At 47.0% G+C, this 123,241-nt stretch overlaps 9 protein-coding genes across 10 annotated transcripts in view; 6 read left to right on the top strand and 3 right to left on the bottom strand.

Annotated features, from left to right (window-relative positions):
• Positions 1 to 11,005: 11,005 nt before the first annotated feature.
• On the top strand, positions 11,006 to 24,460 carry ANKDD1A (ankyrin repeat and death domain containing 1A; the record flags this gene model as incomplete). The annotated part of the gene is made up of 15 exons (XM_082005246.1): positions 11,006 to 11,321; positions 13,703 to 13,806; positions 14,504 to 14,602; positions 15,216 to 15,314; positions 15,770 to 15,874; positions 16,747 to 16,845; positions 17,272 to 17,370; positions 18,524 to 18,622; positions 18,962 to 19,060; positions 19,308 to 19,406; positions 20,366 to 20,464; positions 21,836 to 21,931; positions 23,111 to 23,312; positions 24,038 to 24,169; positions 24,399 to 24,460. The coding sequence occupies exons 1-15, from the start codon at positions 11,288 to 11,290 to the stop codon at positions 24,458 to 24,460; spliced, it is 1,527 nt and encodes a 508-aa protein (XP_081861372.1). The 5' UTR covers positions 11,006 to 11,287.
• A 1,559-nt stretch (positions 24,461 to 26,019) lies between these two features.
• On the bottom strand, positions 26,020 to 34,339 carry SPG21 (SPG21 abhydrolase domain containing, maspardin; the record flags this gene model as incomplete). 2 transcript variants are annotated; one of them, XM_082005247.1, is made up of 8 exons in its annotated part: positions 26,020 to 26,142; positions 26,482 to 26,622; positions 27,001 to 27,108; positions 27,578 to 27,686; positions 28,209 to 28,354; positions 28,941 to 29,021; positions 29,876 to 30,037; positions 34,277 to 34,339. In XM_082005247.1, 8 exons carry the CDS (start codon positions 34,337 to 34,339, stop codon positions 26,020 to 26,022), a joined length of 933 nt encoding a protein of 310 aa, XP_081861373.1. The 2 variants fall into 2 exon arrangements, with proteins under 2 accessions (XP_081861373.1, XP_081861374.1); XM_082005248.1 differs by lacking the exon at positions 26,482 to 26,622.
• Positions 34,340 to 39,555: 5,216 nt separating this feature from the next.
• Positions 39,556 to 60,847, top strand: CLPX (caseinolytic mitochondrial matrix peptidase chaperone subunit X; the record flags this gene model as incomplete). The annotated part of the gene is made up of 13 exons (XM_082005243.1): positions 39,556 to 39,625; positions 44,021 to 44,181; positions 45,673 to 45,790; positions 51,410 to 51,564; positions 52,469 to 52,628; positions 55,039 to 55,215; positions 56,088 to 56,252; positions 56,600 to 56,688; positions 57,223 to 57,387; positions 58,383 to 58,682; positions 59,190 to 59,282; positions 59,535 to 59,641; positions 60,725 to 60,847. 13 exons carry the CDS (start codon positions 39,556 to 39,558, stop codon positions 60,813 to 60,815), a joined length of 1,851 nt encoding a protein of 616 aa, XP_081861369.1. The 3' UTR covers positions 60,816 to 60,847.
• Positions 60,848 to 62,789: 1,942 nt separating this feature from the next.
• On the top strand, positions 62,790 to 66,539 carry PDCD7 (programmed cell death 7; the record flags this gene model as incomplete). The annotated part of the gene is made up of 5 exons (XM_082005244.1): positions 62,790 to 63,551; positions 64,551 to 64,689; positions 65,032 to 65,268; positions 65,980 to 66,067; positions 66,422 to 66,539. 5 exons carry the CDS (start codon positions 62,790 to 62,792, stop codon positions 66,537 to 66,539), a joined length of 1,344 nt encoding a protein of 447 aa, XP_081861370.1.
• A 4,368-nt stretch (positions 66,540 to 70,907) lies between these two features.
• Positions 70,908 to 80,663, top strand: UBAP1L (ubiquitin associated protein 1 like; the record flags this gene model as incomplete). Its single annotated transcript, XM_082005245.1, has 5 exons — positions 70,908 to 71,039; positions 72,938 to 73,684; positions 75,148 to 75,369; positions 79,472 to 79,573; positions 80,529 to 80,663. The coding sequence occupies 5 exons, from the start codon at positions 70,908 to 70,910 to the stop codon at positions 80,661 to 80,663; spliced, it is 1,338 nt and encodes a 445-aa protein (XP_081861371.1).
• Positions 80,664 to 84,496: 3,833 nt separating this feature from the next.
• KBTBD13 (kelch repeat and BTB domain containing 13) lies at positions 84,497 to 85,995 on the bottom strand (the record flags this gene model as incomplete). The annotated part of the gene is made up of 1 exon (XM_082005052.1): positions 84,497 to 85,995. The coding sequence occupies exon 1, from the start codon at positions 85,877 to 85,879 to the stop codon at positions 84,497 to 84,499; it is 1,383 nt and encodes a 460-aa protein (XP_081861178.1). The 5' UTR covers positions 85,880 to 85,995.
• Positions 85,996 to 88,168: 2,173 nt separating this feature from the next.
• RASL12 (RAS like family 12) lies at positions 88,169 to 92,524 on the top strand. Its single transcript, XM_082005383.1, has 5 exons — positions 88,169 to 88,537; positions 88,648 to 88,704; positions 89,828 to 89,901; positions 89,984 to 90,174; positions 91,034 to 92,524. The coding sequence occupies exons 1-5, from the start codon at positions 88,429 to 88,431 to the stop codon at positions 91,416 to 91,418; spliced, it is 816 nt and encodes a 271-aa protein (XP_081861509.1). The 5' UTR covers positions 88,169 to 88,428; the 3' UTR covers positions 91,419 to 92,524.
• Positions 92,525 to 105,247: 12,723 nt separating this feature from the next.
• On the top strand, positions 105,248 to 111,153 carry MTFMT (mitochondrial methionyl-tRNA formyltransferase; the record flags this gene model as incomplete). Its single annotated transcript, XM_082004952.1, has 9 exons — positions 105,248 to 105,396; positions 105,993 to 106,205; positions 106,629 to 106,751; positions 107,876 to 107,978; positions 108,556 to 108,631; positions 109,178 to 109,269; positions 109,820 to 109,901; positions 110,549 to 110,631; positions 110,952 to 111,153. 9 exons carry the CDS (start codon positions 105,248 to 105,250, stop codon positions 111,138 to 111,140), a joined length of 1,110 nt encoding a protein of 369 aa, XP_081861078.1. The 3' UTR covers positions 111,141 to 111,153.
• Positions 111,154 to 118,733: 7,580 nt separating this feature from the next.
• The window catches only part of CILP (cartilage intermediate layer protein), a gene marked incomplete at both ends in the record, with an annotated part of 9,010 nt that continues 4,502 nt past the window's right edge, over positions 118,734 to 123,241 (bottom strand). Inside the window, 4 exons of the mRNA XM_082005352.1 lie at positions 118,734 to 121,057; positions 121,698 to 121,855; positions 122,329 to 122,437; positions 122,544 to 122,858. Coding sequence (XP_081861478.1) covers positions 118,734 to 121,057; positions 121,698 to 121,855; positions 122,329 to 122,437; positions 122,544 to 122,858 — 2,906 coding nt within the window. The remainder of the gene's footprint in view (positions 121,058 to 121,697; positions 121,856 to 122,328; positions 122,438 to 122,543; positions 122,859 to 123,241) is intronic.

The following is a 123,241-nucleotide window of genomic DNA, read 5'->3' as shown; positions in this document are numbered from 1 at the left end:
ACCACTCACCTCCAAGGGCGGAATCAGGGCCTCACGGGAATTGCTGGTGAGAAATTTTCTGGCAAAATGTTTTCAGGGCAAAGCAGCACCCCAAAACTGTTAGCAGAGGACTACAGATGTGGAAAAGTGTTCTGGTTTAAAAAAATGTACCAAAAAAAGCTTTGAAAAGTTGACATTTCAAAAGGGGACAGTTTTGCTCTGCAGCATGAAAACACAATTTCAACGCTTTAGTTCATTTACAATTTTTAAAGTAATTTACCCTAAGAGATTTTGAAAGTATGAAATTATGTATTTTGATGGAGCTCATGTGATTGCTTCCTGTCTGCTTACAGAAGTTTAAAATTTTTAAATTTTTTTCCCCTTGCTCTAGATAGGGGAAGAGAATTCAAATCCTTGGGAAGGCTGAGAAAACAGGGAAGCTCTTGCAGTCCGACCTAGGCAGACGGAATAGGATTCCTGTGCATTTTGTTCAAAATGGAGCATAGGGATTCAGCCTGGCTCCTCCAAGGAGCATCGTTTCATTCTCAGATGACCCAGTTAGGCGACGGGCTGTGGCACATTTTTTTTGGCTCAAGACAACAGTAGCTGCACGGGTACGGGATTGTTTTTTTAAATGAGTCTGTCATTACTCAGAGAAAAAATGCCATTTTCTCATACAACCCCAGTAAACTTACAGATGTCAAAAGAAGCAGTGCCTAGAACTTCTTTAAGGAGTCTGGTCTCATTCTTGTGAGAAGTTCGCATTCAAGAGTGTCATGTTCTTCTGGTAAGCAGCTCATCTGGAATTAAAGCGTTTGCAGCATTAAACACAAGAGATGTAAATTCAAGGGTTTGCAGCCAAAGCCACCATTCCTATAGAATAGAATAGAATAGAATAGAATAGAATAGAATAGAATAGAATAGAATAGAATAGAATAGAATAGAATAGAATAGAATAGAATAGAATAGAATAGAATAGAATAGAAAGAGCACAGGCTGTTCTCTACAGCTCTGCTTGTTGCGACAGAGACAGAGGGCAACCTCCGCAGCTGCCCTGTCCCACTTAGACATCGCCCCAGGGACTACAAGACATGTCAGCAGAACAGGAGGAATTTTTCAGCCTCCGAATCAGGACCCTTGGAGGACCCTTCCCATTCAGCACAGTAACAGCAAGATTGAAATGCAGCTACTGCCTATCTCAGTTCCTGGCATTTAGCAGACACTTGCATCAGTTAATTATCACCAGTCTTGTACTACCCAGAGCTCTCAAATATCGCAGCCAACTTCTTTAGGGAAGAACATGGTATCTGCATACGACGCCATTAATACCACAGAATCACAGAATCATTAAGGTTGGAAAAACACCTTTAAGATCATCAAGTCCAACTGTCAACCCAACACCACCATGCCCACTAAACCATGTTCCAAAGTGCCACATCTACATGTTCAGTGATGGACTCCACCACCTCCCTGGGCAGCCTGTTCCAATGTTTGACCACTCTCTCAGTAAAGAAATTTTTCCTAATATCCAATCTAAACCTCCACTGGTGCAACTTGAGGCCATTTCCTCTTGTTTTTTCGCTAGTTACTTGGGAGAAGAGACCAACCTCCACCTCACCACAACCCCCTTTCAGGTAGGTGTAGAGAGCGATAAGGTCTCCCCTCAGCCTCCTCTTCTCCAGACCGAACACCGCCAGTTCCCTCAGCCGCTCCTCATAAGACTTGTGCTCCAGACCCCTCCCCAGCTTCGTTGCCCTTCTCTGGACACACTCCAGCACCTCAACATCCTTCTTGTAGTGAGGGGCCCAACACTGAACACAGGATTCAAGGTGCGGCCTCACCAGTGCCGAGTACAGGGGCACGATCGCTGCCCTGCTCCTGCTGGACACACTATTCCTGATACAGGCCAGGACGCTGTTGGCTGCCTTGGCCACCTGGGCACACTGCCGGCTCATGTTCAGCCGGCTGTCAACCAGCATCCCCACGTCCCTTTCCACCGGGCAGCTCTCCAGCCACTCCTGCCCAAGCCTGTAGCGTTGGTGGGGTTGTTGTGACCGAAGTGCAGGACCCGGCACTTGGCCTTATTAAATCTCATACAATTGACCTCGGCAACCCTGACCATGGGAATAGCATCTGGATTTGAAGACACAACATCCACAGATTGGTTCTGCACAAATGCACTGATGAGGAGAGCCAGCCATTTGCGTTTTGACCCCAATTTCTAGATTCAGTAAGCAACAGAAGCCAGCAGAGTTTAATTTTTTTTTTTTTTTTCAGAGCAGCTAGGTGCTCAACTGCGTCACTGTGGCTGTAACTCAGCTGTGTCACAAGCCATCTCCAGCAAGAAGGCACTGGAGCAGGAGGTAATTGAGGGTTGGCTCCCGGAGGGAATTTTCCCTTAAAAGGATAACTACATTGTCATGATGAAACCAGCTTGCTTCCACTGCCCGCAGAGGTTTTTGCAAGCACGGCTGCCAGAGCTGGGGGCGGCGGCGAATATTAACAGCAGACAGCTCGGAGCAGCGAGGCAGTGGCTGCTCCTTGAATGCTGCAAGAACTCCAGCCTCTCTCAGCCGTGCTCTCCCACAAAAGGCAGCAGGACATGCAGGCAGCCCCAGAAGGTCACTTCAGTGCCACGTAACAAGAGGCCAACTCCTACCATCTGCTCAAGGTAAAAAGAAACCGAAGTGAGGGATTGCAAACAAAGAAACCAGCCTCACAAGAAGTGCTTGCACTCAAAATCAGCAATATTTTCAGAGAGGGGCTGGCAGGATGCCAGATGAAAGCATACCAAGGACACGCAGGAATTTTTCCAATTAAGTATTTTACCACCAGAAAATAACTGAAACCCCAGCTTTTCATATGAGAGTCCAGGGAACAGTTCTGATCAAAGCTCTTTAGATGGGATCAAGGAGAATGGTGGGAGCAGAACCCTAGGGTGGCCTCTCGCCCAGCAGCAGGCTGCTGAGAAGGGAGAGCCAGGTCTTGAGGCCAAGTCCCCCTCTGGAAGACTTAGACCAGTGACTTGCACCTCAGCTTCCCGTAACCCAGAGGAAACTGCCTTAACTCTGGCACAGCCCCTGCTCCAGGCCCAAGAGACCTCCTTGTCCCCTGGACAGCCCACCCACCTGGAGCTTTGCACTGTGCTCTGCTGTGCAGCGCAGGAAGCGCTGCACTGTGGTTTTCACGTGGAATGAGGCTGAAATGGGAAAGGCTGGGTTTGGCCCCGCTGCACTAGCAGGCACCGGTTCCCACCTCACAGCTAAAGCCTCCCTGTGCAGATGTTGGGTGAGGTTTTCAAATCTGACTCATGCTCGTGCGGTCTCTAACACAGAATAACCCAGCCATCATCCTGCAAGAGAAGGAATCAGGACCCAGTGTTTCCTTGCACCCTGACAAGTGGACAAAATACGCACGAGTGAGCAACTGCCAGGTCTCAGGTAAGCAGAGACTCCTGAGCTGGCAGTGCAACAAAGGCGTACACAAAGTAAACCACCATCCCTTCTCTGAGGACTGGCAGCCTGCAGAACCCCAAGCAGCTCTAGTCCTTACATTACAGAGGGGAGTCAAGGCACGGGGCAGAAGCTGGTCACCAACAAGCCATCATCAGACAGAGTTCTGGTCACCAACAAGCCATCATCGCGGGAAGCAGGATCTCCTAGCACTGAGCACCTTTAAAAGACAGACCACCAGCAACTCCTTCCAGACCACAGAGGACAGCTCAGGGGCTGCAGTAACTCTGCAGCCGTTCCCAGCTCTGCCTGATGGTTGCTCCACCTGGTCCAAGCCTGTTGCTACCCCTGTGAAGTGTCTGCTTGAAATAGTCCCATTTCGGGAACTCCACAAGCAGCCATGGAGATTCAGCACACTTCCTCTTAGCTTTAGGTGTAGAAAACTATTTTTCTGATCAGTCTTTGTCTGTACAGAGAAGTATTAAAAGCTTCAGCAGGGTAAGTGTGTTAGTGCTGATAAACAGAAACTCATCCAGAGATTAACAGCAGAAAGTTGGAGAATTACAGGTGTCTACAGGCACAGACTGGTTGCCATTTGGCTTTCCCTTTCTATGAGTAACAGCATGAAAATGAGTCAGGCTCTATAGCTGAGTCACAGCAAGTGAATATAAACTTCCTCTTCAGACCAGGAGAACCTGGGCAGGTGGAGGAAGAGCTCTGTATATTCTACTGCCCTACATAAACACAGCACGGTGCATCCATGGAGCTGCGCAAGTCCTGCTCTGGGGCCTGGGATCTGCAAGCCTGTCCCAAAGGAAGACCCTGTGTTGGAAACATATGATAAACATATGACAACATCTGCCTTCTGTTTCCTGTGCTCTGTACAGATTATCTCTCTCTACAGATAACCCTGTCCTCCTCAAAGAGAAAGCTGGGGTTTGTGCTTTTTAAATGCTGCTGAGACCAGCTAGAATTTGAATCAGCTCATTCTATATCCGTTCTCAGACCGCGTGCATCACCACATCTAGGCATCATCTGCTAGACACTCAAGCAATGTGATTACACATCTGCCCGGCGTTGGTCCTCTCATCTTTCCTTCTACGAGCACATTGCACTGAAGCCAGAGGCAGGACAGGCAAAGCTCTTTCTGCACGCGCGTGTGCTCTCTCCACAAACGGAGCGGAGCTGCTGCCCAGCTGAGCTCCCCCACCTCCTCTCCACTGATGTCATTATTTTCCACGTTGCCTATTGTGCCCAGAAGTGAGGAAGCCCCTGAACACGGCAGTTCGTGTAGGAGCTGTTTCTGCACTGATCACCAGCAGCTCTAGCAGCAGACATTAAAGGGAAGCCTGGTGGGCTACGATAAAATGAAAGTCATCAGGCTGCGATTTGACATCAGCAGAGCTCCTTGTAAAGCACGTGACTCCGGCTGCGGTCCCAGCCCCCTCCCTCTGTCTCCAATTCCAAGACCATGAAATTACGCATTACGCTTGGAACAAAACTCTTTCGGTGCACTTGCATGTGGCTGGAGGCAGAGATAGATGTTTCAGGCTCTGGAAGAAAGTTGCTGAGAGGGAGAAATGAAACGCTTCCAAAGCTCCACTGTTGCCTCCTAACACTGTGCTTTCCTGCTCCTGTTGCACTCCGTGGTTTACCGTGGGGTCAGAGAAGAAGGGAGCGATGGCATCACAGCTTAGTGACCCATTGCTTCCACTTTGCTTTTATTAAGTGCTCAAACACAAGATTTTTTGTTTTGCTTCAAAGTTTGCATTGAGTCCTACAGCATGACACAAGAGCAGCTCAGGGCTGCTCCGGCAGTAGGTTTCAACACTTCAGGTTTATGGTTATAAAATCCTACATTTCAGCTGCATTTTTGTCCTGAAAAAGGGAGGGAAGAGATTGCCTTTAGGAGCCACACAGTCCTCAGAGGCCCAGAAGCAGAGGATCCTCACGCTTTTTACACATGCAGGAAAGAGAGAATAATAACATTGCCTGCAGGCATGTCAGCAAGGGGATTAGGATTCAGTGTCCGATTATGGCTTGGTTTATACAATACAGCCGCTCCCACCTTCCATAACCAAACACTTGCTCAGCTAACTATCGCACTTGAACCAGGGAGGGTCAGGACCCCAGCTCCATCACACCATTTCTCTTCTCAAATTCAAGAAAAAAAATTTTCTGCACTTTTAATCCGTCCCTGCTACGCTTGTTTTCCTTCACATAGCAGATGTTTTAAGAGCATGCTACTCTTATATTCCTGATTTTGAAAGACCAGCCACCTCTCTTCCAGTAAGGCGTACAGTTCAAAGCAAGGCCAGGATGACCAGTGTGACCCCATCTTCACCGTGAGATAGAGACTGTCACACCAGTAATCTCCCAGCTACTGGTCAAACCTGGAACTCATCATTCAGAGAGTTTGAACACAATGGGCTCATACAGACCTCCTTCAGCAAAGCATCACAGGAATAACGAATCCCCCCCTGTATTTTTTGCGTCTCATGTATTCCTGCAGGATAGATGTCAGCCTCGTTCACAGCTGGAAGGAGAAGACACTGAGTTGGAAGATGTAGTGGACACATGTCAGTCAGCTCTATGCAAAGGTCAGGGATCAACAGGAGTGACCTGATCATCAGGAGCAACCCCAGCGACAGTACTAATTGAGTGTAATCTTCACTTTCAAAGCTACATAGAAGCTTAAGCCAATTTATCTTTTCAAGGGATTTAAAGGACTATCGGCTTTGGGAAGTGAGAGTAACAGGAGAGTGAAGTTCAAAATCACCAGTTGAAACTTCCAGCTGCTGTTAACATGGATTGAACTACCTGGGTCAACCCCAGGCAGCAGCATCTTGCCGGGCAAGACTTGCTCACCCACACTCTCTGACATTTCCTGGCTTCCTTGAGACTTTTCCTTAAAAACAAACAAACAAACAAAAACCCCCTTAAATTTCTCTAACTTGTGGTTTCCTCCCAATCCCATAATACCGGATTATTCCTAAACCTAAAACAGAGAACATCACTTTGTGATACAGACTGCTTCCTGAGGTATGAGCAAGAGCTCTGCTGAAATACCTCATTCTGAGTTGTCTGAAACACTATGCAGGGTGAGCAGAGTCTGGGAAGAGAGGAAAAACGGAATTATAGGCTCGTGAAATGGACACTGACAAAAACCTGAAGTGTTGAGCTGTCTGTGTTTAATCCAGTCATCAGACAGTCCCTGTTTAACTAAATATTTGACTTCAGAATTGGGCCTGAATTATTATTGGCAAAGCTTCCAAGCTCCACAGGTCCCTCTAACAAGCTGTTCCTCTGTGGAAGCCTTGCAAGGAGATGAATACAGCCTTTGAGGATAGTGCTGGATCCCTTCTCAGGCTTCCAGAGTGGGTTTGTGGAGTCCTGTTAGGTGTCCTGGGTTTCTGAAAGCTACATATGTTGACTGTCAGAAGCTACAGGGCTGATGTTTGTGTGCATTGCTGGGATGTTCCCAGAGGAGTTTTGGCTCCGCAGCATGTCACAGCAACAGAGTTATCAAAGAAAGCACCAAAAATAACCTAGTCTACAGGACAGCTAAAAGCCTAGCCTAGACAAAAAATAAATAAGATGGAGCCACACATGAAGCCATATAGCCAGAGCTGGAACGTGTATTCCATTCTAATGGGGCATACCTGAAAGCGCAGTTTGCAAACCAGGACACAGAGCTGGTACGGTTAGTCCCTTTCATACCCACAGCGGGGACATAAAGCAGCACAAACATACAGTTCCTCACGGCATCAATGGCAGCCATGTACCACAGCGCCCAAAGGATCTGGTTTAGGTGCTGCCATGCAGAGCCCATGGTCACTATCTCAGCACATTGTGCTGTTTGACACCCGCTCACATGAAGAGTCCATCAGCACTGAAAGAGGAACATGGTCATCCCCTCGCCTATGCAACGTTCAGCTTCCTAACTGAAGCATATGCCGGAAAAGACAATCCTCCAGGGCTGGAGTCTGTTCCCCTAGCCAGGCTCCCCACTGTGGGCAGCTCCAGGGAAGCAGCGGCTTCGCATCCTGGACTACAGGCAGCTGCAGGCAGGAGGAGTCACCTTCTAGTTTTGCTTCCAAAGGAAGATTATAAATTAAAGTCCCATTTGCTAAACCTTTAGGTAAGCAACTGTTTCGGCATAAACACATACTGGTTTGTGGGCTGTATTACATGGCTAGCTGCAAATCTGAGTTTAAAATCACGGTGTATACAACTAAACCAGAAAGCAGAGGCACATTTTAAAATGGCATGGATCTAAGCAGCCTGACTCATGATTTTTGAAAGCTGGAGATTGAAAATAATGATTATCCTAAACTAACACATAAAAATCGTGCATGCAAGGTAAGAGCACAAAACACTATGCCAGAGAGCTTCACTTCCAAGTGAAAAAGAGCACGTAGCTGGCTTAGCTAAAATTATTCAAGTGAAATAAAGTCAAAGACTTTAACACCTTTCTGAAGATGGGGTCAATATGAGGAATATATTGCAAAAAGAGCTCAAATTATGACCTCCCCCTGTCATTCATTATGGTACAACCTGAGTGGAAAAATCCAAAGGCTCTTTTAGGTCTGTTAGCTAATAAACGGATCGCTAGGCAAGTGTTCAGCATCGTTAATAAATCCTTACAGCATTCTGTACTTGGTATCAGCAGAAAGTCTTCACCCCTTCCACCCTTGAACACATACCTATTTAGTAAGGACAGAAGGAACTGCCTATATGGCTTTTTTTCTGCCCGCTGGAAACGCCCAAGCCCACAAACTGATGTGAGCTTTCAGTGCATCTATGCTACTTCTCTTCCAAGGTCGGCATTAAGCAGCAGAAGAGCCGTAGGTGATCAGTGCTGGGTGATTCAAGCTCTGGAAGAGGTGCAGACAATGACATTAACAGTGGCAGGATAAATCCGGACATCTGTCCATCCAAGGATCTCTTACAGGGTAACAAAAGAACAGCAAGAGCCAGAGGTCCCTCCCAAGGCTGAGATGCATGGTAGGTCCATACAAGCAGGGATTATTCTCTGCCCTGTTCAGGGCTGTTTCCCCAGCCCCCAGGCACTAGGGTACCCAGTGGGACGGGCTCAGCCCTTCTCAGTCATTCCCGCTGGCGCCATTCCAATTTGTCTAAAGACACTTAAATATTCATCAAGAGAGAGCAAGACTCCGTCTCGCCGGGTGCACAGACGGCTCTCCAGGGAGACAGGACACCTGCCTTCCTCACTCCCTGCTCCATCAAATCATTAATTATTTAAAATAACAGGAAAGAGTAAGAAAAACTCTCCACACCAGACATGCTCGCAGCCTGCTGTTTACGGTACTCTCTGGGGTCTTGTGGAGACCAGGGTTTGCATCTCCCCTCTGGCAGAAGCAAGGATGAAACCTAGCTTTCCCCCTTCCTCGGGGAGGATACTCTACCCGCTGAGCTATTGTACAAAAGAAGGGCTTCCTCTTTATCCAGACAGACCTTATGTTTGCTCTTCCTACCGGAGAGGATTTGTTTATTTTTAATTCAATTTGAAAAAAAAAGGAAAACAAAACACAAATCCAAAGCTCTGAGACCAGCGGCTAGCTGTAGACCCCCCCACAATCTGTGTTCACGCAAGAGCTTTGGGTCTACCTCCCCATTTCACAGCTGGGCAGGCCAAGCCCTGCTCATGGTCCCTGCAGTGGGTCAGCTGCACCAGCACAGCGCTTGGCTACAGAGACCCTCGGCAGTGGGCTTCACTGAGGTGGAAACCACTGGCCCAGCCTTGCTTCTCCCTGCCCTGAAGATAGCTCTGTGCCCACAGAGGGACGTTTCTGAAGGAGCGGAGGGTCTCCACATCTCCACATCCCCCTGGGACGCTGCCTGCCTCTCCACATCTCCCACCACAGGCGCACACCTCACGCTCTCTCGCCAGAGCAGCACAGACCCACACAAAGGTCCCCAGGACAGGGGTGTCCCCAAACTGGCCCGAGCCCAGGGAACAGCCCCACCTGCACCCCGGGGTTCGTTGCTCGCTACAGCAAATCGTGGCAGGTGAACAGCACTGGCACCCTCATGTGGCCGCCGAGAGCCTGGAGAAGAGCAGGCTCCGGGGAGACCTTATTGCAGCCTGCCAGTACTTAAAGGGGGCTTATAAGAAAGATGGGGACAGACATTTTAGCAGGGACTGTTGCGATAGGACAAGGGGTAATGGTTTTAAACTAAAAAAGGTAGATTTAGATTAGATAGAAGGAAGAAATTTTTCACAATGAGGGTGGTGAAACACTGGCACAGGTTCCCCAGAGAGGTGGTAGATGCCCATCCCTGGACATCTAGATCCCCATCCCTGGACACATTCCAGGTCAGGTTGGACGAGGCTCTGAGAACCTGCTGTAGTTGAAAATGTCCCTGCTCATGGGAGGGGGGTTGGACTAGATTGCCTTGAAAGGTCCCTTCCCACCCAGACTATTCTATAATTCTGTGATTCTATGATCAGTGTGTGGTTGCAGCTAAGACAAGCGGCACAGCGAGGCTGGAGGGCAACAGACACCTCCAGGGAGTCCTGCTGAGGAGGAGAGAGGGGCCCATGACAAGGACCAAGTCTGTAGGCCAGCATGGTACAGGGAGGGAATACAAATCTGATGCCACCTCTCCTACCCTGTGACCAGCAGCACAGAACCCTCCCTTTCTGCAGTCAACTCCCCTTTGCTGTCTTGGCCACTGGGAAGCCACATACGGGAGAAACCAAAGTCCTGCCTACCATGATTTGAGCTCATGCCTCCCAGTTCTGCCCATCCTGGGTCTGCAGAACAGGTTATTCTTTTCTCCTTGCACCACCTTCCTATGCATTTGAAGGCCAACAAACAGCATTTACTCAATCAACCCAAGCTGTCACTCAATGTGTCACCCCATATCGTGGCAAGCAAACACAGAAAAGGCTGGAAAATGCAAGGAGTAGGGAACACTCATGTGCCACACTTCGCCTGACAAATTAGATATGGGGAGATGGCTGTGGGGGCCAGACCCACACCAGAGACCTCACACAGGGTGAACTGAAATGGCTCCGACAGAAAGAGTGGTCCCTGTGTAGCTCCAGGAAAGATTTACTGCCAGAAGAACCATGATCTGGTCCTTCGTGAAAAGGCAGCAGCATCTCTCCAGCCTGGAGACGGACCAAGCACCCAAGTTTGTAATTTTTTTGGCTGTTTGGGACCTTTTTTTTTTCCCCTGCCTACCTCAGACCTCCCCAAAACATCGGATTCTCCCCCCAACCTCAGCTCAGTCACTGCCTGGTTCCTTCCTCCTCATACTATCAAAATGGAAAAGAAAATAAAAGACAAAACCAGATCTAGATGCTGAAACAGGAGAGTTAACTAAAACTCTGAGTGAAGAGTGCTTTTAACCTCCTCCTGCACCCACTGCCGTGACCTGGCCGTGTGGTAGATGAGAACACCTTGTCCCCAGGAAACCCTGAACCCTGCTTTCAGGGAAAAAATACAACAACCCGACCAGCATTTCCCACAGAACAGAACTCCCTCTCCTCCCACATCGGTTTGGAAACAGAATTAAACCACCCACAGCCTCTAAGTAGCAGCGCTGAGCCGAGCCACGCTGAGGTAAATGGTGGCACCGGCCTATGGTAACAGCCGTGCTGACATGGCGGTAGCTGGATTTTCCCCCTCAAGTCATCCCCAAACAGCCCGAAAACACCGTGTTTGTCGGAAAGAGGATTTATTTTACTTATTTTAAATAACAGCCAAAAGGCGCTTTGCGGCGGCGGGGCCGCGCCCCTCAGCCCGCCCGTGAGGCGGCGGGGCCGCGCCCCTCAGCCCGCCCTGAGGCGGCGGCGGCGCGCTGGCGGGTCCGCGGGCCGCGGCATGGGGGACGACCTGGAGTCGGAGGGCGACGGCCGTGAGTGGGGACGAGGCGAGGGCTGCCCCAGCGGGGTGGGGGGCTCCGCGCCGTGAGGGGCGGATTTGTGTAGCGGGAGAGGGCGGGCGCGGTGCCGGGGTCTCTGGGGCAGGGCCGAGATGCTTTAAAGAATAACAAGAGGTATAAAAATCCATTCAGAAACAAATTAGGTGTATAACCTATGCGGGAATCTAGACTGCTTTCGCCCCAAAGCGTCCTGTACCCCTAAGATGCTGCAGATAACGCCAGTACCCCCCACTTAGGCGTTTTGGTCCTCTTTATTGACTGGTCACCGGCCGTCCTGGATTGTCTTTGTGTCCTGCAGCCTCAGGTAGAGCCCAGCGGACAGTGAAAAGTGTTTTAACGCAGTTAAAACATGCGTGTGTCTGTGCATGCCTTTCTTCTCCTTTGCTGCTTTTTAAAATCTCTTGCATAATGAAGTGCCTGTGAGATGGTGCATTGCACGGAGGATAAATCACTTCAACTGTTTTCCCCGCTGTTTGGGATAACTGAATTCATATGCAGTACTCTAAGCTTTGGAATACCCCAGAAGCTGAGCTCGAAAGAGAAGGAAAAACTGCTAAATATCTACTGAAATGCTGCTGTTGGATGGGTGCATGCCATGACCAGGGTGAATTTACATTTGCCGGGCTAGCTTTGCCAGCGTGCACATGAAGTAGGAAGCTCAGACCGTCAAATTGTTTCCCGTGTGTTGCTGAAAATAAATTGTGGCTTCTACAGCGTTAGCAATGTGAGGTTTGTTGCCGCATCTTTACAGATAGAGGAAAACATAAATATAAGTGAAGGGATGGTTTGGCATCTCTTGACAATGATGCTTTGTGTGATTATAAAATGTCAGAACACGTTTCTCTCGCCTGGAGAGCAGGGGCAGTAGCATTTGCTTAACTGAAACATAGGGTTTACTCCACTGAACGGAGATGAGCATTTGCAAGGAGGTAGTATGTGTGTAGCCATTGGTGTTAATTACTAACGTAAAGTCCACAGTGTTTTCCCAAGCTCTCCAGGTATTTCCTCTCACATGAAGGGTCCATGCAGTGTGGCAATGCAGTCCCGTTAAACACCTGACCAGATGAGAACAGGGTCTCGCTATACAGTACAGAAAATCCTGTTCCTGCAGAAATCCATTCCAAATCCTGCTGCCTTCATTGTAGCAGCAGGTGCAATGCTTTTGAATGATCCTGTCTGGTATTAAGATTTGTGTTATTTGGGTTTTCTTTGAAGGTAAGAGGAACAGAAATTGGAGGTTGAGGTTATACCTCTGCCGCCCTAAGAGTCCACAGTAGGGGTGCCTTTCTCCTGTGCTCTGCAGAGAGAAATGGAGTAATGCTGTTTAGACAGCAAGTCTCTTGTTTATCTCCTCAGCATGGTGGAATGGGAACAGTAATATGTTTTGATGCGTCTTGCATGGCATGTGGTTGGTGTCTAGTTGGTATGTTGATACAGACTGAAGTTGCATTGAGCCCCTGTTACCCTCAAACTGCAGCCTGAGATGTGCAGAAATGTGGAAGAGAGCAGAGCATCTGAGACAGCTCTCCAGCAGGCTGTGACAGGCTGAGGGTCTGCTTCAAACACCTCTTGAAAGAATTCCCCAAAAGCACTAGGGCAGAGACTGAGTCCAACAAAAACTGACACCAGCCTTGCCAAAAACCTTGAGAGCCTCCCTGTCGGGCTGTGGCAGGCCCAGAGTCACAGCCTTGCTCTCGGTCCTTGGCAGGAAGGTTTGTTCGATCAAGGAGAAGATTGCTGGGGCAAGGCCCAGCATGGAGGGTAAACACCCTTAAATTGTACCTGACTGTGCAGGACAAATCCTGCCAGCTGTGGTAAGTTATGTGCAGAACTGCCACGGTCTGTTAAGAGTTGCAAGACTAATCACAGGCCAAGCTAGCAGTTTTGTGTTGCTTGGCTGATTCGGGTTGCCCGGAGGGGACGGCAGGAGCGTGTGTAAAGGCCTCTTTGTAGAGCAGCGGGATGTAGGTGGAGGGATAGAGGAAAGGGTCTGGGTCATCTGCCCGAGCCTTCACACCAGCTCTGGGCCAGACCTAGTGGACCAGAAAGGTTTTACAGCTGCAACAAGTCTGCAAACAGATGAAGACACTGAATTAGAAGAGAAGCTGGTAGGACTGGAAGAGCACTGATGTGGCACAGGGGTACTCAGGGAAGGGGAGACAGTGGGAGAGGACGAATCCAGCAAACATGCCAATGTCTGTAGGGCTGGGCTTCTTGCTGGAAGAATCTTTCTGCAGTCATCCTTTCTTGAAGCCACCGAGGCCGGTGAGATGAAGGGGAGGTTTGTTGGGGCATGCTACTCCATGCCCCTTGCCAGCACTGTTTTAATGCCCGCTCTTCTGGCTCTGCTGCAGTGCTTCATTCAGAGAAGGCGTTCCACGATGCAGCAAAGCGTAATGACACAGCCAAGATGGAGGAGCTCATCAGGAGAGGGGTTGACATCAAAGCCAAAACCAATGTAAGTCCTGGGTTTTTCCACCTCTAAGCTTCAGGCAGTGCTGAGGGTGCATTTCAGAACTGCCGCTCCTTAACACTACTCTTCTCATTAGCTGTTCAATTGGTCAAAGCTTTAAAATACTCTGCCCCGTGCTAAATGGTGCCTGTGGCAACTGAGCAGTTTCACAACACACTGAAACCCACAGCACTGTTATCCTGGCCAGACTGGAAAGTTGCAAGCACTGAGAGAGGGTGAATAATAATAATAATAATCATCATCATCATCATCATCATCATCATCATCGTCATCATCATCATCATAATCCAAGGGGAATAATAATTCCCCTTGGAACCCGTGTGCCAGATAAACATGGCTGCAATGAAGGGCTTTGATTTGGTGTCTCTCTACGCCAGCGCTGTGGGACTAACTCAGTTCCTGGTGCAGGTATCCCCGTGTTGACCAGTAGGTTCCTGGAAAGATGGGATTGCACCCACGCCTAGTGTTTCAATCTGTCCATCCATGGTCAGTGATATTTCTCTTTCCTGTGCTGCCATTGTAGTCCATAACTGCAGTTTCCGAGTAGAAAGTGACTGGCAAAGGTCCGTATCTGCCTGACAGGAGACCAAAGAGACAGAAGGTTCTGTCCAAAGAAAACCCTGCACGGTGTGGGAAATTCTAGCATACATGAGCCTTCCCCCTCTCCTTCCTTCCCCTCCAGATAGACCGGACAGCCCTGCACTGGGCTGCGGGAGCAGGGAACATCGATGCTGTGCGACTGCTCCTGGATCACGGTGTCCCGCTGGATGACGAAGACAGTGTACAAAGGCGACTCTCCCTTGCATGTCCTCCAAATGTGTTCTGTGTTAGGGGAGCGCCGGGGACTGGGTGCTGGGCTGGCAGTTACAGGCTTCGCCTTAGCCCTGGGTGGGTGGCACAAAGCATCACAGTGCTTGGGAAGCTGTGGCCTCCCTGCTGAGGCAGGTGCAATGCCTTTCTGGAGCAAGCCTTATTTTAGGATGTGTCTGTGCTCTGTCTTTGGCGGTTTCTTTGCATGCACAGTGACTGGGAAGTAGACAGGTAGAATTTGTGAGGTTTTCTGTATAGCATGGGGATGCTTGGCTGCTTCTGATTGTGTTGTTGGGGCTTGTGGGAAGACAGTGACAGCCACTGAGTTCTCTCCTCCCCCATAACAACCAGGCTAATATGCACCATTGACTAGGAAGTGGCAGTCAAGAGGCAAGTATCTGCTCAGCTGCTGAGACCATCTGTGGCAGGAATAATAGTAATTGGAGAAAGTGGTTCTAAAAAAACACAAAGAGAAATAAAAATATTTGTGAAACTTCATGAAGGTAGAGGGACAGCTTCCCTCTTTGGTGGGGATGATGGTGGCTACAGTTTAGCTATAACTCTCTCTCTTCTCTTTCACCCAGTTTGGAATGAGTGCACTTCTCCTGTCTGCCTGGTTTGGCCACCTCCGTGTCCTGCAGATCCTCGTCAATGCTGGGGCCAAGATTAACTGTGTCAATAGGGTGAGAGAGTCTCCCTGCGTGGCTCCATCATGCAGCTGCAGGCAGTGATGGGGGGGAGAGAGGGAGAGCTAAGGTAGTGGTATGTGACTCCCATCTATGGAGATTCCCATCTGCACTTCTGCGTTATTCCTAAAACAAGTGTAATGATTGTAGCTATAGAGATGTACACGGCTTTCTTAGCTTGCATATGTGCAAGTGCTGAGGTGGAAGGTGTAACAGAAATGGGAAATGGGTTTAGTGAACCAGCAGTCTGTGTATTTTAAAAAAGACCTTGGTTGGGAAAAGGAGCATGAATACTTCACAGTCATAACTTGCTGTCTGCAGCACAAGCTGGTTTAGCTTTAGGGATGCAGGGAGGCATCGAATGGCTCTTTGCTAACAGGAACAGGTTGTTAAAAGAGACTGTCCCACAGTCTTGGACTTGTTAAATGGGTGGTCCTTTATCTCCTCTCCAGAATGGCAGGAACCTCCTCCACTGTGCAGCTCAGAGGGGGCACATCCGGGTGATGGAATTCATCATGGAGGACCTGGAGGACATGTGTGTGGATAAGTCAGACAAGGTAGGAAGGCTCTTCAACTGCTTCATTTCTCGAGGTCTGATCTTGCTCTGCTGAGCTTAGCTGGAATGTTTCCCTTGGTCTTGGGAAGAGGCTGAGAGTCAGATGCTACTCCCAGAGAACCAAGGGTATCCCATGCAGCCTCTGGCCCTCCTGTGGAGCGGGGCTTGGGGATAGTGAGGATTCTGGCTCTGATCAAGCTTCAGCAGCCAAGGCTTCCCAGTGTAGCCTTTTGCAGAAAGAATTTAGGAATTTCAGTGTCCCTTCTCTTGTGCAGCTGATGCTCCAGGGTGTATTGTAGGTAGGAAATAACCAAGGGTAACCCTCTCTCAGCATGTTCCAGCATTAGCTAATCTGTTCCTGAAGACGGCATAGGAGCACACAGGAGCTGGCACACACTCTTTTCCACTCCCTGGCCTTCATGGTGATCCCCACTCTGATGCTTGGGAGTTAAATGAGGCAACAAGAGATCTGCCTTTCCCCAAAAGGGGTTCAGACTCACTTGATAAGTCTCAGATATTAATCCCATTTTTTCATCCTTAGTTGCTTTTAGTAAACTATTTATTATCCTCTATTTATACGAAATAAACAGTGAAAAGATCTATTTTTCAGTGTTCGATGAGACCAAAGTGCTTGGAGTTGTTAGCCCCAGCAGGTAGTTCTGTTCACCTTGTTTTGTTAGGGTCATTCCAAATGTAAAGCAGAATAAAAGTTAACAGCAGAATAAAAGATAACTATTTTTGAAGTGCAGCACTTTTTCCCCCTGTGGACTGGGTTATTGCCCAAGGCATTGTTATATTGCTTGAAGCAGATGATCTAGTGTTGTGCTTTCTGAGCCTTTCTTGGACTGTATTTCTTTCTGTTTCCTTTCAAAGATGAACAAGACAGCGTTTCACTTGGCTGCAGAGTATGGGCAGCTGGAAGTGGTGGAGTTCCTAATTCAACTGGGTTGTTCTCACAGTGCCAAAGACAAGGTAGGGGCATAAAACCACATGCAATGGAGGTAAAGTCCAAGGATTAGAGGATGTGAAAGTCAGGGAACAGGATACCAAATGAGGCTCAGGCAGGCAAGTTGTCAGTAGTTGTTTACTATGTATGGTTGTGGTATGTCAGGGCTTTTCTTCCCTATCCACTTGCAAGCCATTTGCACCTCAGTCCATGTTGGATTTCTCCCCAGGACTCTTCTGACAGTATACGCAGTGAGCCTAGTGGACCGTGCTCCAGTTTAAGGTAGCTGGGTTTCTTCGCTCCCTGATGCACCTATTAGAAGACTGTTTCAGACTCATACTACTGGTTACAACCTCCTTTTCAGTTATGCCGGATATGCTCTGTGAAAGGTTGTGGTGTATGAACGCTCAGTCCTGTGATACATGTATGTATGAAGTGATGTTTACTTTCAGGAAGAAAATACAGCATTGCATTTAGCTGCTAAAAATGGACACCTCACTGTACTGCAGAAGATTATAGATGTTGGAGTGGACCTTGGTGAAAAGAACTTAGTAAGTACATTTAAATGAAATAAAAGCCACATCAGTTTCACCTTTTCCCTCCCTTGAAGTAGTCTCCTGCCGCAGTCACTAGGCTGAATAGTCAGTATTGACAGGAGAGGTTTAGAAGATAGCTGATTTTATCTAAAGCATACGTGTGTAAATGCAGGTCATGCTTGCAGAGTGTCAGAGAAAGGCAACATCCTTCTTGGACCAATATCCAATTCTGAAGTGTTGCCTTTTCTTCCTGCTGTATCTGCTGGCCTACCTTATCGCTCCATTTAATCTCCATTTTTCTCCCTGACCCTTGTACATTCAAGTGCCTAAATGGTTATTGAGTGTGTTTTAAACTAAACTTCACTATGCTTTATAGTATTGACTTAGTCACTGAACATATGGACCTTCTGTTTGAGATCTCTCATTCACAGACCTGCTTTGGAAAATTATGTGTCTGGAACATAGTTAATGATTTAGATAGCAAATATTGGCTTAGTAACGCTGTTATTTATTCCAGGGCACACTCCCAATTAAGTTTATCAGCAATTTTTTTAGTCTTATTTGGTTACTGTCTTTGAAAAATGTATTTGATTGTGATTAAGATCTGAAAGAAAGCGGAAACCAACTTCTGTGGTAACTCTGGTAGCATTTATCTTCCTCCAGATGAGCTGCCCTTTGTGCAAAGAGCAATAATAAAACCAGATTAAATCACTTGGAAATTCTGCTTGTTTCTGTTTTCTTGTGAAGAAAAGAGCTGCAGCCCTCGGAAGGGAGAAGCAGTGACTGATGGCCATGGGCTTCCAGTTCTGCCTGTGTCTGTCTCTGGGCTACTCTAGGAAAATAGTTTGTCTTCATCATCCACGTAAAATCCTTTTTTGTTTGCTATTGGGCTGAAGGGGAGAAAAGATGGTGAACGTGATGTCTGTCTTGGTGGCCCATGGGCTGACTGTTTCCAGTGGCATAAGGACAGAGCAGTACTCTGATATGTTGGTGGCAGATAATTGTGTCCTTTATTTTCCTAACAATTGATTAGAGACCCCTGGCCCTCAGAATTGGTATTTTAACATGTCATGGATTCAGAAGACAGGGTAGAGGCTTGCTCAGTCCGCTGCTCTGTCTTGGCCTTGTCTACAGAAATGCTGCTTGTCTCCTTTTTTGCCTTGTCTAGGAGGGACTCACGGCACTGCACCTGGCTGCTGAGGCGGGTCACAGCGACTGTGTGAAGCTGCTCTTGGAAGCGGGTGCCAATGTCAATGCCCAAACCCAGGTGAGCTCCATTTCCAGACACTACTTCGTGGATTTTCACCCAGATCTGTGGCCTCCCAGGGAGGGCACACATTATTGGGTGAGGCCATGTGGAGGCTGTCACTTCAGAAATAGAGCAGGGAGTCCAGAGGAAAGTACACATGGCTTTGCACACAGAGGTGGGAGAAGCTGCCCTGGGACTGGTTTGGCTGTAGAGACAATCTGTATGATTTTGTCAGTATGGGGGGCATGGGGCTCTTGCAAGAGGGAAGCAGGGAGATCTCTGTGGACAGTCTGTAGCAACTGAAGCCTCTGAGGAGAAGCCCTGACTAATACCCATCTCTTCCGACGTGCCTCTCAGAAGAAGATGAACTGCCTTCATTATGCAGCACTGCATGGCTATGAGGAGATAGCCAGGATCCTCATGGACGCGGGAATCCACACAGACGCTGTTAATCATGTAAGTCCTGCTCAATGCTCTCATCACTTACAAAAAGGCAAAGCCAGTTTGTGGAGCTGTTCAAGAGCACAAAGCAGCTCTGCAAGGACCAGTGCTGCTGTGGGGTCTGTGTTTATGGGGCAGTATCCCCAGTCTGCCCCCCCGTCCAGGCTGGCAGCTGACTTAGAATAAGACATGCTGGGCATGGCAAGCTCCTTTTGGTGCCACGAGCTAAGCTCTTCCTGAGCACAGGGTCTTCTTTCCACAGCAAAACGCATCAGCTACGCACATTGCGGTACTGCAGAACTTCCCAGCCATGGTGAAGCTCTTCATTGATGCAGAGTGTGACCTTGACATTCCAGATAATGTAAGTCTGCAGCTCCTGTTCTTTGTCTTTGAAATGTGAACCCATTTCATGGGGGATTTGATCACCTTGGGGACAGGATTAGAGAGGAGTGATTTAAAATGGGGCAAACCTGGAAGCGCAACGTAGGAAACGTGAAACCTGTGAAATGATTCTGAGTGTTGCAGTGAGGTAATCATTTGATGGCGTTCAGCACGTGGGCTGTGCCATGTCCCTGGAACCTGTGTACAGCAACGTTGCGTAGTTAGGCTCTCTCCTCCCTGCTGGAAGCAGGTGGGAGAAATTTCAGGCCAGAAGATATTCTGCAAAATGTTTAGGGGGCTGAGAATGGGAGGCAAGCATGGAGGTAGCGGTTGTCTCACCAAATTGTACTTTTGTGAATGAGAGGCTTTGTATAGCTTGTTTGTTTGTAATATTTCAGTTAACCTTCATTTCTGTAGTGATGATCTCTCCAAATGACACCATAAAATTGCCACATTTTGTGTTTGATTTTAGATGTTCCCATTAAACAGTCCCAAGGTGCATACAGTTTACAGTGCATACACATTAGCCTGGCCCTGTGTCCCAGGAACAAAGAATTGGCACAGGTCCTTTCCTCCTGTGGCCAAACTATCTGCCTGCAGAAATTGTTTAAATAACAAGAAATAATATATTCCTATAATTGACCCTAGGGGGCTGTATGGAACTGAAGAGGTTCCTTCTTTAAACTGAAATATGATCAGGGAGGCTTCCCAGTGCTGGTGCTGGGACAGGGACAGACCAGTTCTGCTCAGCCTGAGGAACCCAGCTCCAGTTTGAGGTAGGAGGGTATTTGGACCACCATTTAAAAAGGGGTAGAGGGGAGAGGAGGGCAGAGCTGACAGTGTTTTTACAGTGCTTCCTCCTGGTATTGTTCTGTCCTATCCTTCCAGCCTCACACTTGTCCCTCTCTGAAATTTAGTCCTTTCACCCTCCTTCTGCAGAGGCAGCAGACCTCACTCCACATCGCTGCAGAGCATGGCAGGCAGGACATTGCCGAGATGATTCTCATTGCAGGAGTTAATCTGAAGCTAACGGACAAGGTGAACATCTCCATGGGTTGATTAGATTCTGTCGGGGTGTGAAGGGAAAGTATGGATGGTCTTTGCCATTGTTTTTTGTAATTGTCAAGAAAGACTTGTAATAATATTAAAATCTGGGTATTTCCAGGGATAAGGCCTTGAAACACGGCTAAGTAGGTTATTTTGATGTGTTTTCCAGGAAAGTGACTGGTTCTTAGGAAGGTAGAAAACGGTTCACACAATGAGCAAGCTTTTCTTGTCAAAGTTGTTCTAGTTCCTTCTACTTCTGATATCATGCACATTAATAGCAAAGATCTTCTCAAATAATGATAAATAAGAGAATTGAGAATTACAGCATACGTGTTTTATAGGTTAAAAATATCTGGTTGGTATAGATCTGGCACCAGTGTCCAGGGCTTTTTCCCTCTAATTAAATGAACAAAAGGAATTCTAGAGGAATCAGGCATGTTGTGTGCAGCCTGAAAGTGTGGTACCTGCCTGGAAAATGCTGAAGGGGGCTTGGGCAGAGATTACTGTACTGTCTGTCATTTGCAGAGCGTTAAAGCACACATAGATTCGAAGGCACCTGGCTGGAGTGGCCTTCAGCTGCAGTGAATGTTTGCTACCTCCCAGCAGTTTGTGGAACTGCAGTGAGCCTCAGTACAGAGAACACATTCACACTTTTCTGTGTCAAATTGGGTTTCTGCTCACATCTGAGGCTAGAATCATTCTGACCAGCATGCCTGGTGGCTGGGCTGGCTCGCTTTCCTTCATGCAACTTCCAAATCCTGTTCCTTTCTGCTATATGCTTTTAGATGTAAATACAAATCTGCCCCCATCCAATCCAAAATGATGTTCACGTAAGGAGCATAGGTACATTTTCATAGTCCCATCAGCCTGTGCTTCTCCTAGGGGACCTTTTCTAATCATGTGTGTGTGGAACCTATAAAATTAATGAGGTTGTATAAATCACTTCAGTTTCATGTGTCAGCAAACCTGCTGTGCAAAAGGCTATAAACGCCTTGGATTGTGGTGCTGAATTTGTCCTTTGATGGCTGCACCCATCTTGCTGGGATTACTGTGGTAATCCATGCACTGTGGGTTACAGGATGCTTTCCCCGCCGCTACAGCCAAACGGGCAGATCCCCTGTGGCAGCAGAGGAGATGCTGCAGAGCCTAGAAGATGACTCCCCATGCCCTGCATGCAGTAGCTCGAAGCTAGCTCACATCCAGGGTGTCTACAGGTGGAGAATAGGGGCCCTTCATCCCAGCTGGGTGCATTGCTCGATAGGCCATGCTGCCTGCTACTACAGGCTGCTGAGTGGGCATGGAGATTGCGCCTCCTAAGCGTGCAAGGTCTTTTCCAGCTCATTTTTCCCCTTATAATTTCAGCAAGGGAAAACATCTCTGGATGTCGCTGCCCGAGGCAATCACATCAACTTGGCGGACATGATTATCAAAGCCGATCGGTTTTACAAATGGGAAAAGGTGAGGAGCTTACACCGCTATCCCTTGTGCTTTCCAGGGCAGATGTAGCTTTATCCTCTCCATTGAGACTCCACATTACCAGTTGTCAAAAGGAAAAGAAATACAGGACATCCTGGGACAGCCTGACCTCTACTTTCATCACCTTTCTTAAGAAAAACAAAAATCCTCAACATGCCAACAACATCTACTTAAGGTTTTCCTTACCTAAAAAAGCCTCTGTTGTTAAAAACCCCAGGCTGTGCTGAAGGGAACAGGGGTTTTTAAAGATCCTTTGGCAGATATTCCCAAAGCCGTGTTGAAGGGAGTGGGATTAGTTCCTTAGCATTAGTTCCTTTTCCCAGAAGGAGAAACTGAAGTACCGAGCAGGAAAATGCTTGGTCCAAGGTCACCAGATGGGACGTGGGGAGACACCTCTTGCGAGCAGAGTGATCAGTTCTTGGAGTCATACAACCAGCTTCCTGCTCAGACTTCTCCACAGCTGGGGCCATTCCCCCTCTGTTTCCCAGTGTGGCCCAGCAGTCTCTCGCCCCCCATGGCCCCGAGTGCAAGGCACAGCTGCTCAGCCCCACTCCCCCATCTGAAACCCTGCCTACCCCCAGCCTGTGCCCAAATCAATCTGAGCAGAGGCCGCGCTGAAAGTCCAGCCAAACGTCACATCCGTTGCGTCTTCGTGAGATTTTGGGCATCCTCCCATACCAGGAAAGACAGTGTTCTAGTGGGGAAAGAAAAGGCAGAAAAGGAAAGCATATGCTTGTGGCTCAGGCACAGCTTCAGGAGTAATGCCATGTGTGTCAGGCCCTTGCCTGGGCTTCCTGCACAGCCCTAGGGAAAGTCATTTAGCCTCTTTGCAGTCTGGCATATAAAGGAGGCAAGCACGTGCCTATGTTGCAGGGGAGCAAGGAGATTTAATTAAATGATTCTGCATACAAGCCACAGATAAAAGGCTCTGTAGAAATGCAAATTGTGATCCACATGGGCTTCCACAGCAAAGCTGCTCTTAACAGTGTTTGTTAACACGCATGATTAGAACAGAGTGAAACGAGAGAATAAAGAGAATAAAAAAAACCTGCTGTGCCAGAATGAACTCACAGCAACCTGCAGAGCTGAGGGTGTGGGAGGCTGCAGAATGACAGGTACCTCTGCAGCATCCCAACTGAAACCCCTCTTCTGGCTTTGCAGGACAATATGAACAGTGACTCCGACTCCTGGGTGGCAAAGCACTTGACCTTTAAGCAAGATCACAGGCTGGAAACACAGCACATTCGCTCAGTAATGTGGAGATTAGCTACTAAGTACCTCAAACCTGGTGAATGGAAGAAGCTGGCACATTACTGGAAATTCACTGATGCCCACATTAGGGCCATTGAGCAACAATGGACAGGTATAAAACACTGCCTACATATTTTCCTTCCTTCACTTGGACTGTGTTTCTAGGAGATAAGTCTGCAGTAATAGCAAAGCATGAAGAAAACCAGCTGGCTTATTTGACACAACCAACAGATTAGGTTAAAAATCCCATTTTTAATGGCTGTGGTGTTATCTACACACTGGAATTTGGCTAGGAGTAAAGCACACAAGCATGGGGATTAGTGGTTCATTGCTCATTCCTTCTGAGGCATTTGGCAGACCTGTGAGTTCTTGCTATGATTCTTGTTCTGTAAGACAGAAGAAACTTGCAGGTTTTATTTTTTTTCTTTTAAGGAGCTGAACGAAGGTGGCAGTGAAGTCCCATTTAGAATTTGAGAGGTTAGCAGAAGCAGGTTACAAGTGTCAGAAACGCATCACCACTGGTTCGGTTACTCTAAGGACTCCTGTAGTTTGCATGGTGCCAGCAAGGAGCTAAGCTGTGCTCTGAAGGCAGAAATTCTGTATTGCTGTGAAAGGATGTCTGACAAGCCCAAGCTCATTCATGGCCCATTTGACTAAGTTTAATGTTAATTTAGCAATCACAGCACAACTAGGAATTAAGCTAAACTGTACTTTAAAGCATCCTAGTAAAATCCAAAGAGGAGGGAGGGGTGTCCAAACCCACCAATTCAGAAACCTGCTGTGGTCAGGGCCGTGCGCTGTAGGCGCAGGATTTCATTTGTGGTTTGATCTTGCCAGGTACTAAAAGTTACAGGGAGCATGGCCACAGAATGTTGCTTATCTGGCTCCATGGCATGATCACAGCAGGAGAAAATCCAATCAAGGGATTGTACGAAGGCCTTGTGGGGATTGGAAGAAGAGATTTAGCAGGTAATACTTTTGTCTTCCTTCAAATAATGCAGTGAACATTACCTGAATTCTGTGTTAGACAAAACATGCAGAGGAAAGCTAAGTCACACAGGCGCTGGAAAGTACCCTGCCCTGCCCCCTTGCTACCATTACACGTCATCTGTTTCTCTTCCCTTTTATTTTGATAAACGAACACATCCTGCCACAGCTTTATACTTTCTGTGCAGCAGAACATTCTCTCTTTTTACAGAAAGCATTCGGAAAAAAGCAAATGCAGACTCTGCCTCTCCACGGAAGTGCATAGCAATGTAACACCAGGAGGGCACCAGTCGTTCCTTCAGCTGATGCATCCTCAGCCTGTCTTGGAGCTGCAGGAAAGACACGTGCTCTGCTACCGCTCAGAAGGCAGGTGCAACTTGTCAGAAAAGGCTGGCATCGCTGCTGCTTCCTTCTTGGTCTGAAACAAGGGTGTCAGCAAAAGGCAGTGGTCTAAAAATGCCTCTTCGCACAGGAGGGAGACTTTTGTCAGCGACTGCGCATGGTCGGGGTACTGTAGTAAGAGCTCAGTGGGTGAGCCTCACTTGTCATGCGGCAAGTATCAGGAAACACACACTATGTTACTGTAACTCGTTTCTATCACATTTCTGTATATAAATTCCAAATTGTCAATTTTTTAAGTTACTGAGAGGAGAGTCTTTTTTTCCCCAGAAATGTTCTTTACTTACCTTTGGGCTGGGAGGGATGCCTGTTGCTTGTGTCTTAGATGTATTCATAACTTCCCTGTTAAGGTGGGAATTAAAAAGCCACCACTACCACTTTGTCCTTTTGGAACCTCGAGGGTTGTGTGATCATTACTGTTTCAGCTCTTCACACTGTACATGTACATGTACATAGATGTACATTAACATACAGATCCTCTTTATAAATCAAATAGGTAACTTCTTTAATCCTTAGGTTACAGCTTGAAAAGTATAAGGTAAGAATTGTCATTGGTTATCTACACAGCCTCTGACAAGGACATACAGTTTTCTTGAGTACCAATTTGTCATGTAATACTTTGCATTTATCTTTTACAGTGTTTCAAGGGGAACTAATGTCTGTATTTCAATAAATCTGTATTTTACCCTTAAATTTGCAAGTTATACCTTGGTCATTCTTTATTAAAAAAATAGTACATAATTCTTACTTAGAGCTAAACCAGTGCAACCTTATAATTAAAGCTTGAGGTGAATTCACACAAAAGGTACTGTTTTTCTTAATTTCTAGAGGTGTCTGTGGAGGCAAACGAGGACTGGGGTAAGCTACACTTCTATCCTCCTGTAGTCAAAACAAGAGACACTTACTGAAATTGAAGTTTTATTGAAAACCATTTTTAAACAGCAAGAGAGTTAAAAATTCAAATGCTTTATTTCAAATAGAAACTAACTTACAACACAACATACAAAGCAAGTAAGTGATGGCAACAATGGCACTTAAACAACTTTTAAACCAAATATTCAACAAAAATATACGTCAGCTTATAAGTACACAATCTGCATGTGGCAATATATACAGCTGAGTGAAAAATATAAAAAGAAATATTGTTCTGCTTAAGAACAGGATAGTGAAGACTTTGGTAGGAAAAATGTCTTTGTTTTTAAAACTGCAGTTGTCAAAGATGCTTCCTTGAATTCAAAGACTGACAATTAAACAGATCTATCCCATTACACTGTTGGATTTTACCATCTGCAGGTAGTTCACTGACTGTTGATCCTCTTGGAATCGCACAGTGATGATCGGCTAAACACAAGGAAAAAGGCAGAGTGGGAACAGTTGATTGTACACAGGAAGACCACCAAACCGATGCCTCATTTTCACCGGCACTCCAAAACCTACTGCTCTTCTTGCTCATTGCTGGCATGAAGACTGATCTTTTGGACTTCCAGCTCTTCTGCGCTGACCATGGAGGGATCGATGGCTGCGTAGCGGGTACCATGGAACTGCAGTAAATGGATCTGTCAGACACAGAAAATAACACTGAAATAGGTGTAGAAGCATAAGGTTCTGGTAAAAGAGAAACAATCCTTCTGAGTAATTTTTGTAAGGATGAAATCATGGCTCTGAAATACAAGAGTTTGGAGAAAGGAGAGAGGAAACAGGCAACAGCCAAACTCCCAAAGCCAGCCCTCTGAACATGGCTGCTCCCAGCCCTGCCCTTCTGTATCAGCAGCCTGGGAGCCAGAGCGAACAGAGCTCAAGCAAGTTAGGAAACAAAAGCAAGTACAGAAAAGGAGCCTCGTACCGCAGCTCTGGCTATACGCATTAGTAGATCGGGTTTGAATGCAGAGACTCACTTGAATATAAAGGTTAACCTCAGCACTCCTGCAGAGATATGGGAAGTTGCCCCCTGTTTTGAGATGAGCTCTTCTGGCATTAGGATAAAGCTTATACATTTCTTCTTTTGCTTCAGTGGAAAGCGCGCTTTGGTCAAACACCTACGTAACAAGTCACAGCAGTTAGTTCTGAATCTTAACTGGATTTTGCTTATTAAATCAGACTGGATATATGCTGCTCCTAGAAACAATTCTCAGCTTCTCTGTGGAACAGCATTAGTGAAACGGAAAACAAGCAAACACGTTAGGCATTGACAGCAAGAGAGCTAACACTGCAATACGTAACCATATGGCTGGGTTACTGCATAGAATATCTAATTCATAATTTAAGACTGAAGAGCCATGGTGTTGCCCAGTCAGTAGAGGGCTTATCTAAATATGAAGTTAGATCCTGCAAATATTTATTAAGTTGCTAACAGAATATCCAGGCCCCACCTGCCAAGGTGTTTAAATAAAAGGATTACATTGAGATTAACTTACATCCATAATGGTTACAGGGATGTCGCGAATTTTATGAGGTTCTACATAAGAGTTCTGGCAGTTGAGGGTAAGTCTTGAAGCGAGCTCACTCTGGCCCAGACTCTCCAGCTTTCAGTAGAGAGAAATACTGATTAACAACACATGTCACTGCAATGAAATATAAGGAACTTAATGCAATATTAACAATACAGCCAGAGGGAAGTTAGTTTTAAAGGGAACCACGACTGCACTTCAGATGGAGATTATCATTCCAATGCATGAGACATGCTTAGAACGTTCCATTAGCTGCTCCTGCCTCCAGAGCATGGCCTCCAGATGTATCCCAGCACTTTCTCCTCTTCCATCTCAATTTAACTTCCTCGCTTCTGATCCACATAAACAAACAGAACTGTAAGGCAGACGGTCACAGCATCAGTTAAATTGCTGGGCTGTGACAGTCAACACCTGCTAAGGATCCATTCCTTACTCCTCCCTTCTGGGGAAGGAAATGAAGCAAGCAGCAGAAATATCTACAGCCTCCTGCTAAGTAAATCTACAGAGATTGACATCACAGCCATTAGAGTACACAGCTACCTACCCTGTCGACCATGAAATCAATCCCATCGGCCATTTCAGGATCTAGAGGACCAGATGCAAAATTCCCAAGGACAATTTTTTTCAGCATAAAAGCAGGCATCAGCCAAAAGCTAAAATAGAAACAAGATGTAACAATCTTCAAGCACCCAGGACTCCAACATTAAGATGCTTTGTTGTAAGCATTCCCTTTCCTTGCACTGACTTTGCGCTTTAACTTCAAATAAAGTCCTGAAGAAGCTTCAAGAGCACAGAGATGGAAAACCTGGCAGCTAGGTGCTTGAAATGCTCTGGGAAGCTGTTAGTCTTTTGTTGCAAGAGTGTATTTTAAACATGGTGAGTAACACTTTTCTCACTCTAAATGGTTTTGCTAGAAAACAACCAGAGTTCTTAAATCTGACCACTCATCCACAGAGGGTCACAGGATGACTAGTCTGTCAAATTCCACAAATTTCCAATTGTGAAAATGTCCATTTTCCTTGTCGTGTAACTTTAAAAGTCACAAGTATTCCATCCCACGCCTCCCTCACCCAGGCTGGAAACGGATCAGACACATCTCCAACCAGATCAGTGTGACATTTAATTGCAAAACAGTTAATGCCATGAATCTGATTGCTTGTCTCAGTCTTCCTTACCTGTTTGCTGTCCATGTCTGATTGAAGATAGAAGTGTCACTAAAGGAATTACACAGAATCAGAGATTGAACTCTGGGAGATTTGTGTGTGTATTCAGCAAATTTCTGAGCCAGAAAGCCTCCCAGAGAAGCTCCAAAAAGGTGAACCTAATTCAAGGAAAAAAACCAGATCATGTTACACTTGTGAAACAAATGACCTGTAAGCATGTTTCATGACAAAAATAAGTCATTCAAGTTTTACAGTGTCCCAATAACCCATTTTTTAAAAGAATCACTCTTCTATTCAGCTTCTAGTTTTATGCATGATGTAAGTGTGACAAATACTGAAAGAAGGAAACATTTCCAAATCACAGTTCAAATTTCTGTGTGGTCATCAAGCTTAAGAAAAAAGCCAAACATTTCACTTTGTCTTCAATAGCTGTTCCAATCCAAGATGCTTTACTGTGGTATTCTGTATTGCATAAGTTAGGAAGGATAACTTCCATGGGATCTCATGAAAAACTAGTTAATACAAGTTAATAGACCTAGAACAGCAGTTGAATTTAGTCCAAGTATGACAATTTCCAAGGATATTCACCTTCAAAAATAAACTCGTTTCAAAAGTAAAATTGCAACACAGCCTCTTTATAGACTATGTTTCTGCGTCATATTTTATACACTCGCTCGTAAATGAGATTCTTTCAAAATTTTTTATTGCAACTATACGTCCACTTCTCCATCTCAGAGCACTCACTTTATCCAGCTGAAGGTGGTCTAACAGTTTTCTGAATCCATCACAGAACTCAAGGTGATCCCAGTACACTGGATACTGCAACTAAAATAATAAGAAGTTAGAAAAAGCCAGCTTCTGATCGGTACCTGTCAGCTGTCTGCTTGAAAGTCATACCAATTCTCGCATTAAAGGTTTCAAGATAGTGACCTGCCTCTCCTGTGTCACGAGGCTCAAGCTCTTTGGCAAGGTCCCTGTGGCCTGAGAGTGTGAACACCTCCCCCTCACTTGCACAAAAATACACAACCAAAAGCACCGCAGCAAGTTTGTTGGGGAAAGTGCAGCATTGCTTCATTCTGTAATCAGGGGGCGGAGAGGCTGGAACGATTTTTCAGCGATTTCATAGCATGTAAAGTTGTCAGGTACAGAAATCATTAACTGCTGCTAGAGAAACAGCAGTACTCCTAAAGCTGTACTGTTTAGCAAAAATACTGTCACACAAATCAATCATTTCAGTTTGGCTCAGGAGCTAAAAAGCCACAAAAGAGCACTCTGTTAGGATTTTAAGGAGTGACTTAGCATTTGCAGGTAGGCAGGCTAAGAACCAGGTTATCCACCATCCCTAAGGCAAACACAGAAACCCTGAACTAACGCAAACACTTGCCCCCTGGCTAAAAAAGATCCAGCCGGAGGCAAAGATGACTGGTGTCCAGGGCACACAAGGGAGAAAACAGACCGCAGAGCTAACGATGGGTGTGCACAAGGCTCTGGGTAAACGCTGCCGTAAACGTACAGCAGATTTCAGCCTGGATCTGCACGCTGCATACTCTGGAGTACAACTTAGAATCAGTTTTTTTGTGGACCCTCTTTAGTCAACACTAAGGAGTTCATCTTCATTGTCCAACCTCCGATTAGAGCAACCAGTATGCTAACTTTGACACAGGACCGAGAATACTCACAGCGATAACTCTGTAGCCCCATCCAGTCAGTGCCAAAATTTGCTGGAAAAACACATCTGCAGTTCCACTTACAGGAGGGAGAAGTATGAGTGGGCACCGAATGCTCCTAGGTCCCGCATCATACAGCGACCAGACTTTACTGTCATCATCATCTACTATTATCTGGAGAAAGAGAGGCACAGGGGAAAGAAGAAACACACAAGACAAATGAGGTTCTTCAGCCAGTTTCCAGGATTGCTTCAACAAAACTTCTGTCATCTAGTAAATTATATAATACTCAAGACCCCTTTGAACAAGAGCATTTTTTACTCCTCTTCACAATAGCTTTCTTCTCTGAGGCTGTTTACTAACTGGAATTGCAACGTTTGTGTGAATGCTGCTGGAAACAGAACTGCGGCCATGCAACTGTCAGACCAAATGCTTTGTGTGTCCTGACATAAGCCGGACAACGAACGCCGCACCACACAGTCAGCGGCAGCACAATATGTGGTGTCTTATGGGAACTCATTCCTCCGCAGACAACTGAAGAACACTGCAAGTGCTGAAAGTAGCGAGTTATGTTGGTGTTACAGTGAGGGAGTGCAGTTCAGAAATTACACCCAGAAAAAAATACCTCTTCCTTTCTGAGGAAGTGCTGTTAAACGATGTTTGCAATGCTTTGCTCTGGATTTCAACACAGACAGCCTTAGTCGATGGTACATCTGGATCTGAAAACTCATACAGAAATAAATCACAGGAGGAGCAAGGCTGTGCCCCAAAGGATGAGGTTTATGCAATATTCCACACGCAGAAGAGTATGCTTGGGAAAGTAGTCACCGTGCCACAGCCCAGGAGAGACCCAGGAGGTCAGTTCTAGGTACTAAGCGCAACAGCCGTAGGCTGGAAGAGCCAGCACTGCCCTGGGGGCAGCTTTTTAAACAACCATCGACATTTGCATTCACTGGACGAAAGATGTTACAGGCCTGGATACATGTAAGCCTACTGAATTAAGCAGCTAACACCACAAATTATTGATCTGAAACAGTTATAGCCAGCTGCCAGAAAGAGACACACACAACTCCCAAAGCAGCACTGCAAAGCTGACCTGGAAAGAAAAATGCTTCCATCACCTGGCAGCATCTCGGGAGCATCTGGAGTGCCTAAGACATGCGGCGGGCTGAAGCAGATTCACAGGCGAGCTGCTATCCTTAATGAGCAGTTTCTCATACAGTGCCCATCTCAGAGCAGAAGCTAGAAGTCCTAGCACAATTAGTATCTTTAAAAGTATAAGAATTAGATAAAGGTCTTCTTTTCCAGCAGTGCTGGAGCCTGACTTGTTTTTTACAGGGCCTGTTCTACCAGCAAACTGTTTTGTATATTTAGGATGCTCTTTCAACAGTTCACAACCCAGTAAGATCAACAAGCACAAACCTCTGGGGAAACCCTGCATCGCACAGTGGGAATTCATCTCCTCTGTATCAAGATTTTTATAGCTTTTTGAATAGCAAGAACAATTTGCACAATTTGCTTTTCCATCACAGCAGTTAAGCTTCTGAGGGAATCAGAGGAGAACAGCGTATCACAAATCAGATTTGCTTGACTAACAAATCTGACTGTAATAAAGCCAGTATTTCAGGCTCTGGAAGCATGTGAGAAATCACATGATACTGTTGTTCTGTAAAGTCTCTAAGGAAAAAAAAAAAAAAAGATTGCATACCAGCGCTTCCAGACCACTGAAAATGTTTAAAAATAAACCTTGTACAAAAGCCGTCCCAACCCCCCAAAAAACAACCCTTTGCACACAACTCCAGAGCTCCAGGCCTTGCTGTTCTCAGCTGTTATTCCATTGGTAATGTCAGATCAGTTCAGGGTGGCTGTCGATGGCTACTACAAAGTTTACCTTTAGGAATATTTCCAAAGGTGAAGCATATTCCTTGAAATCAGAAAAACAAAGTTATTTCATGTGAAGGGAACTGAGGCTGAGGCTTTCCTTGAGCCCAGATAATGAATCGATGGGTTTAGACAATTGTTCTATTTGACTTCTAGCCACATACCAGACAGTTTAACTCCAGCTCCAAAACAAAGCTAAGCACTCTGTAGGCAGACATCGGGATGGTTAACTGCTGATTTGGTAGTCACCAGCCTTTTTCTTGTTCCGACCAATAAATCAAGATCGCCTACAGTTTACATAAAGGGTAAAATCTGCACTGCATTGAAACAAGGGGCAGAACTCCCCCCTTGAGTTTAGCAGAGATAGGGTGCTCTCTGCTGAAGGCTTTTAGGAAGGACTTAGATAAGACAGCAAGCGGTGAATGCAATGCAAATGGAGGCTCACAGGCAAAGCTAAAGGTTTAGTTTAAAAATGTTATTTTCTGTGCTGTACTTCCTAGATCTGACAAAAGCAGGAAGGACGATGGAGCTGTGTGTTTCCTGCTCCTGTCAGAGGGAGCATCTCAGATCATTTTCAAACAAACAGCTCTGGCTCTGCTTCCTTAGGTCGATCTGACAGCAGCAACACATGCTTACCAGCAGTAATGATGGTTAGTCATTCCTCCCTCCATATTGCATATGCTTTGCCTATACTTTTGGGGTGGATAATGCAAGCAAATGTATTCCTAAAGACTGCTTCAGAGATTAATTACATCTTCAAATTGTGCTTTTTTTTTCCTCTCTCTCCAGAAACCAGGACTAGTTTGTTAATGTTTACCTTCTCCATACCCCACATTCACCACTGTGGCATCACTGAGTAGACTAAATCATTCAAGAGGATAAGGTATTCCCTAGCCTGAAGGTCACCAGCAGCTTCAGCTCACACGTGTCCCCATTTATGAAATCCTGAGTAGTCAGCAGCACCTGAAGGCAGTGGCCCCTGGCAGCGAGCTGCAGCGTCACACAGTCCCCGCAGCGGCAGCAATACATTTCATTGTAACCACAACCTCCAGCTCCTTTCATGTACCATACTGCAAGCCCATAAAGCAGCACCTCAGAGCACCCACATGTCCTTCCACTGAAATACTGTCTCCTGGCTTTGCTGACCTGGTGAGGCATTGCCTGGAGGCAATGGCACAAATAGACCCAGCAGATCTGGTACTGGCGGAAAATGCAAAGAAGCTGGGCAGCCAGAGCATAGACAGAGCATGCATAGTCAACAGCAATGGCCCTTTCTTATTTACAGAAGACACAAACTGGCAAAAATGAATGAGAAGCACAGAATGAAAAGTGCTACAACCCTTCCATAAATATAATTTCTTAGAGAAAGTGACACACCACTCAGTGGAAATAATGCTGGGCACATTTAAGCGTTACTCCTTCGGTTTGAGGACACAGCCCTTTTCACGTGGCCCAACTGCAACCGACTTGCTGTTGAAAGGCGTAATACTGCGCTTGCCTCTTCTGTCAGCAGCATCCCCATGTTCCTGCAGCCCACACAGCCATCCAGATTAGGGAACTGAACGAACTGGAAGTCAGCTTAGCCCAAAAACAAACTATAAACCACTCCCAAGCTAGACAGATCACTGACTCTGCTTGGCGTGTATGGTTACATGAGCGACCATGCTTGCAGGAGCAGCAGGCAAGACAGTAAAGGCAAGACAGTCCTTCAGTCTGGCAGGAGTCTGGGCTGCTGCTGCAGGCTGGCCTGTAACCACAGCCCCAGCAAGCCTTATCTGCAAATGTACACGTGAGAGCTAGCCCGGGTCAGGAGCTACGTACTAGTACTGCACTCCATGCTCTCTGCCGCTCGGCACAGAGAGCAGAAGTTGGAGCACTGTGCACCTCAAACACTCTCCTGTGGTTCAGTGAAAGGAAGTGGAGAAATCCAAGCGAGAGGGGAAAGTGGTTGGACAGTGTGATTAAGCAGAAGACATCTAAAGGACGCACAGTGGAAGAAACCGTTTGTTTTTTTCCACTGTGGCTAAGGCATGTTTCCCCTCTCGGGAACCCTGCATGCAGCCCGACTGCCAAGAAGTTGCCTTCAGACACTCTGCTTCAGCCTGAGGACGATAGGTAGGAATGGCAGAAGTTGCTCTGGCCACACAGCCGCTGAGTCAGCTGCCTTGCCTTGGTGCAGCGCACGCAGGCAGCTCTGTGAGAGGCCACGCACACGGTCCCCATCGCGCACTATCTCCTCAGCGCTGCCTCCTCAGGCACGGCTGGCATCGGGATGCCAGGTACTGCTGCCATGCCTCACAACAGCGAGCGGCTGCTCCCCACCACCACATGTGGAAGTGACCTCTGAGAAGCATGTGAAAATTAAAGAGGCTGCCTTCACACGCTCAGACGACACGTGGGACAACAGTTCGGGAAATAAGCCAGGTCACTAGCGCAGCCACAACTGTTCTGCATTAACCAAACAGGCTCATCTCCCCCACTGCAAAGCAAGAGGAGACATTTCACCCGCAAGTCGATTACAGCTGTACATACCTTTTTAAGAGGAACTGTGCTTCTGAACCAGTTATAGTCGGGAGAGACTTTAATCTCTCCCATGATGTTTAGAAAAAACTCAGTTTAGGTCAGCCTGGAAAAAAGAGAGACAAAGTTAGAAATCAATACAACAGCTTTGCCATAGGCAGCTCTCAAAAACTGTGCTGTGTACATGAAGCGTTTGCAGGGTGAGTTTGCTCTTATCACTTGATTGTACTCGCTCTGACTCACACCAAGTTTACTTATCCTCAGTTTTCATCACAAACCATTTAATTATTCTCCTGAGAGGCAGTCACCTGACTGCCTTACTGTACCAGCTTAATTATGAAATGATGATGCTTTTGTAAACGCATTCCCATGTAACAGTTGTAGAGAAAGACAACTGTGTTGCAGGCTCTAAGGGCTTAAAAAGCTAAAGCACTCCAAATTTATATCTAATAAATATTCATACAATTCAGTCAGCAGTTACATTATTTCATGAACCTACTGCCTAAGTATTCTGCATAACCATGTTCTTCCATCTCAGTATAACTGACCCAAAGCACATCGGGAACATCAGCTGATCTGAGGCTTAATTTACAGAAGAGCCCTGAAGTTTTAATTCTATACACACAGAAGCTGACTCCTATCACGAGTTACCAACACAGACATCTTTGAAGCACACCAATTAATACAGAACAAATTGATTCAGAGTTGGGCCCGCAAAGGAATTCACTCTGAAGTCAGAATGTCCTAGTGTACATAATGAAAGTGTCTTATAATACTCCATTAATTTGTAATGAACACTTAGGTAACTTCTAGACTTAACTTTTTTTTTTTTTTTAGAGCAGCGAGAGACCATTAGCTTCCATTTATACAACAGATGGTATCAAACAGTTTTGAAGCTTGCAGACTCAATAGCTTTACCCTGAAAGCCAACTGCCTCAGGAGATTATTTTCACGCATTCACACACAGCACTGAGAATAATAAAACAAAGCAACTTTTGCTCTTGTTACTTAACAGCTGCAAAGTATAAATCAATAGGTTTTGTTTCTTAATTCTTCCTATAATAAGACGTCAGTATGTTTGTGAGTCACTCCATTTCTCCCTGCAGAAAAGCTGCTGGTGAGCAGGTTTAGCTTACTGGATTACAGCTGGATTAACAGTTATTTATGATTTTGTCATTTTTCAGTCTTCATTTGCCATTTCCCAAGTACAGAAAACATGAATTTTAAAAGAGAAAGTACTTTCTAAATTGCAAGACAACATACTTCTTGCACAGAGCAGGTGACACACCTTTTATGTCTAACAAGGGTGTCAGAGGTGGGAAATTCAGCTGTGTGGCCATTATTTCAATTTTGTACGGCTTGCATCAACTATTCTGCTCACTCGGTCATAGTCTGGCAGCAGATAAAATTACAGGAGAGGTAAAAAATATCTATTCCACCAGCCTGCAAGGCAGAGCCGGCACAAAGATGCGTTACTGGACTAAGGGCAGCTGGTCATTAGAGAAAGGAAACGACAATTTAGTCTACTAATTCCTTTCTATAATCATGCGTTAACTGGTTATCAAAAAGCTATTCAGCAAACCACAGTGTGACAGAATTATAGCAGAAATAACAAATTACAGCAGACGCCTTAAAACAACACGTCCTCTTTGAGCATTATATTACAGTAGGGCCAAGAAAAACAAGTCATGGTCAGGGCGTCACTGCGCTAGGGCACTGCACGGACACGGAGGGACAGGAGAGGGAGACTTTCTAATAATTCTGGTTGCCATAAAGGGTTGGCAATCTCTTCCCACTGTGATCACCTCCCTTTTTCTGCCATCTCAGCCTTTCAGCACCATTAAGCTAATTTGTGGGCTGGCACTTCACTTTAGGAGCACGGAGCTCTCCTAGACTAGGTAAGGAACAGGCACAGATGCAGAGGAACTTTCCCCTGTCAGCGTACCTCGGCTCGCACCAGAGCAGGTTAACAGTCCATCTGAAACCTAAATTTTGAGCGTCCCAGTTCACCTGTTACCACTTGTGGAACCAAACCGCTGATCACCAGGACCTGGGCTGACTTCTGCCAGCTCCCTTCTTGTAAAGGCGCATCTGCGACCCCCACTCCTAAGGATTGCTCCTCTTTTAAAGCAGAGAGGAGCCTTTTTTTGCTGAAGTCGATGTCCTATTACTGATTTTTTTTTTATCTTGGCACAGAAACGCAGCACTAAATTTGCACACACAAATATTTGTGTCAACACCAACTATGTACTCTTCCAGCCACAGAAAAGTCGAACCATGAACTTGAAACAGGAACTCAACCAAGGAAGGTAACTCAAATCACAGACAAAGAATCTGATGCTATTTGTGATGCAGCCTCTAAGGATCAGTTTCATTTTTAGTAAAACCAAACCACCTCAAGAACTCTAACCTCTTAAAAACAATTCCTCTAAAGGAAGAATCATCTATGGATGTGCTCAGAGCACTCAATAATATTCCCCTTGTGAGTTATTCCCACTGCAATAATAACGCTTTCCATTCATTGTTGATTTAGATAGACTTTGATCCTGCCACTGGAGAGAAAACCCCTGCCAGAGCAGATGAGACAAGCGGCGACTCGCTTCATTCCTCTCCCCTGTGCCATGTCTGCGTGAGCCAGGGCCACAGCACAGCCGCTCTCCCACTGCGCTGGCCACGCAGCGCCCACTCCCACGGGCCAAGAGACCTGAATCAGCACCACCAGCACCAAGAGGCGACGGTGACTGCAGGCAATGGGGAAGAGTTATGGATAACTGGGACGTGGCAGCAGCACCTACCCCTCGCCCCCAACACTGTTCCCACCGACCCTGACCCTGGCAGTACACCGACCCCAGCCCCTGCTCCGTCCCCCCTCCCCAAGCACAGCCGGCTCCCACAGTTTTGCAGAGAGAAGAGGCCAAAACTCCGCTCTGCACCCCCAGCTCAGGCTCCCCCCGCCGCTGCATAGCCCCCCGGCCCCTCAGGCACAGCCCCGTCCAAGCGTAACGCTGTCCCGGAGCCTGAGAGACTGCTCCCCGCCCCAGGGCCCACCCAGCCCCTCAGTACTGTCCCCTCCCCAGGACCGCCAGGCCCTTCAGAGCCCCCTCCCCGGTCCGGAGGCAGGCCTGTCTCCACAGCGACGACCCCTCCCGCCTTCGCTGCTCGGCCCTCACCGGGACGGCAGGGACGCAGGACCACCGCGCTCCTCCTCCCCCGGCGCACCCAAGAGGGGGCACCCGCCGCCGTCCGCTACTTCCGGGTGCTGCTCCCGCGCCAGCCACGTGACAGCGGGAAGGCGCACGGGCGAAACGGAAAGCGGGTGACCGCCATTCCTGCCGAGGCGGAAGTACACTGTTCCGGGGCCATTGCTACCGAGGCAGGAGTCACGTGCCCCGCGGCTGGGTGGTGATTGGTCGGCGGTTGTAAAGGGCGGCGGCCGCCATTACCGCGCCTCAGGCGGGAGCAGTCGCTGTTGTTGTCGTGCCGCTCGGCCGGTTTTTCACGGAACTGGGCTTTAACCTAGGAAAAAAGGCATGGCAGCTCTGTGGTGGTGTTATTCCACTCTCTGCCGCCGCTCTGCTTGGTGCAGGCGTCACTGTGACCTGCCACTGCCATCCAGCGGGAGCGAGTGTCATTTTCTTGATATATGTGAGAAATTCTGAGTGATTTCAGTGATAAGCTCTGGTGAGTGAAACGCTGTGTGTTCAAATCGGGGTCTGACTTTTAATGTAGTAGGTTTTATCCAGCTCCCTTAATCCGGGTGTTGTGCAGCGCTTGCTCATCTAATACAAAATCTGGATCTTTCCATCAGCTGGGTCTATTCAAACAAAGTTCATTTTAAGAAAGCTAAATTCAAGGCTATGCTAAAAACTTGAGTTACATAAGGTAAGATGGTGTAATAGCAGTGCCTGCTACATAAAGTGCCTGCTAGTGCCTTTCGTACATAAACATTTGCAGGTAAAGCTCTGAGCTGAGAAAATGGTTCATTCAAATAAGTTTTCATAAGTAGCATTTTACTGGTTTCAGTAGGCCAGGCTTAAGGGGAAGCTCAGAGTGGTGAGGGGAGATCACCAGCTGTTGCCGTGTGTGGTCCAGACATGCTGTGGACCAGTAACAACCCTGTGTTCACTCCAGCGTATAACTGGTACCTGCTGGAGACGCTGCTGCCGCTGTTCCCGCCGTGCTTTTGTAAGGCGTGATCGCAAGGCAAATCGCTTCTATCGGTGCACCTCGGGATGTCCCTGAGCCTAACCTGTTATTCCTGCCTAACTCCCTCCAAAGAGCTCCTGAAAGGAAACATGGTGATGGCTTTAATGCAGATTAGAATCAGATTGGCAGGTGGCTGGCTGTAGGTGGTGGTGTTAAACCTGTTAAACCTCAAAATCCATCCAGAGTTCTGCAGAAGTTAAAAACGACGTTCAGTGTTCCTGCTGTACACAGCTGAGTGGCGCAGCCTGTGTTATCTGCTGTTAGTGTGGTCTAATGGCGTTTGCTTTAGGGAAGCTCAGGTTAATTGAGGAGAGCGATGGGTGGCATGTTCCTGTTTCTTGAGTCATTCCTCTGAAGACCTCTAAAGGGCTCAATTAGCTTCATTTAATTGGTGTGTGACAAACAGGAGGTTAAAGAAACAGGGCTATAGATACCTGTCAGTTGTAGGTGTGTTCTCCATGAGATATGTCTAAAGGATGCGTTTGATTAGATAATATATATACATAACGTTGTTCCCTGTCTGAAGATCATCACCCTATGACACAAGGCATTGTTTTCATCTCTCTCCCAAAGTTGCTTCATTTTGCTTAGAAGTTTTCAGCTGCTGTTTCAGTTTGTTTTTTCAGGAAAGGCTTTTTTAAAAAATCATTTCTGGGATCTAAAAGAAATATTTTTCTCATGTTGTAGTTAAGAAGCAGAATTAAAAGGGAGGAATCGTCTGAAATAACGTGACGGCAGCGGAGACTGAGGGAGGCTGGGGGGCGGCGTGCAGCTGCCCGGACTACATTTCCCATGGTGCAACGCGGCGGGTTAGCAGGCCGCTCTCACGCCTAGGACTATATCTCCCATGAGACCACGCGCGGCTGCCGGGATCGTGGCGGGCGAGGCGCCCCGCGCGCTGCCCGCTGGGAGCGGTAGTCCGCGGGGGTGTGCGCGGTGACGGCAGGCAGGCGGCAGCGCGCTGCCGTCACTGAGGCGGCGCCGGGCGGGGGAGAAGGTGTTTACGCGCGGGTGGGGCGCGCAGCACCGCCGCCAGCGAGGCCTAGTCGGCGGCGGGGGGAGTGGGCCGGGGCCGCGGCCGCACCATGTCCGCCTGCCACAGCTGCGCCGCCGCCGCCCGCCTCCTGGGCTCCACGCTGCCCTCCGCGCGGAGAGGTAACCGCCGCCCCCCCTCCGCTTTCACCGTCCGACGCCGCTGGCCGGTGGCGCTGGGCCCTCTGTCACGGGGCCGGAGCGCGGCGGCGCCTGCTGCCGCCCTGAGGGGGAGCCGCGTTCCCTTCGGCCGCCGCTCCGCGCCCCTCCAGCCGCTGCTGCCGGGGGCGGCCGGGAGCGGGGCCCGCCGAGTCACCGCCCGAGCGGTGTCAGCGGGGAGCAGCCGCGCTCCGGGGGCGCCGCCCGGGGCCGGGAGGCGAGCCCTCCCGCGGCCCGGCGCCCGTGCTGCGGCGCTGCGATAAGGGCGCCGGGCCGGGCGACGGGTGGCGGCTTCGGCCTGTCTCTTTTTTTTTCTTCTATTAATCTCTTGATAGTGTCACCCTGGGGGCTGTGAGGGGACGGCCAGTGGCCTGTCAGGGTTAAGGGCGGCATTACACGGTGTGAAGTTCTGGAAAATTAACCCGCACTGGACTCTTGGGAAACGTAATGGGAGAATAGAGTTTATTTCAACGAGAGTGATTTTCAGCAGCAGTTGTTCGGTGTGTGTTACTCTGCAGTGCTAGTAAATGAGCTTAATGAGCTGACTGATTAAAAGCCTGCCCTTTTTACAACCTAAACTTGAAATATTTCTCATAAAGGCTTGATCTCAGTTAGCAAAAACTCATTATTTCCAACTTGGTAGAAGGGCCAGGTGGTGCAAACCACTTACTGGAAGTTGAGGCGGAGGGAGGCTGTTACTTTTTTACTACGTTTGTCCTTTTCATCATGTTCTTGTGGGTAGTAAGAGTTGACACGTGCTGCTTTTGGTAGAAGGCAGGCCACCCCCAAATTGTGCTGAGAATCTCTGCTGCTGGCACATTTGCAACAAGATTTTTGAATGATTGTACCCTCAGCGATAGCCTGACCAGTTTGAGATAATTTATTGCCTTCAAGAGGTGAGTTAACTCATTGCAGTTGACTTTACATCTCTGACATCACCTGTGCTGAAGGGCTTAAACCAGTACTTCAACTCCAGCCTGTGTGTCCTCATGTAAACCCACTGAAACAGTAAGCTTTAAAATAAGTAATGTTCTGAATTAACTTCAGATTTTTTTTTTAATAAGTAACAGCATTTGTATATTTTTTGGTCAGAACTCAGATTTGAAAGGGATGTAAAAGAACAAATGAGACTAAAACATAGACTAATAAAATTACATATGCATTAGCTGTCCATGAAAGGTCTTTAAAAATAATCATCTTATTTTGGTACATTTTTGTTGTTGTAGCAGCTTGTGTCTTGTGCCAGCTACTTTGCTGTTGCTGGTTGGTATGAACTTGAGAGTAGTCAGAGTGCATGGATCAGTCCAGACGGTCAAGTGTTGTGTGGGACGGAGAGAGGAGACTTTTGCCACTGTCTTCCCTGTCATTTCCTTGGGCAATAGATTCTTCCAAGATATTTGAAGCTTAGCCCAAAAGTCAGTATTTCTTTCCTCAAGTATCAATTAAAAATTAATAAGGTGTAAAGGAGCTTCCCATTATTTCTTAACACACTAATCTGAACATCCTGGATGGATGCCATTGCTGCTACCAGCATTCTTAGGTTAGATACATGTCCTTTAAATTTACTGTTTTCAAAAAAAACACCTAAGGCCTGATGGCCGGTTGTGTGTGTGAGCAAATTCTGCTGTGCTAGCCAGCTGTTGCATATTTGAACATTTATCAGGATCTGGATCATTCAGTGGGAGTTGCCAGGTGTTGGGCTGGAATGTTGCTTTCTTCTGAAAATCTGCCTCTGGGCTTATTTATGCAAGAAACTAGTTGTGATAACTTTCTTACCGCTTCATACTTTAATTGTACAATGACGTTTTTGTCAAAAAAATATCACTCAGGCCTCATTATAAGCACAGGGACAAGGCTTTTCATGTTTAGCCACAAGCTGATGTAGCAGTAACACGATTTTTTTTTTTTCCCCTGGTTTAGGCTATCTACACTCTTTAGAGTTCAGCATGTGTGACAGACTGAGTTTTGTATTGTTGCCAAAAGGCTGGCCAGCTAAGACTTTTGTGAGAGAACTTAACAGCAACAAAAGCGTTACAGCGTGGATGTAATGCTGCTGGCTACTGGGTCTGCTGCCAGGGCCCTGTCAAATGCCAGAGGTGAAGCTCCGCAGCTGCAGTGTTTCTGATCAATAGATGGGCACCGTCAGTAACGTGGCACTTGACGCTGTGTGTAGTTTCATAGTTCATCCAGTACAGTTCTCAGTGCATTTTCTGTGTCACAGGGGCTCTCCGAATTAAAACTGGTGATCTTCAGTGCACGTGCAGTGCTTAGTGGTAAAACGTTTGAGTTTCTATGTTAGTCTTTTCTCCATGGGCCAAATCTCCTGTGTTGCAGGAGAGTTGTGTGGCTCTGGGGTTTGGTCAGAGGAGGTGAGGTGGTTTGTTGTTGTTGTTTTAATTTTGTTAAGGGGTCTTTTCTCAGTTCCCTTAAGAAGTAGTAAAACAAATCTCAGTAAAAGAACCATTTATGAGCAATAAGCCCCCAAGACAGGGATTTAATGCAGAACAACTATTGCATTGTAAATGCTCACAGCAGCTTATTCTGTAATGACAAGTGTACTTGGCGCACGTAGTCTTCAGAGTTCTCTGCAGATTCAGTTGAAAGGACGCAACTGCTTGTAAAAGTGAGACAGTATGTTTATGTTTACTGTGATATTTTCATAGTTTATCCTATGTAATCTAAGGTGTTTTGCTGTATTGCAGTGGCACTTGGCAGAGGAATTTAAAATTGGAACGCATGTTGGTCGTTATTCCTCCCTCGCTTTTACAGACAGAAGTAATGCTATTACAGATTTTTAAAAGATTACATTCTTAGTCATGTTAAAAATAACTGCAAATCATCTTCCAGTTCAGGAATCTTAAGCAGCATATAATAGAAGTTAATAAAACAACTTTAATTTATTGCTGTGTTCTTGACTGTGACTTTGCAGAAGCCTGTGAGAGTTTTCCTGGTAAAATTAGGCTCATCCATAATGCTTTTCTTCTTTATTTTTCTGTTTTCCTGTTATAGTAGCAAAGTGATTTTTCTTAAATGTCCTCTTTCAACTAAGATTCCAGGTCTTAGTTGTCATTGTTACCTCTTCCAGAGCAAATGAACTGTACTCCTCTTGTCATTTTTACTGGTTTCGTTCTTTCTTTAGAAGAGTTTTTTGAGTTTTCTGTAGGAAGTCTCATGTCTTTCTAACTGTGAAACTATTATCAGCAAGTTTTTAATTGTCATTGTTGTTATATAGCTATTCTGTCAATAAGTCACAGAATTCTTATAAAAAACAGAGCAAGCGAGAGATTTACCACTTTAAATAATGAGATACGGGATATGGATTCCAGGGTCTTGTCTGTGGTGAGAGATGTTGAAATCACAAGCATGACCTATGTTGATTCACATCATACCTAGTCATGAAATGTAATCCTACCCGCTGTTGCAAGAGGAGGAAAAGGCTGTTTAGTTTCTCGGTGTTTTTTTTCATGTTGGCAGTAAGCTTTTTCAACAAAGTGAAGATTACGTTGAATTTACTTGTGCCTGTCCGTAGAGGGTCAGCACAAGGCAAATATGACACTACCTTCTAATTTTCCTCAGGACAATTTTTTTTGTCAAGTGTTACTTCAGATTCCTGGAAACTTGTTTTCAGTAGAGTTCACAGGCGAAAGCCGAATCTAGATGTGCGGTCCGTGAGTCAGAGTAGCACTTCTTTGGTAATTTTTGCTTAATAAGGAGACGCTTCAAAGGTCTCTCTCTTACTTCAGGGGTTGAATTATTTCACAATAAGTGCTGGATGTTGATTGTATTTATTGTTCTGCGGATCGGTTTCATAACTGGGATGTTCCCTGTTCCATGACACAATGGGACTCTCAATTGTCTGGCGTTAGAGGACATGGAATTACTTTTGGGATAATTTTGAACAATCTAGGCAGCTTTTAATGAGATGAGCATTAAGGTGGTAAAAATAAATTATTCTGGATAACTGAAATTTGCATGTTCTGAATTGAGTTCTGTTCCTGAAACCATTGAGCTCCTTTTAATATAAATCAGTTCTGGGGTTTGGTGGCATCAGGATTAGAACTAGAGTATTTTTAATTGACATGCAGAATGTGGGTGCTTAACATATACATAAATATTGCATTTTGAATGTACTACAGATATGGAAAACGCTGGGTAGTAATGTCCCTAAAGAGTTGGATGAAAGTGTGAAAGGGTATATTGACGTTGTGTGCATTCAGCGTATTGTGACAACCAAAATGCATTGGTCAGATGCTAACGAGGTAGCTCTGTTATCTGATTGTAGTATCAGCAGAATTTTCCCAACAGTGTAATGGTTCATGAAATTAATTTTTTTATTTTCATGTTTTTACTTGTTTTTAGGTATTACTTGTGGTCGTACACGCATCCCTGTTTTAGGAAAACTTGGAACTTTTGAAACTTGTTCTCTAAGACGAATTCCTCTTAGAAACTTTTCGGAAACACCAGCATATTTTGCTTCAAAGGATGGTGCAAGCAAAGATAGTTCTGGAGATGGAAGCAAGGTAATCTCCATGCGTTAGGTTTTTAACTAGTTTATATAAAATGTTTCTTAAATGTTTTTAATATTTTTTTTCATACTTAGAATATTTTTGAAATTTTTGCTAACTTTTGTCATTTCTGATTCTTCAAATTGCTACAGCTGGCAGTGAAGAAAAAATAAATTGTATTGTGAATTTGTTAACAGACAAACCTTATAAACATCCCATAATGCTTTTCCCAGTTTTATAAATCTTTTTACGTAGCGTAGAAGGACACTTGAAAACTTTGTAGAATGTTATAGATCCACAACAGGTTTCAGGATCTTGGGGAAGAGTAGTAATTGGAACTATTCTCCTTCAAAAGGAGAATCTCCCTCCTTTTTGAAGTAAGTACATTTTAAAATGTTTTTGTTTTCAGCACTGATTTGGTAGTTGTACTAAGCAAGGCAAGTTTGTGAGGAGACTAGCTTTATTCCTGTTAGTAAATTGTAATCTATTTTCATCCTAATCTTTCTCTAAAATTATAGTTAATAAACAGCTTCTTCAGATAAATGATTACCTGAGAATAAAACTGCTCTTTAATCAGCGAGTAAGATTTTTGAGAGTTCACAGGCAATAACTTTACCTTAGTATGGCGTGTTGTGATGTCTGAGAAACTGTCCAGATGACACAGGTGTGTTCTGAAGGTTCAGATTAAACTTTTTAAAAAAATAAACAGGGAAGATAAATTTTTAATAGTCTTTTTTTGTTCAGAAGGGTTGCAAGGAGAAATGACCGGGTAAGCAAGGTTTAAAGAAATGGGGAACTGTCTTAGAAAAGGGAAGAGAGATCTTTGCTGTTTCCTAAAACATAATAGCTTTTATTATTAATCAAAGTACAAAGGCAAAAAATGGATATAGATTTAAAAAAATGTTAACCTTGAACACCACTAAACAAGGTAAGACAGAGAAAGTAGAGTAGGTCTGTCAGGGAATTCTGCCTTAGAAGTGAAAAATAAAATATTTCCAAGCAGTTTCTGAGATGCTTGTTTTATAGGCCGTATCTACCCTACAGCCATCTGCCAGCGTAGCTACATCTGTCAAGGACGTGAGAAGAGTTGTGGCTTCAGAAATCCTTAGAATCAACGCAGTTGTGATAATGAAATTACTTACTCTATAAGTATGATTTGTTTTCTTCTCTGGGGTAATTACATTGAAATACGCTATTAAAACATTCTTGACACAGTTTAGCTTGTTACTGTTCTAGTGCCAGTCAAGCAGTTCCAATGTAGATATGGGATGCCTCTTCCATAGGCATCCAAAATTGTCAGACCTGGGAAATGCAGATGTGTGTGCACTTCAAAATGTTTATATTGCGTTGCTCTAAGTTTTCAAAGCCTTTAAAAAATCCTGACAATAGTTATTTTGTCATTCAGCTATTGCAATATTCACATTACTGGGTTCCATAAACACACTGCTAAATGCCTAATGTAACAGCTCCATTGTTTGGGGCTAATTGTCTGGAAATCTTTTTTAGAAGTCTGTCGGTGAGGGGGGTGGTAAAAAGTCAAGCTCTGGAAGCTCTGGGAAAGGAGGGAACCAGCTGCGCTGCCCGAAGTGTGGTGACTTGTGCACACACGTGGAGACCTTTGTGTGTAAGTTTTAACAAATACTTTCTTTTTTAAATAGACACAGATGTGACTATATTTGTGATCTAACCTAGTCCTGATAGCTAAGGTTTAGCCTGCCTAATTAGGTGATGTCAAAAATTTTGTTGTGCTTAGTTTGGTCACGTTGGCATAAGCATGTATTGTCTCTGTGGATATGTTTTTGTAATTTCTGTGATGTGTGGTGGAGCAGAATACAGAAGTGGACTTCAGACCGCAGCTGTGAATGTGCAGTTTTAAAGTAGTTCATTACATTTCATGCAGTGGAAGAGATGCTCACATAAACAATACCATCTTAACTACTGATATTTCTTTCTGTCCATTATACAAATATATACTTACATATGTGTATGCTTGTAATGTCTGTCCTTCGTTTACTAAATAATAAAGCTTTAATCCTGCATGTACTATAACCAAAGTGCTTATCCAACAGAGGAATTAGTGTATGACAGATGGCTTGCTAGAATGGTCTTCTGTGACATAGCCAGATCCACAGTATGTTCCATATAGGAGGCTGAAAAGTCCACATAGAAAATCCAAAATGTGTCAGATGCCTGGTGTCCAGCAGCAACAGCTACTTTTTCTGAAGTACAGTCCAAATTAATGTCAGTTATGCTTTAAGTTATATCGGGCTTGAAGACATTTCTCCTTACTTCAGTGCTAATGAGACCAGCTTAGAAAATAGTTGTCAGAAAGCAAATACCCATTGTTAGTTGGTGGGGCTCAAGGAGGAAGTATCAAGTCATAATCAGGCTTGTGCACTAAGAAGCTTAAGACAAGGTCAGCATAAACTTGTTGAACAGTTAATATTGTGGTTGGTGAAAATAATGAGTGGGTGTGGGATTATTTGCTGCTACTCAGATAAAATACTATTTAATAAAAATGATCAAACATAATGAATCACAAGACAATTCTATAACAGTATATTTATTTATGTTAGATAAAAGATCAGTCTTCAGCTACTATTTTTTTCCAGAAATAATAAGCTTTTTTCTTGTTGTTTCAAACTATAGGGAGCAAGGTTTTCTGAAAAACCTGGCACTAGTTGATGGAACTAGAAATACAGTCCTGTGTGGCGCTCAGTATGTTGGCCTTTCCCTGGACTAGATGTGGCTAAAAACAGTGGAAGGATTTTTAACCTAATTTACCTTCTTATCAGATGATTCATGAGTAGACAGAGACATTTTGAAAGTCTCTCACTTCACTGGTGTGTTTGCTCCCCTTGTTACTGGAGTTTGTGCTTTTATCTGGAAATACCATTCAAGTATTGCCCCAGGGTAGAACAATCACTGTGTATCCCTGCAAAGCAGAGATGTGTTTTAGTGTATGGTCAGTGTCACTAGGAATCTTTAAGCATGCTTGAAAACTTTCTTAGGAAGAGGATTCATTTGTACTTACGTAATGGGAGAAGATAATTGGTATATGCAATCTCAAATTCTCAAGTAGTGATACTGCACTTGAATTGCGGCAATCAGAACGGCACAGGTACTGTAAACAGCTTGGGACTGGAAAGCCACTTTGCACTTGTAAAAACAGTGTTGGCAGCTGGTCAGATTTGTTAAAACTTTAAAGTTAAAATATGAGGAACTCTTGTGAATAATTGAATTTATCTACTTATTCTTTCACATTGTACTCTGAGGCTTTAGGATTTGACAGCCTTTAAATGAAGTCTGTTACTAGCTCAAACTAAGCACGGTGTCACCAGATAACGGGCTAGAGCAGACTTTTTTGTTCATCTTGAGAACAGCAGTTGTCAGTTTTCTATTAATTGGTAACTTAAAAAGAAATGAAACCAAAGATTGTAATTGCTCTAATTTCTCAGAAATTCCTGTGAGTCATGGTCAAGTTTTTTCTGGACCTATGTCTTTTTGGATTAGTCTGTTAATTTGAGCACACTGCTTCCCAGCCAAACTGTAGAATATAAAGTGGCTGGAAAACAGAAGAGCTGAGTTCTAGTTATCTTAAAAATTATGTTAAAAAAGAAAACAAAAACTGATAAGAAAAAAAGTAATCTGTCCTGTTCTGCCCAGAATGAATGGGTTGCAGCTTTTATTAAACATGCTGTAACCTCATTTTTCAGATAAGCTGTTGATGTTGCTTCGTCAGGAAAAATGATGAATTTGCTCAATTCTGGTTTGAATGCTGAACCTCAGAGCCTTAAGTAAATATCTAAAGCCAAAGGAAAATATGCAATTAGCATTTGTTTTGGTTTTTAAATGCTAGATTTTTCAGTTATTTTGAGAGAAGTAGGGAAACAAAATACTGAATAAAAGCCACATTTATTAGTAAATTAATTGCCATTGAGTGGCAGTGTGACAGTCTGGTTGTCCGGTAGAGTTTGTTTTTATTGGGTCTTTGCTTTGTATCTGCAAATCTTGCACAAGGATTTGTTTGGCAATGGTTTTCCAGTAATTAACAGGGAAGAATATGATGCTAACCAAAAGGAATTTTGCTTTGACGCGCTTTCTCAGCAGTTCCTGTATTGGTTTGTGTTGCGAGACTCTGTAAGGAGCGTTTTGTGATCAGTGAGTTAGGATGTGAGCCTCAGACATAGAGTGAAATCCAATAGCTATAAAGCGAATTGACATCAGCCTTACCTAAGCGCTGGTTTTACTGTCTCCACCTGATGCCATCAGCTTAGCTCCCATCCTCCAAAGCAAGACTTCCCTGCTACTGTGCATACTTAATAGGTAAGAAGCTTCCCTGCTCTCCTTTTCCTGATGTCTTTTCACCTTAGAGCAGTTTAATAGCAGACTATTACCTCAACCCTACAAGTGTTTTTAAAATTAATCCTCCAATTGTTTTGGCTTCCTGTATGTATTGTAAAAACCCAGTGTTTCTCTTTGGCAAAGCCAGCTTATACAGACTTCAGAAATCTCTTTGCAAATGCAGTCTCTGTGGTAGTGTTGCCTGAATCGAAGGCAACACTTGGCTTGCATTTTACCACACTGTAAATATTTGCAGACATCTTAATGACAGTGAGGTAATTTGACAGAAGGCTCTTTGCTGTGCGCTTATGCATTTGCTAAAAGAACGTATAAAAACGTGCCAATATTTAAGAATAGCAAAGTTGCTTGCAATGTTGAATGTTCAGTTTTAAGGAGACAGCAGTACTTAAACTTGATTTCCTTGCATTTCAGAGCAAGCTTCTCCATTTTTTTTTTCTGTTAAAACTCATAGTCATACTTTTTTCCAGATTGCCCTGTGGATGAGAGAAACTGGCCAGTTTCACAGCTGTGTTTTGATAACTGAGTCCTCCCCAAGGCACCCCATACATCAAAAGTTTCTCTGTAACCATGGACCCTATTGGTCTTGCTGAAAATTAGGAAGATCGCGAATAACCTTCCTCTGTGCTGCTTGGAGTAATTGATAAAAGTGCACTCTACACAATAACTTTTTTTGGTGAATGATGTTTTAAAGATGCACAATAGTATTCTTATATAAAATGCTCTTTATTTTCCATTTTTTTTAAACCATACCTGTGGATCTGTAAAGGGGGGAAGTATTCTCGTGGCTGTTCCATCCTAATAAAGCTGACTATTACCATTGCATAGGGAAGGACAACAGCCTCATGGCACTGTAGTCATTAAGAATATCAGAGGTGTTTTGAGTGAGCATTGGGAGAAAGTTTGGGGTTTTTTCCCTGCAATATTGTTGCTAAATAGTAGTTATGTAAGACAGGTGCATACAAGTGTTTCTCCACTGCATTCCCATCAGGCAGATAACAGTAATTTGGAAGGTTGCCAGGAGAATTTTCCAGCTGTTAGACAAATTTTCTTTGGACTAGAATTAATAAATCTCTGATGGTCACATTGTTATGTGCTACATTCTTAAAATAATCTGATGGTTTTACTTATCCAGTGATAAGGTGTGTTTAATAGTAAAAAAACCCCCACCCCCTTCTATTTTGCTGATGTCAGCTCTATGGAAGGCAACAAGTTATAAATAAGCAGCTTGTTTGTCACTAGAGGGTGTTATTAAATCAGCTGGTATACAGTGTTCAAACAATTTTCTAAAATCTTTTCATGATTTCAGAAATTTTGGCATTGAAATTTTTTATGTGGTTTTGCTACATTTACTTTGCTTTTAATTTAATACATTTACTAATATATTTACTTTTAATAAGTCCTATTGCACATGATTTGCACTTAATAGCATAGTAATATGCTCAGAAAAGATCTATTTTGAACTACAAATTTATTCTTCCTACTGTCTATTTTCAGTTATTTCAACTTTGCTTTTTCAATGGGAAAAAAAAGGTAGCGCAAGTTCTAGCTTGCAGGCTTTTGAAACCAATCTTTGCAGATGATGATTTCTTGAGACATAGTTCACAAAGTCAGTGGTAGGAGGGTTTGGCTTTTGGAATATGAAAGAAATTTGTTCTACTCTTAACAGTAAAAATAAATAAGCAAAAGATCTTGCAGAACATCACAGTTGTGATCATCTGTGGCATACCACGGCTGCCTCTTGTTGGGATGAGCCCTTTGTGACCCTGCTGTGCTCCATGCCCTGGGCTTAGGTGACTCCAGCATGCTCCATAGTCTTCCACAGCCAGTGGGATGCAGAGACTGGGAGCTGCCACAGGTGTCTGTTCCTGAAGCTGCTGCAGGCTGTCATTGATATTGTAGATTGCTTCCTCACACTTTGGAGTAGTTGTTGTGGTTTAGCCCCAGCTGGCAACTAAGCACCACGCAGCCACTCACTCACTCCCCCTCCTGCAGTGGGACAGGGGAGAGAATTCGAAAAAAAACCTCGTGGGTTGAGATAAACACAGTTTAATAGGACAGAAAGAGAGAAAGAAACAACAATACCAACAAAGGAACGTACAAGAACAAGTGATGCCCAATACAGCGATTGCTCAACCACGCAGCGATCGACAGCCTGTCCCTGAGCAGTGATTTCCGCCCCCCGGCCAACTCCAGTTTATGTACTGGACATGCCGTTATATGGTAGGGAATATCTCTTTGGCCAGCCTGAGTCAGCTGTCCTGGCTGTGTCCCCTCCCAGCTCCCCGTGCACCCCCAGCCTCCTTGCTGGCCGGCCAGCATGAGAAGCTGGACTGTCCTTGACTGCTCAGCAACAACCCAAAACATCAGCACACTATCAACAGTTTTCCATCCCAAATCCAAAACATAGTCTCACACTAGCTTCTGTGAAGAAAACCAGCTCTATCCTGACTGAAACCAGGACAGTAGTCTGTCCCTAACAACAAATTTTTTTTTTTTTTCCCCCACTAGTTTGAGAGTTAGGAACAATTCCTGCATAGTTGGAAGCCCTCGTTAATTTTTCATTGCTCATTGCGAAGTTTCCTCTTCCAAGTGTAGTGCTACTAAATAAGTACAAAATAGATTTTTGCTTTTTAATTCCTTGTTTGGTTGCTGCCCTGTGTTGTGACTTTTTGGGCAAATTGCATTCACTCTGTATCAAATTTCATAGTCCAGTAATTGCTTGTAAAGCTTCTAAGGTGAATGAAGGGGAAAGGTTGTGTAAATAGAGAGGTGGCTGTGCTGTCTTACAGGTGCTTGTCCTGTGTATCACCAACTCAGGCAGTTGGATGAATGCTGTCTAAACCATTCCTCTTACTGTTTTGTTTTACTTTTTCTGTAGCTTCCACCCGTTTTGTGAAGTGTGAAAAGTGTCACCATTTTTTTGTTGTACTGTCAGAGGCAGACACAAAAAAGAGCATCATTAAAGAGCCTGAGTCAGCAGCAGAAGCTGTGAAATTGGCTTTCCAGCAGAAGCCGCCACCTCCACCGAAAAAGGTATGGTTCTTCATTTCACTCTGATGTTCCCTTGTATTACAGCATGGTGAAATGCTTTGCTTCTTGGTCCGCATCAGGTGTGGAATGGTCTACTGTGACAGACCAACAAAAAAGAAAGACGATTAGCTCAAGATTAAACCTTGGAGAGCTATGTGACCCAGCAGGGTACTGATAAAGGGAGCAAGTAGATCCAGTAAAAGTAGTTGGGCTTGTGTTCCTCTGCTTTTGTCTTGTGACTAAGTCACAGAATCACAGAAGCATTAAGGTTGGAAAAGACCTTTAAGATCATCAAGGCAACAAGTCGAGTACTGTCATTTCCTCTGTGTGACCCTGAGGCTAACCTCAACCCTCACCGACAATAGTATCTTTTATTTCTTGCTATGGTCTCATATTCTGCACCCTTATGTTAGCAGCTCCCTTCTGTAGCTGCATAACCTTTTATTTGGCCTGTTCCTGTGTGTGAACTGTGGCTGATTGTCTTGTGGCTGTGACCCACCTTAAGCCACTCTAGAGAGGTTTCCCTCTCTCAAATAGTGAGGGAGCTTATTGTGTTTCTCAGTTTCTAGTGGACTGTAATGGTTTCTGAAGCTGCACATGGCTCCTGGATAGGCCTCTTCTGAGAAATTAAGTATTCTTGAAATTTCTGTTCCTCTTACAAATTTGAGTGAAAATTACAATGGGTGTAAATATTAGTAGGGGAGAACTGACAGACACAATATGGTTGTATAAGTGCCACGTTTTTAAATAAACTTATCAACAGGAATATATTCTGTGTCTTAGATGTTTGGTTTCTATTTGTCAGCTCTCTAAGAGTTGGTTTAGACCAAAGTCCATCTTTGGCACAATATACTATTTTGCTCCAAGGTGCTTTTAGAAGTGTTATTAAAATTGAGTTATTTTTCAGATTTATAACTACCTCGACAAATACGTTGTTGGTCAGTGTTTTGCCAAGAAGGTGCTTTCAGTTGCTGTGTACAATCATTACAAGAGAATCTACAATAATATCCCAGCTAACCTGAGACAGCAAGCAGAAGTTGAAAAGCAGACTTCTTTAACACCGAGAGGTTTGTGTGATGTTTGGTATTTTTCTGGTCAGATAAAACTTAGCATTTCGGGGCTCTAACGTAAGGAACCTGAGAGAGGTTTTACATTGACTCTAGATGTTCTGTAATTGCAACGAGCTAAAAGAATTTCTATTAAACCTAATTTTCACTGTATGTAACCTTCTGCAATTTATTTAAAAGTAATCCAGAAGGTTTATGATGCTGTGGGTATTGCCTACCGTATTACATGGTTAGCATTTTTTACTGATGCATGTTATTAGGTATTTTCCTTTAACTTTATAAAGTGAGCCTCCTAAACTTTCCTTTCTAATCTCATTTACTGCTTAACGGTAAATCTGCTGCTTAATCTGCAAGCAACAATGCAGATCATGAAGACAATATTTTGCATAGTGAATTTGATGAATAGCTAGCTTTCTAACCTCACTTGCTGCTGCTGTCAGCATCTGTTGGTCACCATAGTATTGTTCCATATCTAGCAGGTGTAGATGGAGTTACTCTTGGCAGTACTTTTGCTACTGAGTAAGTGTGTAGCTATGTTGATCTAATTTATTTTTAGAAATAGGATTAAGTTACTGTCTCTGATTCAGAGTGTACCTTGATTTTTTTTTTTAAGGTGTTTTGTTCTGTCTTGCAATACATAGTATGCAAAGCAAACAGAATCTTTTTTTGTAAATTTATGTAAAGAAGTATTTTAACTGAGGGGGAAACATAAGTAGCTTGTCTCTGGTAATGGTAGGAGAGCAGTTGTCAGGAACTTCTCTGTGCTGGGTAGACCTCCCACAGGAAGATAAAATGGTGCACACCCAGAGGGACTGGCAGTGAACATTTCACATATTACAAAGTACTATCCATGATAAATCTTACATTTGTAACACTCGGATATAAATGTGAGTGTTTAAGGAAGCCTTTTCAAAAAGTTACATTATAGCATTTTTTCCCCTTCTATAAGTGGCTTTAAACTAAGATCTAATCAGAGGTAATAGACTGTTACTGTTTTAAGTAGTAGAAATCTTGCTGTCATCTTAAAAGCATGCAAGTTGGGGTTTGGGTTCACTTTGATAGCAATAAAAACTGATTCATGTGGGGTTTCTTGTTAGAAATACATTCATACACAGTGAGATGTATTCAGAAGAGGGCAAGAGGTGGAGAATTTATAAGCTTTTATAAACTTAATTTTTATTACTGTTTTCATCCTCTCTCTTAGAATTAGAAATCAGAAGACGGGAGGATGAGTACAGATTTACAAGTAAGTGAACTCTCTCCTCATGTCCTCCTCTGTAATATCTGCTCTTCTGATGTTACTGTAGAATAGTCTTTAGTGACCACTGGTTTGAAGTGCTGGGTAAAATCCTCTTTGCTTTTCTTCTGTAAGTAAATTTAATTGATGGCATTGAGCATATTTTTAACTAGGTGACTAGGATCTGGCTCTCCATCTAGTTCTAGGTGGAAAGCAAGTAAAATTTAAAGATATCTTTTATGAAGTTGGTTAAATAATCATCTGTCCTTAGAGTTGTCCTCAATAGAACAAGTGGAAATTGAGGTTTATTTTTAATTTAGAACCGAGGTGTGATTATATTAATAATGCCCCACAAGATACAATGGGAGTTAAATAATAAGAGAAGTTAGGCAACTGTTTTCTGCAGGGTATTTGTACTCTTAAAAGGTACTGTCACCTTGAACCTCAGAACACCTTTTTTTTTTTTTTTTTTTTTTAAATTCCTTAATCTGAGTGAGGTCAGTCATGTTTGTTTTCAGTTCCCCAAAATTCTCACTGGCTATTGAATGACTTCCTTAATCTAGTGTAGATCAATTTGTAATCCCAGTTATGCCTCTTCAAACCAGTTTTCTTAATCTTCAATATTCTACCCTGCAAACCAATTAAAACTCTAGTGCTCTGAAAAAAGAAAATCCAGCTCAATCTCTATATCTGTGTGTAGAGATAAAACCTGTAACAACAGATCTAAGACAAGTTTTTAAGTCTTGAAGCAGACCTGTGCATTGCTTCTGTAATTGTTGTAGTATACCAGTTCTTGTACTTTTTCAGAGATCAACAGTTTGGGTTTATTTCTTCTCATGTGTTAAAAATAAAAAATTACAGTTAAATTGAGTCAATTTGTAAGGACTGAAAATTTCTCTTGTTTTTAATGTAGAAGAGTATTTTTAGATAATCCACTGTACCATTGGGAATTCTTTACCTATATACAAATATGTGCTTGTGCAAAAACAGGGTTAGAACCCATGTTTTTGTAATAAATGTGCCATTTTTCTGTTGCAGTCCTATCTGTAAACTTCTGTACAAATAGAATTATAGGTTTGCAGAATGAAACAGAAGAATCAAGGTTTTATTGTGTATTTAAGGTTATGGCAGACCTTGTCAGTGCTCAAACAGTGCTGTCATTGTTCCCTTCAGAACTACTGCAGATCGCTGGAATCAGTCCACACGGTAATGCTTTAGGAGCATCAATGCAGCAACAAATGAACCAGCAGATACCTCAGGAAAAACGGGGAGGAGAAGTACTAGATTCACCCAATGATGACATAAAACTTGAAAAAAGTAATATTTTGCTGCTTGGACCAACTGGATCAGGTATACAGCTGCATGTTTTTATTGGTGTCAGATTTTTCTTAAAATTGATTGTTAATGAGTGATTTTCCTCTTTTTTGATTCTTCCAATTGGTGTATAAAAAGTTAAACTATGAATTCCAAACTGAGATTTTGCACTTTTATGTCACGGTAACAAGCTGAGCTAAATGGCCTTGAAAAGGAAGGAGTCTGGTCATGTGGTTTTCTTTTTTTTTTTTTTTTTTAATGCCTATATTATTTACTAACTGATTTAAAGGTGCAAGTTTCACTAAGATGAAATAAGACATATTTAAAGTTTCTCTGCTTTAGATGGCAAGTTGAGATGCTATGGTTAGTGGTGTTTCACCTCTGGGACAGATCAGTTACAGGAGGGGTTAAAAGAGAATTTATATTTGTGTGTTCATAAGAAGTGGGAGCGTTTTGTGCTGAAGTGATAAGCGTTTGGCAGAGTTTTTGGGAGAACAGTCACTAAATAATATTTTAATTTTGTTTCTCCCCAACTTCAAAGCAGGAGCAATTGGACTTTGCACTGCACCCTGAGTGTCTGCAAAGGACTACTGATTTATTTAATCTTTAATCTATGCAAGTACATGTATTTTGGTTTTTATATTGTGTGACATTTTATTTGTGATACTGTTGGCATTTCAAGCTGCCTTAAATGTGTAATATTAGTCTAATGCAGAAATTTGCAAACATAAAAAACACTGTTTCTGAAAAATGTCTTCCTTGGAAAATATTCTTATATGAATATATGAACAAGCTGGAATCATTCAAAATGTCTATTGATGGTAACAATGATCCTATGGTAAATATTTGGTTTTGTGTGCTCTAAAGAAATGTATGGAAGTTGCAACATACAGTTTTTATTTTATCAGGCAAAACCTTGCTGGCTCAGACTCTAGCTAAATGCCTAGATGTACCTTTTGCTATCTGTGATTGTACTACCTTGACTCAAGCTGGCTATGTTGGTGAAGACATTGAATCTGTCATTGCGAAGCTCCTGCAAGATGCCAACTACAATGTAGAAAAAGCGCAGCAAGGTAAACTTCTACAATATGCTTCCTTAAGTTGATTCATACACTGTGTTAATCTCACCTAAGTGCTCTATACTTTGAGACCACTAGTATTTCTGTAATTCATATTCCTGTTGCATGCACCTGAATTTTAACACTTTAAATCAGAAATAATAAACCTGAAAAGAGCTCCAAGCATATCTGGTAGTTTTTGTTCTTGTCTATAGTTGCACAAGATTGCATACATTTTTGCAATCTACAGTATGGAAGTAGAACAGACTGCTGTTGTCCTAAATTATGTTCTTCCCTGTGTCTAAGTTCTTGCTTCTTTTAAAAAATGGAGTCTTCCTTAAATCCATTTTCTGTAATTGCAGGCATTGTTTTTCTGGATGAAGTTGATAAGATTGGCAGCGTTCCTGGTATTCATCAGTTACGGGATGTTGGAGGAGAAGGTGTTCAACAAGTAAGTACTTCTGTGGAGTGATTTTACTTCGTAAGCAAAGAGCCTGTCAAGTCTATAATACGTGAAATAGCATGGGAGTGTATAGAGCCATAGTTCTTCAGTTCTGTAATAATTAACCTTTGAAAGCCTCACCTTTCCTCTTTACTTTTCTTAATTTAAAAAAAAAAATCTCAAAAGCAACTCGAGGCTGCTTCATAGAACTGTTCTAATTGAAAAACGCCATCACAGCATTCAGATAACAAGTTACATAATGAAGGCAATGATAAAAAACATTTGCCAATTTGACAAAACTCTTAAAGCAACTCATCCTTAAGTGCAGCCAATAATGTGTATGGGAGTCACATTAAAGGAAGATTTTTGTCTATCCTTGAGTGGGATTGTCTCGTATGGAAAACTGATTTCTTTAGACACTTACTATAAAGGCATGAGGGAACAAAAAATGTAAGTACATTAGTGAAAGTAAGCACAGTATGGTGTGCCGCCTTATGCTACACAGTGAAATTTTATATTGCTTATTTCTTCTTTCCTTCTTAGGGCTTGTTAAAATTACTAGAAGGCACAATAGTAAATGTTCCAGAAAAGAATTCTCGTAAACTACGTGGAGAAACAGTGCAGGTTGACACAACAAACATCCTCTTTGTAGCTTCTGGTGCTTTTAATGGTCTTGACAGAATTATCAGCAGGAGGAAAAATGAAAAAGTGAGTGCAGCACGCTGTATTTGAACTGAAAAATTATCATCTTAATTACTGCTCACAATACTTGGTCTTGCTATATTTGTAAACCCACTAAGTTTGTAGGGCAGTGGTTTTCCACCTGTTATCTGAGAACCTGAGGTCAAACCTAAGAAAGGTAGCAAAGCACAAGCCTATTGTTAGTAGGCTTAAGTAGCTTGCAGCAGTCTCTGCTTCCTCAGAGAAATTTTTAGCATATGCAAATAGGAAAAAATGGGGGGGTTGAAAGCTGTTGGTAGAGGACTTGCTGTCCATGCTTAAGTAGACTTTTTACATTACTGTCATGTCCTGTGTTTCTTAAAAAAAGAATATGTGAAACAGTTCTAGCAATTATGATAGGAATTCTTTTAGGTGGCATGTACCAAGTATGAAACTGAGAAAACGTTTGCATATCAGTAGAAAAAAGCTTTTTCTGTCGCTACACACATAGTTTGAGCAAATGGTGCTAAAAGCTATCATCATCTTAAAGTACCTAGTCATGCAGTTCACTGTTTTGTATATTAATGCCTGGGGACAGGGTTCTTCTGGCTGCAGCTTTCTGACAAAATGTGCACCCTGTTTCTGGCAACAGGAGTGACTGAAATCCAAAGTACCATTTATGATAATTCATGTAGCTTTTCATGTAAGTGTACATGCGTTCATTTGCTTCATTTTTGAAAACCCCTTTTTAGTGTTCCTGGTATGTGTAAACTTATCAGGACATGTTACTAACCTTTTTTATTTTAAGAAAAACTTGCTCTTAGGCTAATGTATTGATACTTTGCTGAGGGAATTAAATGTTATAAGAAACTGATTGTGTGCAAGAGGCCTAATTTTACTATATGTAATTTCTTGAGCTTGAATTAATATGTAATGACATAATCAGTTACTCCAGTTTTTTAAATGCATGTGGAATGTGATTTAGTTACATAGAGAAAATGTAACTACTATGTTTCTGTAAGCATAACATGTTTGTTTTTCAGTATCTAGGATTTGGGACACCATCTAATATGGGAAAAGGCAGAAGGGCTGCAGCAGCAGCTGATCTCGCGAATATAAGTGGAGAGTCTGACCCACATGAAGATATTGAAGAAAAGGATCGCTTGCTGCGTCATGTGGAAGCCAGAGATCTGATTGAGTTTGGCATGATTCCTGAGTTTGTGGGACGTTTGCCTGTTGTGGTTCCTCTGCACAGCCTAGATGAGAAAACCCTTGTACGGATTCTTACTGAGCCACGAAACGCTGTGGTTCCTCAGTACCAGGCACTATTCAGCATGGATAAGGTTTGAAATTTTTATTTGATGACTCTTCAATATTCTTGTTTATAAATACAGTGTTAAAGGAATCTAAATTACCAATTGAAATCACTTCTCCCCACATGTGCACCTCCCCACACTCAAAAAAAATTAACTCATTAAAACATGACTGGTTTAGATTGGATAACTGTCCTTGTGAGGCAAGTAATCTGGAAGTAGTGGAGCTGCTCTTGATGTTAACGTTCAAACGAACATCTGTGACCTTGCCTAATAGACATCAAGAGCCACTTCATGTACTGTAGAGGTACTTACAGTAGTTGTACATAAAGGGACATAGCCAGTACTGGTAATGTTAGTCAGATACAAAGTGGAGCTGAAGCTTTATGTATGTAGCTTAAATGCTAAATGTTCTGGTCTGTAACAAGTAAATTGCTACTGTTTGTTATTTTCAGTAATGCTTGTGCCATTGCACTCAACACAGTGTTGAGTTATAAATGAAATAATTAACTAAACTTAACATTTTTCTCTGTGTAGTGTGAATTAAATGTAACTGAAGATGCATTGAAGGCTATAGCCAGACTGGCCTTGGACAGAAAAACTGGTGCAAGAGGTCTTCGATCTATAATGGTGAGTAAATTAAGTCTCATAGTGACTAAACGCAGCTACCTGCGTTCATGCATGTAGACCCAATCGTGACAATTTTCAGTCAAAACTAAGTGAGTTTTGGGTCTTATATGGATACAATAAGTATTCTTCTAAAACTATGGGTATTCAGAGTTCTCCCAAGAAAACTCTTCTCGCTCTGAAAATCACTTGCTCACTGTATTGTTACGTAGAAGAGGGCATACAGAGATATTTTTTCATTCTGTTTTCTTGTAGGAAAAGCTGTTGCTGGAGCCCATGTTTGAAGTGCCCAATTCTGACATTGTATGCGTGGAAGTTGACAAAGATGTTGTAGAAGGCAAAAAAGAGCCAGGATACATTAGGTAAAACTGTAACGGAAGTATGAGAACAGACGAGTAATACAGCTAGACAGGTATTCTGATGTTTTCTATAGGAACAAGCATATAAACACAAAACCATGCACACAACCTAAAAAGGATCCAATTTTCTGTATACTGTATGCAGCTGGATTAGTCCCTAGTCTGTCCTAGAGACTGTGGGTTTGTGTCGCTTTAGTTTTTAAGTAGAAATTTAAAAATAAACATATATGAAGTTACTTTAAGCCTTTTGTGTATGTGTATACCTGTAGAAATAGAAGTAAATTATAAGTTAACAGTAAAAATCTGAAGTTTAATCGCAACTGTACTGAAATTTTTGAAATGGAACTTTTTCCTTCCTCTTTCTATTTTCTGCCACTGAGGTGTTTTTTTAATGCAAGCTCCAGGCTGCTGCAGTTTTCTTCTCCATTGCTCTTGCAGCAAGTGGGGATCCACAAATCTATTGATTTGCCAAACTCTTGTTAAAATAATCAATTTAACGTTGTAAAGATCATTTTATGGTTATGATGTGGTAAACACTGAAAGCACTGGACAAATCTGGATTTTAAAAAAATCTTAATTTTAGTGAACAAAGGATGGAGTTGAGACGGGATGGGTCAGGTTAAAAACATAGGCCTGAAATTTAGGAACTCTGGCTTGGTTTCCACATCTGGCAACTCTTTTTTGAGTACATGCTTTGTATTCATCTGTGTCTGTACCTGAAGCTTGGCTCAGCACTCCTGATGTCTCAAAGGGAATGATTGGAGTGGAAAGTATGACTCTTCAAGTGATTTTGTAGAGCACCACTGCCCATGTTTGCTGAAAAATTTTAAAATTTACTGATTAAATCAAACAACTTTACTGAAAATCGAAGAACTATTGAATTCGGTAATGAGACTGTGTACTGGCAGTAGTGTAAAGCTGCACAGCACCACTTTCAGATCAGAAGGTTGCTCGGCAGATGGATGCTTGTCAGAACGTTTGTCACTGGGGCACTTTGCAGGTGGCATCTTTACTGGAAGCTATGGAAACTGTCTCCATTCTTTTCCTCAATTTCTAAAGTATCTGATCAGTTTATTTTAATTACAGGGCTCCCACTAAAGATTCGTCTGAAGAAGAATATGACTCTGGCGTTGAGGAAGAAGGCTGGCCTCGACAAGCAGATGCTGCAAACCATTAAATACTGTCAGAATTCTCGCCCGCATAAAGCGCACTTGGTTATTTCCTTACGATTGCCTCTGGCTTCAGTCTGATACTAAAGGCATTGGATCTCTCTCGGATAAGATATGTGATGAGGAACTTTACTAGATAAATCAGATTGTGTATTTTATTGCAATGTCACATTGATTTATTTGATGGACATTGTGTGGACTTGGATGGCATAATGTTCAAATATGAATTGTATACTACACTTGTTCAATTAAAATGTATAGCAAATACAGCAGCACCTGGATTGCTCTTTCCAGAAACTAAAACAGCAATGCAGGTGCTGCCAATAGTTAGATTTTACAATAATGTTACTCTACAAATGGGAAATCAAGATTAATAATTAGTAGAGGGTGAATAAACTATTAGCTCCTCATAGGACTCACGGGGGTTATGTTCAGCTCAGTGTTAGATTTCTGGTGGTGGTTGAAACCTGAGGGGTGCTGGAGTGACTTGTTACATTGGTGGGGGAGGACGCCCTTGCAACAGGATTTTGGAAAAACTGGGACAGGCTTCATGACACTGCTGGGAGATTTTGCTAAAATGTGACACTAGTTTGTTACAGTAGTTCAAATGCAATATCAAATGAGATCCTTCACCTCTCCATTAGGAGTAAGTTTTACTCACCTTGAATACTGTGAAAGAAGGTGAAGTCAGAAATTTGCTTATTTTTCCAGAGGGGTAAACAATATTTCTAGGAAGCGGTAAGCCATCTGAATTTGGACGAGAAGTTGACATAAATTTTTAAATATTAATGTTCTAATATAGTACATTTTGTTTAACGTATTGGAACTATCATGCATCAATTTTTTGGTGCCAGGTATTTGCCCAACCTATCTTATAATGTTAAGAGATGAAAGAGGTAAATGTATAATATTTTTGATGTAATCAGTAGTGACTGTTCACATGACACAGTGCTTTTTAAGTTATACGCTCAAATGCTAGTATTGCATCTTGTGGGTTTTGTCTTTTTGATTTTTAGTCTCACAGCAAAACAATCCTCCCTCTTCTGTCCTACACCAAAACTAAGCCAATCCTTTAGGAAAGTCTTTGTAAAAAACGCTAAAGGACCTGTATGGTTTTTTTGATTTGTTTCAGGAATTAAAATTGTTGCTTACAACTTTTGTTTTGTCCTTCAGTGATATGTGGACTTGAGTTTTACTCGCCCCTTTTTCTAAAATTCTAATTCAAGCTATTGAAATAATTTCATCATTCTTTTCAGTCTATTGGATGTTTTAGGGCAGGAAGGGAATACTGCCGATCTCTTCACCCTATTGTTGTTAATTTTTGTCCTGTAAATTTGATGTAACACTTGTGTTCCTACCTAGAAGCAGTGTGACATGCAGCAGATACTTCCCTTAGGATTTCAGCTTTTTTCAGGTTAAATGACCCAGTAATGGTTCTGAAAAAGCTGTGTTTGAAGTTGAGGATATTTCTAGGAGAAGTTTTGTCCCTTCAACATGGGAGTCTGTGGCAAACTATCTGTAACTGCATCCTCACTTTCCTTTTTGTAGAGTGAAAAAAAACCCAAACAAAACCGCTTTTATTTCTGACTCCGTTAATTCAAATCTTTTTTTAAATGGATTGAAAAAAACAACATTTTAGGCGAAACTGTTCAACAACTTAGTTTTGAAAGTTGTTTGGAATTATGTAACCAAGAACTGTTTTTAAGGAAACAAAATGCCATGTAACTACAGTTTGTACTTCACCTCTGGCGTTTGAATAAAACAAAGCGAATATTCGAGCAGCGGAGAGTTGTCATCCCTGACGTCATCCCCAGAAATTTTAAATTTTATGGGTAGTTGGAGCTTTTGAGGCTTTTTTTTTAAGTGCAGCGCTAGGCCAGACGCAGGCGCGGCGGCAGCCAGGAGGGGCGGGGCCGAGCGGTGGCTCCTCCCGGCCCCCAGGGGGCGCTGCGGCGTGGGCGGCGGCAGGCCAAGGCGGCAGCATGGCGCAGCCGCCGCCTTTCGCCGGGCGCTTCCCGCCGCCGCCGCCGTTCCGGGCTTTCCCGCCGCCGGCGGGGCCCTTCCCGCCGCCCGCCGCGCCCTTCCCCGGCCCCCCTGCCGCCGCTCGCCCAGGGCCTTTCGCGGTGGCGGCAGCGGCTGCACCCCCGCCCTTCCTCTTGCCGCCGCTGCCGCCGGCCGGGCCCGAGGGCGACGCGGGGCCGCGCTTCCCCCCGGGCGGCGGTCCCTACTTCCCGGCCGCTCCGCCGTTCCCGCCGCGGCCGCTGGCCGAGGAGGAGGCGGCGGCGGCGCAGCGGCAGCAGGACGAGCTGTGGCTGTCGCAGTTCCTGGGCCGGCGCCGCGCCGCCCCGCCGCCGCCGCCGCCGCCCGCCGCGGCGAGCCCCAGCAGCGCCCGGGAGCTGGCGGTGCAGGCGCTGGGGCGGGTGGCGCGGCTGGCCGCCCTCTGCCGGGCCCTGCGGCGGCGGGAGGCCGAGGGGGACGAGGCGGGCTGGGCCCAGGCGCGGGAGGAGGCGGAGGCGGCGCGGCGGGAGCTGCGGGAGGTCGTGCGGCCCCTGAGGGAGCCCGGCTACCGGGAGGCACTGCGGAGGAAGGCCGAGAGGGCGAGGAAGAGGAGGCTGCGCCTGCAGCGGAGGAAGCAAGAAGCCAAGGCGGCTGAGGAAGAGGAGGCGGCCCGGGCCGCCGAGCGGGAAGCCAGGATCGACCAGTGGAGGGCCAAGTGCATCCAGGAGGTGGAGGAGAAGAACCGGGTACGGCCCCGAGCGGCCTGATCTTGCCCGCCGCGGCGTGGCCTCCCGCGGGCTCCTGCAGGGCAGCGTGGCAGAGACCTGCCAGTAACGGGCTCACAGCCGGCTGAGCCTGCCCGGCCTCTGGCTTTGGCCCTTGCACTTCAGGAGGTGCCAGCTGGGTGCTGCATGGGTTTGGCTTGCTGGGAGACCCGCTGTTTCCAAGGCCTGCAGCCCTGCTTCGTCCTTGAAAGCCTTGGTGGGCATCTCGGCTTTGTCATACTCGTGTTCCAGGCCTTGACAGTTGAGGTTTAAAGTGGTTGCATGTGGAGGTCTTCCTCTCCGGTCCTGAGCTGTCACCCTGCCCCAAGCTGCTCACCTGCGGTGGTCAGTGCCATTTCAGTAACTGTAAGCCTTTCCTACGGGCTGCATGCTTGTAAAGCTGCGTGTTTGCAAGCTGTTTGGTCTCAATGGGAAGTAAAACAGCTCCAAAGGAAAAAAAGAAAAAAGCCACCAAATCACCCCAAATTAGACTTGCTGGGAAGTGTTGTAGTCACCTTTGTGTTGGCTGTCGGCCAATGAGCAACCCCTCTGCTGGTGCTCGCCCTGCTGCTGGGGTGGTATCGAGCAGCTGTTGGGAAAGGTTTTGCGTTCGGACTGCGGCATGTTAATGGTCTTCAATTACTGAGGTGTAGCATCAGGATGGCTTATATTTATTGTATGCTTTTTTGTAACTTTATGTAGTTAAAGGTTATCAGGCTTTATGTATTCATTAGCCACTTGGCCCAAATTTATGAGTTGCTCAGCCTCCTGAGGCTGTCGTGTCTGTCTGTCGCGTTTAGCATTTTTATAAAAAGGCAAAGTTGTATGGTTGACTCATTTGCTATGGCTGTGTTACTAGAAGTTCTCTTAATCTCCAGTGCTTCGCTAACCTTTTGGAAGTACCATTTAATTCTTGTCTACTTGGGATGTTTCACATGTCCTGTCTGCTTTTTTTTTCTTTCTTTTTCTTTCTTTCAATAGGAGCGAGAACTTAAGGCCGCTGCAGACAGTGTCTTATCTGAAGTAAGGAAGAAACAAGCAGACACAAAGAGAATGGTGGACATCCTGCGTGCATTAGAAAAGCTTCGGAAACTGAGGAAAGAGGCTGCTGGCAGGAAAGGTTAATTACGAAATTTTTTACCAAACTTTTCTCATTGCACACAATGAGAATTAAGATGGATTTGCGTGCCCTGTGATGTCTAGCAAGGTGCAGCTTAAAAAAGCTGTTTCTTTATTAGTGATTTTAGTTACATTAATATGTAAGAATAGCTATTAAATGCTGAATACAGTGGTTGTGTTCCTACGTTTCCCAGCTCTTTCTTGATAGAAGGATTTTTCCAGTCAGATAGTTGTTAGCAAGGTCAAGCTCATTCCTCTGAGATCTTGCCAGCTCTCCTCTCAAGCCTGATAACAGAGCCCCTTCTGAATTTGAGAATTTAAAATTAATTCTCTTTTTGTTTAGGTGTTTGTCCACCCCCCTCAGCAGATGAATCATTTGAAAATCAAGTGGAGAGTCTCAAAACATTGCTCAAAAATCGTACAGAGCTGTATGAAGCTGAGGAGAGAGCATTAAGAGTTATGTTGGAGGGAGAACAGGAGGAGGAAAGGAAGAGAGAAATGGAAAAGAAGCAGAAGAAGGAAAGGGAAAAACTACTACAGCAGAAACTCGAAATTGATTCCAAGCTGTTTGGGGATCCAGGTAAATTCTACATGCCATACTTAACAGTATTTTTCCACACCACCCCCCATCTCATAGACACTGAGTTTAAAATGCAGGCATTTTTTAATATATATATATATAAAAAATATATATACACACACATATATATAATTATTATATATATAATGTGTATTTTTATATATATAAAAATATTTTTATATATATAAAAATAGTTGAGAAAAAAATCATCCACTGGCATAATTTATGGTCTGAGGAAAAGATGGGATAAACGTAGTGTGCTGTTAACACGTGATGTAAGAAGAACTGTTTAGCTCTTCAGCATAGACTGCAGCATATCTCCAGCTGATTTCATTTTGCAAGAAGAGGTCGTAGATTAAGCTGAAGTGAGAATAAGCAGAATAGATTGAAGACTTCCAACCCCCAACAGATGCTTTAGTCCGGTGCTTTGGTAAGTGCCCCTTGGGTAATCTGTAAAGATTCGGTGCCCATATGTTCCCCTTCTTTAGAGGATGGAGGCAGGAAGAGTCTCGACTTGCCTCTGACAGCTCTGGTAAGGATGAGGAGTCATGCAAAACATGTAAATAGTCCTCAATATATTACATAGGGAAGTGATTTCAGGTAATAGCTGGGGAGCAGCAAATGAGTTGGCAAATTTGAGGCTTCTAAGACTTACTAGAATCAGAAGTCTTTCTGATTTATTGAACGATTTCTGTGTTTGTGTTTTAACAGATGAATTTCCTCTAGCCCATCTATTGCAGCCCTTCAGAGAATATTACTTACAAGCTGAGCATTCTGTAGCAGCTCTAATTCAGATCAGGTAAAACTGAACAAAGTCTTCATTTTATTATCAAAGATGACAAGTATTGTTTGTTGAGATTGTAAAATTATTGTCCCTTTTGGTTTGTTAACTTCCAAATATGGTTATGCAATGAATTGTCCTGCTGTTTTTTCAGCTAAGGATCAAGCTTCTCGCTTCATAGAGTTGTATCCAGCAGTGCCCGTGTGAGGCAGAGTGCACTTCCACGCATAACCATTGCATTTAATAGAATAGTACAATTTGTAATATTTTGTGTATTGATCAGTATGGAAAAATACCTACGTGGGTATATAATAAATCTTACTACCAGACTCATACCAGCTCTCCTCTCAAACAACGCTTTCTCTGTTAAAGGCATGAATGGGATCAGTACTTGGTGCCAGCTGATCACCCTGAAGGAAGCTGCATCCCCCCCGGATGGGTTCTTCCAAGTCTCCCCACAAACGACACTTGGGCCACCGCTGTCAGATGATTTAGTAATAAATTATTTTACCATTGGAGGAATATTTCATTGTAATTGCATGTGAAATACGAGAGGGTCCGAAGAGGAAGTCTCATCCTCTTGTCTTGGTAGCCAGGTACTGGAATGTCTTGAAGAAAAGTGTAAGAACTGTTTTTGCCATCTGACTCTGCGGGGAAGTACCTGAGCAAGCCCAAAGCTGCTAGGCCTCTCGTGGTACGGAATTACAACCCCACTGCGAGTTTTTGATAACAAATCTCAATCTTAATAAACTTGGCTGACAAGGGTATTTGTGCCAGTATCAACATCCTATTTTTAGTGGCTTTTATTTTCATAAGCCTAAATCCAGATGATGAAATCTCCATAAATAAGTTTTAAAAAAAGAGATGATTAGTAAACATGTTTTTCTTCTTAAATGAAGCATGTCAAGCATCAGCTGTCAAAATAGTTCCTGTATTTTTGTGTGTAGAAACGAACCTATTACAAGTTTAAACAAATTCTGAAATACAAACAAGACAGGGCTTTTCAAGGTTGGTTAAAGCAGCTGTTGACATTTTACTTTTGTGGACTAAAACTGGTACCACGACATGGAAAAAATTCCCAGTTGTGGTGAAATAAGTCAGGCAGCCATGTGAATATATATAAATTTGATGAATAAGCCTGCTGGAAGAAAAAACAATAAAATCTGAAGTCTAACCTACTGTAATTGTTTTTGCCTATATAGCTATTTTCGTATAGGGAGAGATCATGTATATAATATTTGATTAAAAACACACAGCTCTATTTTGTAGGTTTAATAAATAGAGAAAAATTGATTATTTTTTGTTTGTATGTTGGAAACGTTTTTACTCCAAGGGAGAGATTTGTTATAATACTTGGCATCAAATATGACCACAGCGTGGTGAGACTTGCTGGAAAAAGGTTTGTGGGAAGGAACTTCTTCCTGTGAGGTGACGGAGGCATCTGATTTCGAAGCCTTCCATGTTCTGGGCACTTTGCTTGAAACAGCGAGGGGCCGTACAGGTCTGGGGCTTTGCTGGTCTACGCAGATTGCATGGTGTCCTCCCAGAGCTGCAGTCATTGGTCTTGCTTAGCCCTAGGATACAATCACAGAATCATTAAGGTTGGAAAAGACATTTCAGATCATCAAGTCCAGCCGTGGGAATGGATTTCATCTCTCCGATTCCTTACCTCTTCGCATCACAACTTCGTGTAATTCATGGAGGAGGCAACATGTAATTGCCTAAATTCAACACTTGGGCTTGCTGTGTAATGCTAATAGTTTCTTGGCTGAAGCTGTGCGTTGATTTCTGCTAGTAAGAGCACATGAATTAGTCATTTTTGATAGAGGTAGAATTAACCTGGGTGCAGAAGTCTGCAGTTCTTGCGCGCGTGATATCACTTACCTGTAGCACCCCAAAACACAGGTGACCGTGCAGTCTGCTGGAGGTGGGGGTTCTGGCTTGCACGTCCGTACGTCCTCCCATCCCTACCGTCGCTTCTAGCATCTTGGTACTCCAAGACCTATGGCTGGGTCAGCTCCTGATGAAAAAGCCAAAGTTCAAATAGCGTAAAAACAATTGCAGAAACAACGCTTTTCAGTTCAGGAGGCTTAAATAGTTATCTCCTTATCCCATTAGTGTGTCTGATGGGACAGACTAACCGCTTAAGCTACGATAATCTTAAAACTGTCAAAGTCAGATGCTTGTCTGACGCTGCAAGAATTTAAAGAGGTGAGCAGTAGATAAGCAGGCAGCGTAGATGCAGCTCTGTTCTCTGTGCCCTGTGAGGAGAGCTCCATGACTTCGTCTGACGGTAAGGGTAACTTCATATTGTTAATAAAAATAGGATTGAAAATGCCAGTGGGTGATGTGTGTTTAGGTCTTACTTCAATCCCTCAAGCTTTCTGTGGCTTCGTCTACTTATTTGCTCTTGCCCAAGGGTGTCCGCATTAAGGTGTTTTATATTTTTAGTGAGGAAGATGCTGAAGCCACAGAGGGAAGAGGAATGTTTAAAATCTTAACTCATAAAATGCATGGAGACAGGGTAGTAATTCTTAAAAAAAACTTGTGTATTCAGATTTAAGATTCAAATTTGTCTGAGTATAGTATTTCCTACTACTTTTAAGTTTTAAAAAATTACTGAAGCCCAGAAGAAAAGAGGGGTTGGCTATGAGTTTGAGACTCACGTGCACTCTATTCCCTCCCTGGTCCCAGCGCCGCTCAGGTTTCTCATGCTTTTAAGGCATATCCTCTTCCCGATACGAATTTGTTCATTTGCCAGCCTGCATCTTTGATGTGAAAGCGGGCAGGGCTGGCGTGAAGCAGCTGAGGTCAGAGCCCTTGTAGGAGTTGCTTTCTGGTGTAGGTTGGTGTTTACGGCTGGCCCTCTGTTATTCTCGTCTAGCCGCGTTTTCGTTGTCATCGCTCCTCACCCCAATGTACTTTTTTCCTAAATAGTGGCACTAACACTTGAGGGAGCCTTTCTTAGAGCACAGTATTTATGCAGTGAAATACAGTGAGATACGGTACCGTAATCTCTCTGTTTTCTTCACTGTGGCTTCAGACACGTTCACTGCCCGTCTCCGTCCCTTAAAGCGGCATTTAAAACGAAGTAAAGCCGCTGTAGGTGACGCACGACGAGGTAGGCTTTCCCTTGGCCCCTTGGTGCCGCGCAGCTTTTGGGAAGAGCCGATTGACGGCGTAAGCCGCAAGGAGGGTCCGTGCTTCTGGCAGGCAGGGGCTGCCCGGCCCCGCAGAGGCGCTGGAGAAAGCCGGGGGAAGGCGGCTTCGCTTACGGATGTCTCCACGCGTTGTCTTTGTCAGCGCTGACGTGGGTTGTAACTCACTCTCGGGCTGGGGAGCAGATGGCCGGGCTCCGGCCGGGCTCCGTGGCACGTGGCGTGCGGTAGCGGCCGTACACGTGCGGGAGCCGCAAAGCCGGTTAGCGGCTCTGCCCGCGCTGCGGCCCCGGCTGTTAAAGGCTCCTGGCGTAAGTGGGTGAGCCACAACCCCTGAACTCTGGTGAGAGCGACCGAGTCGCACCGAGAACTGCGCGTGTCGCTCCTTGCGGTCTGGAAGCACCTCGTTAGTCCTTTGCTAACAAGAAACTACCTTTAATGCTATTTCCCGTTTTAAACCCCTATTTTTGCAGTGAACGGGCAGCTTTTTCTTCCTTGTATATGCTCGTTTGCTTATTTTCTTTTGGTGGAGCGTTTATCCTCATTGTTGTAGAAGGCATTTCTTTTTAAACGGAAAAAAGAACTAGTAAAAGCGTTTGGGGATGTCGCACCAAGTAATTACTGTTTGCGTCCTGAGAATGGCCGCTGAGAGCTGCTGCCTTGGGAGGAACAGGCGCCAGAGCTCGGTGGGAGACTGACCATCAGCTCTTGCCAGCTGGCAACATGTAAAGGAAATTATTTTGCACGCTGTTGTCGCTGGGAAGCTGAGGACTCGAGGCTTCATGTAGTAGCTTTTTACTAAATTGACGTTTGTTTAGGTTTTTTCTACTAATTTTACAAAATTGTACTAAATTGTACTAATTTACTAAATTTATACAGAGCTGGTGGCTACGCTATTGCAGTAATATTTTCCATGCCACCATTCCCAGTTCATCAGAAATTTTCCTCTCCCCTGCTATTCCTGATCTGTAAAACATCACCGCACTTAACGCGACTCGACGGTTCTTAAAAGCTAATCCGGCCTTAAAACAGCTCGTTTGACGTCCCCTCGCACCGAAGCTTGCCCTGTGCACCAGCCTCCTGGGTGGGCTCTCGGTAAGCTGCCGCGGCGCTGGAGGGGACGCGAGGGCTGGGACGCCCTTGCCCCAGCTCCCCCGGGCTGCTCCCTGCCACGGTTTAGCAGCACGTGGCCGCACGCGTGAGCTCCGCGACCGCGGGCGCGCTCAGGTCGCGGCGGAGAGGGGAGACCGGCGAGGTGTCCTGCTCGGCTGCCGTTTCCGCCTCTGTGGCCGGAAAAAGTGCTCGGTCTGTCGCCGGCTCGGGAAAGGGAGCGTGCGCCGGGCGGCGGCGGCAGGAGGAGGGATGGAAAGCAGCGGGCACGCATGGGGCTGGAAGCGGAGGAGAAGAGCGCTCGGGATCTCTGCCAAACGAAGCTGTAAGCTTGGTCAGGTCCTGCTGGCTTCAAGCTCAGAATAGCAAAGGTTAGTTCAGACAAATCTTCCCGGTGTCAGTAATGAAGAGTTTGCGGATGCGGGCATTGCACACGGTGGTTTTCCGCTTGGCTGGCAGCCTCTCTAAGGGCGACGTCACTTGCAATAGCTCATCTTTCTCTCCTTCCACCCAGCTGAAAAGGTGCCAGTCCTGCCTTCCGCGGTTTTGTTTCACCCCTTCCTCTGGCAGCAAGAGATCAGGCAGCGGCGATGAGCTACCTGGATGAGGTTCCCTTCCGGACGGCCAGGAGCCTCGGCGGGGACGCGGGGGGGGAAAACACCTGGATCACCGCCCCGGCCATCGACCTCCCCGACTGCGCCGACATCCTCATGAGCACCATGGTGAGTCGCCCCGCACCCAGATTCGCTTCTGGGGGGACGCTCGAAGGGACGTCAGCGGTGTTTGCCTTTTCTTGTGCAAGGAGGCAAGGGAAACCTCTTCTCCTAATTGATCTCCTCTTAATTGGCTGGTTTGCAGGAGTGGGAGGAGGTGAGGACGATTTGTGGTGGCTGGGAGTGAGGAAGGGGTAGGTTTGGGGTTGGTTTTTATTAATCCCGTCCAAGCAGGAAGGTTGGGTCTTTCTGGGACAGGAGGAAAAAGGTCAGTCTCTGCTCTGGGGTTGTCTTCTACGCTGGAATCATCACTGTCTCATTTATTAATAATATTTATTAAATTTTTATTAATAAATCTAACAGAGACGTAAGCAGGCAACACTACCTATGCTGGCAAAATACGTACATACCATACGTATCTCTCTCTATAATATCCTGTGGCACTTGGTGATTTTCTGCATTGCACAGTCCTAAACTGCTTTTGAATCTACACCTATTGTCACAACAGCCTTGTCACCAATTTTAAGCCCCATCACAGCGATTTGGAGGAGCTGTCTGTGCTCTGGAGGGGTGTAGGAAGCCTGTGCCTGTACAGCTGCGCTGAAGGCACGGCGTTGGCTCTCCGGGCGTACGGGTAGCGCGAGCACAGCCCCGGTCGGCGCCGATTTCAGAAATATTTTGCGTGTTCAGCCTTAAGTAGTCTCACCCGTAGATGGGGTCAGTGCACTTGACGGGGCGAAGGCGATCCGGGTGATCCCAAATGGCCTCTGCTCACTCCTGGTGATGGGTGAACCAGCGGTAAACCCCACATCTGGCTTTTCCCTAGCTCAGCCTTGCTCATCCCTACCCCCAAAATGACACATCCCGAATCCACAGGGCGTGTTTAACATGAAGACTCACCGTGTTGTTCATTTTAAGCGATTTCTCCAAAGGAAATTTTAATGCAGCATTTTTTGCCACCCACGTAGAGGCAGGTGAGGGGGTCCACCACCCCGTCCTGCCCCGGGAAACCCCCAGCCCTGGGTTTCTCCCTGGCCGGGGACCAGCGGTTGCGCTGGTGGTCTGGGCTGATCCTTGTCGAGGCATGGGGTGGTGGTTTCCTCGGGGAGGCCACAGCTGACACGTGGCAGGGAGCAGTAAAAACAGCATTCCTGGGCTGTGAATGTACTTGCCTGCCCGTCCGGAGGAGACCTTGTTTGGAGAGCTCTGGGACGGGCAAGGCTTGTTTGTTCCAGGAAAACCCCCAGATTTCAGTCACAAACACGCTTGTATTTTAAGTCAGACTCTGCTGGGGGAGCAGCCGAGCCCCCAGCGCTGCCGGAGACTCCCGCGGCTGGTCCTGCCTCTGGCCCAGGTGGCATCTCCCCCCTCGGTGGCTCCCGAGCCCCCGTGCCTGAGGTGGCTCTGCCCGGTACCGCTAACGAGGGCCGCAGACGAGCTCTGCCACCGTGCTGGGGGTGGCCCGTAGCCTGCGGCTGGATGCGGGCAGGATCCAGGATCCAGGGGATGCAGCCTCTCCGCAGCTGCCTGAAATCGGGATGCCCGTATCCCAATGCGGCACGTCTGCGGGAGGGGCTGTCTGCACCCTCCGCCCTTCCACAGCAGCTCAAAACCACCTCCCAGCATAAAACACCTATCGAAGGACTTGTAGGTACGACTCAAAATAGTAATAATTTCACAGCCAGATGTTTTTCAAGTATAAATTTGGGGATTCCCTGTAGGGATGAGACTGGCGCTGCCCAGTCCTACAGCCCTGGTGCCCGCAGCCAGCCCTGATGCTCGGGGAAACGGGAGCCAACATGGGAAGGACGCAGCCCTTGAGGTGCCCTCGTGAAGCGCGCGGTTTGCTCCGTGCCGCGTGGTCTGGTTTCAGATGCCCTCACCAGCTGCTTCTCGCTCTTCCGCAGCACGACTTCTCACTGGAAAGAAAAGCGCTTTACTGGGTCGAGGTGGCCTCGCAGCAGCAAACCTCCCAGCATCGGGTCACCTCCGAAGTCGTCCCCACGGCTCCGCCGTGCTGGCTGCTGCTGGTGGACCCCGCCGACAGCGCCGGGGGGAGAGCGCGGGACGGGGCGGTGCGGCGCTGCGCCAGCCTGAGCGCTGCCGGCGGCAGCTACGGGCACGCCACGGGCAGAGGGGCCTTGTCCGACACCGAGAGCGAGACCTGGCACTCGGAGGAGGATGAGTGCTTGGAGGACGACGAGTACTCCTCGACCTCCTGGGAAGAGAACGACAAGGATGAAAAGGTTTCCAGGAGGAGAAACACTGGGAGAGCTGTGGCTCCGCGTTCCAGCTTTTACCAGACCCGACCAAAGACGTCGCCTGGCTTGCTGGAGCCCTCGCCGCAGAACGGCGGCCGCAACCCCGCCAGCCCGGACGCGGGCAAGCAGAGAAGATCCATGGTGATATTTAACAACATGAAGAACGAGCTGGAAGCGGCCAGGAGGAAGCTGGCTGCTTTGGTGCATCCTTTGAACAGAGCCGCCACGGAGGGCGGAGGGGTCCCGCTGCCACGGCCGCTGCCCCGGTGCCCCCGCGCCAGCCGCGGCCTCACGTACGGGACGGCCCCAGACGCGTCCCAGCTGGAGACGCTGGTGCCGGCTCCTCCGGCCGTGCCGATCCCCCCCATCAAACAGCATAAGCCCACGGTGCCGGTGAGGTGCTTTCTGCTGGTGGCCCTCTGCTTGCTGCCGAGACAGGGGGGAGGTGGCGGGTGTCGAATCGGTCCCGTTTGCTGGGGTCTGGCCAGCAACATGGAACTGAAACGAGGCTTTGGGAACATTAAACCCATGAGAAATTGCTGACAAGTTTTCATAAGAATGGAAGGAAGGGGATTTTTTTTGCCGGGGTTTACAGGCAAGCTTTCTGGGGGGATGTTCACTTGTTCTGTCCTAACCAAAACATCTCTGTTTTTCCTGACCAGCAAGGCATCTTATTTGATTTTCAACTGAAACACTTAAAAAAACAAGTGAAATATTTTTTCTCCCCCTCTTTCCTCTCCATTTTCCCCCTCTAACAGATACAAATGGGGTTTATGGGGAAATGCCCCTTACAGCCATCACAGCTGCTCCTCCTGGCAGCCCCAGAAGAGAAGCCAGGGCTTGAACGGAGACAAAACCGGGCTGTTTCTGCATCCTCTCTGCCCTGGGTCTCCCGCATTACCTGTCCCCGTGCTCGCTGCCCTCCGTCACCCCGTTTTATAGCTGGAAAAGGCCACTTCACCTGACTCCTCTTGCAATACTGGCATCCTTCTCTGTGGCAATGGCTGTCTGTCTTTTCTTAAAAATAGGAAACTTGGGATTCCATAGTCCTACTAGAAATATGAACCATTTAATGATAGAGACAGTGACGTGAAGTGATGGAGTAAATATTGCTTTCCATCACCTTACATCTGAATTGCACCATGTTTTTTAAGAAATCACATCTCACCCAGCTACTTGAGAGATTTAGGAGATGAATTACTGAAAACCAGCAATTAAAATCATCGGACACGTGAAAGGCCAGGTTATTTATATGTAGTTGCATCAGACATAGGGTGATTAAGGAAAGATTAAATGCCCATGTGTACTTATACAGCAAAGGGCTGTTGCAACTAATTACTAATCCATTGGCCACCCTGCTTAGCTGCTGTTGCAGATGGATCACTCCAAATCCTAAAAACCTCATACTCAGGCGAGCGTTTCTATTGTGCGAGGTCATTTCTGGGGATGGCTTTGTAACAGAAACCTAAATACATCTGATAAACGTCACGGGCGTAAACGGGGCATCGGGGGGAGCTGTCGCAGGCGGCGCTGCCCCCTCCTTGGTTGCTCAAGGACGAGCGTGGCGTTTATTGCTGGAGGGATGATTCCCAGGGAAAGGAAGCTGCTTTTGCTCGCTTTGCCTCATGAGCCCTCCTGAGCGCTGTTTTCTCTGATCTGTATCCATAGCTGAGCCTGGATTTAATTGAATCCAGTCTCCTTTGATGCCCAAGGGGGTTTGTTCCGTGTGTGGGAATTTTCCTCTTCTGGCGAGAGCAAGGTAACAGCCAGCGCTTGAAAGCGTTGCTTCAGCCCGGGTCGTCTAACTTCATTTCAGGAGCCGGAGCAAGAAGCCCATCTGCTGTTTTTTCTTGCAGTCCCTCAGCCCCTACGCCTGCCTTCCCCCTGCCTCCGCGCCTGCCCCCACGCCTGCGCGGCCCCTCGCTTCCCACAGATCCCAGCCGGATTCGGCGGCTGACCTGCTCTCGGCGCTGAGCCAAGAGGAGCGAGACCTCATCGAGCCCGTTATAGCCTTGGGCTACCCCACCCGCAAAGCCATCCTCACCCTCCAGAAGACCGGACGGCAAAGCTTAAGTCAGGTTGGTGGAGCTGGCACGGGGCCGCGGGAAGCTCGTGGTAAAGAAAAACTTGATTTTTCGTAGAGAAAGGGATGGCTGTCCTGCTTGGAGTGAACTTCTGACGGCCTTGGGTCTCTCACTTTTGTATCAGACCTCGGTTGGCAGGGTTTTCCATGAGATCAGACATCTGCACTTTTGCTGTAATAAAATAGCAATGAGTCGCCCTCAGCTTTTCAGCGAGTAATAACGTCCGGGTAACGTTATCTGTTCAATCTGTTGTATGGAGCATGGTGTCCTTTTGAAGTACAAATTTTGCCCCCGTATATGGAAACTTTTTGCACATCATTTTTTCCCGGCTGTTAGGTTCGTATGATTATTGCCATGGCTCATCCTGTCAGAGCGGGGCTGTACGAATACCTTGGAGATTTGTCTGGGCTCTCTCCAAAACACAAGCTCCTCTCATTGGAGCAACCAGGGACTCCATGCAAGCATTGCGGCTGGGTCCCAGAGCTCTTTTCCTGAGGAATTCTGTATAATAACCTGGAATTTATTGAAAATAATTAATGTACAACCTCTTCCTACCCCTGGTATCTGAGTACATCACAGCTTGCTGGGCTGCATCCCGATTCCTGAGGTCTCTGCTTGTCCAGACGAGCCTCCCGGGGTCCAGGTGGACTCGGAGCATCCGTGCCATGAGGAATGCTGCTGGCTCTGCCCCTCTGGCTTGGCAAGCTTGCGGCTGGACCTGCCCACCTCAGCAGAAGGTTTAATAGGGCTAATTATCCAAGTAGCCTTTGCAGAGAGAGAAGGGGCTTGATCGCAGCTTAGCAAGAGGGGGGTCCACTGGGCTGTCGTGCCAGGGAGCAGGGGCAGACCCCGGGTGTGAGCAGGCACGGCACCGTGCAGCCGCTGTCGGGTTCCGGTCTCCTCCCTGCGCTCCCGGGGAGCTGCCTGCGCTGCGTGGGCCGGCTCTTACCCGTCCGGTCGGCGCACGAAGCTGCTCCGCGGCCGAGTCATCCTGCAGCTTCTGGCTCTCTCCTGAGTCACCCCCGGCTGGACCAGCCTCCCCAGAACCTCACTGGCGCTTCAGGCGAGTGTCGCTGCGAGCCGAGGTGGGGAGGGAAACTTTCTTTCTTCAGTTCATAAAGGTTTTGTCTAGGCAGGGGGAGATGGGCAGAGCCCAGTCCACAGTCTTTGCACAGAGCCGTGCAAGGGTGTCTTGCAGCAGTTGCTGGCTCTGGAGTGAAGAAGGAGTGCATCTTACCGAGGCTGGAACTGGGTACACTCTGCTCCCTTCTGTATAAACACTGGGACTCCCATTCCCTTGGAGAAGTGATTAATGCACCAAAATACAAGGTCTGCCTTACATCCTGTGCCTTCTTCACCAGCAGTTCCCATCTTTCCCATTTATGCCAAATACAGCCAAGATAAAACATAAAGCCTACCCCTTGGTGCATCTCTTACAAGTACAAAACTACCAAAGTAGGCTAAACCTTCCTGGAAAATATGTTTCAACTCAAGTTAAAAACAAGAGCTGTGGGCGCTCTTCATTGCCTGCTGGTGTCACGCGGAGTTTCAGTGTGTGACGATGACAGCTTCAACCGTCAAGATTGATTGTAGTACCAGATGGTAGCCAAAAATTGCTCAACTTCTTCGCAGTGTCAAGTCAAACTGGCAGAGCCTACCCTGGTGCAGAAGGCAAGTCTACTGCCTTAAGGAGGCGATGCCTTCTCAATTTTGGCGGAAGAGCCTCTCTAAAAGGTTCCAGCAAGGTTAGTTGCCCCAGCATGCCGGAGAATCATCATCTAGGATGTCATAGCCAAGGGCTAAACCAAAAATTCTTCACTGCATTTTGATCAATGATCATTGATCGATCAAAAATGCATCATTGGTCCATGGAGCTCTCAATGTACATGTGAGCTGAGCCAGGACAGATGGTTGCAGCCGGCCAGCATCCGTCTCCCCAAATAGCTCTAAGCACGGGGTTCAGAGCAGGGTGTTCACCATGGGACACAGCCCACAGCACCAGCCACCTCCTAGCCATGCACGGCTGGGGAGCCTCTTTCTATTGTCTGTTGGACTCTTGTGAAGTCAATAATACAGTGAAATACATGCTCAGCTGTGCTTCCATAATGTTCTCCTGCTCCTTTCTTCCTCCAGAAGAACTTGCTGTCTTACCCCAAGTGACAATCTAGATCTTCAGTGCTTCCTACAAGCCTTGCATCAGCCGTCTCCACCAGCGGTGGCTCCCTGAGCCTCTCCAATGCTTGTAGAAGTTGCGTCCTCAGTGACGGCATTTGCGGCAGTGAGTTGAGCAGGGCTGTCCGCCGTGGTGCTAGCTGGGGTCTCCCTGTCCCCTCGAGGAGCCTCTGTCCCTGGAGGCCCAGCACCCAAGGGGTAGCACCCACCGGGTTTGCACGTCCCTGGCTCAAACGCTGCTGCAAGACTGGGGAGACATTTACCCTGTTCGTCCACGATAAAATCAGCGTTTGGGTCTTTGGTGGTGTTTGCTCGTGGTTTTTTCCATGCTAGCAGCTGATAGTCCATGGTCCAAGTGGGTCAGTGAAATGGTTGGTGGGAAGGTTTTGCTCTTCTTAAGCAGCCAGCTGTTGGAGGACCTGAAGGGGGGACCTCATGGGGACAGGCCTTTCCGATGGGCGTCAGCCAAAGCGGTACAGGGACATGGAAGATAAAACCCACGGGAGGAGGGATTTCCTTTACGTCACTGCATGTGCTTGTCTTTGATGCGCAAAGCTACGTTGCCGCGCATAACGTCACGTAGCAGCAAATGAGGGAAGAGGGAAATCAGTGGGTTACTGATCTGCCAGAGCCTGGAGGTCTCTTCCCACACAAGCAGTTTGTGATGAGGTTATGGGGTTGGCTGTGTAGTGGATAAAGCCGAGCTCTCCAGGGGTATCTGCGCTGGAAGAACTTCATGTCCAAGTGTGGTAAGGAGCTTCCTTGAGAGCTACAAGGGGATAAGGAGCTTCAAGAGGGCAGTGGCACCTCCTCCTCCTCCCCAGCGAGCGGTGGGCCTGGTGCCGGACTCAGGGGGTTAGCCCGTCATAGTATTTAAAAACCTGATTTTGTTTAGTCTTCAGGAGATATATATATGTGTAGATATATATACATAAATTTTTAATTATAAAAGTTATTGAGTTGACAACAGCACCAGTTTCATGCTGGGCTTGAACAGCACACCAGGCTGCCAGGGCTGCTAGATGTGAGCACCCCGTGGTCTGGGGCGTTTAGTTAATACGGTAATGAGGAAAATAAAAACAGGTTATGAACGCCAATGACTATCTAATTTTTTAGTTAATAAGCTGCTCCTTGAGGCTGACATTTCTTAAAATTCTAGCTCTGCTCTTTAGCCAAACTAGATCAACTCAATGTCTGAGGGGCTTTTTTGGCTTTTTCATATGTTTTACGGTCTTTTACTGAATCCTTCTCCTTGGCTACGGCAGTGCTGGTGGAGATCTGAGCACTGGTGGATCTGGGGAGATATGAATCAGCTTCTCCTCGGATGAAGACGGCGTGGCTTTGGGGAGACCCGTGGGGTGTTTTCATTCCCCCTGCTATTGTATAGCTCGTTTATTATTGTCTGTCCCGTATGTTTTTGGACAGTGAATGATTCTCGTGGTATTTAAAAGATACCGCTGGGAATAGTGCTGTCAGCACTCCAAGAACAACGAGGAAAGCCAAAAATAACTGTTTGCTTTCAGTAATGACAGCGCACGGGTCTCCCTGGGGTGGGTTTTGTGCTTGGACCCCGGAGCGAGCCCGTGGGCGCCCGAACCCCAGCGCATCAGGGGGACGCCAGGTCGGCCGAGGGTAGACGTCTCACCAGTGGGCTCTGTTTGGTTTGCTCCTCATCCTCCCTCTGCTTGTTCCCATTCCCACCCTGGGAGGTTGGGGGGACCAAGGCAGTCTTGGTCTTCTTGCAGTGGGAGTCCTGCTGATGGACAGACCGCCCTGGCCGAGCATCAGATGGGAGCCAGCAGGACAGTTGTGCCCCAGGTCCTCCCTGTGAGCATGTCCCTGGGAGGTGGCAGGGAGGGCTCCTGCATGCGCTCGTACCCCACGTCTGCGGGGTTGGGTTAACCCTGGTTGTTGTCTTCTGCAGTTCCTGAGCTACCTGGGTGCCTGCGACCGGCTGCTGAAGCAGGGCTACGAGGAAGGGCAGGTGGAGGAGGCCATGGAAATGTTCCAGCACTCGGAGAAAAAGGTCAGAGCAGGGCGGCACAGCCCGGCCCTTCGTGCTGCGTCCTCCGGGCTCGCTTCTCCAGCGGGCTGCACGCTCCCCGCCGCCGCCCCCGCACGGCGTCCCGGCCGGTCAGACATGTTGCCCTGCCAGCGGTGAGCCCACGCTCGTGGCAGACCCCCGGGGCAGCCTCGGCGTGAGGACCCCCCCGGGGAGGACACCCGCCCTTCTCCGCCCATCCCCTCTCCCCGCCGTGCAAGCACGACGCTCGCTCGGCCCCTGCGCGGGAGATCCCCCCCCGAGCCCACCAGCGCCCGCTACCCCCCCCCCCGGCTTCCCTTTTGCGTTCACCCCCCGGGGAGAAAGAACCGTGGTGGCACGCCGGGTGCTGGCCTCCATCGCCAGTCTCCTCCCGGGGGTGGTGAGGAGCTGGGGTGGGAGAAAAGCTGCTTGAAATTCGGGCTGGTGGTGCTTGACGTGATGCCGACGGCACGGGGGATCGCCGGCCCGTGGCTCGCCGTGGCTGTGGCAGCGCGAGGGCCCCGGGTCTCGGCCTCAGGCAGGGGGTGGCTCGCCGGGGACGCGGCTCCGGGGGATGTTGTGGTGCCGGGGCCCAGCCCGAGCGAGGGGGGAAGCGGGACAAATCAATTCCAGCTTGCGCTCGCTGCCTGTCGCTGGTCTCTTCGCAATGCAGGCAAACGCTGCACGGCATTCCGATTAAACTTCGCCAGGAATAAGCGGAGCTAGAGGCTGACTTTACGAAATACTTCTCATCCGAACAGCCGATGTAAAGGCACACTGTTAAAAGCAGGCAGGGGTATGTGTGCCGTCGCCGGGCCGTCGGCAGCGGCAGCAGAAGTGCCCTTCGGCGGCGATACGACCAGGCCAGCTCACCTGGCTGCGGCCCCGTCACTCTACGATAAAGCCACCCGCAAAACCCCGTCGTAACATCACCCCTTTCTCTTCCTTCTTCCTCCAGGCAGCTGAATTCTTGCATTTGTTAGCTCAGTTTAACGATATGGGTTTCCAGCAAAATGAAATCAAAGAAGTTCTTTTGCTTTGTGGGAATCAGAGGGAGAAGGCACTGGAAGAGCTCGTGATGAAAACCCAGTGACCAGCATCCCAGACCCCAGTCACAGCTTCCCCTCTCCAGACCGGACCACCGCAGGACTCGGGCGGTCGGCACTCACTTACCCTCTGGCTGCTCCGTCCCCACCCCGAGCAGCACGGCTCACCGGGCACAAACCTTCAAAGCACCGGCTTGGTGTCTCTCCTCCATTTTATGGACATCCACCACAAGCATGTTTGCCACTGTCCTAAGGCGAAGGCTTTACGGCAGGAGTGTTTATCTCTTCACCCACAAATCTCCACCCTTGATCACCTCAGCTGTTTAGATTAGATGCAATAAGATCCAAACCGCCTTCGGCTTAGGTTTTGCAAAACCCAAACCATCTGGGGTGATGGGTGCCATGTTTTCAACTGTAATCAAATGCGGATTCTTGCAAGATTATATAAATCAGCGGAAGAGATTGTTTTCACGAAAACTGAAGGCTTCTGCAGAAACATGTGTTGGTCCTTTCTTGGGAGGAGTCTTAGCTGACTTAGTGATGGCTGAATATTGTCGTTGAAATCCGATCACATTAGTGTCTCCTTTTAAACCAGAAACTTGAGAAAAACACACAGTTCAATGAGGGTAGGGAAAGAAAACAGGCTGCCCCTGCTCTAGAAATACGTGAAGGTTATCCAGTGCAATGAAAAATGGCTTATGCAAGGGTTTGCGCTCGGAGAATTTCATGAAATCAGAAGAGAGAGATGGGGAACAGCTTGGCTGCTCTCGTACTCTGCCCAAATCAGGAAAATTCAGGGGTTGCTTCCCGAAACTGTGGAGGCAGTGGCTCCAAATGAAGTTAAGCACAAATGTCAGGATCAGGAAAATCTGGATGCATTTTTGTATGTAACTGAAGGACGGAGAATGGGAGATTCAAATCACCTTATGGAGTGTGTCTCTTGGCTTGGCACTGGAACAGTGGACAGTGTTTTCACAAAAAGTGTATTATTTTCCTGTGAATTAGATGCAGATGTAATTTCTTTGAGTAAAGATGGTTGGAGGGGTTGTTCTGAAATGTATTTGTGTCTTTTCCTGTGAAAGCTGGCACAACCTAGCAGAGAAAATCCTTAATGAGTTGCATTAGTACCATTTTTCCATTGTACCCTGCCAAATGATCTCCCAGCCCAACGTCCTGCCATCGAGTTAAAACACCATGTCCCTTCTCCATGGATCTCTAGGTGGGTGCCAAACACCATCGCCTGGAAGAGGGAGCTTGGCATCCGGGCTTTGGGCGACTTGACCCATCCATACCCAAGGATGCTTTGTATCTTTCCGTTCTTTAATGGCATTGAAAAGGAAAACGTGGCACCTTGTATGGCCAAGGGAGATATTCGTGGGGAGCTCACAGGCTCTCCTTGGAGCTCTCAGCCCTGTTTTTCCTCCAGCTTTCCCCTGGTTATACAAGCTTTTATTTTTGATACGGCCCTTATAAGGCAAGTCCATTCTACAGACAGCTTTTCGTTACGTTCATCCTTGCCAAGATGATGTCACCTTAAAAAAGAAACTTGCAAAAGGTTAAACTGTGATTAGATAGATCGCTTCGCCTCAAACTGTAGTCTTTGGCGGAATAAACACCATGAAGATTGAAAGGGGAAGATAACAGTGCTGTGCCGGTGCCAGTAACGCATAACGTTGAGGGCTAAATTCTGGTGGAGCGAAGCATATTTGCAGCGTTGTGCCCACTCATGCTGAGCAGCCTCTTGCTCTCATTAGAGATTTGCTTGATTCTGGCTTATCATTTTTTCCCCCTGGTTGCAGAGGTAAGAACTGTAGCCTTTTTCCTCCCTGTGCATCTAAAATTATCTTGCGTTACTTTCTGTACCTTGGTCTGGATTGATGGATGCAACAAATTACTCCTCTCTTGGGAGCATCTGTGCCATACTCAACAGTGCCTGCCGAGACCTACTCTTTCCCCCAGGTGCTACACTTAAAATCTTAAAACCTTTTGCATTTTGTTGGCAAATATCTTTGTAAACCCCTGAACTGTCAAAAAACCAGCGTGCAAGAGTGGGGGGAGAGGTTGTATCATCTGGTGGTTTCAGAGCCTGCCAAGTTCGGCTGTCCCAGCTTAGCCACAGGAGCCCGTCATAAATATTTTAGTAACAGAATTATTTTAACTTTATTTTAATGAAGGGATTTAAGCTGTTCGTTCGACTTAAAATGGTTTGAAAGCAGTGTGCTTCCGTGCGCTGCTTCCCGTTCGGAAAAGACAGCATGAAATGTTAATTGGCTTCATCTAGGGAGGGAACAAGGATTTGACTTGATGGGCTTTGTGCTAACCGTCCGCCCCAGGACAGTAAGGGCGCCCAGCTGATGCCGCAGCACGGTGTGGGGCTGGGTGAGGTCCACCAGTGTCCCCCGCCTCCCCCGTGCCACCGTCAGACCTGCACCTCTGCCAGCTGCGGTCCCCAGCCCGGGGGTGACAGCAGGGTGGTGGCCTGGCCCAGCGGCAGAGGGCAAATGGGGACAAGGCGCATCAAGTGGTTCTCAGTCTGGGCACGGATGCGAGCTGGGGTTTTCTTGTTTGTTTTGGTTTGTGATTGCGTTGTGTGGGTTTTTTTCTCAAATGCGGGAACTGTTTTGAAAATGCTGAGAACTTGGCGAGGGTCAGCAGCAGAGGTATTTGAGGCATCCCAGCTGGTATTCCCTTCCGCTCCGTCTCGGCCAGGACGGCACGGGCGTGCCGAAGCCGCCCCATGGACGGGACACCAGCCGACCCGTGGTCTGGGTTTGCTGCTGCGCTGGTCCCTGCAGGTCTCTCGGCAGCACTGCGGTCGCAAAGCGGAGCTCGACCTTCTCCAACCGTCCCCAGAGCTGGTGTTGAGGGCTAGCAACCTCCAACACCGGGCAGTGGCATTTCGTGAGAACAGCTCATCTGGTCATGGAGCTCTGCTAGCAGAGAAGACCTCTGCAAGCCTGGCATCGCCATGCAACGGTGCTGCTCTCTCCCTTCCTTCCCTTTTTGCACCCTCTGTATTTCCAGGGTTGGCCATGTCCTCAGAAGACCCTGTCTTGGCTCAAATGAGTCTCTGATGAGCACCAGCACTTGCCACTCCGTTGGTTTGTGCTGGGGCTTGGCAGATGAGCCTGGAGGAGCCTGTAGCCGGCTAATGCATGCGGGGGGGTGACGGGTGGTTCCCAGGTCCCAGGAGCCCCTCAGTGCATGAAGCACCTGATGCCCAGGAGATGCTTTCCTTCACCCCCCCACCTCCCCTCTCCCCTCTTCCTCCCAGGACCCCGCTGTGGCCAGGAGCAGCCGTGGAGATCTCCCCGGGGAACGCAGGCCTGCCTGGGAACCGCACTCCCACGGACGGCTCTGACACGGAGCCACAGCTGAAAAAGCATTTAGGGGGCAGGAGTGAGCCTTGACGTGGATCCCTGTTACGAGGTATTTTCCTTCAGAAGGGGGGAAAAGAAACCCCCAAAACCCAAGAGTAATGAGAAACACAGGGGGGTTTATAGCTTTCCTTTTAATCCCAGGATATAATGAATGATTTCCCGTTGGAGCAGAGAGGAGGTGGGATGCTGCACACCTTCAGAGTGCGGTCAGAACAAATATAACCTCTGTTTGCATCTCTTCGGTACCTCTCCTCTGCAGAAGCCATGAAGCCCTGCACGCAGCTGACTTGCGAGTCCACGTCTGGTAGGACCTTGCACACAGCCCATGCAGTGCAGGCAGAGGCAGGCAGCAGCTGCCTGCAGCCCCTTTCCCTCTTGGTAGGATCTAGTGTCACCTCCAAGGTCCAATGTGACACATCCCTGGACCTGGGCATGGCTCCGCAGGTGCAGAGCCGAGGCCACGTGCAAGGAGAGCATCCTGACGTGGGACGGGGGGCCACCTACATTGCGACGTTGTGGTCGCGCCTCGGCAGTCGCAGGAGGAAGGTCTGCAGGGAGCCGCTGCGTGGGAAACCTGCCCGCTCCTTCTTAAACCTCCAGGTCTCCTCCTCCACGGAGTAGAGGAGCGTCAGCATCTTGTTGACAGTGTAGACGGTGTCACCCCTGATGACGGCGGTGAAGAGGGCTCCTTTGCTGTTCAGGAACTGCCCGGGCAGGGCGGTCCATTGCCGCGACGTCAGGTTGAAGCAGTCGATGACGCAACGCAAGAAGTCATCCGAGGGGCCATTGCGCATGACGTAGAGGTTGTCACGGTGGGCCACCATGCAGTGCCCGTAACTCTGGTGCCGCTTGAGCTCAGTGACAGGAAGCCACACATCTCGCCGGGGCTCGTACTCATAGATGACGGTGGTGTCCAGTGGCTTCCACAAGCAAACGAAGATCTGCCCCATAGCTTGGGCACAGGGTGCCGCCGCACTCGGCTGCGGCAGGTCGGAAACGAATGTCCAGGTGCTGGAGGCCACGTCATACCTCTCCACGGACTTCAGCGAGATCTTCTCGTACTCCCCACCAATGGCATAGAGGTAGCCCTCATGGCCCACCAGCCTGACGTCATAGCGCAGCTGATGAGGGCTGGGGAACTCACTCCAGGTGTTGGTGTCGGCGTCGTAGCAGAAGCTGCTCTCCACCACCTGCTTGCTGGCCCCGTAGACACCGCCCACGATGTAGATCTTATTATCCATGGTCGCCATGCCGGCTAGGAATGTGCTGGCGCTCAGTGGCAGGCAGGAGAGGGTCCTCCATGTGTTGGTTTCCTCATCCAGGTAGCAGATGGTCCTGGAGAGGTCCTCCAGGAACTCGAAGGTGGGCGTGTGGGCTCCTACAGCCACGAAGGTGCTCGGCAGGAGGGCTTCCACGTAGGCCCGCAGGTCAGTGGAGAGGCAGTCCAGGTACTCCTCCAGCTCAGCGTAGCTGTCCCTGATGTAGAGCGCGGCGCAGTGGAACAGGTCCAGGAGACCGAATATGGCAGCGGCTTGGTACAGCAGGATGCAGTTGTCGGAGTTGATGGAGTGGATCAAGTACTTGGCCAAGGGCTTCACCTGCAGGAAGGCGGCACACTCGACCGCCTGGAAGGTCTCCTCGCTGCCGAGGATGGGCCTCTCGCCTGCCAGCACCCTCAGCATGGCGAGGAACCCGGCCGCGTGCAGCTCCCCCAGCCCGATCTCCTCCTGCGTGCTCTCCTTCATGCCCGAGCGGAAGAGGGCACGGAAGTACTCGCTGCTCTCCACCAGCAAGGTCTTCTCCACCCAGAATGACTGCTCCTCCACCCGGATACGCACCCGCTCCGGGGGCCCTGCCCGCGAGCCTTCCTCCTCCGGGGTCATCCCCCCCGCGGGCTCAGTGGCTCCTGGGGGGCCAGCACCCGGCGCTCCTCCGTGCCGTGCCCCAGCGCAGCCCCCCCGCCTGCACCACCCTTTGATGCCTTCCCTGCGCTGCCCGGCGGCCGCCACGCCGCTGCCTTGTAATATAAATACCTTCGGCTAAAGATAGCCGAGCTCGTGACCGGGGCCTTTCAGAGGCATCCGCCGAGCTCAGCTGCCCCCCCAAAACACAGGCCGGGCTCCGGCACCAGCGGCCGGTGCGGGTCACGGCGGGGACGCCGGGCTCCATCGCGGCTCATCCCACGGAGGACGCCTGGATGCCCGGGGGCAGATGGGTTTCGCTCTCCCGGCGCTTGGGCATCCTCCCCCCGCCGCGCCCGCAGGGAGGGCAACACATTTGCGTGGCTGGGAGGAGCACGCTGCTGCGCTATTATTTAATTTTCCTTAACAGAAGCGGGTTTTAAGGCCACAGGGAGGTTAAGCAATGACAGCGAATCGTGATGCCGTCCAGCCCGGCTGTGGGGAAGGGGCTTTGCCACACCCCGAGCGTGGCCACGGGCAGGGAGAGACCCTTACGGGGCTGTCCCCTTTGCGACCCTCCCAGGTAGGAGGCATCGAGCAACCTGGGCAACATCCATCCCGAGTGCCAGGAGCCATAAAGCAGCCTATGCTTCGTCCAGGGATCCCAGGGCAAGAAAAAATGAAGTGCGGGACCCCCTTCTCTCTGCAAAACCCCCCTCCAGCCACAGGGCTCGCCCCCCACTCCCCCGGAACGCCCGGCCTTGGGCAGACACAACCCCCCGTGACCCACAAGAGGTTGACGGTGAAGAAAAGCGTTGTTCGTGGCACGTCGTGGCATCAGTGTGCTGTTCACAGGTTTTTCTGGCTAGGAATCCCACCGCGCCTCCGCCGCGGGGTGCCGAGGAGGGCTGGCAATGGGGCTCGCCTGGGCGGCTGCTCCCCGAGTCTCCCCATTGCCACGTGCAGCCAGTGTTTAGTTTTGATGCATAATTTAACCCGAGCAGCCCACCCTGCTGAAGGTATAATTTTTCCTCCCTCCTTAGCCCGTCATCCCAGCAGCCGGGAGCTCCTGGGGCACCGCGTGACAGCAAAGCCATTGCCCCAGGATCGTGGCCCCAGCAGGTTCCCCCCAAAAAATCTCAGTTTAGGGGAGAAGGAGAAGGCTTTGCGCTTGTGTTACCGTCATTGATCTGTACGGGTACCCAGCTTAAAATGCCACATTTAGCTCTGATTGCTTTTAAGCATCCTTGACCTGTGTCCAAAAGGGGTCCCCAGAGGGACTCTGCTTCCCACAGGGGAGTGATCCCCATCCTCTTCATCCTCCCCATCCCTGGGGCTCGCAGGGACTTCCACACTCCCAGACTATTTTGGGAGGGTTTAAAAATATCCTCCCTGCATTAGCGGGCAATAATCCCAACGGCGCAGCAGCCCCGCGTGGCCGCGGAGCAGCCTTAGCCCCCAGCCCCGAGTATGGCCCCCGCAGAAACCCCTCGGGACCGGCCCAGGGGCCGTATCCTGCGGTCCCGGGCGCTGAGCCCCATCCCAAATGGCTGCGATTGCCATGACAACGCTGAATTCAGCCTCCGCCACCTACTCGGGCTCCGAGCCCGGTGGGTGCCGGCTGATGGCTCGGTGCAGGCAGCAGCGGTGAGTACTCCCCGTTGCTCCCCTCCCCGCCTCGGGATCGTGCCTTTTGGGTGGAAAAAGGGTTGGTTTTTTCCCCTGCAAAGTCTCTGCCAGCAGCAGAAGGCGTTTGTGCTCAAATGCATCTGAAAGAGCCGGGCGAGGGGTGGGCAGGAGGGTGGCTGTGCTGGCAGCAGCGCTCCCGGGTGCCACTGCTGCCTGCGGGAGGTGTAATGAGTGCACGGGCCTCAGCCAGGGAAGCGGAACTGGGCTTTTGCTAGCTGGGGGCTCAGCAAGGTGCTGGGACACGGCAAGGCGGCCGCCGAGTGCAGGTATGGCGGGTTTCGGGGCTGGGGGTCCCTGCCCGAAGCCCCGGGAGCTCGGGGGGCCGGTGCATGCCCCGCTGCGGGGACCATCCTCGGGGAGGCCGGGGCAGTGTGTCCGGCCCGGCGCCGGCGCGGCAGCTTTCCTTACAAGGAGTTTGGCTGGGGCCCGAGCGGCGGGAGCCGCGCTCGCCTCCGCCTGCCTCATTCATCGGCAGCCCCGGCGGCGCAGGGCCCGCTGCTCCCCCAGCCCCGGCCCCCGCGTACCCCGGCGAGCCCCGCGGCTCCTCCGGCGGCGGGTTTTAAGGTGGGAGGCGGCGTTTTTCTTCTCTTTCTGGGGTGCGGAGGGGTGGGCAGAGGGATGGGGGGGGTCCCTGTCTTTGCTCGCGTGGGGTGTTGGCCACCAGCGTGGGATGGTGATGCTGGCTGCCCTGGCTCCGGGATGCGGATGGAGGAGAGCGGATCGCCCTCCTCGGTTCCTTCCCCCAGGCTGGGGGACCCCACGAGCCAGGCAGCGAGCAGGTGCCCAGCCGGCATGGCAGCGGGTGCCCCACGTCCCCCCTGCTCTCTCCCACAGGACGGAGTATGTCCTCGATGTTCGGCAAACCCCGAGCCGGCAGCGAGCGGCCGTCCCAGAGCCCCCTCACCGAGTGCAATGTGGCCATCCTGGGGTGCCAAGGGGCCGGCAAGTCAGGTGAGACGGGCGCCCTGCCGCCACGGGGATGGCCGGGCATCGGGGGGGGTTGCTGGGGTGCCGGTGCTGGGGGGGACGCCCGCCTCACCCGCCTCTTTCACCTCCTGCAGCCCTGACCGTGAAGTTTCTAACCAGGAGGTTCATAAGCGAGTATGATCCAAACTTGGGTAAGACGCTTTCTCCATGAGTGTTTCCCCCAGTTGTCCCCCCATGAGCTCCCATAGAGCATCCTTCCCATCTCCCGCATTTCCCACGAATATGGCATTTAAGGGGAAAAAAAAAGAAAAAATCCCCACCCAGAATTACATGAAAAACAACAGAAAGGCTGGATTTGACCCAAACCCGCCTGTAAAAACAGAGGTGAAAGCAGTGCCTCTCTCCATGGGCATGTCCCACGGGGGAACGCCAGCTCCTCGCATCACCCCAAAGAAACTGCAAACCAAATTATTGGGGGTCCTTGGGGAGCACCTCGTGCCTCCTGCTGGCTCCGGGGGGTGTCGGGCAGGGGAAGGGCTGGGGGAGCGAGCCGGGGCTGCGGAGCGGGCAACGCCAGGGGCTGCGCTTTGCAGCGAGCGGTTCTGGGCATTTTTTTTTCCACTCGTTTGAGTAATTAATAACTATTTTCCTAGGCCTGACTCCAGGGCGTGGGGAAGAAACATAAATGATTTATCAGGGGCATTAAGGAGATATGGACCTTGTCCAGGAACTGACTCCAGCCCCTAATAACTCAGTGACTCTTAGGAAAGAAGGATAAATCCTTTCCTCCGCAGATCTTTTTTGGGAATGTGGTTTCATCTTCCCACGTCAAAACCTTTCCGAAACGCATCCATTAGGACCCGGCTGGGAAAAAGCATCTTCCTCCTGGGGGAACGGCTGAGCAGCTTTCCCTGCCTGCTCTCCTTCCAAAAGAAAGGGGTGCTCTTTTTGCCTGATTTATTGGGAAACAGCCCCGGTGTCAAGCCCCCAGCTTGCTTTATCTCTCCAGGTCGCAGCATTTAGATAAGAGCTGAGCCCTGGGCTACTTCCCCTCTCTCCTTCTCCCGCGGGAGCCCACGCTTGCAGCACGCAGGGGGAAATAACTGCTCCCAGCTGGGCTTGCCCAGCAGCATCACTGCCAGCCCCCCAAATAATGTTGTCTCAGGAAGGAGTGAGGTGGGAGGCACTGGTGGAGGATGCTCCTCACTTGGGGATGAGCTTTTTTCACGGTGCTCCAAGCATCCAGGGCTTTGCTCAGCTTTGGGGAAGATAGGACACCCCAGCCCATCCTCACAACCACCCTTCTCCTTGCAGAGGACACCTACGCCTCGGAGGAGCTGGTGGACCAGCAGCCTGTGCTGCTGAAGGTGATGGACACCGCCGACCAGGTGAGGCACCGGGGCACCGTGGGTGCCGAACGCCCGGCGTCACCCGGCTGGACCACGGCTCAGCCGCTGCTCTCGCACCCAGGACGGCCCCGGGAACTGCGAGCGCTACCTGCGCTGGGCCAGCGCCTTCCTCGTCGTCTACAGCATCGATGACAGGAAGAGCTTCGAGGGCTGCCAGCGCTATCTGGAGGTCCTTGCCCTGCACGCGAGGGGCTGCCAGCGCCGCTGCCCCGTGCTCCTGCTGGGCAACAAGCTGGACATGGAGCAGTACAGGTACCGGGTGTGGGACAAGGCTGTCTTTTCCTGGTGGGGGAGAGCTCACAGGTCCACCCCATCCCTCCAGCTGGGATGCAAAACCCAAATCTGAATTTTTTTGTGGTTCTTTCCACCCCCGTTGGTAGTTGCCACGTCCTCCCACAGCTCCGAGGTTCCCGCTGTCCTGCCCGGGGAGGGGGGATGTGCTTATTTTGAGCCCATTGGTATTTTCAGCGGGATGTTTTTCAGCTGCATGGTAAGGCAGCGTCACCGTCCCTGGGCAGGGCTTGAGCCCGCTCCAGCTCCTCGCTCCCCTCTGGATGTGCCCTTTCCTGCCCCGTCCCCGCTGCCAGGACTGGATGTCCCCGGTGTGTTTTTCTGGCCCTTCGTGCCGCTCTTGGGGCCGTGCCAAGTGTTGGTCCCATGGGTCTTTGAGTCACACACGTTGCTGAACCCCCCATGCATTGCTGAACCCCACCTCGCTCCCAGCGCAGATTCTGGAGGGAGGCGTCCCCCTCCCCATGGCGAGGACCTGCCCCATCTCCTCCCCACTTCCCAGTGCGACGCCATCACATCCAGCCCCCTGCATCCCTGGCACACGTCCCCGCTTGGCACACCCGCCACGGGAGGTTGCATGATTCCCCGGGGACCCACGCAGCCCCTTGCTCCGAGATTTTGGGAGAGGAAAAGTCCTTTTGGAACCACGTCCCCTGCTTGTCACCCAGGAGGGGTGACAAGCGGGTGCTGCCTTGATGCTCGCTGGGAAGCAGGCACAGGGTGGGGGGTCCGTTGCTCCCCGCCTGCACCCCTCGCTCCCCTTTTTGGGTAGTTGCAGCGCCTCAAGGGATGCTGCACCCGTCCCCTCCGCTTCTGCCAGGCAGGTGCCCGCAGCCGAAGGGATGTCCCTGGCGAGCAGGTTTGGGTGCCTCTTCTATGAGGTGTCGGCATGCCAGGACTTCTCAGGGGTGCAGCACGTCTTCCACGAAGCCGTGCGGGAGGTACGGCGCCAGGCGGAGCAGAGCCTGTCCGTCCGGCCGCTCTTCATCACCGAGGAACGTTCCTGCCTGCCAGTGGCCACACCGGTCCCCCTGCCCACCCGCCACGGCTTGGCCAGCTGCACCTTCAACACCCTCTCCACTGTCAACTACAAGGAGATGCCCTCGGTGGCCCAGGCCAAGCTGGTCACCGTCAAGTCTTCGCGGGCTCAGAGCAAGAGGAAAGCTCCCACGCTCACCTTGCTGAAAGGTTTCAAGATATTTTAGGACGCGTCCCTGTGGGCTGCGGAGGGGGCGGCGAGACCCTTGTCCCCCCCAGCTCCACGAGGGCTGAGAACCATCCATGATGGACTCATGGGCACTGCAGCAGCTGCTGGTGGACGGTGGCCCTGGTCCCTGTGCCGGGGCAAAGCCTGCGGTGGCAATTCGGCAAGTGGACGGGGTGCTGAGAATCCGAAATTGGCTGTGGCATCGCTCCGCCTGCCGTCCCCCCTGGCCAAGCACTGCTGTAGTGTTTGCTCCCTGTCCTGCTGCCGGCACCAGGGGCCAGCTCAGCTTTCCGTGTGGATCTGGGCAGCTCCTGGAGCAGCCGGAGCTGAGGGCAGCGCCGGGAGGGTGAGGGATGTCCTCAAGGTCTCCCAGCCGGCTCAGGCACCTGGTGTACAGCGATGGGAGCCCAGGGAGGGGGAACGAATCATTAATCAAGTATGGAGGGACCTGTCTCGTTCATCTCACAGGTCCCTGACCGAGCAATAAGTAGGAGGATTTTTTTTTTTTTTTTTTTATCTGAATGAGAAATGTGCAGACATTGTTTCAGCCGACTAAAGGCCTCAGGTATCCTGAAGCCGATTCCCATGCATTGAAATAAGTCATACCAAAATAGCTGGGTTTTAACTATAGTGTTCCTTTTTAAAGGCTTTGCAAGGAGAGGTGCTTCATTGATGAGGACACACTCCGAAAAGCCTTTGTTTAAAAGACTGATGTATTTCCAAAAATGTCTTAAATTATTTCACAGCTTCTACATGTGCCCGGTGAAGGGCGAGAAGTGAATCCTAAAGCAGACCAGGCTCTACTCGTGCCCAAGCCAGGGCCAAGGGCTGTGCGTTTGGTTTCATTTTGCTGTATCAGGTTAAACGTTCTGCTTCTCCCTGGAGTTGCAGTTACTCTGCAGAGTAAAATATCCATGTGTATATTTGTACATATATACATATATATATATGACTTTACTGATAGAGAGAGATATTCAATATGGGATTTCGATCAACACTTTGGAAAGTATTTTAATAAAGATGATTTCTGAAAAGAACAAAAGCGCCTCTGCTTCAGTGTGGCTGTTTTCCCGACGGGACATGACAGTGCGTTCCCTGGCTGCCTGCAGGAAAAACCTCCCGGCCCAGCTCCCAGCCGTTTGTGGCGGAGGCAGGCAGCATCTGTGGGAGGGGGTGAAGCTGGTGCGGGGAGAAGGCTGGACGTAGCTGAGAGCAGTGGGTAAAGACCAGCCAGCCGGGAGCTGAAATGAGGGAGGCATGGGTTTGCCTTGAGTCCAGAGCCACTTCTGCTGGTGCAGGTCTGCTGCTTGCTTTTTTTTTTCCTCTCTTTTGTTTTCCCAGGCTAAACTGCATTTTTAAACTTCCATCACTATGAATTGAGACATTCTGATACATTCCTTAGGGCCCAAACGGTTTGACTTCAGCTGCCGTTATATGGCATGCTCAGATGTCTCTGTGTACAGAGACGTGACAGTCCCGTCCTTCCACTGGACCACCACTTCTCCGGATCGCTGATCCTGGGGCACTGGCTCCTGCTTTCGCGGTTCGGCCGGGCTGTATTCCTGCACAGGCATCAGGGCTTGCTTGGCTTCCAGCTCAGCCTGCTGGGTGGTTTGCACTCCTTCTCTGTACATGTGGATCTTCCTTTGCCTGCAGGGAAGGCATAAAAAGGAAATGCGGAGTGAAACCGTGAGTCCAGTCCACATCTGGGGCCAGGTGTCTACCCCTTGGCGATAGTTACATCCATCTTTCACACCTTGGCCTGGGGAACACACGAGCTGCTTACAGGCAAATCCCACCAGCTGCACTGTGTCCTGTAAGTGGTCTGAAGTGTTTGAATACGCGCAGCCACGGGGTTTACACTTGGAGAACATCGCCCAAAGCGAGGCAGTAACACCCAGCAAGCCATCGTTGAAATGAGAGCATGGCAGACTTGTAACATTAGCTCTTTTTCTCTCATTTTACGATAAAAACTCTGACCCAGATGCAAGTTTTCTTGCTGTAGGAGACAGCAAGTTGCTCCTCAGCTGCAGGGTTTTTGTGCAGCAGTACAGCCCAGGGGAACATCGTGGGAATGCAGACTCTGCTCTAGAGTCCCTATACACCCCTGTACTTACAGGAGAGCACCTCACACTACACACATGTAACGTCACTTTCCTCCAAACAGACCTGTTGGGCTGGGCAGAGCTGTTGCAGAGGCTTTCCCGGTGAATATCCAGGGCCCAGAGAAGTGAAGTGGCTCGTTACGAGTGACAGAGGAGGAGAGCAGGGAGTCAGGCAAGGTTTTACGATGAAGCACAGTTCAAAGGGAGTTTTTCTTTGCTCTTCTCCCCATCACTCAGGGCTTGTTCTTGCCTGAGATGTTCTTCAGCATGCTGCCCTGCCCTGCCCAACTGCCTGTGGGGGGGGTCTCAGCACACCACCACTCACCAAAAGATCCCCAAATTTTCCTGACTCACCTGTTTCGCACAATGTTAATGGCCAGGAGGAGAAGACCCAAAATCATGGACACAAAGGAAAGTGCAAGGATGGAGTAATTCCACGTTGACGCTGGGGAAAAGCACGGAGAGGCAGCGTTAGCATGCACAGAGCAGTGTGGCCTGCAGAGTCCAGCCAACTTGTTTCCTGAGGATACCCAAGCTCAGAGTGCCATGGCTTGGCTGCAGGATGAGGGTAGAGGTGCTGGTGTCCAGCTCAGCACCCAGAGCAGAGTACCTAGGTCACATTTTTGGAGAAAATAACTCAGGCAACGTTCCCTCCCTGGGCAGGAGACTTACACAACTGCTTTCTGCCACTCACAGCCCCTGGCCTTGGGCTCTGTATCTCTCATGCTGGTCACATCTGCCACACATGGCTTTTCAACTTTGCCTGAGAGCTGTGAGCGGCTGTGCCCGAGGGCAGGAGCAAGGCTGAGTGCTGCAGCATCCCACCATGAGCGCTGCTAGAAGGGTCCCTCCGCTCTGCAGCCTTTCTCACCACTGCTACACTCAGGGCAGGTAGATTTTGCCTTGGAACACCGGCTGGGGTGTGTGGCACAGATGGTAGCAGACGCGCCATCCTTCATTTTTGTGGCTTTGAAGGTGACCCTTGGGGCGCTGACCTGCTCATATCGACCTGCTCATATCGACGTGCTCCCTCCACCCTGCCAAAATCACTGGTCATCCCAGACCTTTGCTCTCCTGCCAGGCTATGACTGGAAAGAGGCTGAACCCCTCTCTGGGAGGAGACACTATCTCAGCAAAGCCTCATGCCTGTCTTCACCCATGGCCTGCTGCTTGTAGAGGTGAGACTGAGCGTTTATATATCTGGGGTAAATCCCCTCCTCAGGTAATTCCCTCGGGCATCTCCATTAGGCAGGAGGGTTAACAGCCAAGGAGCGTGCATCTCTATTTCAGCTCTCAACCCAGGAAGGTCAATGGGACTTACGGTCTTCTCTGCGGAAGAACCAGAGCAGCTCCTCCAGCTCTTTTTGGTCTATACCCAGCGCAAGGGTCGCGTTGCCTGCCATGTGGTCATACATGTGTGTGCTGGCAAGGGCTGCAGGGAAGTACCTGTCTTGCTCTGCCTCAGCTGTGGAGGAAAAGAGCAGAAAGATGCAATGGTTGCTCACTGCAATACTTCAGGCTAGAAATGGCCTTCCCCTTGGGTCCCAGGGTGGTCCAGCACTTCTCTCCAAGCAGGCAGAACGTAGTCGTGAGGGCACAGCCTTATCTCACGCACCAAGAAGTAGAGAGTGTTTCTGGCTCACCCTGCAGATCCCATTATGATGGGGCACCCAGGGCTGGAAAGACCCCAGGACGCCGACTGTGCCTTTCCACATTCCCCAGCGGCACGTGCATGTGTACCACTGGTCCCTAGGTATGCGGCACTTACCTGCTTTCTCCTCACACACGCTCCTGTCTGCAGCATCTTGCCACTGGGCCCTGAGGCCTCTCACATTATTGAGAGCGACTCCTTTCCTGTTTGCCACCAGGAAGCCCTGGCTGCTGCCCAGAGGAGAGAGCACCGATTTCAAGCAGTCCCAGCTCGTGTAGCCCACGCTGCTGCAGAGACTTGTTTGCACTCTGTCAGCCCCCACCACCGAGAGGCAGCTCTGCGTACCGTGATTCATCAAAGAATCACCTTGCCAAGACCAGTCCTGGAAATCTGACTCCGGATTACAGTCCTCCAGCAATAAATTCCCATTCATCGGGCTGGCTTGTAAACACAGCTTGACTTTAGCATTTTTCATCAAAAAAGCTTCAGTGTCTGCAAAGAAACCAGCATGTAAGTGTGGCCATCCCCTGAGCACTGGACATAGACGCACACACAGTGTATAAGGCAGATGGGATCGAAGACCATTTCATGAACTGGGAAATCAGTGTAGGGCAAAAGGCATTCAAGAGGCAAACTGCCTCCCGTCCAGCTTCTCTCTGCCAAGGCTGCTGGGCTCATAGCCGAGCTTTCCCTAACCCACGTTTCTCAGCAAACAAGGCTCAAGCACATCCTTTTGGGTGTGTTCTGGGAAGGCCAGCTAAACTGTCCTTGCGACTGGTGCTGAGCTCTGTTTGAAGCTGTAGCTGTAGCTGTATCCCAGAGAAGAGATGACAGTAAGCTCCCCTTCTAGACCTGAGCTCTGCTGGGCCCCTTGGTGTGCTGGCTTGTGCCATGCCCACAGCGCTGCGCAGCCTGGCCCGCACTTAGCCCCTTCCTGCTGTTCCTGGGAGGTGGGAGGCTGCTCTCCTGAGTTGTTCCAAGAGGCAGTGGCGGCTCAGACCCTTTGGTGAGCTGCATTGCTGGCTTCTGCTTTCCCTCTGGGGACAGACACCCTGATGTCCTGCTCCAGCTGGATGAACTAGGAACTACCTCCAATGTCTCTGTTTCTGGGGAACCAGAGGAGGGTTTGGGGCTTAGGCCTTTCCAGTTTGGCTAACCTTAATGTGTCAGCTGAAACGTCCCTCTGCACAGTGGAGGTCCCAACAGACACTGATATTGGATTTAAAAAAATCAGATCTCTGTAAGTAAGTCAGGTGTCTTCCTTGGTGTCAAAGAGACTGCAACAGTGCTGTAAACACGGGCTTAAGGTGCAACTTTCCCCATGGTTGAGCCAGACTGCTGCTGGTGTATAATGAGGAAAACGGGCCCATAGAGAAGAAGAAACTGTATTTCCAGAAAGTTAAGGTCTTTAGCGCACGCCTTTGCCATAATACTATCTGTATGTGTTTGCCCTCAGCCAGTGAGGCGTTCATAAGATCGTACAACAATGCTGGAAACTCTTGCACATGTACATCCAGCTCCCACGAACCTGCCCTGCAATGTCTTGTTGTGACCCTTGCTGAGCCTGGTGTGGGTGAGAGCCTGTGAACAGGCACAACCTCAGCATGTGTGACCTACTTCACCCACACCATTACCCTCTAAGCCAAGACTCTACCTTGCAGCAGGAAAAATGGGATTAGCCAGAAGAACTTCATATTTGTATATGCAGCTGGGATGGATCACGCCTTCACCGGTGTTTCTTCGGTGCACAGATGCCTGGGAAAGACAGACAAGAGGTGAGGGATAACCTCGAAGTGTCTTCTGCTAGCTCCCACAGTACACTGCCACCGGCTTTATCAGTGGGAGCCCTGAAAGTTACACGAGTTATAACTCAGAGGGACTGGAGACAGCAGGCCAGCATGTTTCTCCTCTGGTGTCTACAGTAGATGAATGGAGACAAAAGCACAGTCATAATCTTTTAAATTACTCTGTGCTCATGCTGATGCACCTCCCTGCTCCAGCTCTGTGTTTAGAGAGGAGATCTGATGTACCCCTGCAGCTGTGGCACTGCTTGCTTCTGCGGACACGAGTCTGAGCTGCCAGGACAGGGTGCAGACAGACGGTGATTCCGGGAGCCATTAAGACAATATCAGAGTGGGTCTGGCACAGGGCCTGCTGCCTGGGGTTGGACCCCTTGTGTAGGTGACCCCCTGCAGCTGCTGAGAGCCAGCCCCTCCCCAACTAACCTCACTGCTTCGCTCCTTGCTCCCCTGCCACGATCCTTAGAGAATACAGACTTTGTGGACAGTGACTACCTGCTGCCAGCCCACCCATGGCAGAATAAGGGCGCGGAGATGAGGAAGCGGAGGACTCAGCTCCAAGAGGAGGAAAAGCCAGCTTGCCATTGAGGCAAAGGTGTCTCTCATGCCTCAGGGAAGCAGAAAGTGCCTCCTTGACCTTTAGTCCCTCATTTGTCAGTGGCATCAATCCAGCTTTTACGGCTGTTTGTCCAACTCCGTTCTTCAGACTCCTCTGGAGGGACCTGGCCTGCGCAGAGGGCTTTCCTGTCTGTCCACTGTGAGTTAGTTCGAGACGGTTAGGTGGGCTCTCTCCAGTGCTCCGCCACTGCTCACTGGCCTCATCTGAACCCATGTCACTCATGCGCAGGTGAATGACACCACAACACACGTGCATCCCTCAGACATGCTGGCCCCACAGGCCACGAATTATTTTATGAACGCTTAGACTTTTACAGCTGTCTGATACTCTCAATTTTTACCGGCCTTTGTAGTGTGGCCTGGCACTGTCTGAAACTGCTCCCTGGAAATCACTCAAGAGCACGTTCCACCGTGCCAGGCGTGTCAACAACGCTGCTGCTGACTCCTCAGGGAAACATTTGTCCTATCGGTTATAGACCTAATGATTGCTACTATTTTCCCCCCCTTCTCAGTGTCCTCACAATTCAAAGTTCACCTTTTATAGCCAAACTGCAGGCTTGCTCCCTGCTGCCAGAAAACTGCCTGTTGGCAATACTTTGAGGATGGGACTCTCAAATATGCGGTCCACTTTGACTCTGTATTTCAGAAAATATGGGTAAAGCTGCCCCCCGCAGTTAGGTATGCCAATTACCTTACTGTCCAGGTAAGCTTTAGCTCATTCACATGGATCACTCCTCAGAAAGGAGGAAATAAAGTCTTGGTGCCAATGAAATCAAGCTACAAGTCTGCTACACCCTAATAAGACGTGCCACTTGAATGTGTTAAATCTTGCTGTGCAAGGCTTCTGTCTAATCATTTGCTCGAACAGGAATATTTGACATGCATGTTGCTGATTTTCTCCCAAGGTGTTTCATAACTTGTGGGCCACCTCCTGGCGTCTGCACTAAAGCTGCCATGCACAGCAGGGATGCTTAGAAAGCTGCTACAAGTACTTTGCTACTTCATAAAGTCTTCAGAATTGCCAAATCTCCCCCAGACGTGAGAGGCCGGAATGTCTCAGGTATAATTCAGTAGCAGAAATGGATATTTATCTTGCATTAACAGGAAATTTAGGTAAAAGCTTTCAAGGGAAACCCCTGTTATTGTGAAGATCTTTTACATCTACAGCAAACTGACCAAACTAGTTTGGAAGTTTCATTCATCAAAGCTACAAAACAGAGTGTTCTCAGGCCAGTGTATCTACCCCAGCAGAGAGCCTGAGCAGAATCCTGAACACTGCCTGCACCACCAGTTTCTCCAGTAAGGAAACAGTGAATCCCATAATTGGGCTGGATATGCTCTGGAATGCTTGGATCTTCCAGCCTGAAAGAGAGAATTTTAAGGTCATCTCCTCCAGCCTTCCCCACACGGCTGCTCTGCCCTGCTGCCCACACCCCGGTACGGGTGAGCACTTCTCCACCAACCACGCTGAGAGAGCGTGGGTGACGTCTCCCCCGTTGCTCCCCTGACAGCACATCTCAGCAGTCACTCTGGCTGCTATTGGGTGGGGATGACCCCTTAGATCCGGGCCTCAGACAACTCTAAGCTGTGGACTTTGGTCTTCCAGCCCTCTGAAGACACCCAAGACCCTTCTGAGGTTGCTTCCCAGCTCAGGTACAACACAGGAAGATCAAACAAGAGAAAGCTTGTGCATTTTATGCTTGTATGGAAGAAAGAACAAAGAGGCCAACACCTCTCAAGGAAATATTTTACCTGTGTTATTTTGAGTTTATATTTACACCTGAATGATTTTGTAATTTCTTTCATTTTGTAAATGGGATTTTCACATCAGAAGCTGCAAAATTTATATGCTGTGCATACTTCAGGAACAGAGAGTCACTTGCCAATACTGTCCCAAATCCTCTTGTTCAACATCTGTGGACTTTGGTGGCATCCTGTGAAATCTCAAGAAAGTATAGAAAAATGGCAACTGACTGCTTTTGGCTCTCCATATTGCTCCCAGCACTTAAATGGTAAAATCCTTCCTCATGATGGAAGCCTTTGGAGATACAAGACTCACCAGATGCACAAAGCAGAGCCGAGGGATTGGTGCTAAAGGTTGTCATAAGCCAGTGAGGGGCCCGTCCCGTGTGGGAACCCGCACATCCCCAGCTGCATGCGGACTCTTTCCAGCTGGGGCATAGCGCACGGTGCTACGAAACCACCATGTGCTTTTTATGTTGGTTTTTATCAAGTCTAATACTCGAAGCTGCTTACCGAGCCAGATGCTGCCCTCACTCTGCAAATGAGAAGTCCTGAGATACTTACTACATTGATAAAAGTAAAGATGGGGGAAAAAAAGGTCTTCTGAAAAGACCATCAAGTACAGCTTCTGTTAAGATGATAATGTCCCTTTAGATACTCTACTCACTACACAATATGGGGCAATGCACGTATAATGTCTCAGTCTTTGTAAAATAGTCTCCTCTTGTCATTCAGACTCTCTCTCTGGTGGTTATCTTATCTATCTTAACTGATTGTGTTAAAATGCATCAGTTATTCCAAACATATTATAAAAGCAGGATGCCCTGTCTTTGGGATTCACTCAGGATATACAATGGAACACCACGGAGATACAAATGGATGGGTTGGTTTATAAAGGTACACTAACAACCGAGTTCCCGTAAAGAACACAAGAGAAGTGTTTAATATTTAAAATACCAAACCAAGAAGGCAGTCTGTACTATTTTTTAACCTTTGAAAAGTTAAAGAGCAAATCTGAGTTATATTGAATATTTTCCTTTGACTGTTTTCCAGGCTGTTTATATGCAGGAGTTATTCTAGCGATTCAGCCTCTCCTTAAACAAGTCATAGAGCCTTTGCTTAAAAAATCCAAGGATCTAAGCTTTCTAACCGAAATAAATAAATAAGCCTTTCTTTACAGATAGCTATAAATTAACCCACCAGCTAGTGCACCAGGAATGTCCGTTAATCTCTGCTAACTCACCAGAAACACGCAGTTCCCAGCAGAGAGGAAGCTACATTTCTTCTTTAAGCCCTGCCGTCTGAAAGCGTCGTCTCTGAGCACTCGTCAGCGCCTTACTACGGTGACAAGGTTGCCTTTCCTCCTACTCTCGGTATGCTGTGAGCTGTGATTCATTCTGCTCCTGAGTCATGTGCGAAGGCCAGTCCAACAGGTGAGGTTCACTCCAGCCCCTGAAAAAAACACACCTCTTTAAGTGGGTCCATTTACAGCATGAGGTGAATGACCTTTCCCCAAAGAATGAACCGTAGGAGCTTCCAGCTTATTTGCTCAAGCTATTGGCATAATCAGTATGAAGAGAGCACACCGAGTAGAATGACACTCAGTAATAAGTTACCCTGGGGTTAAAATAAACGATAATGTTCGGTCTGCTGGGCTTGCTCCTCATTGCGTAAAGGAAGCATGTCCTGATAAAGCAGATATTAACTCCCTTTTTTCTTTTTTTTTTTTAAGTGAATGGTCACTCTAAGGCCCTCAGAGCCTTCTTATGAGAGTGACTGAGTTTGCAGGCAAAGCACAAAGCACCCACCAGAGATTCTACCATCCCTGTTTCACAGGTACTGGCAACAGTTGGCTGAGTCAATAGACTGCTAAGAGGCTTTGCAGCGTCACAAGGTTGATGTGCTGTCTTTTGTGCCAGCCACATTTGGAAAGAAGGATTCCTCCTCCCTGAACTACCTGATCCATGGATGGAGCTGCATACTGCAAAGCAGGCTAGATAGCTCTCCGTGATGGGCTTGGGGCACACAGCTAGCACTGGTTAGCTTAAGCTTAATGGGAGACGGGCACAGTCTCCATGTTTGTCTTGGTGTTTTCCAGATTGAAATAGTGTCTTTGGCATTGAAGCCATGTTCCAGTGTGATTAATCCTTTGAATCCCACCTCACATCCGATTCAGAGCTTCTAATGGCTGGCCCTGTGAAATTTCACCCAGCAGACATGCATACTCCCCAAACAGAGATGGTTTACTGTTCAGCATCGGCCTGGCAGGGATGGGATGGGAGCTCTCACTCAGAAACATATCTTCCTGGGAACCAGAGCTCCTCTGTGCTGGGGGAGGCAGGTCGTAGCTGGGACATCACACCATGCTGTAAATTGTGCCGTCTTTCCTTCTCATTTCAAGCTGGATGATTTAAAAAGTGTCATCGCACTAGGGAACGCTTTCCTACAGTGTCCTTATGACCTTTTCCATCATCAGGGAACGGGTCTGTTGACAGACCAACAAGCAGTCTCACAAGCTACAAAATCAAATCCTCTGGCTCACCGCCTTTGAGAAAGGCACAAAGAAAACACCTGGCCCATGTAGTGCAATCTCCGAGTAGAGCGATGGAGATACTGGTGAGCATCTTCAACCATGGTGAAGAGGTGGCTGTAACTGGAGAAGGGTGACTGCAAATCCCCAGAAGGTCCCTTTTCATCCCAGGTTCATACGTGGCTTGATTTATGTATCTGATTTTAATTAAAAAAAAAATTAAAAATTCCCAAACTGCTGTGTGGAAGCTGGGTGTGATGGTATAAGCCACATTTCCCACAAATGAAGCCTTGGAAAGCAGGTGGAGAAACCTGGTCAGAGGAGACAGAGTGCCTGCAGCCCCTGGAAAGTCACAGGCAGCTCTGCAGCGGCCATTTGGGTCCCATCCTGCCTTTGGGCTGTTTGCAGAAAGGGTGTCCGACAGTTCCTCACACAGGAGACCCCCAAAGCCCTACTGCAGCCCTTGCAAGTCCCACAGCCAGTGGTGAAGTGATGGGCTACCTCTGCGCACGTCCCTGGGGTGGAGTGGTGTGGGTCAGGGACGAGCCTTAGTGCACCAGCAAGCAGTTCCTATTTGACCACTGATACCTCCCCAAAAAATAGTGTCAGGATGCAGGTAGGTGGCCGAGGTGCCTTTAGGACTCAGCATGATGTACTTGAAATAAAACCAGTTTCCCACTGGTTAGAGTTGGCCCTTGCACCCAGTAATCCCCTCTCCTTCTCCAGAGGACCGCAAACACGCTCGGGAGCAATCTCTTCAGCAATGGCTGTGAGTGTTTTATTTCATATTTCCCTTGACAACATTGGCACTCTTTAACGGGAGATATCTTTTTACTTCTTGGAGACACTTTCAACTGTCTTTGGCTAGGAAGCAAAGTGGAGATAGGACGCTGATTTGTGTTCTGCTTCCTCCTCGGATTTGTCTTCACTACTCTTGGGAAGAACTTGTCTGACCTTGGCGTTTTAATTTTGCTTATCTTTTTTGATCCCTTCTGTGTCTTTGACCTGAAATGCCTGGTTACAGAATAACTAAACAGTCAGGGGTTTTTTGGTTTTTTTTTTCATGTACAAAAGCAGAGTTCAAATGCAGCAGGAAAACAAGATTTGTGAACTTTTTTTTGTGTGTGAAATAATCAGATTGCTGCTTTCATTCTGCTGGAAAAATTTACATCAAAATAAATCTTCAGTTAAAATTCATGTACACAGTGTCCAAGGCATACTACTAAATAACAGCTATAATCTGTTTGAAGTGTACAGTCATATCAGAGTTGAGGATGAATCACTTGGGAGCAAGTATACTGGAGTGAATTTAAGTCCACTTCATAAACTCACTGCAAATGAAACATTAATTACTTCATGTGTAAGTCTGGCAAAAACTCAGCACGGAGTTTCAGTATTTCCAAGAGCCTTAACTACTGCCAGAACTGAGAATCCATCTCCAGGGTTTAAGACCCTTGATGAGCAGCAGGTGAAGCTCTGTGCAGAGTGCCGACGTGCCGCTGACACATTCAATGCCTCCCGTGCTGGGATCCGATACCAGGAAATTAACACAGGATGCCGGGTTCAAATTCCCACCTTTCAGGCAACATTTGGGCCATCCAGACACACATGGTACATCCCTGGCCTTTCTGAAGTGCTGGTGATAAATCCAGGGTTTCACCCAAGACCTCAGAGAGCTGGTACTCACCAGCACGACACAGGATGTCTCCTTCCAGCCTGCCTTCCAGCAATTGTGCTGTCTGCTTCTGGAAACCATGAGTATTTTCAGCATCTGAGATATTATGCGGTCAAATTTTTTCAGCATCGGAGAGAAGTGGTCAAATTACATGCTGCTTCCTCTCTTTTGGGGCCTGATACTGTGTGTAGTAAGTGCCCGTAATTGCTTAGCTATTGTGCTACAGCTAATTGTTCCCTGTTTACCAGCTCCATACTATTTATGATGACAGACTGCTCGCCTGCCCTTCTTCCCCCATCCACTTTCCAAGATGAACTATGCCAGTTGCTTTAATCTCTTCTCAAGCAGAAGCCATTCCTTCATCCTTGCTTCCCTCGTTTAGCTTTTTTTTTTTTTTCCCCATCTTGTTTCATCTATGCAACCCAAGATGAGGTGGCCGGAACCGAACAGCGTCCTGCATGTGACTAAACTGAGGATTTCAATGGGACTCTCTAAGTAACAGAGAACTAAGTTTCCTGGAACAATTGATTTCTACGTACTGATTCTCAGCTAGGAAATTACCTTAGTATTTGGTAGCGTGTTTGCCTTTTCTCAGGGTGCAGGAATATTGGCACTTCAGTTAGGATGGCCTGACTCTCTTTTTTTACCTATAATAGCACTTTCTCATTACTTTTCCTTTGTTTCTGTTGCTGAAGATGGAGGCATCTTCCATGTCTGAGAGAAGACAGCCCTAATGACGAGCAAAACGGACATGCAAAAGGTGATGACAGCTGCTCAACACTGCACAAAATTTCACTTTTCTTAGTGATCCTTCCTGCGTGTCTCCATCAGACATAAATTCTGTCATCCAATTTCAAAGTAATTTACATGTTTTCACTGGCATATAGGAAACATTTCCCGATCCTCACATTCCATGTTTTAGAAATTCCTAGTGTCAAAGACTGTAGGATATACTGTGATTTAGATGCATAGGGAGTTTGTGTATGTAATTTACATTAAATGAAAAGCTACACAAATAAACCATCTTCCCATGGGGGAAAAGAATGTTCTTAGTAGAATGATAAAATATTTTCATTCTTATGTTATGGGAGAAGATAGCTCTTTAAGTGGTTATTCTGACCTTATCGTTTACAAGAAAACATTCTTTTAAATTACAATCACTGTTAAAACAAAGCTGACCACAAACACAGAAATTAGCTTTTCAAGCACCGCAATGGGAGCCAGCAGAAAATCGGTGGCTGCGGTGTCAACACCCCTTTCTGGCCCTGACATTTTTCCACATTATCTTCGCACTGAGGCAGAGCGGTCGGTTTACGGTCATGAGGGCCAGGGTTACGGGTCCGCCGCCTCGGGAAATGCTCGCTCGGGCAGCCCCGACGCTGTGGAGAGACAGAAGCCAGAGCTGGACGCCGCGCTCGGCGTGCGCAGCCGAACTGGGATTGAGGCTGAGGCCTGGCTGCGCTCCCCGGGACCGCTCGCCTTTCCCTCGGCGTGGTGCTCCCGCCTCGGGGCCGGGGGCCCGGGAAGCGCTACCCGCGGGGTAGCACGTCGCCCTGAAGCCTCCCTGCCCAGCACTCCCCACCGCCTCGCACCAAGATGGCGCCGCCACCTCGGCCCGAGGGGCAGCCGCCCGACATCACTCGCCCCGCCCTGAGGCGCGCTCCGCGCTCCTGTGTGCGTCATCGGCCGGCGCCGGAAGCGCCGCTATGCGGGGTCGGTTACTGCGGGCCTGGCGCGAGGGTGTGAAGGCGGCGCGCGGGGCGGCGGGGCGGGCGGGGATGCCGCCATGGCGAGTGCTCTTCTTCGGCACCGATCGCTTCGCCGTCACCGCTCTGCGAGCCCTGGAGGCGGCCAGGTACCGCCCGCTGGCCGGGGCGGGGGACGGGCTGCGGGAGCCGGGGCCTGGGGGGAGTGGGCCGGTGCCGTGAGAGAGGTGCGGGAGGGCGGGGATGGAGACTGAGGGGAGGCGACAGCAGGGTCTGTGGAGGGAGGGGCTGGGCACCGAGGCATGGAAGATGGGGGCCAGTGATGGGGTTCGGGGGCCATTGAAGGCTGAGCGGGGTGGGGGGAAGTGACCGTGGGTTGCGCAGAGGGTCATAGGGAAGCGGGGGGTGGTGGTGGTGGTGGTGAGGGACTTTACGGTGGGAAAGGGACCATGGCGTCACGAGTGGATTGATGGAGAGGGATCACAGTGGCGTCAGGACTGAGGGGGGGGCAGGAGCTGTGGGGCTGGGTGACGGGGTCTGGGGTTGAAAGGGTGAAGCCAGTGGTGGTGAGGGGGCTGGGGGTGGCAGGGTTGGGAGTCTGGGTTCAGTGAAGGGAGGCTGGGGATCAGGCAAGGATAGGAGTTGGAGGGGCAGGTGATGTGGAAGGGCCCAGGAGCACAGCAAGAGGCCTTTACCTCTGTCTTGCTCTGCCTGCATGAGGCCTTCAATGCCATGTCCACCCCAGGGAGCCCAGCGAGGACTCAGTGGTGTCCAGGCTGGAGGTGGTGACCCTGCCCTCCCGCCTGCCTGGGGACCTGCCGGTGATGAGCTGCGCCCGGGAGCTCCAGCTGCCTGTTCATGAGTGGCCGGACACGGGACCAGTGGCGCAATTTGATGTGGGTGTGGTGGCATCGTTTGGACGTCTCCTAAGTGAAGACCTAATTCTACAGTTCCCATAGTGAGTTGACAGGCCATCTATCGCTGATTTGTTAGCACAGCTAGACCCTGTTTTTGAGTCAGCTCCTGTGACTTGTAGCAGGTGAAGTCACCTTCTTCCCTGGGTTCTTCTGCTTAGCCTGAACCCTACTGCTGTCATTGTAAGGTTCAGTGTTGTTAACACGTTGATGTAGATCTATGCAAATATTCAGCATAATGTGTATACCTTTATTCCTCTCATCTCCCTTTCTGTGTTCACTGAGAAACTGAATGTTGTAGAGTGTGAATTTTCCTTTAAATATATATTTAAACCAGTAACACTTCAGAAGGTCTGAGGAGTCAATTCTTAAAGTAGTTTCCGTCTAGTAAATATTGGACAGCCATTTACATAGGCGTTCAGCTTCAGGTACTGCTCCTATTCTAACTTTAAAATACTTCAATTCAGTGGCGTGCTGAATGTCCATCCCAGCTGTCTCCCACGATGGCGTGGTCCTGCACCAGTAGTCCACACGGTGCTTCATGGTGATAAAGTGACAGGGGTGACAATTATGGAAATAAGACCAAAAAGGTATGTTAGATGTGTTTCCCGAAACAACTCACTGCTGCTGTTACCTCTCAAGACTTTAAATCATCACCACTTACGTTATCATTTAAGTTGTTCTGTGTAGTCACTTTTTGGTTTGTGTTTGTTTTTTTTTTAAAATGTGTGTGTTTAATAATAAAATTTCAAATACTAACGAACTTTTATCTGACCATATGAGACTTGTCACAAATACAGTATTTTAGTGAGTGTGTAATTTGCACAATTACTGCTACATCGGGGGCGGGGGGGGTTAAGCTTTTAAGAAATAGTCTTTATTGATTGAAGTATTCAGTAGTCATGTTGTTCAAGTACTACTTCTTTGTAGAAATTGCTTCCTACTAATCTTCTTTTCTAAATGTGTAGTTAATATTATGTTACTTTATTTCCAAAATAAATGTAAGACCAAGAACAATGCTATATGTTGAAAGGACTTTTCCTTATTGTAGCAGCCTTGGGTACAGTTTTGTTAATGTTTTCAACCTGTTTATATTATGCTGGTACTGCCAGAAGTAGTAATCCCAGGCCTGTTCTCTAATTCTTAGTATTATTAAAGGGAGCAGACAGAACAAATAGTGACACAGCTAGGTGGGTAGGATTGATATGACATGGCAGAAAAGAACTGTTTTTCAGACTTCAGAGTCACCTATAAGTGAAACAGAGAACAAGAAATTGCCTGTCTAGGGATGAGAGAGATCATCTGTTTTAGCTTCAGCACAAAGTCTAGTTTAACAGCTTATGAAAACACCTTATCATAGTTATCTTTTCTTTCTTAGATGCTTGTCTGATAATAGATCTCAGGAAAGTGTGAAACAAATTTCTTCTGAATATTTCAGGTTGTTTTCTTCTGAGATCTTATGCTTCTGAACTGTAAATTGTGCATTCATATCATTCTCAGCTTGCTGAGGTGAATCTTGCTTGCCAAGATATATTCTTTTCCCTGTGTTTTCTTGTGAACCGAACATTATTTGATAATGTGTGAAAAACAAAGTTTTAGGGGGGGCAAAAAAGGGTAATTAGTAACTGAGTTAGTGTACTGAATGTAGAATTTTGAACTGCTAATTGAGTTACAGCTTCTCCTCCAGTAAGCTGGTATGTTTTCTGCCTTACAGGTTTGATGTAGGTCCAATTATCAAGCAAGAAGAGTTTGCTGTTCCTCCCCGCTGTACTGCAAAGGAGCTGGAAGTGATGTTATCAAAGATGGGTGCAAATATGGTAAAGTCATGCAAGCTCATGTCACTTCTGATTAGTACCTTGCTTTTAATATGTGTAAACAGAATTCTTTTTAATCTTGTTCTGAGTTGACTGCAACTGTTAAGAGGAGAGTGATCTGAAACTTAGTGTTTGTGAGCACTTTGCCTTGCTGAGAGGAAAGCTGAGTGGTGTGTGATAAGATGTCAGTGTTGGTCCTCTGCATTGCCATTCTGTTTCTGTTCAGTGAAGAACTCAAGTGCTTTGTATGGAAACAGTGCAGTTTCTTCTTTCATTGAAGTCAATATATGCTTTGTCATCTAAATAACCAGCTTTTGTACTGTCTAGGATTAATATCAGAGAGGAGATAATCCATAAAAGAATACTTGCTTTTTTTAAATTGTGATTCAGTGGGAATGATGTCTTCAGTGTGTTTATGTGTATGACAGAAGTCTTCTGAATATACTGCCCCAATTTTCTAAAAGCTCACAAGAAAGTTTCACTGATGAAAAATTAAGTACTGTATTTGTATGTCTTGGAGTTACTGTTAATCTAGTCTACTTAGCTTTGCTAATACTCTGTACAAAATTTAATTTTGCAGCTGATATCAGTTTTGAAAAACTTGCCTGAGAGTTTAAAAAATAAAAAAGAGCAACCAAAAGAAGGAGTAACATTTGGTAGGTACCCATCATATTGAATGCAATTTGCTCATTTTTTCTTTTCTTCGTACTGTGCTGGGTTATATTTTTTTTTTTAGATACCTTTCTCAGTATGGTCTCTGCACTGCCTTTGCTGGCTTAAAGTCATACAGAGGGGAAAAAAGCTTCAAGATTCTTCTTCAGACTTACTACATTAATTTTTTTTTCCCAGTTGCCCATACAATATCAAAATCGCTAATGATGTCACAAAATCTGAGTGACTTTGTTATTCTTCATGGTTGTGATGCAGACAGAATTACAGCCATGCTTGTAAATATATGTTATCAGTTTTCAGTGCAATGGGTAAATAAGAGGACAACTGAGAATAAAGTATAAGTAACCCAAATCAAGGTTTTTACAAAATCTTATTTCCAGTTGTTGTCTAAGGTACCTATGGCTAGATGGTAAACCTGCCATTGGTCAGGATAAAGTCTGGTTTAAAATAGGATAAAATAGTACAGCTATTTGTTTGCAAAAAGATGCAAGACAAAAGATGAAGTCTTCTAATTTTGTTTTTCCCCCTAGCTCCTAAAATATCAATAGCTAAGAGTTGTATAAAATGGGAAGAGCAAACAGCTGCACAAATAATTCAACTGCATCGTGCAATAGGAAGTATGGTAAGACAGTGGATTTTTTTTTAAAACCCTTTTCTATCCTCTAGCATGTGTGAGTTTGGTGGAGATACTTTAATGACTAAAACTCAAGTTTAGTTACTTTAGCCTCTAAAACCTAGCATGTGTTTTAAAATCCCAGGATAGTTTAGCATTAGAAGTGGAATTAATGTGGAGGAGAATTTTCTTGAACTTGATCCCAAGTGTGAAATCATCTCAATAGTTTTGTATTGTTTCCTTAGCTCTGAGATTTCCACTGGCACATTTGGGAAGGTTTCAGAACACTATAATGACATCTTTGCATGTCAGTAAAGAGTACAAACAGCTACAGTAAACAGCTGTTGCTATTTGCTACATATGCTAATGGTTTGCTTGGCAAAGAGATGAGGAAGAACATGAAAAAGTAGATATAATAAGGAAAGTCTCTTATCTGGACATATACCTAATTTTTTCCCCTAATGGTATTATCACAAGTATCTTGCATAAGAGAAAAACCTAGACAGTTGCCTGGAAATCATGAAAGTATTCTCATTATGTCATCTGCTTCTGTTTCCAGTTTCCTTTGCAGACGCTCTGGAAGGGTAGTACTGTTAAACTTCTGGATTTTGTGGAAGTGGATAATATCCCTGGTTTTGCTGGTACTTACTTTTAATTTAATCTGTTAAATTAAAATTTCCTGTCTTTTCAAACATTGACTTGGAGATCGTACACAATTGTACTAAACGATAGCTTTAAGTACTGCTTTCTCAAACTCTCAAATTTAGTAGAAGTCAGTCTCACATATGCTCAGAGCACAATAAGTTTCTGTGCCCAAAGATGAGCATAAGATGGGTTTTAAGGGCATTCCTGCTTTGTGGTGATGTTGAAGGCAGCAGGTATAGTCTTGTGAATCCTGAGATTAGAGGATTTTAATCCTTTAGTTAGGAGATTCTCTTTTAATACCATTGTCTGGGGATCTCTCATGAAGAAAGCTGTCCCTGTGTACTGTCGCTTAAACCTTTTCCTGTAGTAGTCCGTGAGTCTGAGCACCTTGTGGGCTGAGTGGTGTGCCAAAGCACGTAGGGCTTAACGACTATTTATGGATCAGACAGGGAGCACTGCCAGAGAGTAACTGTTCTGATTCTCCCCTGCTCATTTGGGTATCATAAAACACAGAATACAATAACATGTTTTTGAGAAAAATAGTGACTCAAGATGATTATCATGCTTCAAAGAGACACGAGTGTTTCAAACTTTTTTGTACTTGTTGACATAAAAATGCAAGACAATCTTGCTTTTCTTTTAGATCAAATATTAAATGACCATGGAGCTGTTCCTGGTTCACTACTGTACCATAAAGTGTCCCAAATGCTGATAGCTTGTTGCAAGGTAGGTTTTTCCCGTTTGTTTTATATTCACTGCCCTAAAGATGAGGCATTTGGTATTTGTGTGTTACATAACTTTTGTCTTAATCGTCCATTGTTGTTCACTGAACTAGTTTAAATTAGCATCAGTCTTTTTATTTGATACCTTGAAGAACTTTTAATTTTCACTAACAGGCTTTTCACTTAATTACAAGTCAAATTCTCACTTGCAAACACGATGACATTAAATAAAATGTGTCCTGTAAGCCAACCTACTGAGAGCTAAAGATCATAATTTTAAAACATGGCAGAAGCTTACTGCCATATTTTTGCTTTTATTTTTAGGATGGCTGGGTTGGAATCAAAACAGTCGTATTAAAAAAGAAGCTTACAGCAGCTGACTTCTACAACGGATATATGCACTCTTGGTTCCAGCAGGACTCAAGAACAGTTCATCAGGAATGCAGATTTCAAACACTCAAACTTAAGATGGCAAAAAAGACTCAAAGACAGGGAAATATTGGCACAGGATAGAAAACAATAGATGTATTTTAAAATGTGGAAGAAGATGTCTGTAAATTAATAGTAATGCAAAGTATTTCAATACACACTTATAACATTCAACTTAGTTAAGGGGTTTCCTCCGAGAGTGTTTGATCATACTGTCATCTGCGTGTTTTCATCATGGGTTCCTGGTGATTCTCATTTCTCTTTCCCCCATCAAGGAAGAGAATCTCTGTGAATGCTGAAGATAGTGAATAAATCCCTGTTTCCACTGTTGAGTAATAAATGTATTTTTTATACAATGTTTTCAATTTATTTTTTAGAATTTCCAGTATAATTTTCTTCAAACAGAAGTTGTGCGCAGTTACTTTAATCTGGGAATACTAAAATCCTGTGCTTCTCTACTTCAGAGTTTAGTGCTCACTGAGACTCTTGGATTGTCTAGTTTGATTTTCTTGCGGACCCTTAAACTACCTTCGCATCCCCACATTGAGATGTGGGGATCTTAAGCCTTAGCTGGGAACTTCTAGAAAATCTTTTCCTGTCGGTGATAGTTTTCTTAGAGTCAGCTACACTTAACACAGAATGTCCCTTATTTCTCACTGGAATTTGATGCCACATCTTTATATAATACCATACCTGGAGCTGTGTGCAGCTGGTCCTATGCCTTTCTCAGGGTAGTTTGCTGGGTGGGGTTTTCTGAGCAGTCTGATGTTCCATCTGATCAACCTATGCAATCATTGCCAGCTGCTTCATTACCTGTGTCGTCCTGCTTATTCTCTTTGTGTAGTCTCAGTCTACAGGTGTCTACTACAGCGTGCTGGAATTCAGTTTCAATAAATCTTTGATTTAGAAAGGTAATAAACAGAATATTCCTAATCTAATCTGAGATTTCACTCAGTTCTCTGGACCATCATGTTGTTTATTTGGGCCTGTTGACTTTGAAAATGCTATGAATAGTAGGTACTGTTTAATGTCATCATAAATGCCAGCTGATTGCTTTTAGTCACCTGCATGTGATGTAAGCACATAATTTTATTTCCTTTTAAATTCAGAAAAGAAAAATTTACTGTATATATTTGCTTTTCGAGTGACTTGTTTTAATCTCATTGATTCTGTTTCTAACCTAGAAACTGGATATTCACCTTGTTCAGTAGATATTTTTTCTTTTATATCTTTTAGCTTTTCTGATCAATTTTTTACCTTTCTTATTTAATCATATTGATTTCCATCTCTTCTTTTTGTTTTCATATCCTAGAGTATATCCCACTTAAATATTTGTGTGCCATCCATTCAGAAAACTTATGTTCTACTGTCACACTTTCTCTCTGATGAGAGAGGTTTTACCTGGTGAGGAGTTGTTAATCTAATCCAAGCTTTTCCTCAACCTGCTGCCTTTGGGTAATGCCATGTATAAGAAGGAGTGTTTCATGTGAAGAACCCCAAAATGGATGATTCTTGTATTTTTCTTGTCTTGGAAGTAATGTAGCTCTGTGAGGATAACAGCAAAACAAGACTGGCCAGATCTTAGCAGCTGCTCTAGTGTTGTTTGCTCAAATTTATTCGTGCTTTTTCTGAACACTACTGAAGTAAAAGCGGAGTCACTGGAGCCATTCAGACTTGGGGAGGCACTGTTCTGTTAGCTTCGTATTTACAGCATCATCACTGAAATTTTGGAAGCCTAAAAAGAAAAAAAATTGCAGGAGTTCTGTAGTCTTTGTGTTAACAATGGTTTTGTTTTCCTCATGCTCATCAATAAATGCCAGCATATCTTCTTCCACATGTCCTTTTGGCTCTTCAGACTTTTCAGTGCTTTCATGTCTTTTCAAGCAGTCATGTCTGGAACTTAAAGCTCAAGCCAGGTGTTGAATTCATGGGACTTATATCAAGGTGACAGGAACTTGATGTGCTTGAGTGTGACTCACTGAATGAAAAAAAAGCAAAAAGTCTAGAGAAATGTGTTGTATCCCATGGATTAAAATGTTTCTGAGGAAGCATCTGGTAAAGCAGATGCTGCAGTATTTTTCTTTAATTGCCATTGGTTCAACAATCTGCCTGTTTTCCAGAACACGTGATCCTCCAAGAAATCCAAGCCTGTGAATCGGAGTCAAAAACTGGAAACAGCAGCAAGGTGGAAGTCAGGCTCCTGTGGAGAATTTACAGAATCACTAAGGTTGGAAAAGACCTTTAAGATCATCAAGTCCAACCATCAACCCAACACCAACCATGTCTACACGTTTTTTGAACACCTCCAGTGATGGTGACTCCACCACCTCCCTGGGCAGCCTGTTCCAATGCTTGACCACTCTCTCAGTAAAGAAATTTTTCATAGTACCCAATCTAAACCTTCCCTGGTGCAGCTTGAGGCCATTTCCTCTCATTCTGTTGCTAGTTACTTGGGAGAAGAGGCCAACACCCACCTCACCATAACCCCCTTTCAGGTAATTGTAGAGAGTGAATTCCTTTTGTCTCTCACCACAGACTCAAAGGTGCAATTTGTGCTGCTGGCAAGTTTGTTTCCAAGCAAATGATGCATTTTTGTGTTTTGCTTCCACCTACTACTTGGAAGTAAAGGTTGTGAAGTCATTTTGCTTCTACTCTGTTCAGGTCAGTCTATGAAAGGTTAGTTATCACATGCCAATAGAAGGGGGTGATGGGCGGGTGAGTGGATTTTTTGTGTGTTTGTGGGGATGGTGGATGGATTTGGGGGTTTTCTGGGTTTTGTTACATTGCTGGTCTCAGCTGTATGGCTGCTTGCCTTGTGTTTTCCCTGATGGAGCTTCTGGGAATTTTTCGTCAGTTATTTTTGAAGAACACTTGTAGGCATCACTGGAATTCAAACATTCAATGTTTGCTGAGGATAAGAACATTTTCTCTAAAGCCCTTTCCCCATAGGCAGTGCGGTTTCTGACACTGATCAGCTGCATGGTAGGGATCTGGCCTCAGGCACGGGTTGTATCAGAAGTTGCATTAGCAGAGAAATGAGTAGACAAAAAAAAACCCTCACCCAAAAACCCACAGCCACAATTATCTGTTATCTATTAGCATGGGTAGACTCAACTTTTCTGATGTACGAGGTCCCCAGGCACTGGAAAATGAATTGTGGTTCACTATGACCTGAGCAAAATGAATGGTGAGATGTGACTTCCACAGAAAATACAGTATCAAAATTCAGGCAAGTTAAGGTTGAAAGTTTTTAGATGACCAAACTGTTAAATCAACTGCTTTGTTCCTAGGAATGACTTGAGGAAAATTCCTTGAAAGTTCTTTAACTCATTTGCTTTTCTGAACCTGCTCTGACAGCATAAAGTTGATAGCAAAGAACAACTATGTCTCTTTCCTTTGCATCTCCAAAATGACACAGAGCAAGGCGATGTTATTGCTGGGTGGCGTTAATGCTGCTAGTCAGAATATCAAATTCCAGCCAGCAGTGTCTGTGTTAGGTGTTAGCATTGGAGGGAACCTGCAGGGCAATTTGTACATCTCTTGCTGACAATTTTAGATTGTGCCTCATGTGAGACCTATTGCTATTAGTCATTGCTGGCAGGTGGTAATTTCAGTTCCAACTAAAGCATTAAGCAACAGCTAAGAGTTTCCCTGCGTCTTTGGGGGTGTTGGAGGTGGCATGTGCTCAGAAACCCTGTAGATGGTGCTCACTGCATCTCTTTTAGGGGAAAACCATGGTCAGCTGGACAGAAGATTATGAAAATCTGGTACAGAATGTCTTCAGTTAGTTGTTTAATACCAAATAATGTCTAAACCATATTGTAGCAGGATAGCTAGACTTGTAACTTAATCTTTTGATCTGTGCAGAGTTTGCTTTAAGGCTTCTCAGAATTGCTTTCTACACAAGAGGTTATCAAAGAGTAGACAGTTCTTTGTTGCTTAACATTTAATGTCCTGGCTCTGAATGTGCACAACTTTACCTCAGTTGTTTTATGGAGGATAAGAGGGTAAGAATTTTTTTTTAATGGAGAAAATCTTTGGCATGCTATTTTTGGCATGGTAGAGAAGCTTTAAAGGGAATTGGTGTTCCCTAGGCAGCTGTTAGCCAAAACATCTCTTTGGAAATTTTGCTTTCGCCTAGGTCTGTAGGGATTTAACTCGGTAGGTAATGAAAATCTGATTATTTTTGCAGAACAGACAAAACAAAAATGGGGCATTCACTGATGAGGTGTGGAATAGCATGTCAGGGTTGACTCTGGAACATAGGCATGGTGATTCAATCCCCCGTACCACTGCTGAGGTCAAGTACAGCCACCCTAGCAATTGGAAGGTGATACTAGCAAAATAAAACAGCTGTCTTCGTCTTGGATGAGAGAGGGAAAGTAGCAGAGGTATTCATAGACCCAGCAGCCACTACGGCTCAGTTTAAGATCACTGAAGCCAAATTACTGTTAGAACTGCAAAATGTTTGGGCACCAGAAGGGCTCTGGTGTTGGGTAGGGATGATTTCATCTTGGATTTCAGATAAATGTTAGAGGGAGTGATACTTCCTAGGGTGGTGGTGACTCGCAGTTAGATGCATCTGTTTCATGATCTAAAACCTTACTACTCACCCTGCTTCCTAGGAAACCTTTTTATTCCTATTTTCTGCTGAATAAATTACAGATAAACAGAAAGTGTAAGGGACTAATCACAAGAGCACTTCAGTCTTCTTTAAAAAAAAGTTGATTGCAAAATCCCTGAATAATCTTGAAGACAAGAGTATCTCTTCATTTGTTTATCCTAACTGCTGACAGCCTGATAGTTTCTGGGAAGAAATATTTTCCCTTCTTAAAAACAGGAGGAGGGATAGGTCACCAGATTTATCTGAGGTTTGGAAACTAAGTGACCTTAATGGAAGATGCTTTGCTCTTAGCCCCAGACCTGCTGATGTTTAGGAGACAGGTCTCCTGCTTCAGCCTGTTTCTCAAAGTTGGTGGTCTGAAGACTAAGGCTGAGGGAGGAGCTGTGTTGCAGCCTTCCTGCATTCCTCCAGCTGATGCTCTCGTTGATATGTGGGAGTGTGAGTTAGGTTTCAGGTTGCAGAAAGGACACTGACCGTCTGTACACTGGCCATGAACACAAGTGCTAAGGAGCTGGAGAAGTCAGAACTGACATTGAACTATACTGTGAAACTTGTGTGAGGGCTGGGTGCTAGGACCTGCTGTAGTTTTTCTTCTAGATAGACTTTCTTAATGTATTTGGCATGGTGGCTCATCAGTAATGACCAAGTGTTAGCACTGAGTGGTGGTTGTTGGGCCAAGGTTGTTTTCTGGTGATAGTGCTTAAGCACCTGTGTTTGAAACCTCTGTCTTGCTCTGTGTCCAATGGACTCTGCCAGCAGCCTCTTCCGAGAGCTCAGGGACTTTGTAAGTGCAGAGATTAGTTTGTTCCTCCAAGTCGGAGTTAAGCTGCAGTGGGGGACAGATTGGGGAAACTTGCAGATCTTCTTGCTATTTCATGGATAGGCAGAATTTCAGGCTGTAGGCCTGTGACTATTTCATTCCTGTTAAACAGACATTTCTCCCCAAAAGGAAGAGCCCTGTACTCTGCTGTGTTTTGCTCTGGCCAGCCCACATGCAGCACACGGATGAGATCCCGAGCCTGCTTTCATCCCTGTATCTCCTGGGTTGGTCTGTAGAAGTCATTTGTGTTACTTCACCCTCAAAGTGATGAAATTAAGTTTGGGATTTGGCTGTCTGTGTGCAGAGGAGGAGGGGAGCAGAGGGAAGAGACATTTCTCTGCGAGTCTGCAGTGCAAGCCAAGAGCTCTGTGGGAAGGTCCGAGCTAAAGCTCCCCACTGGCTGCCTTGGCCCCAGCTTGCGCCAAGCCCTTGCAGCAGACTAGACACAAAAGAAAACACACAGAGTCTAAATTCATTGGTATGAAGAGGATGTGCCAGAGTATTCCACAGCTCTTCCTTTTCCGCTGCTCTTTGATAACTGTCAATTTGCATAAAAACATGGATTATTAGCGGGGGGGGTTTAACCTTTTTAAGCATAATTCAGGCCGCACAGGCAGTCAGTCCTGCACAGCTCTGCATTTAAGACCTGGGATGCCGTCAGACCTGAGAACCTGTTCTGAAGCTTGCTAAATGCTATTGAAAGATTCCCCATGCCTTTGATGGGCTGTATTTAGGACCACATAGACCTTGAAGTGGCTTCATACCCATAGGAGGGGAATAGGTAGGAGAGCGAAGTCCATGCTTAAGCATATGTTTGAATTCCAGTTTTCATCCAGTAGCACTGCCCACCTTTTTGTGATCATTCTCAGTGGAAATTTTGGTGTTGGAGGCTTGCCTGCACACCAAAAATTTGTTGCCAATGTTTAGGTGTAAACAAAGGATGTCTTCTGTGCTGGTGAGTTCCTCAATTCTGCTCTAGAAGTAGTGGGGAGATTGATAGGGCAACTTAATAGGTCACTTGGAGATGGATCATTTGACCCCTTCTGTGGCAATCTGTACCTTCAGCTAAAAGCAGCTTCTTGCCCAACAGCATCCTGCTCACTACTGCTGAATATGGAGGGAAGCCTGTCTTCTCCCTGTCTCTGCACCTCCCAGCCATGCTCTACGCCGCCTGGTTTCCTATCATTAAAGCACACGTTTCCAGCCCTCTTTTCTCCCCGTCATGTCCCATGCTGTGAGCCCTGCTACTGCCTCCTTAGCTCATCCCTTGCCCAGACCTGCTGCTCTGCTTCTCCCAGCACTGTTGCTGACTCTCCACATCTCAAGCTGGGGACAGATTCCCTCACCGCAGCGTGCTGTGGCCAAGCCCTGGCCCTGGACGAACACCAGCTACCCACCAAACCTCTCACCCATACCCAGGATCAGTCTCACATTGATAAAGCTGTGACCTGTTTGTGAACAGAAAGGTGAAATTTTGCAGGTTATTCTTTGGTCAACTCTACATGTGGTTTACTTGGGCATGTGAAACACAAAAGCAACGCAGCATTGTCAAAGTTAGAAAATGACTTTTTTTATTAACCTACCCTATCATAGAGCATGGATTTTCTTCTCAAATAATGCAAGCAGCAAGAGAAAACTGTAGTTTTATCCATGTGTAGCCTACAAATCCACATGGCTTCTCCATGCTATCGAGCATGTGAGTTCTTAGAAATGCAGCTGCCGGTAGTTTAGCTTGAATACAGCCATTCTAAAACAGGCTAGAAATAAATAAAATACTTACATTTCAAGTACAAAACCTTGCAGTTGAATTCAGTATGAGGAAATCAGTTTATTCCTTTTCATGTTACCAACTACTGTACAGCTACTTGGGCTGGCAAAGTCTGCAGATGCAGAACAGAAGGATGTTTTATGTACATGACTTAATTGAATTATGTGTTTAGTCTTCCCTTTAGGCTATCATGTGAAGCTGTTTAATGTCAGGCAGAAAGAAGATTTTTATGGATGCATTTAACAAGACACAAACCCACTACCACTACTGGCCCCCAATTTTTGCCTTATGTCTTTTTTTTCCTGGTGAAAAAAAAAAGTGCACCTTAATTATGTCTTGAAAATAATGACACCTACCAGCTTTGAATTACGTTATTAGCAGGTAGATGTTACTTTCAAATTATATTTGATCAAGTGCGAGCGACTTTACCAAGGCTCCTATGCAGCTCTAGTATGTGGGAGAATGTTAACCTCTCATCGGGATCCTGCCTTGGGTGGTTCGGCGGCTTGCCGGCTGCCTTCGGTACGCGGGGCTCTCCCCTGGCAGAACCAGTATGGACTGCTGGCCTGAGTTCCTCTGAGACTGGAAAATGCTTTGCTCTGCTGCGCTCCTCTCTGAACATGTGAAAGTCAACCCAACGCCGATGTTGCTCTTCATGGTTCTGGAGGTGCCATCAGACGTGCCATCGAAACACCTGCCCAGGGCGATTTCTTTGGCGATCCTTGGGTCTTGGTCAGTGACTGTGTAGATGCCGTAGTTGTGCCCCAGAGGGTCAAGAGGAGCCAGCATTGTGTACTCGCTGGAGTCGTTGTTTGTAGCCATGGGGAGGTGGTTCACCAGGTACTCATGGAGCATGCTGTTGACGCTCACTCGGCGGCAGCTGCCTTGTGGGACCACTTTCACGAGCGTGCGGTCCACACGGTCTTGGTCAAAGAGCATGCCACTGCACTTGAACTCCAGGCAGGCTGCTGACACGTCTGTCTGCTCAGAGTCACGAATGCTGCGGACATCCCTGATGCCATAGAGCTTGCCAATGGTACGTGGGTGCGTCCCACCCATGTTACGAGATCTTACGTTCACCTCTTGGGGTCCATTTATTTTTACTTTAATGTAGCAGGCCCTAAATTCCATGGGCTTGGGCCACCACGCCAGATAGTCATCAGTCCAGCTCATGAGGTCATCTTCACTGAAGGGAACGGTGTTGTAGTCATACCGGTCTCCCTCTATTCTGTAAAACCTGAAGTGAGCAGCGCTGTGTGGAGCTTCCTCACATTCTCTTAGGTTTTCGTAGGCATAAATAGGGCCATTGTTCTCTTCTGGGGAATTAGGGCTTGGCTTGGCCATGTTAATGCTGAATGCTGTTTTCTTAGTGTTGGAGTCCTCGTGGTCTGTTCTCCTGTAGTTGAGCTTGTTGAGATACGGCTGTGGGACTCCAATAGCATTAGGGTTGAGTTTGGGAGCAGAGGACACAGCTTCCAGCTCTTCGCCCCCCATGCTCGCCAAGATATAAGCTGCGTAGGCCTCAGGGTTTTGGTCATCGCAGAAGGCGGGCACGCAGGCGCCGTTGGGACCAGTGACCACGCTGTCGAAACGACCCCATGCTCTGGGGTTGGAGGAGAACCCTGGTTCTGGCTCTGTGTTTATAATAGAAATCACAACCCCTTGGATCTGCTCACTTTGCAGAAATCTCTCGCTTCTGTAGGCTCGGACTTTGACATAGCACCGTCTGCTCTCTGGGACGTCCAGGTTAAAAAGCCGCCTTTCTTTGATTTCCATGTTCCCAACCAAAAAAGTTCTCTCTTCCCTTTTGCGCCGTCTGCTTTTCTCAAGGTTGAAGTCCCCTTCTTCCTCCCATAATCCTGTCTCCGGGTTCAGGGACCAAAGCTTCATCTCTTGCAGGTGCTCTGGCATCTTGACCTGAGCAGCATCCAAATGAACCTTCACCTCTTCTGCATTAAGAGACTCTGTGCCCTGTTCATTAGTGAAGTCCACAGAAAACATGCCGTACGTGCGGAGCGGAAATACGTCTCCATCCTCGTCTACAAAGTTCAGGTCACTTTGTGTCACAGCAGCCGTTGAGATGTTTCTTGGGTCCAGAAATGTCACGCTGGCTTTCACTTTGCCACTGTAGGCTTCTCCATTTTTCCTGTAAAATGCATTGGGAGGAATTTCCAATTCGGCAATTGGATCATCTTCTTCCATTTCTCCCAAAGAAATCACATTGGTTTCGGTGGATTCCAGTGTAACAGGGGCCTTCTTTCGTAGTAGCTTGATCTCGTGAAACACAGCACCTCCAGTTTCCTTGAAGGGCAGAACTTTTGTTGTGTTCACAAACTTCTGCAGCCGATCGACAAAAGTTAGAACCAATCTCTCTGTGTCTGCTGGGACATGGATGGAGAAAGTTCCCTTGTAGCCAGTCATACTCACTCTCTTGTTCCCCATGTAGATGTGGCCGAACCTCAGTGGCTCGCCATTATCTGCTGCTGTAGCTCTGCCTCGAACTGTTATTTTGGTCTCGGTGCATTTTTTGCAACCACATTCTACGACGACTTTAGTAGGGAGCGTGTACCCGTTGCATGAGATGTCTCTGGTTTCCATCTTGGACACCCCGCAGCAGTAGGCAACGTTGTCCTTACACCGGAGTCCCTTATCCAGCTTGCCAGCGCAGGTCTTCGCTGGGCACTTGCCCACGTCGTAGTAGAAGGAGTTCGTTGCTTTTTGGAAGCAGTCGTGAGGAAGTCGGATGAGGTGGCTTTGGGGCTGGGAGTTGCAGGCTGCCTCTTGTCTTCCTGTTGAATAGGATTTCTTAATGAGCAGCATGAAATCATTGTACAGTCATCTTTATGTGGTCTGAGACCCTCAGACCTACACATTGCTTCTAATAACAGTGAGGTTTTCGCAGCTATGGCTGCGAAACAGATGTTTTGCAGGATTTGGTTAGCTGAATTCATCTGGCCTCCCTTTCAGTGAAGCAGGTGCTCAGCTTTAACTTTAGGTACCTGATTAAGAGCAGTGCTGTTTGCAGGAACGTCTCGGCTCCTGCTTACCCACCACTGCCATCCATCCCACACTCAGCTAGATGTTCTGCAGCTGCCTGGCTTTTTGGCTATGAACAGACTAAAATGTGTCCCAAGGTTTAAAAAACCCTTAAATAAACAGAAATATTCATGTTGGGGAACAAATACAGTGAGAAATCTGCTGAAACCAGCAGATTGAGCTTGGCAGGTCACCTGCAATCCAGAGCTCCAGTTTGTAGAGAGCATCTGGTTCATAACCAGCTCACGCAAGCTTATCTGCTAACGGATGCATGAAATAAAACCCAAATATTTTTCCTGCGACTTTTCTTTCGCACATGTATCACAATTTCTGGTTTCTGTACACCGCCGCCTCCCCAGCTGCTTGGAGAGCATCATGCACATTTTCTCTTACCTATTACAGCAAGCTTGGCAGATTGGGACTTCGCTGATCCCCCGGCACTGCTGGCCTTGCAGAAATACTCTCCAGACTGGGCTCTGTTCAGGTTCTTCAGAATCAGGTTGTTTTTATATTTGTATAAGGAGGGATCCAGCAGTGAGCCGTTGTGGTACCTGCCAGGAGCAGGCAGTTAAGGGAACAGAGGCTGACTGCCTGGCCGGAGCAGAGAGATGGCATAATCCCGCATCCTGCCATGGGGATTCTGCCAGATCTCTTGCCTCAGTTTCCCCATTTTAGTCTAGCTAGGTGACACCACCTAAAAATTACCCCCCTTCCCCTGGCAGTACTGAGATGTGGTTGCCGGGCAGTTGGCAGGCAGGCAGAGCTGCCAGTCGTGCCTGCTGAGGTTTTTCAAACTATTATTTGTATGTTTTTCCAGTAAGTCCCTCGGCTGATGGCATTACTGCAGCTGCGAGAAACGCCAGCCCTGCGCATCTCGAGGAAACCATCATTTGCAACAGTCGGTTCTCAGTGTATTTAGCTGTTTTATAGCTAAAACCCCCACCTTTGTGGAGATGGTAAGGAGATAACAATTGAATCTGTGGGACAGCTAGAACTTTTGCCTGCTCAAACGGGAGTTCCTTACCAGAGGTAGCGGTCAGGGGCCGGGCTCCCAAGGGCATCGCAGCAGAGCGACACGCTCTGTCCCACTCTCCTGGCTTTGTCCTCGGGGCTCCTAAAAATGTAGGGTTTGCCTGTGGGAGGAGGAGAAGGCCATCTCGTTACTCTTCCCCTCCTAAAATCATGGTTTATTTCTAATTCCTGCATAAATTCCTGCGTTCCCCCCCTCTTTGGGGCTACCTGATCGTTGCAGCTGCACTTGGATCGCCAGGTTTCTTCTGTTGGTCTCGGGTACAGTGACAGTCGCTGTTGCATATTTGGCTTTCTTTATTTTAAGGGTGTTTTTGCCATCGGGGCAAACCCCTGGGATCCTAAACATGCCCCTGTTATCGGCCGTTGTCAACAGCTTGAGTTTCTTGGCTTGCAGGTAGACCCGGGCATCGACAGCGGGCGACCCATCCTCGAGAGAGACCTTCCCGTGCAGGGTTGCATCCTCGCACATGCAGGCGTCACAGTCGGCGTTGACGTGGCCCATGGGGCAGGTGATGTTGCAGGCTGGAGGAGAGGCAGGCAGGTCAGAAAGCAGCCCCAAGTCCCGTAACACTCACGGCACGGTCTCACGTCTGCTTTTAATTTAGATGCAATAAGGCAGATACTGCGTAAGGAATAAATTGTATCCAAAACATATTTTTACTGATTTTCAACAGCTGTGTGTTAGAAACACAGGGACGATGTCATTTTGAACCTGATAATTAGTAGAAAGCAGCCACGTGGGTATAATTACAGCTAGGAACTGTTATTTACCTTCCCCAAAGGGCTGAATTTTGGGGAAATCTGAATCCAGATCAACGTGTGGGCTCTTAGCTCAACCCTGGCAAAATTACAAATCCAAATGCCTTAAACTTTGTATTTCTATACCAACTCATGCCCAAAAGTCA

Source organism: Phaethon aethereus, assembly GCF_964289735.1.
Source record: "Phaethon aethereus genome assembly, chromosome: 12".
Classification (NCBI taxonomy): domain Eukaryota; kingdom Metazoa; phylum Chordata; class Aves; order Phaethontiformes; family Phaethontidae; genus Phaethon; species Phaethon aethereus.
This window is presented reverse-complemented; position numbering and strand designations above follow the sequence as displayed.

What these genes read in the sequence shown, in the direction of transcription:
- RASL12 (XM_082005383.1), top strand. Translation starts at nt 88,429, where the DNA reads ATGTCCTCGATGTTCGGCAAACCCCGAGCCGGCAGCGAGCGGCCGTCC. An exon ending in CCAAGGGGCCGGCAAGTCAG is followed by an intron (nt 88,538 to 88,647) that starts GTGAGACGGGCG and finishes CACCTCCTGCAG; the next exon opens with CCCTGACCGTGAAGTTTCTA. An exon ending in CGAGTATGATCCAAACTTGG is followed by an intron (nt 88,705 to 89,827) that starts GTAAGACGCTTT and finishes TTCTCCTTGCAG; the next exon opens with AGGACACCTACGCCTCGGAG.